Source organism: Taurulus bubalis (genome assembly GCF_910589615.1).
Source record: "Taurulus bubalis genome assembly, chromosome: 2".
NCBI lineage: Eukaryota > Metazoa > Chordata > Actinopteri > Perciformes > Cottidae > Taurulus > Taurulus bubalis.
This window is the reverse complement of record NC_136590.1, coordinates 37,960,721-38,104,899: the sequence shown is the minus strand read 5'-3', so window position 1 is coordinate 38,104,899 and position 144,179 is coordinate 37,960,721. Positions and strand designations below refer to the sequence as shown.

Below are 144,179 nucleotides of genomic sequence, written 5' to 3'. Positions count from 1 at the left end.
CAATCATCTAAAACTATCGCTACCTGCCATAAAGAATTAATAATTTAAATGCAGTCGAGCGTTGGTGTAAAAACACCTGCCAATCAATCTAAGAGCTAAATCAGGTTCTGGGGTTTTGACATTTAGCAGTGGGTCAATCCTTTTGCTATCATCTCAATCAAAAGGTGTCCTGTCAAAACACTAAAGTGGCTCAGTGCAGAGGTTGACTGATCAATAGTATCACACTATACTGCCGAGGGAATTGAGTACAATCACACTGAACAGTAACATGTGTGCTTATCCAGGTTTCACTGGATAAATAATGGTTAAAAAAAATCCACCCAGTCAGTTTCCCAACCATTGAAGTAGAAGAACAGCTTCAGGCTGTACATCAATGTGACATCACAGATCATAGACGCGGATCTCTGAGGGCTCATTTATAAAGCTTGTATACACTGAAGATACACCCTAAAAACTGTGCACAGCAGCTCCCAATCTCTGGCGGAGATTAAGAGAACAGGAATGTTGCCCTTATGCATCTGTGGAGAGGGAGTAGCACTTAAATACTGAATACAGAGAGGAGGCAACCTGGAGAAATTAGGGAAATTAGGGTAACACTTATTTGCACCATTTAAACTTAGTAGCTGGAGTGTATTATGATATCACATATGGCTTGCTTGGATAGCATATAAGATATGTTCAATTAGTAGGTTTTTAATATGTCTGATGAAATGGTCTCTCGGTATAGTGCAGCAGACTATCAGAGACTGACAACCCCGATGCAGTGTTTTGAATGCTCAAGTCTATATATCGAGCGCATTCTTCATTTATGATATGCATGGCAATATATAAAGGGCTGCAGTTATCGCCCTTAATATTTATTTCATATTATAACCTGAACTAGTCGGTCTTGCTTTCTGCATTTTTATTGGACAGTTTTATAGTATAGAGACGAAAAGGAAATGGGATATTGCAGCAACATAGTAACCACCCCAACCTTTCTTCCACCAGGATGCCCCCAATCTCATTTTTGACACAAAGAATGATTTTAAATCAATTTAAATGAAATAAGTGTTGTGCTCAACAGTGAATGAATAAGATTATGTTAGGAGTATTAATACCTGCATAGTGGATGTTAAGGTGCAGATCCAGTTATATGAAAGGTAGAAAATATAGTTATTATTGCTGAGCTACTTTTTCTGCAAATGTTAGCTCTAGCATTAGTGAATATTTGTCTCAATGGCTTTTAAAAACAGTGTGTCCAACTACTACAGGACTATTAGTAAACGTCAGGTTTAATAGATTGTAGATATTTAGCCTGTTAATACTGGGCAGTCTTTCATGTATCATTGGTCAGTCTTAGTTCCTTACTACTTAAAGATGCTGATCTGCACACAGTTTAAATAATATTTATTGTGGTTGTACTACTAAATAAAAACATATTATACGTAATGTTTGATTTGACTGTAAAGCAAAGGCTTTCCAACTTTGCATTTTGGTTGTTTGGTTAAAAAATCGTTGATTCGTGTTTTCTGATGCAAGTGTAAGACATCTTAAATTCCGTCAAAGTAATAGTGTCTTTTTTTTAAAAAGATTTTACCTGTGGGGTGAACAATTGAACTTTAATTTATATTGGATTAGTTAACATTTTACACATAAAGGCTGAAATTATCCTTTAACATCCCTTATATCTGTACGAACTCTTGGGCCGACCAACAAATGGGTCAACATGTGCAAGAACGAGAGAAGAACTAGAGTAGGTAGCGGTATAGGAGATATTAAATACATAATAAAACTGCTAAATCGCACACTCCCCTAACCTTCCTATTTCTGTCAAAGTCAAAATCAGTGGAACTTAAATATGATATTTGCAAGGTTTGAAATTTTGACCTTGAAATACGTCCCCACCAGGCACATAAGTGTACGGTATTGCCAGAACTCTGTGCCAAAAATGATCATTCCTTCTGCTTTAATCATAATCACAAGAGCCTGAGTGATTAAGTTTGAGTTTTGAATCTCATTGCCTGATAGTATTTTTGAAAAGATACTGCATTTACATCTATTACTGCATTTTGTTTTCCAACTATTTTTTACAAACTTTACATCTCAAGCTGTATTTATGTACTTTATTGCTAGGTTATATTCACCTTGATTGCTGTATGACAGTATGAGGTATCCATGCCACTTTTAGAATTACAATATATTCCAATTCCAAGCAGTAACATCACTGAATCATTGAATAAGAAATTGGATGGCTCAGCTCAACTCAGCTGAAAGTGCAAATAGATCAATGTCGGGTGGTTGTACTATAGCCTACCCTATACAGACCTAAGTGTGCAGACAAGTTTGCTAACACAAACCGAGTGTTCAGGACAAACACAATTATGTTCTGCCTACCATTGGGAATGACTTCAATTCGGGCTGGCTGCTCCCCACAAAATGTGGTTGATCAGCCACATTCATAGGAATTAATCATGAATCAAATGAACCGGTCCTGAGCGTATTCACTGAAGTTGGACAGCTTGCAAGAATTAAAAGAATCATCTTCCCACTCTAATTCCAGTCACCAGGGTTTCAAAAAGAAAGCAACTTTCATCACCATCATCAATCAATGCACAAAGAGGGTATATTCAGCAGACTTGTGTCCAATTTCTTCAGATTTCCATTGTTAAATTAAAGCGACAGTACGCTGATTACCTCATTTCCACACTTGGCCAGGAAGCTATACAAGCTCATTCAATCTATGTATTTTCTCCCTAAATCTATAGAACTTACTCAGTGTTGCAGGCAGACAAACTTTCAAAAGTAACTCTTTTTACAGTTTAATTTCTGAACCCTGGACTCTTTCAAATCAGTGGACCGTGAAAAAGCAAGTTTACATTATAACCAAAAGTGAACGACTTCCATGCAGTTTTACTGACTTGAAGGGAGAATTGCGACGTGCAGACTGTTGGACTCTGAGGATCACTACAAGGTACGTATGCCTTACTGAATACACTTAGTTTTACAAAAATGAATTATTTGGAAGTGATGCATGTTTGGAAGGGATACATTTTGTCATTAGCATGCAACACTAACAACATTTTCTGTCACTCAGAATAGATTGCCCGGGGGATGAAGTTGCAGGAAATAATGTTTAAACACCAATGACATGCTCTATTTGATAATATGAGCTACCCGGTCACTTACCTTCTCTGTAAAGCTCCCTCTGTATCTTCCTCTGCCTCCCCTGGGATGCCTGTATTGACTACCTCAATATGATTCTCCGACAATTTATTTTATTGTTTTGATCTCACGCTTGCTACGAGTTAACCATGTATGTTGACGAAAATGTCACGGGAGTGTGCTGTATGAAATAACAATGCAGTTCACAGCGTGCAGTCTTAACTGTTCCTTCCTCTCGTTGTGTCTGCTTCTCTCTTTGATGCCCGTAAAAAAGCTGGGACATAAATGTGTTCTGTTTTTGTGCTTAGAAGGAAGGAAGGAAGGAAGAGGGGGGCTCACATACTCCAGAATGCTTATTTCCCTCTCTCTGTGTAGAGAAGAACAACAGTTGCTACAGTATGTGTCAAACAAATGGTAATACATGTATGTCTTATTACTGGATATTGTAAACAAGTCACAGTGCACCAGCAAAATTGCTTATTGGCTTATTCCAATGTTTTTGCTGCTTTACTTCTGTACACCAAGAGGATTTCTCTTCTTGCACCTGGTTAATGGTTGAAGGAGGCCATGTTGGGAAAAACAATTACACAATATCCCACAGCCTGTATAGCCAGAAGGCACATTTGTGTAAAACAATCGCCAAATACTAATGACATGCACTCTGTGATAATAATAATAATTATATATATATATATATATACACATACATACATACATACATATATATATATATATATATATATATATATATATATATATATATATATATATATGTATATATATATACATATATATATATATACATATATATATATGTACATATATATACATATACATATATATATATATATATATATATATATATATATGTATATATATACATATATATATATATACATATATATATATGTACATATATATACATATACATATATATATATATATATATATATATATATATACATATATACATATATATATATATACATATACATATATATATATATATATATATATATATACATATATTCATAGCTCAGATTTGTATCCCTGACTCTCTTTTTCTTCCCATCCTTCCTGCAGGCTCTCTCATTCTTTCGAACACGGTTTTACCAACAGCCAGGAGGAAAAGCAAATATGTCTTTATTTGGGATACATTCTACATTAAAATTGCACAGGAATAGTACTTATTAAATTATGCTAATGTCCTGTTGTGTGCCCACAAGGACACAATGGGATGTTTATATTTAGTGATAAAGTAAGCTCTTCGACTGATAAATTGCTTACCTTTAAAGGTGGGCGGGTGGCGGGTTCCATTAGTAACCACAAACATACTGTCAGAGAGACACTGCAGCAGTGTCCATAAACTTTCTTATTATCTGCTCTCAACAAGACGAGTTTACTTTGCTTTTAAATGTGACATTTCCATTCAAGGATATTCATAAAGTGCAGAATGCAAAATGAGAAAGAAATGATAAATCATGCTCCATAAATCCAGCAAGAGGCATGCAACAAATAATCTCATGTTTACAGACAACATCCAGATATGTAGCCTCATAACCTTTTATGATCAGATGGCAAAAATCACCTACAAAAGATAAGTGCATAGACTGCCTTCAGTAAATCACAACAAACACCACGCGGTTCGCTGTGGACAGACAGAGAGACAAACTTCACACACTCAAGGATGTACAAACGCAGTATAGTATATACAGTATGGAATGGTTTAGGTGGCATGCACTCTTATTGCACCACACACATAATGGTGTTGTTTTGTGACTTGTAACAGTTGCAACTTCTAACTATGCAAGAGAATAGGCACGCACAAACCTTTTTCACAAGGCTGACGAATGTGGGAATGTGTAACATCCCTTTACAAACACATGCAGTGTGAAGGTAAAATCCGATAATTCTATTCATCCTTGTTTCTATACAACGGAGCCACTTATCACTGCCTCCATAAACAGCTGACCAGATATTATCACTGTAGCAAAACGACTGTGCAGGCAGCTTGAGTTAGGAGCTTCTTCCTCACCGCAGTCAGGTCAGTCAGTCAAATGTCAGCTTTTAAACATTTACTCAGTTGTACATATTTATTTTCACAATTAAATTGAACCCCTTCCATAAGTCTACCTGGAGGACAATGAACACAAACAATTATGAACATCTTCATTGTGAATTACTATGAACTGCTACTATGAACAAAATAATTATACTCTTCAGCGGCAGTGCCACCTTCTGTGTTGTGGCTGTGTAAGTGACAAATTGACTGTGAAACAGAAGAAAACCCTGCCCCCATCCTCGGGTTCAAGTCACAAGTCAAGTTGCTTTAAGCACAGTGTTTTTCTACTATAATATTTATATGTGGTTGACTGAGCTGAATAATATTGAAAGAAAACACATCTCGGAACTTCACTTGTTGGGCTTGTCATTTTTCACAGTTTATTTTTTATGCAGGATACATTTTCTAGTTTGAGTTTGAGTTTGACAGGAAACAAATGAGCAGTATGATCTATATCTAGACTCACTGGGACAGTTGCTAAACACAAAGGAGAGGCAAAGCCACCAATGGGTGCCAGGTATGTCATCATATATTTTTCTGAAGGTATTACCGTAATATTAATTACTAACTAATATGTAATCACTATTATCTTATTAGAATACTATAGCCCACAGTTAACCTCCGTCTGTTGTTCTTCCCCTTTAGTATACAAATAAAGCTTTCAATTTCCGATGTATACTCATTATTTGCTTTATCATACAACCTGTAATTAACATTTTATCACCTCAGTCTTGCATTATTAATGACCAATAATGTTAAGTGCTATTAATCATTTACCTCAATATTTCCTGTTTTATATAAGAATTCTTTAAACTACTGTCTTTTTATGATCCTCTTTAAATTTGGCCAACAGTAAGGAACGCTGAGAAAAAAAAGTCATTTTAGAATTACATGGGAAAGGGTATTTATGTAAACTTAAGCTACCAAATATCCCATGGGTTTACTGTAGTTCACTTAACTGACTCAGTAAAAAGGGAAAAAAAAACCAAATTAAATATCTGTACCTTTTTTGTTTTTTTCAAAAGATTCAAATGTCGTCTTCCAGCTCGATGAATATTTCAGGCAGAAATGCTTTGATAGAGTGCATTTGAGAGTTGTGTCACTGTACAATGGCTTTGGTGGGCTCCATGCTTGGAGCACTTTGGCTGCAGAGTGGCAGAGAGAGAATGGCCGCCGTCCAGCTGAGATAATGGAATTGGTGTGTTCTCCCTGTGCTGTGTTCCTAGCTGGAGTTAATTCTGTTAATAGCAGGAGCTTCTACCGTCAAACCCTTTCCCTGGCTTGGGCAATGCGCAGAGAGAGAGAAAAGGTGGCTTCTGTAAAATGGGTGATGGATGTATAATGGATTAACTGGAAAGTGGCACATACAGCTTGCAATTGTTCTTGAAGCTGCTAATGTGTAATCAAAAATGGAATTGGTGGTCCATATTTATATCCAAGTGCCATTCATGCAAGGGAAACACCACCCTGCATGTGTATATCTCACAGCCCAACCCCATTAACATCAGATGCGTTTTGACGAGCTAACATTATTTGTACTAACAAAAACACTGCGCTTAATGCAACTTGACTTGTGACTTGAACCTGAGGATGTGGGCAGGGTTTTCTTTTGTTTCACAGTCACAACACAGAAGGAGGCACTAACGCTGAAGAGTGTAATTATTGTGTTCATAGTAGCAATTCATAATAATTCCCAATGAAGATGTTCATAATTGTTTGTGTTCATTGTCCTCCAGGTAGGCTTATGCAAGGGGTTTAATTTATTTGTACAAAGAAATTATACATGCAAATGTGTGAACCTTGATATTTGACTGACTGACCTGACTGCGGTGAGGAAGAAGCTCATAACTCAAGCTGCATGCACAGTCGTTTTGTAACAATGATAATATCTGGTCAGCTGTTTATGGAGGCAGTGATAAGTGGCTCCTCCGTTTAGAAACAAAGATGAATAGAATTATCAGATTTTACCTTCACACTGCATGTGTTTGTAAAGGGATGTTACAATTTTGTTTCATGATTTATGATCAACAGGTTTAATAAGCCCACATCAGCAACAGTTACCCGACAAGCCCATGCTCTTAAAGAAAACAGGGACATCTCGCCAGAACCCTGAATTCATGAGCAAAAAGAGATTAAAAGACATTCCCTTCCCCAGATGGCTGGGGATGCAATCAGCACGGTAGTTAACCCTTTCAATACCCCCAATTGATGTTTCCTCACACTGACAGCAAAATGGCATTGATTTCTGACGGTTATCTTGAAGGCTTTAGCAAGTTTCAAATAGGATCTAACAGTGTTTTAATCTTTTTTATAACCCCATAGCACGTGTTTTATTCATGACAGCAAAGTGAATAAAAATACAACATATGTGAAAATATAATATATGCAATATAGTCTGATGCGGATCCTAATTCTTTTTCACTTAAAAAAAGCAACGTAACGAATAAAATAAAACATGATCAAGTCACGCTAAGATATTTCACAATGTGATTGAATATTCCGATTCTTTATGGGAATTTAGATCAATGCAGACAGAGCGCAGTGAAGTTGTTAATTAACTGCTCAGTAAAAGGTTGTGACCTTTGGCCTTCATGCCCGACAACGATTGGGACATGCAACATGTGTCTCTATAAATAACATCAATCTTCATTCAATGGTTTTCTCTTTCTCTGCGTTCTCCTACAGATGTCCAGCAACGCTTACATTTCAACACATAGTCTTCACAGGAAAGACGGTTTAGGGGAACAATTGTGGTATGGGTTAAAATAACTACTGACATGGGCGTTACTTAAGTATGGAAGTTACATGACAAATATGTCTACGTGGAATTATGGTTTCACATGGATGGAGGGGTCTAAAAACTGTCCTTCGTACCCAGCATTTGAAGCTTGTTGTACCTCCTGGTTCATAATTACATGGATTACATTTAACTTGATTTTGTGGGATATATACAAATGACAGTGCATATTTTTTGTAGGTATGGCTACGAACAGTGTATGTGAAGAGCCTGAACTAGAGCAGACACTTCCTCATTTTGGTTTGATTCAATTAGCACATGTAGAAATATACTACAAGAAACACAGCTTACTAAACTATAGCTTCAGTAAAGCATACTACACCACAGTGCAAATGTTTTATGAATTATACTGACATGTAAAATTTAGTTAAATTTCTTTTTTTTAATTGTTTTTCTTGTTTTTGGTTTGTTGCTCAAATGCAAACGCTGTTTATTTTGTTAAAATGTATGGGTGTGTTTTACATTTTTCACCCAATATACTGTATGTCAGTCAAACCTTTCAAAGACAATGCTATATCTGAGCCAACACACAGACCTTGTTCTGTGTGATCAAGTGGCAGCCATGACCCTTTGACATAGTGTGATTACCTGAATATTGGCAGTTAAAATCATGGAGTCCTTGGCTGCGGTCGAATACTCCTTTTTGGTTAGGAAGGTTCCTAACTGAGTGAAATGACCCGGAAGTACCTAAGTGGCTGCCATGATAAGTGCTGGTCAAATTCTCTAAATGCAAAGGAAAGGAGCTTCAATGCTTCCTTACTTAGCTTCCTATAGCATAGGAAACACTGGATTTTCCTTTACGAAAGGAAAGGAGATAATGCCGACCCACAATTCCTTGCGGCGGCAACATTTAAAGTGACGCACCATTCGGCCGTTCACAAGAACAAACTATCATGACCGCCAACGCAGATCATGTAAATAACCTTTGATATAACTTGTAAATACTTTCAATAATCTGTTAAACCTGCTGGCAAACTACGGACGTTACATTGCTGTTGCTGTAAACTGATCAGATATATTTGATATTCTCTCTCTGGTGTTGTACTTCAGCTTCAGCCCTCATTCTTTTATTTGACTTCAGCTAAAGAAGATTTAATATAAGTGTTAAATTTGACGAGCTCTTGAGTCATGTTTTTGATTATCATCTTTTGAATCAATTATGTTGTCACATTACAATAAAACACTATCAAGTCAACACTTCTAGTTTCTAGTTTCTTCTACAAACAGTGAGTTGTGTAGTGTTTCATAAACTGTTGTCTGCATATTGTTATGATCAGATTATAATCTGCATATAAACCATAACAACAAAGGGATATGAGACATTGTTAGTGTGAGAACGTATTTAATTCAGCATGTTTGTAACTGAACAAAGACACTCTACCTTTGTACTCTCTGTGAAAAATAGCTTGGTTTCACTTTCATATTAATTCTTTCATTTCTATTCCAACCTCGTTAATAAAGTAATACTCTGAACCAGGTTGTTCATGTCGTCTGCATGAAACAACACTGTAAGAACACACGGACGAAGTATTTAAGATGATCTTTTTTGTAGTCCATCTTCAGAACATTGTAGTTTCCACGCTGCAGACCGACGTGACTAACATCCGCCTGCCGTCGCGGGATACCTACGTCGCTTTTAGTCGGATTTACAAAACGCTGTGGTTGTCTTTTCCTAACTCCTCATGAATTCTCATTCCCATCTTTCCTTGACCCCGTGACGTTTTTACAGAGGTCAAGAAAAAGTGGTTAGACGTTAGGAGGTCATTTTTGTGACTTTTCGACTGCAGCTGCTTCTTTCAACCTGGTTCTCAGAGTAGCATCGCACATCCTCTTGTTCTGTTGCATATCATGTAAAGATACATTAAAATGCATGGTGCGGTTGCCACAAATACGTATCAATGACAAATGCCAGCTGTAGATTAGTGTGCAGTTTTGATCGCTGTCAAACCCATTCTCTATCAGCTGGAGCCGAAGCCATAAATGAGGCTCTTTGTTTTGGGCTGAGGTCAGAAAATGAATTCTGCATGATGTGTACACACTACAGAAGAAATCTCCCATAATCTTCACCTCGAGTTAATTACTGCTGACAAATATTATGGATCGCCAGAGACTCTTATCACTGACTGCTTGAATACAGAGGAGATTTACCCCACATCTGATATGATTTTAAACTCCAAGTAATCTTTGCAACAAAACAATCTGTTTGCCCTATTGTCAAATGTATCCCTTTTTTGTGTGTGCATGAGCCGATCTGAAGGAGATGGATGTACATCGTCCCTAATTACAGCAATTATTACTCAGTGATGATATAACAAGCTCTCAAACAATTACCCCTTCTTCCCTTCCTTTCTCTGTCACTTCCTCCCACGCAGTCTCAGTAGAAGCATTTCACTGCACAAATATATGCTTGCCATTTATTCCAGCTCATGAGGAAAAACTACAAGCATATCATTCATTATACTGCACGCCAACATAGAAACGAAACAAGACCAGCACCAGGGAGCCAACTTACATCCTGCTGAGCACAAGATGTTGGGACGGTGACACTCTCTATTATGCCAAATTTACAAGACTGCTGACTAAACCTTTTGCTTATGCCTTACATACACAGAAAAGAAAATATATATATATACACTGCCTGGAGTATCCACCTTTAACATACTGTAGTCCTTTACTGACTCTGCTGTCACTGCAGAGTCAATGTTCAATGAACTAGAATTCCTATTCCTGATTTGACAAGGCATATTAACTAAAAATACATCCATATTTACAGCAATAGCTATGGGGCAAGTTATAGGCTATGTGTACCCACACACAGCTGGGAGCTAACAAGTACAAACACCACAGCCTTGTCTTGTTGGCCTCAGAGCCGATCTATTACTGCAGTTTCTCTATGCCTTGTTTAATGCCCTGCTCAGGGGCGTTTCAGCTATGGTGGATGATAGAGGAGAGATCACTTCTCTATCAGTGTCCCGACCAGATTTGCTGCTGCTGAAGCAGCACCATTTCTTTGCACAAGCTTGTTCCTTTACACTGACCACCGCTGCGCCACGCGTGGCTGAAAAACAGCTTATTTCTACACAACTTGTTCTCAATATGCAGTGTCATCCTTTATGCTTTGACGTGAAAAGCGGTGTTTGTAAAACAATATTCAAGAAGTGATTCCTCGCTAGGAATATCTGGACCCTCATCAAAGTGCTCCCCTTCAGTTAGTTTCTGTCTCCAGCCAGCCCTCTGTGTGCCACATGGCAGAGGCTGTTGAGGGCCTGTGGGGGAGTGAAAAGTGAGTACAATGGACAAAGGCATGTGGGGCACATCCATTTCTTCTCTTCCTCGCAGCTATTATTGTATGAAATTGCTGTCGACAGCTTTTGCACTGCACCGTGCATTCTCAAACAATAGGGAATTTACCTGCCTTTTGCACATGGAAATGATGTCTCCAAAATACAAGGAAAGATCTATATCAAGGATTTGGAGAGAAAGACACCATGAGATCTTGAAACTCTCTTTTATGGCAACAGTTTAGCACACGATACTGTATAACTTACTTCTATCTGCAAGCACTTCTTTTTGCAAGTCATTCTCCATAACGGACCGTACAATTAGGCTATAGTAGAATTCAGTCCAGTCCGGTGATTGGCAATTATCTTCTCTTGCGAGGAAAATTATTATGGTCCTAGATGAAAACACTGACATATTAAAATGGGATAAGTTTTGCATGACAATGTTGGTAATCTGGCAATCTCAAAACCTTTTGGCAATCGGTCTGACGATGGATAAACCTCTGGGGAAAAGGGGCTATATTTCTGGTGTATCCAGCAGACATCAAGGCACTGTTTACAGTCCGATTAGCAACTTGAGATGTGAGACTTGAGTTGGAGTTTAAACCAATAAAAAGAGAAATTGTCTTTGACAGGTGGATTCCGAGATTGTATTTCCACCTCTTTTTGCTCTCCATACGGACTGTTTACAAGTCATTCAACAAAAACCTGCTTGAACCTGATTGGTCAAGACTACCGTTTGCTGTTGCCTTTAATTGATCCAGATTCAATTGCTGCATATCAATACTGAATTTTATTGATTAAACTGCACTGCAACTTTTATAAAAAAAAATATTTTTTATTTAGCTTTTTGACTATTTTAATGTTTTCTTAACTGTTTTAAATCCTGTTTCCTCTGCATTATGTTTTGATGCTTTAAATGGTTTTATGTGAAGCACTTTGAAACTGTGATTAATTAATCTCATAATGTTAAATGTTTTAGGGCTGCAATTGTATTTAATTAATTACAATTTTATTGATAGATTAAGTGATAGATTAACCATTGTGTCCCTAAAATGTGAGTAAAAGAAGAAAAAGAAAAAACATCAAAGGTTACCAGAGTGGTCTTTAAATTGCTTGTTTTGTCCAAAATTTAAAGATATCACTGATACCAAAACGAGAAGCAGAGATCATATTTCAGAAGCAAGAAACAAACAAAAAATGTTTGGCATGTCTGCTTGGCAATTGACATATGATCGAATGAATTAAATCCTATAAATAAAAAAAAACTCGGATTCCATAGACATTTGATATTCAGGGATTTAATAAAACTGGAAACTACTTTAATTGACAAAAACGGACAGAGGACATTAGAGTTCACTGAGAAACACAGGTTATTCACTCGGTAATGAGGACATACTTGGCAATGTTCTCAAATCTGACCTGGAGTGGGCCATCGGAATAGCTGAATCAGTGCAATAAAAACAATATTACCTCGTACTGAAAGTCAAGATCATTTGCCTGAGCTTCTCTCATTCCACTTTCCCATAAAGCACACGTTGTGGATTTAGTGGGTATAGCTGTACAGGATCTTTGAACCCAGATGGTGGGACACAGCTGTATTCTTCCTCTTGTCCCTGGTTCACATCACAGCCCAGATTGGTAAGGATTAAAAGATTTGCCATGTGGCCTTCCTTCAACATTCAAGGGTTACGTCTCATGTTGCAAATATTCCTGAGTTTCTAATGTTGGCATGACGGTAATATAATTACTGATATCTTTATTTAATTAGATAACAATTTGCCGTCCGTATGTTTATGATAAAACTAATATAGCGTAATAGTCAGCTGGACGCTATAATACATTTTCTATGGTGATTGGATGCCAAGATGTAAACTACCGAGGCCTTGAGATTCACCTCCAGCCTAATCACACCTTCAGTGTTTCCCCCCTGTGCAAATGTGCCTGTTGATGGGCTGTCTAATGTGAGAGCTGTGGCCAGGCCTGGAAGAAGTCATCCACTCGCCTCATTTGGTCGCTTCATTGCACTCTGGGAAATATTTCATGAGGTCTAAGTGACTAAAACACACAGTAGGCATTTTTCATCACATCTTTACATTTTAATACGGTAGAGATATTTCAAAGTTTGCAGTTGAGGAAAGAAACTTGCTGTCTGCAGACTTGAAACCTTGCATTGTGTGGGGTTTAGATGTCTGAAGCACAGCATTGTGATCATATGCTATTGACGCCAATGATGATATTTATAACCAGATCTTATTAAAGCTTTGTTAGTGCATATCTGTTTTATTTGAAATTGTTGAGCCAATAACTACAACTGAGCTTTTCAATATAATAGCAGCTCATCGCAAATGACAGATTATATTGTTACTGTGTCGATTGCGTTCATTATTATGAATAAGTTGGCCAATTAACAGCAAATTAAGAAAATAAAAGGTATTTTACACTGAGAGTTCCACCACATGAAATACATTAAACTTGTTCATTCTTCTGCTAATCTAATTGAGTTAGCACCTTTGCCTAATGACTCCTTCAGTTTGCTGCTCTGTATGCAACCCTTTCTGCTAACACCTGGATTTCCCCTCTAGGGGATCAATTAAGGTGTATCTCATTTTAGAATGATGCATATATAGTGCTATGTTTTACCTATATTATGTTATACGGTAAGCATAATTGCCTGGATTATGTTAAGTGGCAACGTGTTTTTTTGGGTGAAGGAAGAGCACGGTTTGTGTACCACATACACAGAAAGGGAAGGAGGTCAGAGATGTGGGAGGACAAAGCACATGAATTACTGTTACTAGAGACAGGCCTCAGTAAGTTGACTCTTGCATATGGTTAGGGTTAGACAAGTCACTTTTGACTTCAATATTTAACTACAATCTTCCCTTAATCTAAACCATGGGCTGCGAGGGCCTCAACATAACCATAACACTCGTGCTTTACTTCCTATGAGCAGAAGTTGTATTGCAATTTCTGTTTACAGTGAACATTTTGCAAATATGTTGAGTAACATGTTTGCAACTTGGCAGATGTGTTCATTTAAACATTTCCCCTGGAGATAAAAATTGTAATCCAGGTGGAATTATGTTTCTCTGTTGCATGCATATATATGTATATATATATATATATATATATATATATATATATATATATATATATATATATATATAAATGTAACTACTATGAGTGAGGGTTGTTGTTTGCCAACACTTGGGGAACACGGCTCAAGGAAAGACATTTCGCAACTGCAAACCTGTGTGCTGTCAACTTTTCATCACATTAATTCCATCCTTAGGTGACAGGGGTTACTCACTTAAGCCGTGGCTTGATGACCCTATTCACCGACCCCCTCACCTCGGGAGCTGCCCCTTAGTGGAAGGAAAAAAATATTCATGGGCACGCGCCATCACAGACTGCAGCAATAGCTGAATTGCTGTCTGGATACAGCATCAGACAAGAAAGTCTGCAAAGTTTAATGCACTGCTTTGTAGTGCACAGCACATACTGCTGCGATGCTATACACAGCGGGAACCACATGCCAGTTCTGCCAGCAAAGATATAATGAATTCACGTGCAGCTCATCATTGTTGCTATATATGAGATGAAAAAGTCAGTAGATTTTTTTTTTTTTTTTTTGCATCGGTACCAGAATAAAGTCGAAGACCCATGGACTCTCAGTATTTAAGTGGCAATCAGACTGTGTTGGTGAAGCGTTAAAGCAAACCAATGATCACTGGCTGATCTCACCCTTGATCTCACCAAATGACTCTTAGACCTATTATAGATCTGCTGCCAGGATCGCAGAATGCCCCTGAATAGAAATGAGAGGGACAAAAATAGCAGGCCATAATCTGTTTATTGCTGAAGGAACTGCATGCTATTCTCCATGGTATAACCAAAAACTATACTGCTAACTATACTGCTAACTGGTTCTTGAGGAAGCTGTTAGATGTGGAGCTTCAGAGTGCTCTTTAATAAGGTCACTATTCATGAATTTGTGAATTTATTAAATGTTGTCATTAGGTTGCAGGTTTTATTTACACGCAAGCCTTTGTTTCTTGTCACACGACTTAACTCCAACCGTCTGTTTTAAATCACTGAGATTCCTTCCCCTCAACATACTAGCCAAAATAATATTCTAATGCCCACACATTCTAAACCTTTTGGCAACTTAATTATTTTGAGGCTACATAAGTGGTGAATGTAGTATCTCACATCATTCTCCTCTTGATTTCAGTATTTTGGCAGTGGCCTTGTATGCCATTATAACTATAATGTTGTTTTTTTCCAGTGAACATCTTACTGTTCAATGCCTTTCCCACATAACTATCCCTGGCACTGCAATATCTTTCTGTGTCATTGTCCTGTTCCACGACTGCTTCTTAATTTTTAGGCTGAACACAATGGAAGTAATATGAATGACTAACATGATAAGGTACCAGCTCCATGTATATTAAAGCACTAGGAAAATAGCTCATTATTAAAATCCCTTCTGGTAAATACAACAAATATTACTCCTTTAGCTATGAATAGAATCAAACAAATTACATTTTAGTATACGTTCTATACAATAAATGCATTCTCTACATTTAAATTCCTCCTGAGATTTGTGAAGACATATTACTCTGCTTTGAATAGATATGGTTTTCCCACAAAGAAAAGTGATATTAATGAGTTAAAAAAATCTTTGAAATATTTAATCATGTAATGATAAAATATATCCTGCCATAGTCTCAAGATTGGAAGGCCCAAATACTCCCAGTGGAAGCACAAACTAGGTTCCCAGTCAATTATCTTGAAATATTGCTGTTTTCTCCTCAAGGCCGAATACAGGACGAGGGTGAATATATAAGTCTGCACCTGCTGATAAATTTAATTAATAGTTCGAACAAGAACATAAGACTTGGTTGTGTGACTCATATTATGTTTTTCTTTAAGTGTGCTGCTCATTTTCATTGGTGGTCGTAACTTCATCTAACGGACAGGGAAGGAACCTTTAAATATCAAGGAACGGACACAAGTCCGGGTGAGTCCTTTCCACTGTCACTGTGATACGTGTCTGTGTAAACTGCTTTCTGCTTGCAAGCAATAAAGAATCACTCTTTACAACTTGTGTTCCAGAAGACTTTTTTGTCTGTTTATTAGAAAGCTAAAATTACAATTCTCAACTCTTCTGCCTCTGCCCCTGTGACTCAAGAGCTAATTTTCCACCACAATAATCAACTTTTTCTTCATTGTAAAATCCAGAATCTATGAATATGCAAAATGACGCCTACCTCATCTAGAGTTTATTTGTAGGGAATTTGCAGAAGAGTTTAAGTTTTCACATCACACTTCTGAAAGTTGCATATCGGGTTGGTTGTCTTCCAAAATAGTTGTGATGTCACAGAATCACCTTGTCGGTGAACTTGTTAAACTTAAGGTGAGCACCGAAACATTTCCCAGTTGAACTTAAAAATAACCTTCCACTGAAAAAATCAACACAGACACAAATCTGCACAGCGAAGCTCAAACAGAATTTTAACAAAAAGCAAAATACATTTCTGAGTGGAGGGAGACATCAAATGGCGTTGTTGACAATAAACATATAGACAAATGCCAGCCTTATCATTTAAAGACCAAAAACAACAATGTTTTTGTTCATCTACTTCCCAACATCCATGCCCTATATGTGGCCCTCACAGCCCTGAGCCCATTGGTTCCAGATGTCAATCCTAAACTCGTTCCATAGTTAGTTTAAAAAAATAAGGCTAGATCATTTTTGAAAACGATGTTGATTTTAGCAAACATCACTCAAACAGAAATAATGCATCTGTCAGGGATTAATTTTTAAGTGGGGAAAAAGTAATTACAGTGCTCGTGTTAGTCACAATGCGAGACCATGTCACCCGGTACTGTCGGGTTATTGGCATGGTTTTTAATAGTTTTTAGACAAAATGGAATTCTAAAGCATAGATGAAAATGCCATGGGTAGCTTTTGAACTTTTCATTAGATGTGTTGTCAGTAGGACATATATAATATATAATATTAAAGCTGAACTACATTCTTACTAGTGTTTAAATTAAATTAACAATTTAACAATGAACCAATTAAATAAATACATTGAAGAGATCTTAAAACCCTAAAACATCAAATACAAACTCAAGCAGAGTTGAATGACAGTGTAGCTCAAATGAAAGACATAAAAACAAACTACAAATGTAAGAGGTGGTAGTGACTAGAAATTGGTCATGAGCATACCTAAGTGAAGAGAGGCAAGGTGATTTTGGTGAGTATTTCACCATGAAACTCCACGTTTTGCGGTCAGAAGTGCTGCAGTCATTATTGCCCCCCATATCTCCTTTGCTCTTACACATTTCTAAGCAAATAAATGCCACTATGTACTTACTTAATTTGAGACGATCATGTCTTATCGATTTGTTTTACAAAAAAAAAGACACTTAAGCAAGCAATTAAGCAAATTAGCAGTAATACAAGTAATTGTCGCACAACCTTAACGGTGGCATTACAATATCACAATTATCTTAACTATTAGAAACCAGATGGAATTAGAACATGAGGGGAAAACTTGTGGAAAAAGAAAAAAGACTTCAATAGGACATCATCAAATTTAAGCAGCTGAAATGTGGGGCATTCATTACTGCAGTGCACTGCTGGCCTGTGACTTTGATGTGTATATGATGTGCGAGTAGAGAGGGGGAGAAGAACTGACACTGAAACGGTAACTACTCTGATAACAGAGCTGAAATCCTGTTGAAAGAGCCATCGCTTTTCATAGACTCCAATTACATGACTCCCCTGCATGGCCATCATGAATCATAGAACAGATCATGATCCTTTAATGGAGACATTGAATCACTGACGAGTTGGGCTGGGTTGTTTCCTGAACCTGTTATTCTGTGCTCAGCGGTGTGAGGAATGGACTGAAACGATTTTGACTTTTCACAAATGTGGTACACAATGTGAAGTGAAGCACGTGAAGCAAATGACGCCTTGATTAAGGAAATAACTGCAGGAACGATGAATGATGGTAATGACACAGAAAAAGTGCATATTAGTACTGTCGAAGGGTCAACTGTGAGGTTTGACTGGCTTCTAGGTTTCTTCATGTAGGACAAACGGATTTTCTGTTTCCCTAAAAAAATATGTAACTTATTAAAATTATTAATCCCTGAAAAGAATTACGCGCACAAGCACACATTTGCAAATCAGGTGTCGTCTCAAGCACACCTGATGCAACTAGAAAAGTCGTCTCCAATATGCATAAAACCATATTAACAAGCCACAGATGTTGTGGGATTCTGTGGAGCGCTGAAACAAAACTGGAACTTTTCGGGCTTATGGATCAGCAGTATGTCTGGAGGAGGAAGAATGAAGCGTATGCTGAGAAGAACACCTTTGCCAGTGAAGCATGGCGGTGGCTCGGTGATGCTTTGGGCCTGCCTTGCTTCTTCGGGCACTGGAAACCTGCAGTGTTTGGAGGGCGAGATGGATTCAATTAAGTTTTAAGAAATCCTATGAGAAAACATCACGCTGTCTGTGAGAAAGCTTAAGCTTGGCCGTCATCGGACCGCCCAACAAGACTATGATCCCTAGCATACCTCAGTCCACCAATTTGTGGTTTCAGAAAAGCTGCTGGAAGATTCGAGAGTGGCCATCACAGTTGCCTGACTTAAACACCATAGAAAATCTCTAGTGGCATTTGAAGAAGGCAGTTGCAGTACGCAAACCCAAGACTATTAGAGAGCTGGGCTACGATTCCTCAGGACCTGGTGTCTGGCTATGCAACACGTTTGCGTCAGGTCATAACAGCCAAAGGGTAGTCTACAAAGTACTAAAGATGCTTGTCATGATGGGGTTGAATAATTTGGAGACTGCAGTAGTCATTAAATGTGGCATTTTGTGTTGAATTTGGAGAAACCACTTGTAGTACTAATTGTGTTGAGTTGTTCATTGGAAACAGCTGCAAGTTTGATTGAAAAATGTTGAGTGCAACTACATTATCAATGGTCATCAATGACTGTGTTAAAATCTAAGGCGGATACTCATCTGCGGAACTAAAGACTGGAAACGGCTACACGGGTGTGAATCTTTAGAAGTCTCAATACGTCTTTCTTTATCTCCCACGTGTTATCCCGCTGATAGATTTGTGATAAGTGATGAAATGTGCGGATCGATATTAAAGGGTCAAAACGTTCGATCGAAACGTCTCCTTTCGACTAAGGAATGTCAATACAGGAAACACTTTAAAAGTCATTTCTATCGTCTTGTGAAGTTGAATGCACGGTAGAGGTCGACGGGCAGGTAGCCGGTCCAATCATATCATCCGGGCTTGTTACAGTCCTGTGAGCCACAGATACCACTTTTTCGTCAGGGCATTGTATTTATTGATTGCTGTCTGGCTGTAAAGATACTTTCAACACTATAATACAAACATTACCAATTCTAGTTTCAACCCATAAACCAAACTTATGGTAAATCTGAGCTCAACGGAAATCCTATTACACAATCCTTATCTTCTGCCAAAAGAGCATCCCTATATCATGGAAGTTGTGTTTTGGGGTTAGATTCCCTGCCTGCAGGTCACCCTCGCCTTAACTACGTGCTTTTGTCGTTTGACTGAGTGATGTGCTTTCATGAATCATGTGGTCATATTTCCTAACTGACGCATTACATTTTGTCATCCTGACATCTCCATCCAAGCATTTACAAATGCAAGTTTGCCTCACAGTCAAAACTGAAAAAAATATATTTAGCTCGAGCATGGTTGGAATGTATGAAAACAAACCAGTGTTTAGAATAATCCAATTTCCTTAATTTTCAAATTGCCGTGTTCATTTCAATATGATGTGCAACAGATTTTTTTTTGTGTGTTGTTGCTGAAGAGCGTTCACATTTTGAGGCCCTTCCAGTGTTGCTTGGCTGGCCTGTTTAGAAGAGTCACCCAAATCCAAAATGCACTGTGTTTTTTCAAATAAATCATACACAATGTCCTCGTGTGTGTATGTGTGTGTAGCACTCATATTTTAGTCTTCGACTACTTTTGATCCGTCAGAGTGATCACTGGTGATCAGATTGCTGGCATATATTCATTAATAGTGTCCGTCTAGTTCATATTCTTTTACAAGTTACGTTGAATTTGTTTTTTTGGCCACATAAAAGTGAATGTCAGAATACTCAAAGAAAGGCCTTGGTGTCATTACCCACATGCAACAGAGAGGCTGATGCACACAGCTGTCTGTGGCCATGGATACACAAGTTAAATATTCTTGTTACTCGTCTCTTGGAGTACTTCAGTCCTGTAAAGTTCACCCACAGTTTGCCTCTTAAGGAGATGAGAGACTCCTTTGACATGAGGAGTCAATCCTCCTTACAACCGCCCTCGCCACTTTAAAAACATCAGCCACTGACTGTGAATTTGACTGTGGATGCGATAAGCCTGCAGAGCATGTATCCAAGTTGGAGAAGTGGTGAGAGCATAAAGTAACTGATCAAACAACAGCAAACGAAAAAGAAAATGAATTGTTAAAAATGTGCCTATTTTAAAAAACATCAATGGTTTGATTTTACGAGTGCATTTGATATTCATGAAATACGATAAATAAGAAGAAACCTTTTTCCTTTTAAGGACGGTCACCAAAACCCCACATTAAACGGGCCCTGGGGTTAAGACAGACATTTATCATCACGCTTTGTTTCCAGTGAGAAATTAATATATGTTTATATTTGCTGTTCCAGACATTGCTGTTACTGCTCTAGAAACATAATTAAGACCAATTGTATTTAGAATATTCAATTATAATCTGGTTCTGAATTTAAGACAAGCGGGCTGACATGAAATGTATAGATAATATGCACACTTCAATATTTGTTCATATATGGTCATAGCAATATTGAACAATGTTATCACACACAGCCTGACTCGAGGATATTTTCTGTTTTAGGAGGGCTGAGATAACTGTATTCATCGTGTTGCTTTGATTACTGAAATGCTAACAGAGCATTTGTGATATTGAAGCAAAACATAGCACTTTAGTCAACAATAGTACAAGCACCAAGTTGGCCAATTATCAGTATAACACTAAAAGCAATTAGGAATGAACTGCTGTGACATGTCTTAAAAACATGTCAGCAAAAAAAGCATGTCTCAAAAAGAGTTATTGCTGTGTGACAACTGTGTATACTGTATTATTTAGTTACCTATAGAGCAATAGGCACACACAATCATAGCCATGCCAGGAGAAATAAATCAATCAGAAGCTATGCCTGTATTTCTGTGATGACGCCCAACCCGATGCACCAGAATGTTTTTCCTGGTGTCATTCCTGCGACCAAACACTTGTTTCCTGGGCTTGTTTTTCCTTATAGTGTGCTGGAGGAGGGTGTGTAGAGACAGTATATATTAACAGTCTAGAATGGAGAGATTGGTTATGCACCACTGACAGTATTAGACATGTAGTCAGCAAAACTTGCAAATCTTTTAGTGAGTGTCATAAAACCTCCCAGACACACTTCCAGGGTCACACAGCCACAGAAACACTGTGTATGTATTTTTGGGACAACTCAAGCAAGATGGGGGAAGTAGTGCCATTATGGATTTGATGGATGTGAAACTTGTATTTGTCACACAATCCAAATGTTTCTCCAAACGTTACCATGCTTGTCCTGAAAGTAATCCTTTCAAATGGCACTGAGTGATGCATCTGTGAAAGCTCCACTGAGAGGAAACAAGATGCTTTTCAGTGACGACACTGTTGTCTGGCAGAACGCTGTGGATGCATGAGGATCTCTATACACTATGCTTGTCAAAAATCAATACGTGGTTTGCAATTTAAATTTTTTTGACTCCATCTGGAACTAATTCCTCACATTTTGAACCTCTAAAACATCAACTCTGGATGAAAATGTTGTTCTATCAAATGGTTTATTGGAGTTTATGCAGGACTGAGTCTACCACCGTGTGGGTAATTCCTCCCTGTTCCCTTTTAACGTTCCTTAATATGAAAAGCAAATATGACACGCGTCGTCACTCCCACTGCTGCCTGCATTAAAGACCTTTTGAGTTCACTGAGGAAACCACACTTGAGTTCAAGAGGACCGAAGTGCGGAGATGGCTATAAGCAGTTTGACGGAACCATGGAATATTTCACAATGTACCTGTCAGTTGTCAGACCTTTAGTAGACATCAGGGGGTGCCTGTGAACACGCATGCACCACTTTCCACCCAGAAACTGGCTGACATTCTATTAGGAGGCTTAATATGTTTTGCCCCGTTGGGTTTCAAACTGGTGGTGGAAGGTCAAAAAGGTATAGAAAATATACCTGTATGAATTTTCCCTACTGTATGAATGTTGACGATACTGTCTCTACTGCAGTCTTTTTCGCAACATTTTACAGGGACTGATATGTGAAAACCTGCTGAAAGCTAAAGCTGCATCTGAGTGTGCTGCTTTTGTGCACACACACAGTTTGTTTAGCCTTGAAATGACAGCAGAATGAATCTTTCTCCTGAGGTCTATAGAGGCTGATATGGAAGGGATATCATAATGTATGTAGTGGAAATAAAGTAAAGGAGAGAAACACACCGTTACTTTTGTTAACTGCAGGTGTTTACTGGACATTAAAACTGTAGTCATGGCAACTTTCCCACCATACTGATCAGCAAGCTTGTGTCAAAAAAAAATTGTCTTTTATGCAAGATGTTTTTCAGATAGTGTGTTCTGTGTTCCGGCATGGAAACAATGATTTGTAACCATTTAGTTTCAGCTCAGATTTATTTGATATGACATAGTATATCAAATTGTGCCTACATTTAACTGGAAGTGACTTAAAAAGAAAATATCACTTTTAATAAAATTTACAAAGCGCTGAATGCTCAAAAGCCAAATTTACTGCCCCATCAATAATAGTAAACAGTGGTCAACATTTTGTGCAGTCTCCTGAAAAACATGCATCAATGGTTGGTTTGTCATCCATCTGCTGTCTGAATTTTCAACAACACTATATGAGTCTACATTTTTGTAAATAAATACCATATTGCCTCAGCTTCTGCAGTCAACTGGGAGGAATTACCAACCATGCGCTACATTTGTTTCCAGTTTGCCTCAGGTTGACTGCTACTGCAGGTAACATTAACATCGGCCCTCACTTGCACTGAAACACCCCCTGCAGTAGCATGTATTCAAACATATCCAGTAACAAGTTCTACGTGAGCACAGTAGGAGTTATTATTTGAAAGAGCACTTGTTGTCAATTATTCAGTCCCTTAGAATAGCTTCGAGCGTCACTCAGCAATGCTGTTGATTGGGATTGTTCACATAAAAAAAAGAGAGCAAAAATAGAGGCACAAAAATACTGCCGAAAGTCACTCAAAGAGACGAATTAAAGCACAAAGTTTCAAGAATTTGTTTTAGAACATCCACAAATTGAACGCTTTGAAAACACCTGCCAGCGATTCAGAACTTCTGCCTCAGGGAATCAGACTCTCAGTCTGGAGCTGAATTTCTGACATTAAGAGTCTGTGTTCAACATTGTACACTGGCAGCGCAGGCAGACGAGTGAAGGGAAGGAATAGCGCGAGCAACAAACAGCGTGGTATACAAAAAGCAGCTTGTTGACACATGTACAGCCTCAACCTTAGGCATGTTTATCAGTGGGTAAAAAAGCAAGTTGTCACGACGGGATTAATTAGCATTTCTTTGCCGGATGTCATGTTTTTTAACTTTGGCATAAAAGTTGACATGTTCACCCACCTCACACTGTAAACCGGTGTTCTCAAGTGGAGCATATACCGTTAGGGCGCTTATTTTCAACTATTATGAATGACTTATTAACTATGTTTGGAGCGGTGCCTCTCTATATGATTGAGTTCCTCCAGCCCTGCATTCTGTGGGAAGCGGGGCATCATGGGGCTGCCTCGACAGGCTCATCCATCAGCACAGCATGTTCAAGTCCCCATCAAATGCCTGCACCGCTCCATAAAGTGGAGGAGGAGAGGTGTCACTCCCTAAACAGGATATATGGTCTCTCACTGAGACACAAATTAGACAGTAAATACATTACAGTGGAAGTAGCCTCTTCCACGGCAACATGTTTGCACTGCCGCTGTGCCAAAATCAACACTGCCAGGAGGCTGCTTGCCTGCCAACGAGACGTACACATTTGCGTAAGATTACCTTCCCATCTCACTCACGTCGGACTAGCACATTGACGTAGTGACAGCTTGGTCTTTTAACAGGAGTCCAACATACATTTGTGAGTCAATGCATTGCATTTCATACTCAAAGTCAGTACACACAGTCAGGTTTCTGGGCAATTTTCTTTTTATTGTGTAATTTTCACCTCGACATTCAAATATGTTTTTTTTTTCATTTTTTTTTTTTAGTTTGGTAGCATAATTATCATTACTTTCAACCTTGACTGACCATTATTCAAACCATGTTATACTGGAGGCACAGGTGGAATACAGCCCAGTCACACATTTATATTTGGCATGAATCCGTGTCCGTTCATTCTGGCCCATCGTTGGAATACTTGTCTCACTCATATAGCACGGTGCACAAAGACAGAGCTGTGACTCCGTCCAACAGACTTAATTAATTTTCCCTCCCCGTGTCTTTGTGCTTCCCAGTTCGATGTGGCCAACTCCCAGCAGCTCCCTCCACTGTTGGCCTGGAGAGGAGGGTGACGACAGCCACGTATCCTCTGATACACACACCACGCACACACCACACACACGCCAAGCCCGACCAGTGAGCAGCCATGACATGCGAGAAAGCTAATATGATCCCCCAGATTGTACTCGGCCCGTGACCAACGGGGAGGTCACTTTTTTGACAACAGAGACGTGACACCTTGTCGAAGAGCATTTAGCAAGAAATACAAATGTAAGAACAAATATATCTGGTGCTGGAGATCGATAATTGGCATGGCGCATGAGAAAGGAGAGCGTGGAGAAGTTGTATTTGCTATGACGAGCAAAGCCCAGATTCTGTGGAGATGTGTGAGGAAATTACTAGTTTCATGGGCGGCAAGAGAAACGTTGTTGTAGAGCTCGAGGATGAAAACGGAGGTGACTCATCTTTGCCGTGTGATGTAACCGAGTATTTCAACGCGCCGAATGCCTGAATGTGAAACTGGAAGGACACAAACCGGGCATTCATGAATATGCATGCTGCAGTAAAAGGCAATTCAAAGAAATCTGCATTCACTGGGCGCGCCAAACGGCAACAGGAAAAGTACAAATTTAGGACGAGCTTTACAAACCCTTGAGTTTTGAAAGTTACACAAATACAGTCGCGGTTTGATGCGGAGAGTTTTCCAAAATACTGACACATAGAGCTGCATTAATTACAGTGGAGCAGCCGACTGAGGGCCAAGTTGGAATCTGTAGAGGCAAAAAGAGTTTGCCCCTTTCATCTCAGACACAATTGCACAACTCCGCCTTGAGGCTGCCTGTGCGCCAAGTGTGTTTGGAAGCATTTATTTGTGTAAACAAATGCTCTCCGTGATGCGGCACGACGATCATCTCACAGGCCCACCTCACAGAGAAGAAGAGGTATCTATTTTTTTTCTTTTCTTTTCAAAGTCGTCTGCCGTCAAACGGACATGTATATTATTTCAGAAACAGCTTTCACAATTTTCACGGCTTTTGTTTTCAAATGAGTGATCACAGTCCCTGAAATCAAACTAGAAGGGCAGCTGCACAATGAGTATCAAAACAATCAGAAAGAGTGTTTGTATCAAACGCAAAGATAGGAGACCATCGCAAAAAAGGCAGACAGTTTTATTGAATTGATACAGATTGGATAATACCGTGCAGCGAGAGAGGCTTTGCGGGGCTTAATTTGCAAAGAAATATACAAAGCTCTCCAAATTAAACTAAATATTGACAGTGTGAGGCTCTGTCTGTCAGAATGTGTGGAATGATGGAAAGGTCATAAACATGATTTGGGTGTACATGTTCGACAAAAGGTTAGCGACTGTGTCAGAATGGTTACTGGCTGTCAGTCTATAACAAAGGAAATGTCACAAGCAGGCTTTATTACACACAGATTGAAAAATGTGCACTCTGTAAATCTGAAAGGCTACATTAGTGTATATATATATATATATATATATATATATATATATATATATACACACACACACACACACACACAATCAGACATGTATACTATACATGTAGACTGTATACAAGTAGATTTTTCATTATATATTGAGTTGATAGTGCATACTCTCGTTTGTAGCAGTTTGACAGTACTTTGTGGTCTGGTGTGCCAATTCTTGTCAGACTCGACATTAATATTTTGAATAATCAGGATGACTGTGTCTCATCATTAAAAGCAGCGAGAAAGAAACAAGCATAACCTTATGAAGACAAATTAAAAGGTCCAAGCACACATGAAACAAAGGTCACAGCAACCTCTTTCATTCGTTCATTTGTCATTCATCCATTCAAGCAGTTTACTAATGGACAAATTCAATGTGTTCACAAGATGCATTTAAAGAGCACTCCACCTCTGTCTTTTCAGTGCATCCTTGTTACTGGGAGAGAGGAAAAACTGGCGCCTACATTACCAATAATGCAACTCTATCTCTACCAAATTGGGATGAGGAGCGGGCTACAGAGGTCTAGAGCGCTCTGCCTGCACCCCTACTGCTGATTCAGTATTGTCTTTTAGAAACCAACTAAAAACATACCTGTTTAAACTGACATTTGGTTGAATACATGCTCTATGTCTGTTTCTATTTAGTTATTTTCATTATTTGTTTAATTGTGTTTTGTACTGCTTCATCTTTTAATGTATTTTACTATGCTCTCTTAACTGTTGAAATGTTTTGGCCCCTGTTATTGTCAATCTGGTTTAACACGTTTTTTCCTGACTCCTGTACAGCACTTTGTGACCTTTGTCTGTGATAAGTGCAATATAAATCAACTGTACTTACTTTCCTTTCTAACTCTACAACCCCAGTTTTTTTTTGTATCTTCAAACTTGACTCAAATCACTTGAGACAGTTCTTCCGACTTCACAAAGCTCCCCCTAGAGTCAATGATGGCGATACACCATTTTGTATGGTTTTCACATATGCAGTAGTACTTTCTATGAGCCACAGTGATCCCGACTAGTCGACTAGTCTGATTAGGCTGCCGATCTCACAGTCGATGTCCTGAAACAACCGCTATGTTCTTAAGTTTGGTGGGCAGCAGTTCTGGGATTTCCCGTTCCCTGAGCAACACAACCTCCTGTCCACCGGGTAACCTGGAGAGAGGACAGCCGACACAACACAAGAAGCATAATTGAAGCACATACACACACACACACACACACACACACAAACAAACAAAGGTAGAGACAGACGCAACAGGAGAGGCTGCATTTTCCTGAAGGACGGAGATCCAGAACATGTGGAATGAGGCACCGACAGCAAACACACACACATACACTCACACACAGACAGAATCCTGATTTTAATTAAGAGAAAGGCCTTACTGTCTGACCTAAGCTACTGTGAGCATTTACTGTATTTCAATGTTTTTCTAGAACAGTGTTCAGTTTTGAATCTAATATTGCCTCGTTGAAATATACTACTGAAAGGATTTTAGTGATCACCTTTTTTTTATGGCTTAGGAGGGCTTTGCTACTTGATCATAACTTTGACAGGCCAGCGGGGAGAATCGGAAATTAAAGTGACAAGCTGCGTGACAGTCTGATTGAAAAGAGAATAGACTGTAACTTCATTAGTGCCACCCATCAATCAATTTGAGCAAAGTTTTACAGGCATCTTTATGAGAGAACAGACATCATGATCTTAGTTTGCTGATTCAGCGAACTTTTTGGACTATGTGCAGCTGGACTTTTTCACACAGGACACTTTCAGTCTTATTGCAATATTTTCCCTGTTAGCTAATGAAGAAACAGTAATCAGACCTTAACACATGACCTACATGACATCAATTGATTAACAGGTCTTTCTTTTTAAATTCATAACAACTAATTTGAACATATATTAGAAGTAGCATAGAATTGGAATTGTTTATGTGTGACGCTGTCGTGTGTGTGTGTGTGTGTGTGTGTGTGTGTGTGTGTGTGTGTGTGTGTGTGTGTGTGTTGCTGATAGTTAGCTAAGACTAGCTCCATGGAGAAGTTTTGACTCTTTTCTCTCTTGCTAGCTACTGTGCGACTCCACGTGACATGAGTAACGTTACCGAGCATCACTGAAGGTGAACCAGAACTACACAACACGTAAGCCTTTTACACAGCACAACATGGCATGTGCTTTTCTGAGCTACATGGCAGGGCAGACTGCAACAGCTGGTATAAAGTTGATACATTGTTGCTAGCTTAACCGTCCTGTCGTGTTTGGGTCTAATCTGACCGATTTACAACTTTAATCAATCATAAATATTGTGTTTTACATCGGATTTCCTCAAGGCCTTATGATATCCGGAAACATCAAAGTTAGGGCTACTTTCATGTCTCTCCTAATACATAGGGTACTATTGTCTGTTTATTTTATGTTGCAGGAAACCTCCACCCAGGCTGATGTTGAGGCCCAGGTGTCCCTGCATAGCACTCCAAGGCTCATTATGCTTCGGTATGCATCGGTAACCAATGTCTCTCTGTCCTTCCACTGCAGGGAAGAGGACTCCAGTTCAGGAAGAGACTCCAGTTCCTGGAGAAGACGACCGCCAAAGGAAGAGGATTCCAGGTCAATACAATAACAATAAAGTCAGTTTATTTCAGTCAATTTCAAACATTTTATTGTTTGAAATTGCACTTTTTCCAGTTCAAATTGTTTTTATACATTTCCCCTTTCCCTGAATATTTATATATAGTTTTAATCTTCAACCTCAGCACTAGATGGTGAACATCCGTCACACAACACCATTAAGACACAGGATGAGGCTGTCTCTCTCTATGCTTCTAAGCGACAACTTATTGACCGAAAGATTTCACAAACTTCAGTTAATCATATTAGTACAAAACAATACCTTTATACCTGACAGTTAAACTGAAACATATAGAATATTAGTGGCTAGTAAAAACGCAGAGTATGACATGAGTCTGTGTATATGGGAATTAAATGTCACATGCATCCCATGAAACTGCAATAACATTGCATCTAGCCTTCAAGTGTGTTCCCCTCTGCAATAAAAATAAATAAATAAAGAATATAAGGGGACTTAGAAATTAGAAAGTAGTGTAACATTGGTGGAAAGCTAATTATCATTTGCATAGGTGGCCATCAAGACCTAAACATGAATAACGTAAATGTTCGGTTGGCTGGTATGTGAGCTCACTTGTTTCAGAAAATAAGAGATGATTAGAAAAACAAAACTGTGGCAAATATTGCAACACACTTGACAAGAGGTTTAGTTGTTCCACTTATTTTCCCTTGCATGTGCTATTGATTTATTTTTTCCTGTTTGAGTATCTGTGAAGCCAGTCCCATCGAGGCCTGTTACCACCTCTATATATATATAATACATACACACACACACACACACACACACACACACACACACACACACACACACACACACTGTATATATCTCCAGTAAAACCATGTTCAGCAGTACTATAGCATCTTCATCTATCCTAGCAGGATCCTTGACTTGCAATTATCAAATTGACACAAGTCAGTTGTCATACTCAATGATGTATTATCAAAAAATATGCATATGTTATGAAACATATTGTCTGCAAGGAATAATCTGTCTATTTATTTTCCGCTCATTAATTTAAAAATCAAGTATTCACTTTCCCACCTTTAGAATACAATCTTACATCTTGAGAGCACTTTGACCAGAGTAATTTGTTTGAAGGCAGAGGCATAATTGTCTTAACTACTCTCACAGAACCACGAGAGGCTGTTTGTTCCAATGCTAGAAGACAGATGATATACAACCTGCTCTGCCTCCTCTGTTCTTTCACTGCATCGCCTCCGGCTACTTCCTCAACACGCCAACACAGGAATGGGAAAGGGCCATTTCAACTTTAACCTTAATCCTCTGACAAAGTCACAGACCTTGAGGTAGAACATTTCATTACGAAGCAACAAAGATGTTTCTTTGTTCAACTGCATGAAGAAATTTAAAACAAGTGAATAAAAGTAGTCATACATATGCTTTAATATCACTTAAATACATTGTTAAAATATGTTATTGATTGGTGTAAGTGAACACATAAACATGTAAAAAAAAAACGATATGAACAAAATTTTAATAATTTGTTTCAACTCTGTTAAATTAGTGGCTGCTGCAGGAATAGGTTACTTTTCTCAGATGAATGGAACATCTTTTTCTTAGTAATTTTCTTCACTTTGTGATCGCAGTTATCTGGCATAAATATATGTTATTTAACATTTTAGTAGATATTTTTGTACTATTCAGCGCTGCCTTTTCAGAAAGCAGCTATTCACTCTGATATAAATCTCATTTTGGCAGAGACGCAGCACAGCTTTGCATGATTGGCTGTATTGCTGTCCTCTCACACTCCCACAGACATGCATTTGATTTGTCACCAGCATCCAAAGTCTTATCTAAACACTGCGAAGAATCTCTGAGTAAATGTCCCCCGTTGGCACTCTTCAGCAGCACAGAAACAAGCTATTCTGCAAAAGGATCTTCTCACTACCTTTTTTTTTATACAAAGGGAGATTAGAATGCACTGCTAAATAAAGAGAATAAATTATGTGAAGATGACTTGGCACATAAAAACATGCAGGCCATGGTACGTTATTACCATACGATAAGAGGACTGTAGGAAGTTTTCATGCAATCCTAGAGGAGAATGAAAGAAAACAGGCCAAACTTAAGTAATTGGCTTCAGAAGTTGCAGCTCTCTCATCCTCCATTTCTGGGCGAGAGGAGGGAGAAACCTGCCATGCTTGTCAAATCTTCTTGACTGCTACTGCGATGGCCAAAGAGAGTATAAATGGCATCCATCTTGTAAGTGTAAGGGGGAAATACAGGTGTAGTCATGTGTGAAAAACCGCCTCGTTATGAAAGTCAAATATGTCATATTGGCAGATACCAAATGGACATTTTTAAGATTACATATTTCTATTCACTACACTGTTAAACAATTGAGAACTTTTAAGATCACTAATTATTGCAACCAAGAAGAGTTTTATAATTTCGGAGACTGGAAAAATGGTAATATTCTGAGAAATGTTCCAGATTAAAGTCTTTAAATTTATGAGAAATAACCACTTGGTTATTCTCCAACATCAAAGTGGCAAATTTAGGAGAATTTTTTTTTTATAAAGACAGGACTTTACAAGAAAAATACTTGGAACAAAACCGTGATAATGGAAAAAAAGAGTGTGAGGTTTTGTTAAGGAATGACATTACTTCAATTTTGCAAGGTTGGATCAACCTCATCACACCCCAGCTAACAGGTAACGTGAGCCGCTGAGTGAACATATTTTATATTTTAGCATAGTCTCCGTCCGTCCTCAACCACTTAACAGGAGCAGCAGGAGTAGCCGGCTAAGCAGAGCATACCAGACGTCTCTCTCTCCAGCAAACTCAAACATAATTCACCATAATCTGTGGATCAACACAAGCAGTTAAGTGATGTGCCTTTTTTGGTGTTGTTTTCCCTTCACACTGACACAGTGACAGTTGGGCTTAACTATGGTAACGCAGTGTTTTCAGAGTTTTTTTTGTGTGCGTTACAGCTGTGCTGAAATAAGACACAGGTCTTTCTCGTCAAAGTTTTTTCTCTCTACTTTTCTGTGACTTATACTATACTAGTATAACACAAATTATATTAAATAATTCAAATGTGTGTGTCATTCATGACCTTAGTCTATAACACTACTTTAAGAGCAACGACATTCAGACGGCTGGCATTACCAACAGGTTTTTATTCATACAAATAAAAATCATAAAATGCCCCATATCTGACATTTTAGGGGCAATGGGGGTTCCTGCAATTAATATGCCCCAAATTATGGTGGAAATGCTTATATTTATGTAAAGTAAAACAGCGGCAGGTGACAATTCAAGATATCAAAATTGAATATGAGGCTTGGGCATTCTGTATTGTTTTCAAATATGTATTCTCCTGTCGATCATCTTTCTGACTTAATGTTAATTTATGCTGTCTCTCTTCAGACCTCGTTTGTGTCTTGTATGGAAAAGGAACCCTTTAAATGTGCATGTGGCACATATTCACATCCATGATTCATAATTAATCCCAATTGATTTATAAACCCCTTGGACTTCCATAGCTCACGTAAGCTTCAGAAAGACTTCTGCTTAAAACATTCTGCAAATTCAATCCATATCCGCGTTCACTGAGATTTTGAGAATAAAGTCGTACTATTTCAGGAAGGGATCTACCTGCCTGGATCCTGCGGTGCATCACGTTATTCTACTGCTGTTATTGTTGTATCCCCTTCAGACCGCCTGACAGGCACAGGGCCCTGTTTGGAACTTGGATCTCCGGATGAGACAAAAGTGCTGTACTCTTCATCAGTGGTGAAGAAAAACAAAACTAACAGAAAGCAAGAAAAACTTCTGATGAGGCGTGAATCAGCTGAAAAAAAGCTTATTGTCCACACAAATGCTCTAACTTCACCACCTCTGATAAAGTGCTACCCCATGCTTTTCAGTGGGAATCAAGCTGGAATAGGGAGACACTTCCAGGCAGAGCAAGGGTGTATCATTTCACTCTCAGGAAAAGCTCAAACATGCACATATGACTCAAACCAACATATTCTATCCGGAATTTACTCTCAAAATACCAATTATTTTTTGTCCGATTATTTCAGTGGCCTATTTCAGCGTCAGATTGGAATTCCTCCGCTTGGTTGATCTTGTTTTTCCTCTCACTAATGTGTGGCTTATTTAGAACAGCTTTTGCCGTGTTTACTGTTCACTGTTCACTAAATGCAAGTGTTCTAAATATTGAAGGGGACATGTCCTCTGAGTCTCCCCCCAGTAACCTACGCCTATGATCTGTGTGCTCATTTGTTTAACTCCCAGTCACAGATAATACAATACAATACAATACAACAACCTGTCAGGCAATAACGTTGGTAATATCGCCCATCCGACACATCAGATATTGCTCCTGATAATAATAATAATCTCATGTCATATGTGGCATCCATGTAATTTATGATCCAACAACTGTAGATTCTGTGTTTGCACTGCTTTGAGATACGATCACAATGGCCTCTATAGAAACAGTAGAAGGTTATTATCTATTTTTATCTTTTTTTATCTCAACGATTGAGAGGAAGAGCAACAGGTTTTAAATGATTGATTTCTCAGTGATCCTTTGTAGGGGCATCGCAAAAACACAAACCAGCCGACATTAATACAACATACGGTAGCATATTGTGCATACATGTGTTTGCATGTGAAACAGCAGGACTCTCTAAATTATTGGCACCTTTTACATCTCCTGGAATTCCAGGGGACACACTGGCTGGTGTTGGTGTGCATTCTTCTTTCCTGGCATGTTTAATACAATACGTAACAGCATTGCTGAGGATCGGGGGCTCAAGAGTGCATCCGAAGACTCTTCACGAAGAAATGCATTTCTCACCATTATTTATTTTGAAGGGTGTGATTGAATACTTAAGAAAAAATGTCTTCCCACCAAAACTGAAATATGAATAAAATACAATTAACAATGTTTACAGATCAAGGCAGATTCTCAGTTTTTTTTCACAGCAGATTACCAAATACTATATAGTAATTTAAATACAATTCTAGTGTCTCCCCTATTCTCAGTGTAGGAAACTTGCTTTCTCTCACTTGCTGTGCACAGAGCATGTGTTTGCATTTAAAGACATTTTGCTCATTTCACCAAGTTTCATGCAGGATAAGAAGACAAGTGAATCCAAACAGCAAACTGTAATCCCAGCAAACATTAGCAGGTATTGTGGTGGAATCTCTTTAACTAAACTCACACTTCATCACTGTTTTTAAGATGGCCTTAAATACTGTGTAATGAGTTATGATCATTGGATTGCACTGTTGCCAAGCACACACAACTTCAAAATTCTGATCCGCATTCCCAAAGATACTTGTAATCAACAGAGTTCTGATTTCCCAAAACTGATGAGCTGCTGCCATTCAGTATTTGGCAAGCGCTGTCCCCAACTGTTCAACTGTCAGTGCTGTGGCTCGCATTGCCGTTTTTTGTGAGTTTGTCTTCAGACATATCAAACCAAATGTCGTTTTAAAGAAAGTCATATCACACCACGTTATCCTTGGTGAGCTAGGCAGCTCAAATACATAAGCAGGGACAGTTTGGCTCATTAGGCGGCACAAAATCAAGCCGTCTTCAGAGTTCAACACTTCCTGTGGGCCCGAATGTGAAGTCAAATTCTGCACTTGGCAGTCAGATAGACACCATCATTTTCATGAGATTTGCTCTGTGCTGCTCAGTAGGAGATAAACAGCCCAGCTAAAGGGGTGAGCAGGTGCTGCAGCCTAACATTACATCCCGGCTCCTCTGGCCACAGCCGCCCCATCCCATACCCCCGACACCCCCTCAGCATGAAGTAAAAACTTCAAGTGATTGATGTCATCTCTCAAATATACAACCAAAAGTTGTTGTTTTTTAACCTTAATGAAGGATTTGAATAGGTTTCAAGGCTTGGTCAGAGGAGTGCAACTGTTTCAGTATCACTAAAGGTATGACTTCTTTCATGCCAACAAACCTGTCCTAGTATTTTTTTTTCTTCATAGTAGCAGGCTCCACATAATATTCGATGAATAATTCCATATAAATGGAACCTATTAATGTCAATGATAATGAATCTATAAACCCGTTAAAAGCTCACGTGTTTCAGCAGGATTTCTGCTCATGTTCAAAGCTCTCTGCACATTCAAAAGATATACCACGATAGTTTGCAAGGAACAAGTTTGAACCTAATGATGAAAAAGCTCATGATGGTAGTATGCCCTTCAAACAGGTATGTGTGCTGCAACAAGCATCGGGAGAGGAACCGGGTTCCGACAGGATCAGAAGGAACCAGCTGTTTTTTTCTGCACCGGACGACAAGCAGTTCTTCTGCTCTGCTCTCACCCACTGTGTGTGTGTGTGTGTGTGTGTGTGTGTGTGTGTGTGTGTGTGTGTGTGTGTGTGTGTGTGTGTGTGTGTGTGTGCGTGCATCTCGGTCTGTCTGTTCCCTCCAAAGTTAATGCGAACAAGTTTGTTCAAATATTGAAAGGGACAATTCTGGCCTCCCCCAAAATATTGGTTGGGACACATCCCACAGGTCCATATGCAAACCTATGCCCTTGTTCACAGCCCTGATATAGCAGCACACCACTATTTGCTAAGTAAAGATATAGTGGAGTAATGTCTACCTGAGCAGAGAATGAAGCTCCTCTCCCTCTGTGTGTTGTCGTCAGAGCCTTTCTGTGCTTTGCTTACATAGCTGGGCGGGCCATGCATGCTTTTAGTTCACCACTGGCTATCACTTGGAAGCGTAGGGCCCACCCTGCGGGGCTCCCCTCAGGTAAACACTGTTAGCTATGTCAGCACTGCGGTCGTTGTTTCCACTGTTAGCACCGTTAGCTGCCGGCTCAGCCATAGCCATGTTAGAGCTGTCTGAAAGCACTAGATATCCCCTTAATGTCATATTGAGCACCTTTAAGTGTTTTTGCAGTAGCACATTTTTCCCCATAATATCTTCATATATATACATGCGACATGAAACATTAAGCATATGAAAAATGTTAACTTCCATAACCCCGATGCCAAACATAATTTCACACCAAATAGCATTGGAAGAAAAATGCATTCTGCATTCACTCTTTTGTTGTGCAGGCTGTACAACAGGGAGGGACAACTATGGAGGAGATAAAATGTGATGCCTCAGCTTCCCTCATTGAACAGATTTGCGTCCCATATGTCTCGGGCAACAAAAGAGAGGCTCCTGAGAGGCAACCACAACCTTCAGGAGTAATACAGGAAACCGAAGAGATGTTTTGGATGTTAAACATCTAAAAGAATGGGCTCAAATCCAAAACAAGAGCTTTAGAGGTGCGAGGAAGTAAACAAGCAAGAAAGCCCTATTGGCGGAGAACAGAGGTGAAGGGTGTGCTGAAGGAGCAGACGGAATGCTTGAAGCCGAAGGAGGGAGACAGCGCTATTCAATTACACATTTTGTAATATACTAAAGACTTGAATTCAGATGGTAATAAGAGGAATGGAGTTTATTTTGTTGGGAGCGGAAAGAAAAAGGGAAAGAGTGAGACCTTTGTCTGACGAGTAGCAGACACACGAGGTGAGGGGGAGAATGAGAGACTTTTAATGAGACAAGATCGACAGTGAGAGGTTGTGAAGTCTAATTAGGTGTGTTTGAAAAAACCCTTTTGAAAGCGAGGTCGCTCAACTGAATGAGAGACTTCATTATAGCTGAACGAAAGCCAGAGATGGACGATGTATTTTTTAAACACTATGGGCGACATTTCAGATAACAAGTGCTTAGTTCTTTTGTCTGTTTCATTAGCGAATGAATTTCCTGTCAATTAAATTTTCATGATACAGAAGGCCCTCATTTTGTACCAGAGCAGATCAAGCTCAGTGACCTTGTAAGTGACAGTCTCATTGGGCACGAGCAGGTATTTTCCTGCCTGCCCCCATTTGGTAATTTCATGGCTCTCCATGACATCAGCTGGAAAAAAATGTGAGGGTGAGCAGACTAAAGGGAAATGAATATAAAAGGAAGGCAATTTGGCTTTGAATATTTTGCTTCCCACTGCTTTCAAATGTCTTAGCACAATGGCTGCCGGTTTGTGCCGTTTCCTTAGATTTAACTGGGGAAGGCACATCATAGACGTCTAAAAAACAGCCACATCAAAAATGTTTTTACTAATTATGTTATCTCTTGAAAGTTAAAGTTTTCTCATGTCTAGTTAAATATAACATCAAACTACCTCTCATCTCCTTAAATGTTGTCACCAGAATTAAAATGGTGATGGTAATGATATAAATGAATATCATTTAGCTTTTCTGGTGAAAGTATTAATTGCAAAAAAAAGAAGGTCTAATGACCTCATTTGTACACTACTGAAGGAATCACAGTGGTTTATCAAATCATTTTTGCTTATAAACAATCAGCAGTTAATTATCCTCTTTGGAATTGCCATCGCTGTATGTACATATTACCCTTATTTTTCGATTGTATTCACAGCGTGTAATTCATAACGTGACACAATAATCAATACCATCATTTGGGAGGTTGGTTTGATTTACCTGCAATGATTTTCTTGCCCAGTTTTGTACAGAAACAAGCCGTGAATACTGCTTGGACATATTAATACATTTTAAGTTGATTACAGCAGCAAATATGGAGCAGCATAATAATTATTTGAGTTAATTTATATTTCTCACCACCTGATGATTTCAACAGCAATATTCACCAACCTTTTTAGCTCTGTTTTAGGTCTCCAACCACTCCTGAGGGAAATACCTGGCTCCTTAACTTCTAAATGCTTCACTGTGTACACCAATAGGGCGAAGAAAAAAAAAAAAAAAATCAGATAGCACAATATTTTTCACCAAATACCTTGATATTGATATTTTAGGGTTCACAATTGGTGCTTTGACAACATATTTCAACAATGAGATTTTTGATACATAATCATCAGTCATGTGGATATAATTATATAATATGAGTAAAGACAAATAACAGGCATTTTCAGAAAATGACATCACTTGACCGTGATGCAGCCATTAATCATGGAGACGACAACACATATGCCATTTTATGATATTCCACATCTAGTAAGATATATAGTCTCATTTCACAATATCAGTATAAAATTGATATATAGCCCAGCCCTATTCAACAGCTGGTTGGTAACTATGTTTGCCACACAGTGGGGTTTTAGAGTTTTTTGCAGACCAAAATGATGAGAGCGGTGAGTGTTCACCTTTACAGCAAAGTTGTGGACATGAAAACCAAACCAATGAGCTGAGAGACGTTTCTCAGCAATGAAGGGAAGTGCTGTCTGGTGATAATTCTCTTTCACATTACACAGTCATACGATCTAATATTCGTTTAAATATATTGATATTAGCCACTTTAATGTCCGGCTGACCATAAGTGCTGTCCGACTTCTGTGTCTGAAGTACTGAGGAGTCGGGTTACTTCCCACAAAGAAACTGGATGAGTCTGGTTGGCACTGCTGGTGTCAAATATCCAGACTCAAATTGGTAAATAAAACCCTTATCAGCAAACTATCGCAGACAGAATGAGCCGAAGTGCCTTCCTCACTTGGGATTTCCTCTCAAATTAAATCTAAATAGTTTTGAGGGATTCCAATAGAACTGATTAATTATTGTAAAGTGAATGAACGTAGTCCTTATCTCCATAAGAAACCACTTGGGAATTCATATAAGCTGAACCAATCATTATATGTGAATAAAACATTGAAAATGAAAGCAGTAAGTTTAATAAACTTGTCTACTAAAAGAGAATACTATATCTAGGTCCCCCTTGATCAATATTTATTTTCTCATGAAGGAGCACCTTAAATGTATTTTCTTGGAGACTGCCTTATTAGGAGACTCCTCCATCACTGATTAACCAGCAGTTTGTATTCTTGGCAGAGACTCTCAAAAGACCTCAAGGTATAGCTGTCATATAGATCTTGCATCTTCTTCACCAGAGACGTCAACCCCATCTCCAGTCAATATGTAAGCTACTACTTCTCTTTCTGCATTTACAGAGCCGACTCATTCCGGCACGCTCGCTCTCTGCTCCCATGGCTCCATTCAACATTGTGCAGGGGGTCTCCCACTCAACATCATTTCTCTCACTCATACCTGACTCACTGCAACCAAACTTGTATATACATTCAACTTTTATATTTAGATTTCAATGTCTCATTTGGGCAGGAACTTGAAAGGGCTCAAACTGTTAAAGGAGGACATAGACACGCACATTTGCTGGCATGAGAGCAATGAAAGCACATAAATGTGATTTAGCACATCCTAGAATATCACCCAAATATAACACCATCCTTGTTCATGTTGCTCATTTATTCAAATGGGGAGAGTGGTGGTGAGCTTAAAATTGTGTCTGAAATTGACCCTTTACGAAGCCCCGACCCTCACCCATAAAGCTGCCAGAGCTATCATGGAGCCCACACAGTCACTAACTGCATGCCATGAATAAATGTCTAATTTTTGGAAAAATGTAAAAGAGACAAGCAGACAGAGGGCTCTACAATGTGCGTTTGAAGGACATATCCAGGATGTCAAACTGATTCAGCAGCATATACAGGTTAAAAAGATAAGATAGCAGGCTAAAGCCTTCAGATCACAATGTAAAAGTAAGGAACTAAATGATTCCTGTAAAGTTTAGTACAATATTTAAAAAAAAAAAAAAATAGGAATTGTGGTCTTTTGAATAATAAGCCATATTTTGAGTGGTGCCTCTCATCTTTAACTCCATTTAAGGGTGCTAAAATTCAAAATTCACAGCATGTTTATGATTGAGGGATTGCCTCCACACAGCTCTCAACATGAAGGCAGCAGAGCCGGCTGCTCGATGCTAATGGTGCTAACAGCACGAACAGTGCAAACACCGTTAACATAGCTGGCAGAGCTAACGGTGTTCACCTGGGGAGGAACCGGAGGGTGGGCATTACGACGCCGTGGGTCGGGACAGCAGTAACTGCCATACTAGCGCGGTTCAGGGCGGCGGCAATTAGCTAGCCAGTGGGATACACACACAGTGGGATACACACACACACACACACACACACACACACACACACACACACACACACACACACACACAGGGACTCAAATACACGGCCACACTGGCTCTAACTCTTTGCGGCTATAGTAATATTCTGAATTTTTAATGAACTGTCTGACCCAGGAGTCACTCAGAAGTTACCGTCACCATGGCAGCCTTTGCAGGTGGGCACACACAGCTGATTGATATCTGCTAATTAGACTGATCCCTGTGGCATTTAGTGACCACTTGACAAACACAGGCGTTACATTTGATCAAATTTAACTGTAACTACCATTAACCTTCTCTAATTGCTAAAACGAGCTGGAGTTTTAGTACCGTCTCTCATGGTAAACACTTAATGTAGATTTGTAACTGAAATTGCACATTCACATGCAGATACAGATCGGAAAGCAAGTATAAAACCTCTAAACACGGTTCAGATTTTAACACACACACACACACACACACACACACACACACACACACACACACACACACACACACACACACACACACACACACACACCTACTTTAACTTTTTGTGACGAACAGTAGGGGAAGCTTCCCTCTCTGTGTCATGTATACATGGTTCCAAGCAAGCACAAAGATTTTCAAACAAAAACCCAGCAGATGAAAACAGGAGCTTACCAGGGGGCTTTGGAGTAGGCCAGATTTTCAAAATAAAACCCCCCCAGATGCAAGAAATACCTTTTTGGGGCCCTGGAATAGGATGGATTTTCAAAATATAAGCCCTAAAAGGTAACATGAGCTTATGACAGGCTTCATGAGCACTTTCAAAATAAGAACTCTGGTGACTTTTTTCTTTTCACACACACAGATAGCAAATCCTTCAAGTGCATGACAGTCTTTATGGGGTTTAGACCTCAGCTGATGGTTTAACCTTATTCCATCGATACGCATGACACCTACACTTCTTCTCCGTATACTGAAGCTCATATAGAGCTGGATTTCGACTAAATTCAACACATTCCTTGTTTTTTATAACATTTTTTTACTATACATTCTATTTTGCTCATTTTTTCCCCTTGCTTTTATTCAGACTCTGCCTCTTCCTTCAGTTGCTCCTTCATACAAATATAGCCAACAATGCAGTTTAGCTCCCAGACATTTATCAAGCAATGCTGTCCAGCTCCCAGCTATACATGAAGCAATGTACTCCAGCTTCCAGCTTTCCAAACAATGCAGTCCCTCCACAATATCCCCAGAAATTGCATTTTCTCGTCACTCTCTCGCTCCCGTTCTCACTCTCTCTCACACTAGGATATATGACCAAAACACAATGTTTCCACCGCATTAAATACGTCTAAAGCCAATTAATAAAATCAGGCAGAAAATGGCTGCAGTGCTGCACTTCTACTGCAATGTCCTTGAAACCAGTCGTAAACCACTGACTGCAGCACCAGAAATACATTTTTGATCACAGGACCAGAAGTAAACAGCTGACTACACAACTGGAAACAAACAAGCAGCAATGAGACCAGAACTAAACGACTGACCCACGGAGCTGGAACTAAACTGGTGATCACAGGAGAGTAGATAGATGACCAATTATCATGCGGTGAACAGGCAAAGCTCCAAGGGGTTTGACATCCGCAGGCTGTGTGCCTGTTGTATCCCCTCAACAAGCCGGTGCCCTTTCGGCAGCCTCTTAAAAGACTTGGTCGCTGTGAATTTGGTGTCTACACTGACTGTCCCTGAGGAGATGGGCTACCAGTTCCTCCTAAAGGTTACATTCTGTCACTTCAGTGGAGAGGGTCAGTCGTTTGAGGATTACGATCCACTACTGATTACTGTGTGTGTGTGTGTGTGTGTGTGTGTGTGTGTGTGTGTGTGTGTGTGTGTGTGTGTGTGTGTGTGTGTGTGTCTGTGGACAGTGACAGACCAATACAAGGATTGGATAGAAAAATGGGAATAAATAAAATGCATGTGATGTTGTAATATGCATAATCCTCTGGAAATATCAATATGTTTATGTGCTGACTGTTCTTTCGGGTTAAAGTGTACTGTAAAAAGTAAGCAAATAGAGAGGTTTTGAATAAATCCATGACATGGGCCTACACTTTGCTTCTATTTAATATTGATCCCCTCTGGAAGCACGTCAGCAGACATAGAGATAGTCGATACATTGTTGGTAAAAGGCTCAAAAACTGTGAAATGCAGAGGCTTATGGACTTTTTATCCAGCCTATAATAACTGGTATTTAAATACAACGTTACAATCTGGCACTTTCAAACTCATCATTGGATAATGATCAAAATCAGCAGTCTTTAAACAGTGCAGTGTGTTATTTATGAGATTGGTAAGCACTCACAAATTAATTTGGCAATGACACACAATAAAACGTTGCTGCAACCACATAACATCGTGAATTTTCACGTGGAGATAATACGGCGTTAGGATGATGAGCCAATCAATTATTTGGTCAAGTGACAGTTGGCTCTGACCATTCAGAAAAGTTGACACGCCGCCTGCAAAACATCTCCAGCTCTTTCCATTTCGCACAAGATTCCACCGTCACCTCAAACTAAATATCCTCAGAGAGAAGAAAGCCAGAAAGAAACTAAAAGGAAGTACAACATTTCCCTCCTGGAAGACAGTGAACCACAACCAATTATTCCATCACCTCGAGGCCTCTATGAAAGGTTGACGGATTGTATGAGACAGGTGATTAGTTTGGAGTGTCAGATGATTGGGCTGTGAACTCTGCACTTAACTATTACAAGGACTAATGGAAGGAAAGCTAATGTGCCTCTGAAAAACTCCCTAACAAGCTTCCTTACTTTTTTAGTTAAACATGATGAAACCACCTCAAATGTTGAAACAGCTCTCTCTGTCAAATACCTAGAAAGCCTTTCGCGTTACAGTCGATGCACCAGGCACAATGAGCAGTGAAGGAGGGAGAACTATGGTACTTTTAAATAAATTAGAGATTTTTTACATTAGATTGACACTAAAACTAGCATTTCAAGTTAGAAAGAATGACTGATGCTATGAATTACTAAAGATTCTGCTAATTAGACTTAATATTTAATTACAAATCATGGCCTGTGAATTATAATAAGCCAAGACTATCTTCCAACAACAGGCTGTAAAGCCCTCAGGCATTCTACACATGGCTCTTGTTTAACATTTCATTTGCTGTGAGATTTCATCTGTTCTTACAGATGACTTGATGCGTCATGCCATTTCACTTGTCGGTAAATCTTGAATCTTAATAAATGAACACGCTGTGATACTGTGGCCTATTTATGTTCTTGTTTTTTTTTTCATCTCAATCCATTTTTTTTTCAGCAAAATGCAATCATGCTCACTTTAGCATCATTTATGGATAATATTTTTTGATTTACCTTCGTTTAGTCTTTATTGGTGTCTTGTTTATATCTTCTTTTATTATATATATATATATATATATATATATATATATATATATATATATATATATGCACACCTCTTCTTGTTCAGGACAAACATGCATATTTCATGGCCCATGTCTGCCCCTTTCTGCATTCACCCCTTGAGTTTCCAAGGAGCCTATTCTGGACCTGTTTGTAGTTCTTTACAGCAGCTCGTATTACTGGGAGCATTAAGTGCACACATACCTCTCTTCCAATCCATCTTCCAATCATTTAAGTATGCTTTCCGTTCCAATCTCTAGCTGGTTTGAACCAGGTAACATCATTCTCAAAAATGTTTTTCCACTGTAATTGCACTTGACAAACAGCCTGCTGGCCCGAGTAACTGTTTATTGACTCGTCTCTCTACAGATTGCTGCTGCTCCTCGCGGTGCAGTGCCACCTTAGTTGTTTGAGAGGCATAAGGTGCAGGCCTGCACCCATTCCCACTCAGGTGCCACAGTGTGTAAATGCAATGATCGATTTCAAATTTGTGGAGGGCTGCCGGGAATGCCGGCGGTTACATAAACTGTCCCATAACCACAGAGTCCAAACTTCTCTCCCTGCAGCTTTTCAATGGGCAAGATTATATTTGCTCTCTCGTTGCTCACATATACGATGTCCCTCTGGCAGCACCAGCAGCTCAAAAAAAGACCTAATAAAATGATGAACAGAATGGGGTATTTGTGTGTGCAGTGTGTGCGCCTGTCGTCTCCAGATTAGTCCAGTTGCAAGAGGCATATGATTGATATGCTTATTCATGTTTTTGGACACATATTCACATTTGAGTCAAAATTCAAGTCTCAGTGAAACACTGTGTATTTTATAACACCGTATGCGTGTTTGTAATTGATTTTGCTCGGGTTCTAGCGGTACATCTAAAATTCAAGTGGGCACTTGAGAGAAAAAAGGAAAATCCCATCATGACCTCCGATGTCGAGAGCCTTTATTGGTTATTGCAGAGAGTAGTAGATATTGTAAATGCCCAGCTTAAGCTGTTAATGGAAATGAGCATGAGAGAAGGGAGAAACTGCTAATGTACTTTAGACATCTGAAGACATCTATGTATATGCTGAATGCATCTTAGACGAATGCAAATTGTGTTAATTCCATTTGGACCTGTACTGGTGGCTTATTAGATTAGTGCTTAAATGTCATGTTTGTCAGGTTTAGAGATGTAAATGGAAAGTATTAAATGTATCATTTAAGGCTACAAAAGGGTACTGAACAAGCTCTCCCTTGCGAGCAGAGAGTTCGGTACAGAATATGAGACAGATATAATCTAATACGGATCGCTTCTGGTCCGCATGGCATCGAGTGTGTGGGTGGTTTACATTAAACTGAATGAATATTTGGTGCTACACTCAGCCTAGAGAGTATTTGGACAACGAAATACTGTTTGATATTGCGGCTCCATTGTCTCTTTACTTCATATGTTCAACGAGATGATGCAAATGAGGTTAGTTGGTTTTAATTTTAGAGTGTCTTCAGATTCATATTAATATTCAATGAAGCGCTTGGTCTGTTCTTTTTGTATTCCACTGTTAAGAGTCATTATGTGCGCGCGGTGCCTGGAGATACAAGTGCCTCTCAGTGAACAAGGGGTTTATTGTGAACAGAGGCCAGCAGCACTGAAGCACCGCTCACCTGATCAGCCCGACAGCCAACTCGGCTCTGCTCCGGCCTGCCAAGCTACACCACAACCAGCTGGTGGCAATCTTCAATTACAACACCTGAGCCGCATTAACTCGTCAGCCTCGACTCTGAAAGCCAGCAGGTGCACGAGGGAGAGGTGCAGAGGGCTCGCTGGTACCTGTGGACAAGCCTTGGCGCATGTCAAAGGAAATAAAAGATGTTTTATTAATTTGCTGCAGTGTAGATTTCTCTTCTCTTTATGTGGCGATTGCAGATTTCTGGTGTATATTGGAGCTACAGGTATCTGTACCAAGGGAGACTTGGTTAGTATTAGAGCTTCAAAGAAAATACAAGATTATGTCTGTGCCGAGCACTCTGTTAAAACCGTTCCCAATAAACTAATTTATTGGGAATTTGAAGTTTATGGCGTGCTGATAATTCTTACATATTGTAGTTTCCGTTTAAGGAACAGTGTGTGACATTTAGGGGAATCTATCGGCAGAAATGTAATTTAATATTAATAAGTGTTTTCTTTAGTGTATAATAACCTGAAATTAAGAATTGTTGTGTTGTCATGACCGTTAGAATGAGCCATGAGTATCTACGTACACTTCACGGAGGTCGCCATTTTTCTACAGTAGCCCAGAACGGACAAACCAAACACTATTCGTGAGAAGAGCGAGAGTGAAGATTGAATATGTAAGTGGTGTTGATATGGATCATTGTGTGTGGAGAAAATCTTCCAGATGAGCAGTCACATATTACGTACCACCTTCAAGTAACAACAGCCAAAGATTAATTCCCATTAGAATGATGTGAAAAGCAACCCGCTTAGGGTTTCACAGCCGAGTAATTGCACAAGAAGATTTCTGACTTGTTATCTGACCAATTACTTATGACATAATTAAATGTAGCCAGCCACTGTGTACTGCAGAGACATTTCTTTATTATTATTATATATATTGACATCTTTGATTAAAGTAGACCTTCTGTCCTCTCACCTCCAAAGTCGTTCTGTCTTTTACTTGTAAAACAAATCATTACAACAAACCAAAATTCAATCTCACTCAGTGCCTTTGCATCATAACAAGACCTCAATCTCGGCGGCAGTGCGCCTCATTGTTTGAATTAATTCTGAAACACTCTCCGCCACTGGCTCTATTTAGACAACGATTTACTCAGGTGAGGATCTTAGCACTGAAATGTATTTGCTCATATTTTCATAGAGGAACAGAGTGAAAGCTACATTTGAGGAATGAGTGGAATTGTTAACCGGTGTACGGCTGTGCACGAGATTTTGCTTACGGTAAATCTGTATTCTGGTTATGACAAATTCATTTAGTTAATCTCTACAGTTGGTCAACCTCTTCAAACGGTACGATAGGCTGATTTAATCATCGTTAAGATGGTTGTTCCGATACAGTTTACTGTATAATAAACTCTGCATGCATCCTTAAACTGTTCTGAGATCAGCAATCACGCTTGACCCGACTCCGTTCGAGGGCTCGTCCCTCGATTACAAAAGGTCTGTTGATGCAGAAGGATAGCGTGTAGGTAATTCAGTAATGACCGAGCGTGTGCCCAGGTGGTAGGTAATAGTGTTAAATGAGTGATGCACAGACTTAGATGAGTAGGGAGAGGTTGCACTGACTGCTTTCAGTGCAGGTTGATGCACATACAGTATGTTCTTTACCCCCCCACACACTTTTTAGTATGTGCGAAAGCAACCGACGGACAAGATTAAATTAATGATGATGTTGCATATGAAACATACCAAGTGCACTTCTCAAGAGTACTTATTCACTTACCGCAAACGTCCTGTAATGATGATTCACTTACATTTACTTCATCAATTTTAATGCTGTAATAACATCGTCAGTTAATCAAAGTAAAAATGTCGGGCAGTAATATAAATTGCTGAGTGTGATCAGACTTAAAGACTTGTAGCCGTCATTCCTTCCACTTATATTTCTGATATTAATCATTTATATAGAAATGGCCTTGAACGGATGAGCAAAAAAAAAAAAAACTGCTCAGAGTTTCGCTCTACGGTACTTGAAATTGTAGTGCACACACGAGGATGCAGATTTGGATTGATCACTCAGGCATTTTTCTCTGCCTGTGAAATAACCGTGACAATGTCTGGAACATTGTTTTGCTTTTTCAAGCACAGAGCAAGCTTGAAAAAGCATCGGAGTAACAAGGCATCGTCTGATCCGTTGCATTTGTATTCACGTAACTAAAAGACATGAATTTTTGAAGTCATTCATCGGTATGGGAACCATAGTGCAGGCTTTTAGAAGCATAGCTCACAGGTGCATGTTGTATTATAGAGAGCAGATGCAGTTTGAAGAAACATTGCGGTTTGAAAGTGTGTAATTGGAGACTGCATTTCCAGACAGCCATCCCTGCCGCTGGTTTTATTCTAATTGCCAGCAGCAACGCACTTAATGAAGCGAGTGGTGAAGAGTGTGGGTAAAAGAGTGAGAGTGACCAGGTTTCCACGGCAACAGCTGCGGTAGCCGAGTAGTGTTTTCATCTTAAGGAAAGGGCTACAGGAGAGCAGTGTTTCCCTGCAGTGCTTCCTGCAGCTCTAAAATAACTATATTTATACGCTAATAGATATATTGGTGGTAATAGTGCAAAATGTAGCTGAGAAATGTCTGCAAACCTGTAGAGCGAGGCCTCTGCAACCCACCAGAGGAACTATTCCCTCACCAACCCTCAGGATCAGACGTGTTTAGGCCCCTGCTGAAGCACAATAGTGCACCGCCTTTAAAAGTAGCTCTGCAGGGGGACAGCTTTGCAAAGCTTTCTGTCTTAAGGTCTGAACCTAGAAACAGGTTAGTCATATCAATGCCAGTTTTAAGGAATCCAGAGTGTCCTTTTGCACTACTTCAACCACATGGGGCCCATGATGGATCATCAGTGGCCATGCAGTACAGTTGTGCAGACTGACGCAATTGCTGCAACTAAATATCATGTTTGAGGTTTCTTTGGCGCTCTCCAGCCTCAGGTCGCGTTCAGGTTTGGTTATTTTCAAATATCATTTTTAAGAAAAGCGCTCTCCCTTTCTTTTTGCCAATGGTCTGCATCTATGTGTGTCATGTGTTCCAAGTAGGACACACTATGCCCAGCAGGAAAAGAGAAAGAGAGGCAGAGCGTAGCCGATGTGTTGCGTTAGCCTAACGGTCAGTAATGGATGAAATAAAGTAAAAATGTAGCTAAAGGGAGTGTCTCAAAATTCCCAATGATTCAGGGAAGGCTTCTTTACTGTAGGAACATCATGACCTCGCATGATCCACGATGTATGACTATGCACAGAACTGTCCAGCTGGAGGAGAGGATCAGAGAGAGCTCTCAAACCTGCCTCATACTTGACAGTCAGTCTGTGCGTTCCAAAATAAACCTATGTAAGAATTCTGCCACAGCTACAGTTTATTTAAGGTACAGTTAAGCCGTGTTAATTTTACCACCTGGTTTTAATACAGTTTTAGTCTTGATGATTAGTTTTGCGTGGATTTTTGTCTGCCTTAATCCACAAAAAACTGACATTGTATGTTTTGCCACTTCCTGTCTAATTCTCAGTGGATTGTATGAATTTAGTCCATGACTCGTTTGACACGACACTGAGTTCAAGATGCATCTGAAGAGATTCCACAGATGCATGCAGGTCGTTGGATAAGGCATAGCATTTAAACAGTCAATCATTTGACAACTCGTCCATCTTTCAGTTTATCATTTCCTTTTTAGTCGTTGATGAAAAAACACATTTCTTCATCGTTCTTGAGTTCAATGCTTATTTGTTTTATTTAGTTTTACCGACATGTTTTTGGCCGGGAAAAAAAAGGTCATCAATAAATATGCTTCATCGTAGTTTCTACTGATGAAATTAACATCATGACGATTCATTGAAGAGCCTGAGTTTGACATTCACCCTGTTAAAAACTTAAAAACATTGGCACACTTGATGCCAACCTACTGTACTACACTGTAAAAAATATATATGATCCGTAAAACTGAATTATAAGTCAGGCTGCGCATGAGATATGTACGGAGTGATTGATTCAATTTAACATCTTCAATTCATCATCTTCCTGGCCCATCTTTATTGCATTGTCAATTACCACATGGTCTCTCTTGCCCAATTCTAGGTGACTCCCCTGAATAGCAAAACACTTCCATGAGTCAAAAAGCAGATAATAACCATAATACTGAGACAGCATATCCCTCAAGTAAGGGTCTCCAGCAGAACATAGACACATTAATAATTGATAGATAGAAAGCCAGGCCTGCACGGCAATTCTGTGAAGCCCAGCACCTGCCACAGGAGAAATTTCTAGCAGCAAATAGGTCTTGAAGGTGCCAGTTATGTCATCTTTCACTACAACAGTAAAGTGAAATGCCGAGCAGGTCTAATAGAGTAATGAATTAGAAAATGGAGCCCCTTACCCTGAGTTAAAATTCAATGGAGAGCAGAAATGCTGTAATACCTCAGTACCAATCTAACCAGTGTTACAGAGGTAACACAATATCTGTCAATTCTAATAATACAATTTAAAAAAAAAAGCTGACAAAAGCCTTTTAAAACTTTACTACTTTAACAATTAAGCCTTTGACCAAGTAGCCCAGCACACTACTTAACCTCTTGTAGGATATATAACTGCATCCCCAGTCTACCAGTCACTCTCCTGCAGTTCAGCATGCAGCAGCTTGGACTGGAGTAGATGATGAATGCACAGCAGGGGTCCAGGTTATGTCCAGGGTTACATGCTATTGATAATATTGGCTTCCCCTCACTCCCAGTGAGGCAGGGCAGGCTCAAACTAGCAGTAAGTTAAGCATGGCATCAGAGCTGATAAAGTCAGTAAAGTTACTCATGCAGGTTCCTTTTACAAGATGTGAATCGGAAGAGAGCCATGGAGTGCACGATAGCTCTTCAAGCTCTTGAAATTCTTGAAATTCTTGAACCTCCACTCTGCTGTTTGGAGGTGAGAGAGAGGGAAACAAATTATGTGATCTGCAGTTTTCAATTAGTGACTATTATTAGTGAGTAGTTCACATAGGGGAACAAGGAAACAAGTAACAGTGATGGATGATAAAGTTGTCCCGACAGCACATACAAACAGAGACTACAACGAGCAACTTTAGACAAAGTATGTTTTGTATAGCGGAAATAACCTAGAATACTGTATTCAAGTAAAAAATAGATTTATTTGTTCCACTCTCACAGTGAGGGGAGTGGTTGGCAGAACAAAACATACAAAGAAATAAGAGATGGGATATTAGAATTTAGAGTTTGAAAAGAAAAGAAGAAAAAATAAATATATGAACACACATACATAAAGCAACTAAAAGTTTGGAGATATTCATTGCTGGCCTCTGCCGTACTTGAGGAGATGTTCTCCAAAGTTGATAAAAGCAACATTTTGTATAATTTGTTGAAGCTTTTTTTTTAATCTTGTTGGAATCCTGGGTTGAACAGTTATGTAATATTGTTTTTAAAACATTGCTGGCATTTTATGGAGGACCTGACAAATGCCAATTGTGTGATATCTAGTTCTTGCATTTTTGTCGTATCTAACAACAATCTATTCAAAATAATTGTGTCGTAGTTGTAAAAATGAATTTATTATTTGACATTACGGTCAATTATAATTGTTATCTCCTCAGTTTATTATGATTTTCCTCTGTGGGAGTTGTAGCACAAGTATTTTCTCACTGTTTGATTTCCAGTTCCAGGTTTCAATATATTGAATTCTTCAAATTATTTTTCTTCTTCTTGTGAGATGAGAAATTATTTTCTCCCTGTATTACTGTTGTTGCAGTTCCCCAAAGTACCGTTGGCGAGCTGTTCGAGAAAATCATTTGTGTCCATGAAGGATGCCCACTTACCTGAAGAAGCTGTCAAAGTGTGGATCTCTGAGGAGGGAAACATTACAGCGCCATCTGGAAGTCTGTATGTGGAGAACTAAGGAGATAGGGGCATGGTCATTATTACAATTGAAGGGATCGGTGTATCAATGATGATGTCCTGTAAAACTGACTTGTAGTGAGGGGAAAGTCAATGCTGGAGACTGAGTGAAGTGACAGTGAGAAATATGAATATTCATCTACTGTTGGATTATTTATACACCAACTGTCGCTAAGTCCTAACTCCGCCATGTACTGGTTTATTGTCTCAGTGGATTGCAATTTCCTGCTAGTTGCTGTGGATCGGTCTATTGTTGGGTTAAGAACTGTGTTCAAATCTCCTCCAGTGATGATTTTAAACTCTCTGAAAAGGATGTGAATAAAATTGGGTCATCCATGTTGGGTCCAAAACTATTTGCAGTGGTGTTGATTGGTATGTTAATGACAATGTATGCCCTCTGTGTCTGCAATGGGTGTATTTCCATTGACTGTTATCTACAGTTGTTGGAGGTTTAACTGTGAGTTCCTTGAAGTAGTCATCTATCAGGGTTACATTTCTTTAACTGGATAAATATTACATATATGTTAACATGGGAGCCAATCCCACGTATGTTCCATCTTAGGAATTTAAGTGGGGTAATGATTGATTGTCCTGGTGAGTTTTTGCCATGAGTAATATGTGTCTGTGTCTGATTATGCAGGCTTATTATGTTGAATGTAAGTCTGTATGTCTGTGTGTGAGGTTTAGCAGTTCTTACTTTAACATGCTGTCAGACATTATCATAATGGCAGCTGAGAGCAACAGACAGAATACCAGCAACTAAACCGAATCAAACCCACACAACAAACGGTACATGCACATAGATATGACTTTGAAGGGTTGCTGTTCACATGGGAGGTTGCCTTGTCACAGTCACTGATGGGTAGGCGTAACGTAATGTGCAAGAGAAGCCAGTCTGTGGTATTGTGGTCACAGTAAAGCTTTCCTTCGATGTATCATTTGTGCAAAATCAAATTTGAGTGTTGGTTGTTTAATCAGCCATTTTCTTGACGTGGGAACTAGTCATTAAATCCATATTCAGTACCTTATTCTTCCTTTTTGTTTTGTTTGACGTTTTGTGACAAGCTAATCCTGTCCGTTGCTGACAGATTTAAGGACACTGGCGTCAGTTATGGGTTGTCACCAAATCGCTCTTGTCTGTGGATGACTTCTTCTTCTGCTTGTTTAGGATGACTGAAGTTTTGCAGTGGAGTGACAAAGGTACAGTAAGTACCCTATTTCCTCCGATATGCGTTAAAAGTGTTGGTGATATATCGGAACACTGAAATGCCCTAATTGTTCTCAAAAGTTTAAGAATTATAAGTTGTTTGAAAAATGGTCAATCTCAATGCGCAATCAGCTTGAATTCGGTGACAGGGTGCTACCATGATGGATCTCACCTGTGTGTTAGTTATTGCAATGCTCACTGCCGTGTCCTGTCAATATATCTGATGAGCTGATGTTTTGGTATGTCTCATATTGCACTTGTGTGTGAGTAATGCAACATATCTGCTGGTACGAGGCAGACTTTTTAAGTGCACCTGTGCACTCTAATTCATTCAAATATATCTCCTATACACTTTTTAGAGGTATTGCTTAAACTATATTTTAGGCTGTAATTAGTGCAGCCCAGTAACTAAGTAGCTCCATAATTGTCCACCACTGCAAATCCAGTCCGTCCAAAAATATAAATATAACGTATATTTATACTTCGATTGACGTATGTGTTGCTGTCCCTTTTGCAGTGGCTGCTGCTTGTCTCAACATCATTTAGGAGGGTGAGAGACCTTCGCTCTCTCGGTCCGCTCAATTCACAAACTCATCAGGCCGGATGGAGCTGTGCCAAGCTGAGGCAGAACCATAAAAGCAAAGGGCGGTCTCTTAAGTCCAGGGTGGTCCACTCGGATGCTTTTCACTCCAGAAAAACATGCATCATAAGTATTCCCCACGCTTGCCAAGCATGTTATGTGAAAGAACAGGTGCGCAGCGACGCACAGCATGCTCTTTGTCCGCTACGCTGTCAGAGGGGCTGGTAAGGGGGCTGGGCGATGGCATTTCACGGGCCTGTGTGGAGGAGATCGAGGTCGGCATCCTCCGAGGTCTCTTTTTAATGTCGGTTCTGAACTCCGGTTCGAGTGAACTATACGCTGTTTCTTCCGGCTGGCCTATCCTCACATTTCTCCGTGACTTGATGTATTGTTGAGCTGAATGTGATGTTGCATTTGGCGTGTATTCACTTCGTATTGAAAATCTTAACAAGATCCAATTAACTGTGATGAGCCATTTTCTTTGTGAAACCATTTTATACCCAATGTCACTTTATGCCACTGTTCACTGAGATAATGCAAAACAATTATTGACTTCACAGAAATCTTTATGTAACAAAGACATACATTGGCTGGAGTCTTATCCATAATGCTCACTGGCAGCCATGGCTGAGGACAATGTGCCTAATGAGTGTAGATTAACAGGCTTATACAAGGGAGATTGTTGCCTTTTATCTATGTCCAGAAGAATAAATACCGTTAACTCTGTATATGCCAGTTCTGTCAGACAGTCCCGTGGTTTCAGGGTTCCTATAGCATAAGTTTGATCTTTGAACCACATATAATGTAGGTATAGTAGACCAAGTGATCCAATGTTACAGGGCAGTGAAAGGCAATTTCAAGGTCCTCAGTGCTGCATATCCAACACCTTTGAACTATCTCACCCTGCATGGCTGCAGGGATGGCAGTTGGTGGATCCACCACTCTCCTCCAGACTGAAAAATCTCAACAGCTATCAGGTGGGATTGCCCTGCAATTTTGTACGTTGACATTTATGGTGTCCAGAAGATGGATCCTAGTGACATTGACGATCGCCTGACTCTTTTCCTCTCTTTTCGCACCAGTGTCTGCTAGATAAATCTTTTGGCATTTGTTCAAGATATTCACCGTCGTTGTGAACCCTGCTGATCCTCTGACTTTTGATCTAGCACTAGCATCGCGTCAAAATGTACTTTTGTCTTATACTTTGTTTTTTTTTACCAATTATGTATAGAAGATACTACAGGTATAAATACTGTATTTATTTAATCTTTCTGGCTCATTCTTCACCTCACACTATATAATATCTCACAAGTGTCTCGACATGATGACCTTTCTGCTTGCACTACCGCTTGTCATCTTCACACTGGATTTTGGAAGTGACCATGAGATGTAGGTACTGCCCACCTGTCTGACTTTAACCTTGACTGACACATCTTTTAGGGTTTAAGAAATGCCATTTTGATAATCCTAGAGGACAAGATATTTTGTGCCTTTTTAATACGCCAAGTGCAAAATCCCTTCTCCTGCAGGAACTGCAAGCAGCAAGAGGTAAACGGCATAGTGGCGTAAGGCGCTATATTCTCTCTGATCATGGGAAAGAGAAGATACTGAAGGACATAATTACCAAAGAGTGACTCAGGACCCGGTCTTGGATAGTGCTTGTGAAAGAGGACTAGAATTGCTTAATCGCTCATGTTACATTACGGTAGTTCACACATTATTAAATAATATACTATCAGTGCAACAATGATTAAGTCAATTAAGTTCACAGCTTATGCGCTAATGATCAAACACAGAAGAAATGCATTGAGCGTGAACATTAGACATAGAAAGAGTTTCGCTTTCACTGAATGCCTCCAACCGAGGATCATTGTCCATTAAATACATTCTATTCTCCCTTTAAGAAAAGGCTCACAGACATATCAAAATTAACATCACAAGACAGTAGTCTTGTAAGCCTGGCACTAAATGTGTAGCAATGGGCAGCTCATCAATGCTTTAAAGAACTGTTTCGTATTAAGCTAAGTGCATGATGGGGACTGTGTACTTCTGGCACATTGTCTTTCTGGTTGAAGTAGTGAACACAGGTCTTGTGACTCCTACTTCAAGCCGTGGGATGCTTTCCTCTCTACATTCTGGGGCTTCCTGACTGAGAAATGAGGCGCTGGTCCCCACATGACAAGAATACTAGTTCTTCTTAATGAGCTTGGGTCCTAGAGTGAAACGCATTATACACAATGTAGCTCCAAGGCTGCAAAACCTCTTATAAAAATGTAACAGCCAAATCCTTGTTTAACACTCAAAAGCGATGAATAATAATAGAAGGCAAAGAAAACACTGACAGCATTCACTTTTTCCCTGAAGTGATTTTATTACAAAGTTCATGAGGACTTACAGTATTACAAGAGAATTTGTCAACATGCGAAAACAGAACGAAGCAGAACACAGGAGTTTAACAAACTGGTAAGATAAGACGATCCACTGTTCACGATAAACATAAAAACTGATGTAAGTCCTCAGGAGGTGAGAGCCGGTGAATGACTACAGTGCAGGCATAGAACGGCCACATTCACACTGACTCAGCAAAGGTCAATCCATCCAAGGCAAGATGTGCACATCTCAAGAAAACATGTTACAATTTGTATATGCCATCGGCTTTTCTCAGAACTTTTAGAAAGCTTCACTTGTATGTACATAAAACTGTACAAAAACATGGCATCACAAGCATTTTATCCTATATAAATATACCAACAATTAGGATAACAACTAGATTCTCTCTCTCGTAAAGACATATTTTCAAGGCAATTGTCTTTGTTCTAGATGAACAGTGAGAAAAACGTGAAATGTTCAGTTAATTTCGGTTCCTTTTGGGATAGGGCCTTTTTGAATATGAACCTGCACTGACATTTCAGAAAGTAAAAGCAAAGAAAAAAGAGTAAACAGTTTCTACCAATTATCTTTGGAATTCATGCTAAAATCACCACCTGCTTGACAGCAGACCCAAGGTTGTGGAGATCTATGTACACGACACCACCAAAAAATTTTTTTTATCTTTTTTTTTTTCTTTTCGCACAACTAGTCAAGAGTCTTTGATTAGTAAGAAAAAAATCCCTTGCCATTTTCAGTACAGTAATTTGTCCATCTGTCCACAGAAATGATCACCATACAATACACACTACAGAGAGGCAAAAGATACTCAAGTGAATTCAACATTAAATCAATGTTAAGTACAAATTAAACATTATTCCACATACTTTTGAGTGTATCTAGGTGCTTCATGAAGTCCTCATACTATAATCAAGGAGAACCATTCTGTGTTTGAGAGAGAAGTAAACACAGTTCATTCAGCATGAGTTCAAAAGAAAGGTCAAACCTGGTGATAAATTGTTCCAGGGGTGAGTAGCAGGAGGTCATTTTTGGCTGGAGTGAAAGAGTCCAACTCATTAAAAAAAGGGCATGGGGGTGGGGGGAAATAAAAGCGGGCCTGTTCTCATTATTTTGCAGAGGACTTAAATCAAACTCCTGTCGTTCCATTCGGAGCAACAACAGATGATCACGACTTATCTGCTGAGAGTTACCCAATTTGTTTCACGTATTGGTGATCAAAGAGACAAATCCAAAGATACCAGATTCACGAAAGCGATAAGTGTACTTAGGCTGCAATCTGGCTAGATTTAACCCAAGAGATAAATCTGGATGCAAAGCAGTTGTGGATCTGAATCGAGTCAAAGCGTTTCGATAGATAAAGTTGTGATTGAGGCTATGTGACATTGGTTTCGTCACTCGTTGCAATCTTTCTCACTTGTCATTAATTCCAGGTCAGTGATCCTACCCACTGCTTTGAGTGCGTGAGGCGGCTAGCCACAGCTCTGAGAGCGGCGCGTGGGGGTTTAATCACAGTGTACCATGGCTGTTGTTTGAATTTTATTTCAGTCGCTAAATGGCTTTGAAAACGGCATAATGTGCTTTCTCCCCCTCAAGGCAGGATAATCACCCACCTTATTTAATCATGGCCATGTCCAGTAATTTCCATATGTTTTCAGTTTAATTATTTTAAACGCAGTTTCCAATGGCAGCATGATGAGGTAAGTGCTGATAAAAATACCCCTTTTAACTGATTGTAGCGCTGCGGGTGGATTTGCATTATCTGGTGGATGCCTTGTCCTGGGGGTGTGCTCACACATGCCCTAGCTCAGGACTCATTACTCACCCTAATTAGGAAATGTCCATTCAAGGCTCTTCCACTCTTACTCAGACACACAATCTCACTATGGAAATACTCTGCAGGGGTGAAAGGTATCTACAAATCTAATCAAATCAATGTTCAAATCAAAGACACCGGCCAGCTCTGCAATGTTGTAAGGCAGGCTAGTGTTGTCATCATTAACACCCAATTACGGACTAAAACACAGTGTCCTTCAGACATATCCTTCAGATTCACTTGGAAATTCTTTGTAAAGATAAATGAAGCCCACGGGCATGCCCTAATTCTTCATTCTCTGTTCAATAGCCAGAAGAGGAAAAATGCCTAATAATTTATTAAGCATGTTGTATAGAGGGGAAATCATAATTAGTAGGAGTTGCAGTCGTATCTGAACCTATGTTTAAACTCAACAATAATCTGCATTTGCAGATACGGTACTCTCGACATCGAACACTCGTGTAGAACATGGACGCGATATTAACATCCGCGCGTGCTCAATATCGCCCCCCCCCCCCCGTGGTTTTCCTTGCTCAAGTGCCCTTTAATGTAAATACCCCTTAATGCATCCATTAGATCTACATATCTTCTTATAGATCATGAGGAGAGAGGACTATGAGCTTCAGGGGAAAGGATTGTGAGAGCCCGTCTGATTGTCACGACAGAGAGGAGCTTTTTAAACTTGTCCACTGGTGTGATTTCATCAATGTCTCACAAGGTTTTATATGAGAAAGCCAATCAGAATGTGCCTCGCGATTGCTTTGCATTTGGTCATTGTTTCTCCGGGGTACTGTGGCCAAGTCAACCGTTTTCATGATGAACCATAGGTCAGAGTGTTGGGACTCAGTGGAGCATGATGTCAGTTTAAATGTTGGCACACGGCTTTCTCCACCAGTGGCAGAGCTCTACATAGAGCGGAGGTAAAGGCCATTCTACTATGATTAGGGGGCGTGTGTGTGTGTGTGTGTGTGTGTGTGTGTGTGTGTGATTGTGAAGAGCGGATAAATGCCTTCCACAAAATCTTTAGCTCCACTTCTGGAGATGGTTTCGATCAAGTTTAAACAGCAGCAGCAAAGAAAAGCTCAAATATGTAAAAATTCTTTTTTTTCTTTTTTTTTTTCTTCATCTTATGCCAGACAAAAATATATGTAGAACACACCATTGAAATGTATTTACAGCACTGTACATTAAGATAGACCGTTTCATTTGATTGTTAGTCAAAAGTGTTATGCCTTCTGATAGGGCCTGACTAGCTGTCTATTAAATGATATATAATAATGGCACAAGAGCACTGATCACAACTTTCAAATTCAAGAGATCACTTCACAGAATGGGACTTGGCTAACTACAACAATAATTAGTCACTACTAAAGTAGCAATTACCATCTGCATTTCCTTTTGATCTGTTAGAATCGTATCCTTCAGGATTTTGTATAAATAAATGAGTGAGTGCATCAATTAACTTTGTGGAATTCTCAATAAATATGCTAATAAATTAATAATTTAAGAAGGAAATGACAAAAAGCAAGTGTTCATGCCAGTGGTTGAATGAGTCACAGCCTATTGTTACCTACAAAACGGGCATTGGCTTTAGCATGTGGACAGCCTGTTTCTCCTCCTGAAGTGGGTGCATCTTTCCTTCATTCAGATAACGATATTCCTCACAGGTAGATTTCTCTTTTTGGAGTGTGGGCAGAAGGGGAGGTGGGCGGGAACTCCGAGGCCACGCTCAGGGGCATCTCCTCTAAGGGGCAGTCCTGACTTGCGTCATGACCGCTGTTGGAATAGGCACTGCGGGAGGGCGGAAGGCGCGACCGGTGCTCTTCGCCACCCAGCCTGGCGCTCCCGTTAGCCAGGCGACCCAGGCTCCCTCTCTCCTGGTAAGGCACGAAGGTGGAGAGTTTCGGGGGGTTCCTGGTCTTGCGTACGGGGGAGGGATGCCCGGGCATCCAGCAGGCGTCCGAGTGGCCCAATTCACTGCACTCGGTTGTACAGTTTCCGGTCATTGCCACATCAGGGAGGGAGCGGATATCTGTGGGCAGGAGGGAGAAAACGGCACCATCAGAAAGAGCTTCAGTGATAAACATCAACATTAATTAACAAATTAAAAAATAAAGTTGTAAAAAGGCATTTGTGAACAGAAATGGTGTCATCCGAAACACGCCATGAGACCCCCCCCCCCCCCCCCCGCCCCCTCCCCCTTGATGTCCTTGCAGCTGTTGCTAAGCAGTCAGCAGCAGTTGCTATGTAGCTGTTGCTATGCACTGTGTAATGAGCGCTACTGTGTGTGTGTGTGTGTGTGTGTGTGTATGTGTGTGTGTGTGTGTGTAGTCCACTAGCTGATGTGATGCATTCGGGAGATGGCGTCCTGTGTCCAAGTCGTTTAGAAGTATCCAACTGCATTTTGTCTGGTATGTTTTGTCATAAATCACTGTATTGTTAACACGTTCAATGCAGGACATGTATTGACCTCTGTAACGTGCAATTTGTATGCTGTAAATGATGCTTCCAGTATGTGTCAACATTAAAACAAGAATGAAGTAAGAATGAAGAAATACGACGGACACACAGGCTGTAGATAAACAGTGTTCGGTTAAAAGGGTGATGGCTAAATTCCTTTGGGCAAAGCCATTGCAGGATGAGTTATTGATTGACAGTGCTGAAATGAGTTCCCTGCCCTTGATTATCATCCATTTTTTATTCAACTGTCCCTAATTAAATAAATGGGTCCACGACCCAGTGACCTCATTTAAACGTACAAGCTGTGAAAGCTCTGAAATGAGTTTGCTTCAATGATCACTCAAGAGTCTGACACGGTTTCTGAGAGCAAAACGGCACCGAAGAACCCATGGATTTGTTTACCAGAAATGTGCAGCTGGCAGCTAATAGACTTGTTAAGCAGCCCACCTGTTGACAAGCTAAACACACAGCCCGGATTGAATGGAAATACCACTCAATTTATCTTAGTTATCCCTTCAGACTCAGACTAGGACAGACAAATCAATGTCTGTGAGGAGGACAGCAGACAACAAAGATCTGTGAGTCTGAGCCGTCAACCCTCGTGTAAACTTTTGATTGCCGTGATGAATGCATTACTGTAAAGCCTCGACGCTGTCTGCGCCGCCAAAGAACAACGTCCATCACGGACGTCTTGTTCTCCGTGGCTACGGGACGTTGTGCTAAGGAGAGTGAATGTATTCGTCGGGAAAGCGGAGGGCCCGATGCCGCGAGCAGGGAGACGTTGCTGCATGCGAATGATGCAACCCAAGAGAGATGACGTATCAGAGGCAGTAGTGAGGGTTCACAACTAGTGGAGCGAATGCCACCTTGACAATAAGCCGATGAGACGCAGCATTGTCAGTATTGACCAGTGGCTATAGATAATTATGCCACAAAATGTCAGACTTTTTGACGCCGGAAAAAGAATTGTGCAACAATTTTAAACTGCTCAATAAAAAGCAGTGGACGGTATTTTCTCTCATTTTCCTTATTTATGTCTAGAATGCTCATTTCCCATGGGTAAGCCATATACAATTGTCCCATTGTTTATTAAAGAATGCATAGCTCAATCTATTCTTGCCGTTAATCTCATTGTTCCAATAATCCGAAACGCAAGATGTTTAGGGTTAATACCTTTACTTTAAAATTGAGCAACGCTCTGCCTTTAGCTCATGTAATTATATCATTATGCTTAAGTGGCAAATTCTGCTCTCTGTTTACAAGGCCAATGTCAATGATTCTTTTCAAATGAATGAACGACACGTTTATGCCTGATTAATAAACCCAACGAAACCGAATTCGGAGCTCAAAGAAAAAGACAAAGCAAGAGTGTGCCTGTGTGCACTGCCTCATGCATGATGATTGGAGTTTCATTTTCTCAGCTCCGCTAAGAGCGCTGTCTGTATGCATCACTGCAGCGAAGTGGACTCTTGATACAAAAGATGTTCATGGGAAGAGAGTTGGGGGAGAGGGTTGAGGAGTACGCTTCTAAGCACAAGCACAGTCGTGCAGGCATCTACTCCAAAAGGATTTCACACTTGATTAAAACCTCTCCACAGCTTCCAGGAGGTTTATGCCACACCAAGAGCCCCAGTGTAAAAGTCTGTGTTGCTCCACGACTAAAAAATCTGTGTGCGGGGGAGGAAGAAAAAGGTACATTTACACATGTTTTTCTTAAAGACTTTTTGTCCCACAGCTGGGCATTTTTCTTACTTTTATAAATAAGACATTGCCAGTGTATGTGTGCATATGAAAAGGCTTATGCACAGAGTACATACAACGGTTAGCCAGCAATGTCCCACATCTGCCCGTTTGATGTGTCATCGCTCATCTAACTCATTCAATCTCACAAAAGGCGGTATAAAAGACATAAAGGTTAACACTGGTTGCCACATCCTCAAGGACTGTCAGGTTGGTAATTGACTTTAGGACGACTGTGTTTTTAGAAAATAAAATTTGGACCTAATGAAATGCCAGCTGAAAGAAAGCATGTAATGCAAAATGATGCCGTGCACTACTGACAGGAATTAAAGCACATTCTGAACCATGCTCATCATAATCAGGGGCCAGAAAATCAACAATGACAGCTAAATATGCCGTCTACCATGCCAAAGTCTTCCATTTTCTTCCCACAGTGCCAAAGCGCATATCGCTCGTCATCAACAGAGAACATAGATGCTCTAATGTCAGCTATTTTAGTCGGCCATTACCTTGTCTGTTGGTGTTTCATCAAAAGGTTATATGGTTGTATTTATAAAGGAGCTTTGACATATTGTCTTTTCTGAAGACAAGTTAACAAATGAGAGGTCTATATTCAACCGCAACTTGTCACGTTGGAGTAATTGTTGCTGCATGCTATCATTAGCGTTCTACAGTGCATGTAATTTCCAGTCCCGCAAGTCAACTCACAAAACATGTAATAATGATGAATTGGTTGTCCCGTGGCATGTGAAAGACTGTGTCATTTGTGAAAGTACATGTTTTTACATTGGCTCGCACTAGAAATCAATACTGATAAATTAGACTTTTGTGTCTGCCTTTAGCTGTGGCTATTAGCCATCTGTAGCTGTGGTGCCCACTTTCAGTGGGGCCGAATTCCGTCTGTTCTGCGCAATCAAAACACACTCCCACACTGAGCTGAAACGACCATTGTGTGAATATTTGGTCGGACATGAGGAAACAAGATGAGTCAACACCGGGGTGAAAGGAGCAGCCAAAGGCACCGTGGGAAAATTGGTATTTTCTCACCCACTCAAGCCTGCTTTCTCCTGTACTGTACCTATACCTGAAATAAGTCTGCTCACAGACTGGAACAAACGCTTTAAACACTATAGTCTTGTATGTCATGGATGGACAGCCAAGGTGGACAATGGAGGACAGATGGGGAAACCATAGCACTATTATGCCAGTGGCTGGAACAAGCTGACTGGATATAGAAAGCTTGTGATTTGGTTTTGAAGAGCAGTGACTCAAAGACATTTATGACTCTCTGCACAGCAGAATTCCTATCCTCTAGACTTGGCGATAGATTGCACCTGTAGCTTTCTCCTTTTTATATTAGGTCAGGCCCATCTGCTTGCTTAAAGCAATATCGTGAAAAAAAAAGGGCGGTGTAAAAAAACCTTCAAGCCACCTTTAGTACCACATCAACGACTCACAGTGAACCTTAGCAGGGCTTCTAAAGGCAGCACCACTGCAGTAGCATAACATGCACTCCACAGTGCAGTCACAGAGTCGGGGTACACAGAGCTTAACCCCACCCACCCCCCGGCTGACAGATACATGTGAGGGGTGGGTTTGCATGCTGCTTGCATCAGGGTGCCAGTGGGAGGTGTTGAGTGTCTGAGGCAGGCTTCCTCATCGTCTGATCCCCTGCCCACGGGCATGGGGGAAGCTGCCTCTTCCTGAGATTTCACACTGCTCCTCTCTGTTTGATTGCAAATGCTGCCTCCCCCCACCGGCTGCTTTCCAGCGTGCGCGGCACACCGCTATGATCGATGGCGAACAAATATGAGAGACCCACAGCTCATAGAGGGATAACGTGGGAAAAACAGCTACTATCGTTTGGGAGGGCTTGAGTGATATTAATGGTATATTTGAGTTCCCTGCAAACAGCTTCTGTGGTAAATGACTAAAATGTTCCAAGAAACCAAAGGAAAAAGAGGAAATATCTCACATCTGAGGAGATATTAGCGTCTGGTGTTGACTATCAGTGTAATAACTGGGTGTGAATGCATTTGGTGGCTGTCACACTCTGTGAAGAAAAACAACAAGAAACCGGGGTTTTGTATTGCATTTCTTTAGCTATGACATGTCAAGTCTTGTTATTCAAGTGTTCAGAACAGTTTCTCACAGTAAGCAGAAGCTACCAAAAAAATAAAAAAAAGTCTTTTTTTTTTGTTTCCTCCAGAGGGGAGCATTTTTAACAGAGAAACTTTGCCACAAGCACGCAAACATAGTGTTGACGTGCACATTTCCTTGCTCATTGTTATGGAATGCAAAAGAACAATGGTGGAGCTTGTACCCTCAGAAGCGCTCTTTCACATCTCACGAGCAAAATTAGAATGCCTCGGCTCGAAGGATTTGTCACCTCACCTATAGAGGAAGTGGCATGTGAGATAAGGCTGCACTTTACCATTTAACTACAATACTGCGGTGGTATTCTGTAGATGGTTGGTGCACATATATTTAATGCAGCGTGCTTTGTGTACAACGGTTCACATACACTGCATCGCCTGCTTTGTTGGAAAAGTTTATTTTCAACGATTTAGAAAAACAGCCTCGTTTCACACCGCCATGGGGATCATTATATCTCTGTTTGGTCTCCAAGTATAAATGGTTTTATCTTTCGGTTTATCAGGTTAATCAGCTCTCGTCTCCACGGAAGATGATGCCGGGATGAGAATTGGTGTTGTGAGTTTTAGGCCCATGCCTCCTTTTATAGATGCTGTGAGGTCTAAATCCTGGCAAACTTCCTCAGCAGGCTAGCCTCTCGCTGACAAAGGCTGATGAGTGGACATGTCGGCCGGAGGCACGTCAGGAGAAGCCGCTGTCGATGGTTCAGTGGGTGACGGTACACCTCCTGTCAGTTCTCTCACCGTCCACCATTTTTGTCTTACAGTTCCTTTTATTCGAAGACTGCCTTTTGTATCACTGCATTTGACAAAGCCTTAGCACCTGCTGACAGATCACGTTATGCACCAGCCCCTCCAATTGAGAAGTTGATATGCTGTGTGATATGTCAACCAACACTAAGGCTTTGTCAAACTGTGACATGCCAAAAGGCATCTCCAGATGAAATAGATTCAGAACATTGGTTGGAGGACAGGCAGGAAATGGCTGTAAATGATGATGTAGTTGCTTTTGTAAGTAATATAATCGTTCCTCTGCCGGTGCACAGAGGTGTTTGTGAAATGCTTGTGTGGAGAACAGCTTCATGCCTCTGCCCACACAATATGTTTGGCTTGCTGGCCAATTACTGGCTGGAAATTGCATTCTGAACCTTGACAACACAATATTGATCTGCAGCAGCTGCCAATGCAAAAAAATAAAATATATATCTATATATATATATATATCTATATATATATATATATAGATATATATCACAAACATAAGTGATTCAGGTTCATGATTATCATACAAGTCCAGGTTCATCAGCATTCTTCAGTTGACATAGTTGACTAACACTTTCTGTGCCTTTATAAACATACTCATAGTGCCTTATAATCTGCTAAAGTTATAAGTACTTAAATTGTCATAATGCTTATTAACAATCATCATGAATTACAAAGCAATATGATTACCTATACATTCAAATTTCACAATTATTTATAACTGCTGGAGACGGTGTATTATAATCCCCATAGATGTAATGCATTTAAATGCATCATAATGTAATTATAAACTACTCTAATGCCGTGTTCACACCAAAAGATTTGTGAATTTTCGCAACGCTTTTTCGCCTGAGTTTACTCGCTCGACTTTATGTGGTTAATTCGCTTTTTCGCAACCATTCGCTGCGGAAAGGGGGCGGGGCTTATCTCCGTGGCTTTACTCTGTGAAAACATTTACCAAAAAAGGGAATATTCGCAACGCCTTTTCGCCTCTATCTTGCCGCCCGGTGAAAAAGCAAATTTTTCGCAACCATTCACGTCTGTGCATTGATTTAACATGTAATCTACTCGCGCAAATATTTTGCAACTCTTTTGGTGTGAACACGGCATAAGTGGTCATTGTTTGCTTTGAAGTAAAGTCAAACATATATATTCTTATCAAACAATGACCATTTATAACAATATGATGCATTATAACAGATTATAATGCATTATAAAAAATAGTATAATGTATTACAGCTCAGAGATTTATAATACACTATTATAATAATACACTCAAAATATGTTGTTGAGACCATCAATTTTGATGTAGTATGATACTTGATCCTATAAGTCAGTATAAAATGCTTTAAAGGGTGCTATGATTCATGTTAATGTATACATACATTTATATAAATATACAGTGCTATAAGCAGATAATAACGCATTATAAGTAATATCAGTTTAGTTTTTGCAGCCAGTAAATGGAACCGCTCGTTGACAAATTCGTAGAGGGTTGGTCCCCAGATGACCGGCCTCTCCATTGCATTAAAACATTACACAACCTACAGCCCAGAATGTCTTCAACAGAGACCTCCTGTTCCTCAAGTTAATGTCGCCTTGAGAAGAAACGATGCCTACATCGTTTTGCTTGAATCTTTTATTCGAGCAGTCAGCCTGGATAATAAATAGCAGTACTCTATATGCTGTATTCAATCTGATATTCATGCAGAGAGGGCTTCAGGGGGAGCAGAATGTGCATGTTGAGTTTGAAAGACATTAGTTAGACATCATTGCTTCAATTTAAAAATGTGCATTTGTTCTTCGGGCTAATGCAGGTATTTTATTGCTGCTCATTGAAATCATCATTGCGGGCAGCTCCGTAGTTGATGTAGGATGTAATACTAAACACAGGGATGCTGATTAGGATTAAAATGCAGACCCACTACTCTATACACATATTCAGTATGATGTAAATACGATTGAAAATGTAGTTTTTATACATTAACAGCATGTAGGCATGAATAATGAGGGATATACTGCATAGACACTTCCGCCGTCATAGGTTTATTGGGAAACAGAGGTAAAGGGTTACCAAATTCTATAATCTTATCATATGTGATAACCTGCTTGCATAATTACATTTACGCCCACTCTGCTCCCTCTTCTCTTTCTCTCACTCCTGAAATAGGAAACCACACATTTCCCATTCAGTTTTCTGTGCAATTTAATTAGAAAAGCTCAAAGAAATGTAGACTAAATCCCTGTGGCACGGAGGTTGTGACTGGACGCTCAATAGGGTGATGTTCTTTCTTTCTCCTTGGAGCCACAAAGTGTAACTCCATTACAGATTCTGCACAGGTCAAGGAAGCTTAACCAAACTCGGTCAGAAAATGTTAAGAACACATTTCTAGCCGAACGTCTTGATTGACTCGGCTCTCGCTCACTTCAGTGAGTGGAAGCAGAAGTCGGCGCTCCTGGAGCAGATTAGCTAATAAACGTGCAAGACTTTATTTGGCTTGATAATTGGAGACAGCGCTGAGGTGGGAAGTAAAGATGGAGCTTAGAGAAGAAAAAGAAGAATACCAAAAATACTTTTTTTGTGAAGTTTATGATGGATTTAATGAAAAGTATTGTCATGATAATTAGACAGACCGTTTTATTGCCCAAACCTTCTCTGATTACTGTAACATTTACTTGAAGAGTCACTTGTCTATTCCTGTCTCACACCCAAACGCTCTTTCTTCTCCATCTCTGAATGTCTCTTTCTTGGTCCCTGCCTTTGAAGCTTTCTTCCTGCTTTGGGCTTTCACATTTGCACTCTGTGGCCTCTTCCTAGCACAGTGGCAGCGCTCCATGGCCTCGTTACCAGCAGGTAGGTGATGTTTCATTTTGCAACAGCAGAAAAGGAAACACTCAGTCTTACTGTTAAAATGTCTGTCGCATTTAGGCTGTTTATTTTCTACAACCAAATTGTCCACGAAACACTTACTGTAATGGGCTTTTCTACTCGGGTCGCAATATGTTACTGTTGTGTTTTATTTTTATTTGTCGCCCACATAATAACCTGCTTGTAAGAGCCTCCACTTAACACACTACAAATTTGTAGTTTTTTGTTGCTGTATTAAAACCAAGAGAGAGGTGATACATGTCCCAATATGTTGACTGGATTTAACTGTTTCTATGTTCAAATCACACGTAATAATGTGGATGCAATTCATCTGCAATTTCCTTTTCATCAATACTAAAATCAAAGTCTCCCTTATATGTGATCTACAGCTCTAATTATCAAAGAGGGAATTGTTTTCCTCGCAGGACACCTGGAGTTAATTCCTATGCACCACTTTGATGCTCACTATCTTTCACTCATTGATCTCATTGACATGTAAAACGGATGTCTTCCATGATCCATTTGTTGTCATTTTCCTTCCCCCTTCGATCAAGATGTTATCTGCTCGCTAATTTAGCCTTTGATTTACAAAGTCAGTGTACAATGTGGGACATAGGTGGTGAACTTGGGGGAGCTAACGCATGCTGGTATGAGAAGATATAAATGAAATGAAGAACACACTTTGAAAGAGTTGTTTTACTCTGTTGTGTCATTCTCAACATGTGTTGTATGTCTGGTGTGCTGTATAGCCTTGCCAATGGCCATGGTTGTTCCAGGACAACTTATCATGCGATCATACATCATATCCTCGAACCAGAAATCAAGTGGTCAGCCTCAGGTTGCTATCAGAGTGCAGTCTGGGTGCATTCCAGGCATTGCAGGCAAAATGCAAATATCAGCCCACATGATATGAAGAGAATAACTGTATTATTTAAATCTGTGCTTATTATTATCACAGTCACAGGAGGCACATCATTTGAATGCCAAGTATGGACAAACACCAGCGTAATCTCACAAAATCGGATCTTTAGAATCATGTAAGCGGCCCATGTAACGGTTAAATAACAACCCTGGAGAGGCCAAGCTTTGTTTGACCGTTTACTGTAGCTGGAGTGTCGCTGCATGACTGACAATTATCTGGGAAAGTTAAAATACTCAACCAGTCAGATGGAAAGCCCTGTATCCGCAATTCTCTGAACAATACAGCCATGTGTTTGGAGCAGGACAATTCGAATTTCATAACATGATGAAATATGAAAATTGCCTTTTGTGTAGCAGAGAGGCAAAAAGGAAAAGAACGGCACCAATTTCCCAATGCTGCTCTACCCGTCTACCCTCTGCCAGGCGGTAGCTCCTCTGACAAGGCTTTGATTAAGGCAAGTGAGTGGAAAAAACAAAACAAAAAAATCACACTGAATCAAGAACATGATTGAATATATAATTATTAAAAGGAAACTGCAAATTGCTGTCTTTAAATATGAACTTAAAGAGAAATACACAAGGCAGCGGGTGGTCATCATATCGGATTTTAAGGCCAGCGTGATTCCACCCTCCCCTGTTGTTCACCACTGATCCACCTCGTTCGGCTGCATGTGTTTGATTGACTTTTACAAGCTTCGACATGGCAAAGACGGGTCAATGTTCATGTCCTTTGATGTTGTGGAACCCCTGCAACAAAAATAACAATCCAACGCAAAAGCACAGTTGACCTACGATTTGCTCGGTTGTGGGAGTAAATGTGGGGGAGAGGCGGGACCACTTGAGCGTAACTGGCAGGCCAAGTATTTTGGTTACTCCAACGAAGACCACACCTGCACTCCAGTGCTGTCTGGTGTGTCAAAGGGACATGAAAACAGCAATATAAATGTTTCATCACATTAAAATAGCATAAATAGACAGGACATCCACTACATTATGGTCCGATGAAATGAAAATTTAATGAATGGGCAAATTGGGTCAAGTAAACGGCGCAGCAGCCTGGGTCTGTCTGTGACCCAGGGTGTGCATGGCTGAAATCTGGAGACTTCTCAATGAGATTTTTTAATAATGTCGGGCATATCCGCCAATGCCTTTTGTGCCTTGTGAATGTGGCTTGTGGCGAGCTAAATTGGGAGCTATCAAGTGAAAAGGAGCCATAGCAATAACAACAATAAAGTGGGAAAGCAGGAAGAAAAGGACAAAAAAGAGACACCGAGCAAATGCACAACAAGAGTAAACATTGCTGTCGCTTTTTTTAATGTCATTAGAGTGGCTGCACTCGCCATCTGTTTTTTCAGTGCCTGTGGTGGCTGCGTGTTTGATGGGTACCTCGTCTTCAGGCTAGATACTGTTTCAAAGTAGACAGCTCATCAAGATGAGTGACAAGTGTTGGGACCTTGCAACATGGCCATCTGAGAGGGAGATAGCCACAGGGAAAGTGAACTAAATCGTATAATTGCTTGAAATAAAATGGACCTTTGGGGGTGGCCAAAGAGTTGCATTAAGACCTGTACGCCTCTGTTATAGCTCCGTAGTTTGGAACCAGCGAAGAAGCCGGTCACAGTCTCACAATGAATGCTTTACAGCGTGCTCTAATTAGAGCGGAGATCCAGCAGAGATGATGGAAACAAGCTACATCATTGTGCTAAATTCTGTCACAATTACTCTACTTTTGTCTTGAGATTAGGGATAGGGATAGCATGTGCCAGAAAACGACTTTTAAAGTGACATTTGAAAGCCAAATGTATGTTTGTATACGTGCATGTTGTACTGAATGTCACTTTAAATGCAAAACACGGTAACATGCCTTGGCCCTGAGGTTAAGCAAGACAAATTCAAGTAATTTCTCTTTTAGCTTAAGGCATGTAGAATATTGACTGCAATATATACCATGTTAACACAAAACTGCAAATTAAGAATTGATCCTTAAACCTGGAGGATATTTCAATTTGTGGAAGAAAAAAAAAGCTGTTCTCCATTTATTGAAGACACAACTTCTTCACAGTTTCACTGGATGTAGTCCTCATTGGGTTTGCAAGGTCCTTGATCTGCAGTGAATCCTGAGATATCTTGAGACGCCTCAAAGCGAGCGCCACTCCATTCCTCTGTAACTCACTGGAAATAAGGAAATGCATGTCAGACCCATACAGTACAATTCCACTCCCTCAAGTGCCATCCATCATTGAAGGGCAGAACACTAGTTAGAGGGAGGTTCAGCGGCTCTCGGTCCCCATCACACTGTGATGGAGAGATGACCCCCGGGGCTTTTCTCCGATGCCGGCTTGAGCTGCCCGACCAACTGAGGTTGAAGAGGATCTGGCCCCTAGCCAGCATCCCCTCCCCGATGCACAGCGCTCTACCTGCTCTACGAATCACATCTGGGGTGAGACCGGGTAAGATCCACCGAGAGCAACAGAGCTCTACCGCCACTTTCTATTTCTGCCTCCATAATTATCCTTAACCCTTTGGGGGCGGGGGCCGCGTCGACGCGGCCGGGCAGGTGTTTAAGTTTTTAATAAAAATTCTATCATCACAATAATACGTCACAGAGATATGGTTTAAAATCTGGCGGATATGGTTTCCATATCTGACCATCTGTACATGGACGTGTCTTACGACGTGTGCAAAGCTTCAGTGTGAGTCAGAAGATGCCAAGCAAAGAGTCCTGAGCAAATATATTGGAGGGGACAGACGGCGCAGCTCCAGTGCCTGAAGGATTCGCTAACAAGGAGCTAGCCGGAGCTAACGGGCCAGATAGCTGGCTACAGCGTTTCTGTGAGACTGAACGGTGAGTAATCAATTGTTGCCCCTATCACCGTTAACTTTCTTACAGTGAACTTAGTACGACCAGTAGTGTTGGACCTCCATTATGTGTTTGTAAGACCGTAACTAACGTGTGTTTGTTGACGATAGCTTAGTGTTAGCGCGTCACCCGTTTTGGATGTCTCTTTCGTGTCTACGACTGAACGGTGCATACTCAGCTGTTGTACCGATCACCGTTAACTTTCTTACAGTGAACTTAGTACGACCAGTAGTGTTGGACCTCCGTTAATCGTTACTACAGTAGTGTTTATGTCACGTTTGGTGCTGCTAACACGGCGCGAGCTAACGAGAGCTAACGTAGATAGCTGACTACAGCTATGAACGGTTGGTAATCAACTGTTGTCTCTATCACCGTTAACTTTATTTCAGTGAACTCATACTGACTTGTATTAATGTATTTTACAGAGTGGATTCAGAGCTGCGAGGGTCCAGAGGACAACATGCAGCAGTCTCCCTGTCCGTCTGCCTGCCAACACATCACCATAGCAGGCCTCAAAGCCAGCCACAGCTCATCATCCCCCCCATATAATAATACATTTGGTTTTTGACATTTATCTACATGTGTCTACTATTTTATTCATATATTCCACTGCTTTTGTGAACCTAAGACCTTTGGTAAACCAATTTCCATCACCAAAACCGTTATACCACATGAGTAAAGTTATGTTTTCACAACAAATATGAAACATTTCCAAAATCAAGATTACATTTTTCAGCTTTAGTCATATTTTCTCTTTACACTTGTGCCTTGGGACAATGGTGCCTCATTATATAGATAGCTGAGATTCTTCTGTAATTTTTGTATGTATGTATCATATGCAAGTGACTTTAAAAAGAGACGTTTAAAAATGATGTAAAATCCAGAAAATTAACCCAGACCCCAGAGTGTTAAAGTTTCAACTCGGGGTCCCATGGACCTGCCAGTGGACACTCAGCTAAAAGGAGTATCTCTTATAGCCACGAGCTACAGTAGGCTAATTAAGACATTTTTCTCCATGTGTCTTTATAAACTTGTACTTTCAAGCCTGCATTTACACACACACACACATATTACCACCCCCAAACCTGCTGCTTCAGCATGCTGTTGCCCAGATACACTGGCGTAGCAGGAGCAGGCAGCGTGCTATCCAATTTTTGCCTAAGTACAGAGAGCCATCCACTTTTGTTAGAGTAATACATGAGCACATCTAAAGCTTAGGGATACTGGCTTAGGCATACTGGCTCACTCATTCATTTTACAAGCTTAGTGCTAAAACCGGACATTTTCAGTGGCAGCATAGTGTTAAAAGCACTATTTATGGAACCTAATGTGTGCTTATATGCGTGGACTTTTCTTTCTGCGCATAATTCAGAACACTCATCTGTTTTTTTCATCCATGTTATATAGGCTACATGTGGATAAGAGCTGAGTAGCTTGTGCAGATCTCAATTAAAATGCAGAGGACTGGGAATATGTCCCGAGAAAATGTTCCAAAAGTCTTCTACTAAATCACTTATGATTATTGCTTTCTTGTTCTTTATTATTAGGACATTTAGATACACGTTTGTATTATTTAAACATCAATTTCTCAGTTTTTCAGTATTCTCGCCTGCTTACAAAAAAGTAATTACAACACATGAAAACTGGAAGAACAGCTCAAATATCTTTCAGGTTACGACAGAAACATGCTATTATCACAAAATATCCCAGACAGCTGTACACAATGATGAAACTACAGAGAAACCACTTCTATGTACAAAAGAAGGTAGAATGGAATTAAATGTAAGCGGTAGATTTATTGGAATAATGGGACTTGGATTTCACGTGTAGCTGCAATCTCTGCCAGAGAATAATATGTCAGTTCACTCTAAAATATATTAAGCCAATTGCATACTTTGCTACAGTTAATGGTCAGAGCTGTGATACGATGTCCTTTCTCTCAAATGGCCCCCATTCAAAGGTCTGGCCTGTCTGCAGTCATTTGACAAACACTGTAGTGTGTGTGGCCAAAGTTTGGGATGAGTGTGTCGGTCTCATTGTTAGTGGCCACGCGAGCGACAGCACATTTTCAGATTCAAATTGGGCGAAGGAAAAACTAGACACATTCAAAACTGTGACGTGTTGACACATCATCAGTTCCATTTTGGATTCAGCTGCATTCTGCCATAAAGACATTTGTTAAAGGGCTGTAGTTAACCATTGTCCACGGTGTCGTGGAGTTTAATTCTGCTCCAGTTAGGCTCTTCCAGTGACCTATTTGCTCAGAAATAAAATTACAAACAATTGTGGTGGGTGGGGAGGTAACAAACAGCGGCGGCTGATGTGTGCAGAGCATAATGCGTGTGCTAGAGTGAGCTCGGGATTATAAGCGTATTACTCATGACAACTTGCCTCGGGGGACCACTTGTGCAACTTCCTCCCCCCCCAAAGACGCTTCCACAAAACTGCCAGTCCCATGACCTGTGCCTGCTCAGGTGGTGGTAGTTCCAGCAGTGGCTGGCATAGACCACTGCGCTGGTACAGGCTGAAATGGTCCGCTTCACTCTGTAGTACAACCGGCAGGGACTCTGACAGGGCACAATGACATCTGTCGGAGGAAACACACACCCCTGCTTCAGCACTACTGGCACCCGGGCAGGGGCCCAAACTGACACCCACAGGACAAACCAGCCGCATCATGCTGACGATCTGCCTCTCTGTCTGCACATAGTCTTCCTCCACATCTTTCTTTGATCGAAATGTTTCCTTTGCTTTGTACACTTGCAAGCCACACACCAGATATTCACAGGGAACTGGTGATGTCAAAGCAGTAACGGCTAAACCTGTATGATACTGATATGGCAAGCACTGAAAGCAGAGGAAAATCCCTGACAGGAGTTCAAAAAGAACAAATACACAACGCCACATGCATCAGTGGAGAGATCTAAGGCAGGAAAATCTGACAGCATTACTAAAGAACCTTATTATCATGCAAACGCCATTTACTCTATTTTATCTCAGCCCTCTCAATAGCCCATATGGCAGTGAGTCCGCACAGAGGAAGACTCAGGAAGACCTCACGCTGGGCAACCGGCCACATTAAAATTCCTCCATCTGTGTTCAATGAGTTATTGTTGTGTGTGTGTATGTGCTGGTCTTCAATCCACCTGTGTCCTTTCGCGGCTAACCCTCATATCACAGCCAAGATGCCTAACCACTGATCCCTGGAAGAGTGATTATTGTCTAGGTTGGACTGGACATGACGGGATTGCTGGTCAAACTGCCGTCCCAAAGGGAAGACGCCTGTCGAGGGTCCTGGATGACGCATGCCCAGGGTACCTGGGCAGCAGGAGGTCAAATCATTTCAGTTATGTGTTATGTTGCTCCAGGTGTGTGCTGGGGCTCAAAATATGCTCAATGGCTCGGGAGATGGAGATTAAAAAGTATATAAACTGGCAATGTTTTTTGTTTTGTTATGATATACAACTGATACAATGTGAAACAAAATCAGACAAAGTCAAGTCGAGGATGAAAGATAATACATGTTCAGCGTCAGCTAATTTGATGTAAAGTAATATCTAGTGACTGTTAAATACAGTTATTGACCCAACAGGAACAGTTCGGGTGGTCTCTGGAAACATCTTTAAGTAAATAAGTATTATCACTTGCAATTGGCACTAAAATGTCTGAATAATGAACACTGCTGGACATAGTAAGCTTTCGTCAAACTGCAAGGTAGGGAGCACCAGGTATTAGGCCCACTGTGTAAATCACATTCAACCACTAATCAAAATCTGATCAGCAGTGCCTGCGACACGGCGGAGGGACAGATGGGACAGAGACCAGTCCTCGTCTCCGTCTGATTTCACTGTGGAGGACAAATCATGCATTTTGACAGCAAGCAGGCACATAAGATAAGCAGTTTTCATGATGTTTGAAGCAATCAATTTAAAAAGAATTAAAGAGCTCAGTGATTATGATGAGAGTCTATTAAAGTAAAATAGCACTGTAATCAAAGTGATTTAGAGATTCGGGGTGTGAGGCAACCCCCCCCCCCCCATGCAAACACATATACACGCACGGACACGCGCGGCCGATGGATACACATTTCTGACGAGATTAACCAACAGTTGAGCGATGTGCACGCTGCGCGCGTGAACATAAGACTGGAGAATACACATGGGGAAACTGAAATGGAGTGCACTCTAACACAGCCTGAAGACAAGAATTAGAAGGAAAAAAAACAAAACGGGAGCAGCTGCTCAAGCATAAGGAAAAAAGGAACTCAAGAAATTAGTCGCTGCAGATCAAGCAGCATACACGTCATATATTAGAAATGTTATTACTGTAGTTTGAATCTTCTCTTAATTCCAAAGCCTAGAACCACCCAGGGAATATATTGATGTCTTCAGTGAACCAGAGCCTGTTACAGACCACACACTCTCCTTCCTCTCTGTCACCCGATCCATTCCAATCCAACAAAGGTCATATGACTTCAGTCTGAAAGGATCTTCAAAAGACATTATATATAATATAATCAACTACGTTAATCTATATCCATCTTTTGAGCATGTCTTTAACACAAAATGTATATACGATGAGGAAGTAGTCGTCGTGATGTCACCCATTTGGCCATCGCCATCTTGGATGACCTGTCAATCACAAGGTAGCCCCACCCTAAAGCCTACCCTGCTGTATAATTTATTTTTCTCTAAATGGGACCATAATTCACAAAATGAACATCATGCTGAATGGAAGAAGATTTGAAATGAGCGATTGAGACCATAAACTCATGTTCAATTTTTTTACTGAGGGAATAAATCAAGTGAGAAGTAGCATCATTTTCTCTTCGACTTCTATATCATCGGTCTCCTTTTTGCATCCAGTGGAGTCGCCCCCTGATGACTAGAAGAGGGAACGCAAGTTTAGGACACTTCTGCATTGGCTTTACTTTTGAGAACTGCATGGACTGAGATGTAGTCACAGTGGAATGCCTGCCAAGCCCCGGCTAACACAAGACACATACAGTAGAGGCGTGACTGACACCATCATTTCCAAAAGTGGATCTAAAATAAATTATGAACTACATCATTCTCCACTGGAGACCGGTGACACTCTATCACAAGGTAAACTCCCCACTGTCAAAGTTCAACTTGTACAACAAAACACACATCCATGTTAATATTTCTGGGGCCCAGCGATGCAAAGGCAGACAGTCTTTGGGTTTATATATTGCATTTAATCCTACTTAAATGGAGTGACACATCATGCTCAACTCCCAATTTTTAGCCTGTCAGTCATCTCTGCTGCAATGAACAAAGCTCTGCACCAGTACAACCTGTCATGCTGTCACTCAAGCGCTTAAAAAAAGACTTCACGCCACCATTCAGGTGGAGCCGGGGAGGAATTCCTCTGTCTCGTTTGATTTTTCTGTCTAATCCTTCATTTTATGTGGGCTCTCTGTTATCTCCCTGAAGTGGGAATCACATTTTAATTAGGTCTATCCTTGGTTAGCAGTTCATCTTCGCATCTCCCTAGCCTATGTGCTCATCCTATGGGCTTTGCCTCCTTGTCAGACACTCTTAGTCCCCGCTCCCTGCCACAATCTAACATCTCCCCCATCTTGTGCCATCTTTTCATTCTTTAACTGCTCCATCTCCACTCACAATCGTGCTCTCCTGCTGCTCACAACAAAGAACACCCTGTCTGACAAAACCTGTTTTTCTGCAGATGGGAGAAACTAAATAATCAGCTCCAACAACAGAAAAAAAAGAAAAGAAAATGCATATATTACACATCCAAAGTGCAAAGACCAAACGGGAATAGTCAATTGGTGGCACATGGCCTGTATGTGGGTGACTATTTATATGTCTTAACCGGGATGCTAAGCAATCTCTGACCTCGGAAGAGCCAGAGGGAACTGCGCTACCCCCCCTCTCTCCGTGAATAATGGTATCACTAATTGACATGAATAAATAAACAATAAACATTTGCAATACAGATGAATAAGCTAGCTAATGAGTTCCAACACGATTGTCTAGTCGAGAGGCAAGGCATCACAACGCAACTACCCTCCTACACTAATAATAGAACTTTGTCATCTGTTGTTTTTGGCGTGACGGTGACACATTTTAGCCTTTGATCCTGCAACGTTTTGCAACCTGGGAGTGCGAGAGATTGAAATAGTTTCTTTTCCTTGCTGAAAAAAAATATATTTCTCCATTCTGAGGATGTACAGCCCCATTGACAAAAGGTACGTCTGTGTCTTTTTCACTGACACTGACAAAGTGCCTGTCGATGCTGATCAACAGCTCTATCAAGTCTTTGCTGATACATGGCACATTTTGCACGGGGCAGTAAAAGCCTTATTACTTCACTTTAAAATCCATGTGCACGAGAAGCAGAACCACTAATGAAATACAAATACAAGGAGGCCGAGGCCATCGCCATGTAAAAGTCTTTAATCCAGAGAGCGGTGCAATGCTAAAATACTACAATGGCTGGAAACGAACCATGTGAATCACTTATCATAGTGTGTTACAAGACACGTAATGGATTCTGTTTGGCAGCTTAAGGTGGCAAAATTAATTTACCGATACACAGTTGAGAAAATATCAGTGACAGCATTGGTTATGATTTTCTTTATTTCTTATATAAACCTATGCTGAGAGCGCCGCTGTTCAGCCTGTGGATTGATTACTGTGCCTAGAAATGATGGCTCCCGCACACCAACAGTAAGCTGCAGTTAACATGGGTCCAGCTTGCGGTGAGGAAAAAGCTTTGAGTAAACACAGTGTTGTCTGCACAGATGTCATGGTTCAGATTTATTTAGAGGGCAAATGCTCCATTAGTTGGGCTTTTTAATTAGCACACTTGTGAGAGAGGGTCATTAAGGATGTCTGACAGTGGACCTGCTGATGAGGAGGATGGAGGCACTGCTAACACACACGCACACACACACGCACACACACAGACACACTCATGTATGCTCACACACCCGCCTACACACGCACAGGTCTGCTTAAAAACCAATAACATTTCACACAGTCATCGACAAACACAGCAAGTCAACGTCACGAGTGCCACAGCCACATCATTCCTCTCTAAAATGGCCCCACAGCAACAACCACAAATCTACCACAAATGTCTCCATCGCAAAAGAAAAAACACACACAAAGAGCATATTAGAGTAATTTACATTTAAATGCATATTCATGGAGATGGTCGACAGAGCGGAGGGGGATTGTCAGCGTACCATTTTCAGGGTGCTCGGTCTCTCCAATGCTGCCATCTGGAGTGGTCCTCTCGTAGTGGTCCTCAGGCAGGGTCAGGGGTCCAATGCGAGGGCCAGACGATGACTTACTGCTGGGAGTCTCCGATTCCTCCAAGCCGCTGTCATAGTAGCTGTGCTGAGAGGCGTCCTGCAGGTCCTGCACGGGGTTGGCGGTGGAGAAGGTCACTCGCCGATGGGGGTGCTGTGAAAACAGGGAGAAGACAACAAATGAATATCTTCGACGCAAGGAAAGTAGTTTTTTCAACTCCACTCCTCCTCTCTCGTTCGATGCTTCCATGGAGACACTCAGCAGGTTGTATGGTAACAGTTACAGCTCACAACATTACCATTTAAGACTACCGTCTGAATTGTGCTGGCCTCATAAAGTTCACTCTTCAAAAGTTGAAAAAATAGTATTAAATATTAAACACTCTTAAATATTAAACAGTCTTTTGCACTGTTATTATTCTGCAGATTATATAAGGTAGAAATATATGAACAGAGTCAGGATACAGACTTTAATAATGAGTGTGCAAATTAGCAGCAGCAGAATACATTCAGAATACAGATACCCCCATACTATACCACAGAGTTTTAATACCTAAATATGGGACATGTGTTTAAATATGCTGTATGATACTGTCCTGTTATTGCAATATGTGACCGATGTGTATGACGGAAATAATTAATAAGATGATGTTCTTTTCATGTTTTAGATTGTGTCTTCTAACAATTTTTTTTTTTTTCAAGAATCCATGCATGTTAATTCTGAGCATGATGTAAAACTCCTCATCTAAGAACATGAATTAACATAGGTTTAGACACAATGTACAAATTGTGAAGAATTGTGCTGTTATATTGGTTGTCCTTCATAACAAGAGCTCAACATGGAGGTGGAACAAAGAATGTACAGAAAGAAATGAACAATGGATGAATGAATGACAAATGAATCAATGACAAATGAATGATGAATCTGTGACGTCTGTGTCTTTTTCACTGGCATGTATACAGCATGTATATAAGTCAGACCCAGAACATTTACATAGATAGAGGTGATTTATGTGTCAAGATATAGATATAAAGAGATTACGTACTGGAGACTATACAGACGTGAAAAGCACATATTATAAAGAAAAGTGTCATATGGTGTCACGGATATTCAATGTGAAAATAATAATGATTGCTGTTATTATCATTATTAGTCAGACAAAAGCTTCATTTTTCTAAATCTTCCACTGCCAAATTATTCTGATGACAATGATTGGCACACTAATCAGTAGCCCCAGTGAGCTACTTCCTATCTCCATATTTTAATATTGATGTTTAACCGTGTAGAACTCCAGATAATATTTCTGCAGTTTAACTAAAAAAGCAACACGGCTAACAAAAAAACCAAAACAGAGCTTTGGAAATACAGTCACTATTTCGCTAGCCTTGGGATATATCATTGTATCAGCTTTCGTCGTTCTACTGATGAGATATTATAAAAGAATAAAAGAGTATATGAAGGAATAAAAATACTGATGAAATCCCGAATTCGATAGCTTGAAGAGGAGCAGAGCGGCAAATAATAAATCATTCAACATCACACCCTTTATCAAATTGAATGGCTTGTAAATACAGTTAGGAGACCATTAAATTTCCTCTTCCAAAGATCAGTTTACTAATGGCTACTTGCCACCGATCCAAAACAGAAAGATGACTCCTTACGGTGCAGGCGCACTCCTCCCCCCGCACCACCGCACACGAAAACCTCTCGTAAAAGTCAGGAAAGCACTGATACAGCAGAACGGGGCTGCCTCGGCTGCACGAGTCAGCCCAGATCAATACCATGGGTCTGTGCTTTCTACCATTCAACCACTTTTCTGGCAAACAAATCCATGCTGGAAATCATTGGAACCATCAGCCTTTTAGTACGTACACACCAGATATTGAGAAATGCTTTTAGGGCTTAGGTAAGTGCTATCAACACTGTGTTCTTCATACTGTTAGTAGGCTTCAAAATGTTTCCAGAAAACTGTTCATCTCCCCATCATCTCAGTCACATTTCCCTCCACTTCACAGATGCATCTCTTGGGCTTTCATCTATATAATGATTGTTGGAGATATGGGGTGCATCATATCTTTTTTTTCCTTCTCCCCGCAGTGCTACATCGCTACGTCAATAAATCATACATAGTATGCTTTGGATTTTTCTGTTATTGCTAACCTTTAAGGGGAAACTAAACAAAAATGTTTAGAACATAAGGACTTTGTCTGTGATTTGTATGCCTGGTGCACAAATGAAAAAAAGAGGGCAATGAGTTCTGGGGGATGAAAACATCACACGTGTTTTCTTTCTATTCCACATGCTCTTTGATTGGTGGATCTATACTGAGTGAGTAAATAAGAACACACTGTTTATCGCTTCTCACAAAAAAATGTAAATAACATTGATTCATCTTATTCAAATTCTTACAATACAACAGTACAAAGTGTACAAGTCGACCATATTTAACAGGAAGTTTGGATAGCGAGTTATTCTGCTATTGTTTCTGTGATACTTCTATGAGCTTGCTGTTGACTCACGTGGCTGGGTCACCGACATGTTATATTCCAATGATGCATTCTTAAACTATGATTGGGGGTCGCTAAGGCAAGTTCAATGTTAGGGGGCATTTAGTTGTTTAAATATGGATTCTTGCTTAAACTTCTCCTTAAGGCATCACTCCAGAGAGTCAGCATGTTTCCTGGGTATGATAACTAGCTAAGGCTGCAGAGATGGGGAAATAGATTCTCCTTTTAGTCAGAGCACAAATCCTTTGCCAGGCCTTGGGGGCTGCAGGGATGCGGCAAGACGGGAGCATGGAAGGGGAGCCTGAGCAGGAGTGGGGAGTTGGTCAGGCAGACACGAACGGCGCTTTGGCTGGAGGGGACAAGCAGAAGGATTAGATTCTGGGAGACTGGAGGCGGGAGATGGAGATTGTTTGGGCATTGTGGTAGGAGTAAGAAGCTATGGGGCTGAGAATGAAGGAGGGGACATTTACGATGACGTCTGAATTCATAGCCCCATTTAGATTGGGCTAAAATGGCCTCATTTATATGCCTTATATTACAATCCCAACGCAGATGGAAAGATACAGCACGAGTCTGTCTTTACAAGGCTACCAGGACACATTTCAAAGTAGCAATAAACAGCAATCATCCACTCCCTACCTAGAGCTCCTTTAGCCCTTTGGAGACACTTTTTTTTTTCTTCCTGTCAGCTGGCCAGGAATATTATATACAACCTACTGCCTCAGAATAATTCCAAGCCACATATGGATACAGTTGAATATATCCACTGCTGATATGCCAAAAAAAAAAAGACAGAGAGAAGCTGCCAGTTAGACAACAATGCCATTATTTTGTTTGAATGATATGGCGAGGAACAGTATTTCACGGTCGAGTGTAAAATGTTTCGTTCTATAAATTGCGTCAATTCCCCTTTGTACATTTGGAAAATCAGCTGTCTTCAACTACATTATATATCGTAAAAATGAGAATGGCAGCTGCTGTATGGTCGCTTCTTTGCCTCAAGCTATCCAGAACCATAGATCTTCCGCTTATGTACACACCATCGACCCCATCACCTTAGAGCTGCCATCGTGTTGCTTTACTGTCTTGAACATAACGCACACGACAAGAGAGAGCACTGTTTCCCAAAACTGAATGACAACCTGCGCCTGTATGTCCTGACTGCAACCTCGCGGTTACACAACAGTGGTATTTTAAAAACACGGATCAGTACCTGAGCTAGTCGACTTGGAATGACGTACCACGTATGAATCACATTTATGAACAGTTTGCACACACACACACCTTTGAAAATGTTTGGCTCACAGACCAAAGGAAAAAGGTTTGTATCTCTTTAAAAAAAAAAAAAAAATAACCCCAGCGTTCTAGTTGTTTTTGCATTAGTTTTGGGGATTGTTTTGTGTGTTCATTCAAGTTTCAACCATTTAAAGCACTTTGTATCTAATATTAATTTTTAATATAATTATAATTTGTATTGATAATAATAATCATCAGAATGTTTTGGTACATTATGGAAAGCATCCTCTACACAAAGAGAGCAGAGTGTAAATTGTGATTGATATTTCCTTCTTTATGTGGACAATACAACACGGAATGGCCTAAATATTGCCATCCAACTGGGTGCTTCTGTATTTTCAGGTGACAACACGTCTTATTAAAAAGCCTTGAAAATATATTGATCGACTGATTTGTACAAGCCAACATATTGCCACCAGTTATTGGCGAATTGTACAACTGTATGTCAGATATTAAAACAAGGGAATACCACAGCACAATGTGACGATGCTTGAATGTGGCAGAGTCAGATAACTGTAAATGATGATCCGTGTGAGCTCAATCATGAGATCAGGGCTTGAGGAATGTTAGGTTGTGTTGAGACTGAGAGACATTTGCCTGAGACATCCAAATAAATATTGCATTTCTCAAATCAGATTCAAACCACAGTCATGGGTGGTGGGATCTCTCATTTAGAAATTGCTCTTTCCACCACCTGCAATTCCACACATACAGTAACAGTGACGTCACGTCCAGAAAAGCCCTCAGCCCTGTTAGCTGGCTGCGACTGCTGCAAAAGAAAAACATATATCAACCACCCCTGTCGCTAATGTTGTCTGCTGTGATGGAGGACTTCTGCACGGAGACTAGATATTGCTATGGTGTGAAGAGTGAGAGGATGCATCTCCATTATTCACCCAGCCTGCGGCTTGCTGTTTAGTGTCTGTATTGGAAAAAAAACAGCACCAGTTTGTGAATGTGCTCACGCCTATGTCGTTTCCACAACAACTGACGCAGATGGGTTATTGTTAATGGTTATATCTAATCACTTGCAAATAAAAGTCTGGGCAGTCTGTCCTAAAGATTGGATTTGAAATAAAAAAACAAGTAATGCATCTGCCTGCAGCTTGAATGAAGGAATAAAAAAGGGATTCCTGGGGCAAATAGATGAGACTGAGCAACAGGGATAGGATGTTGGTGACTGTATAGCATCAATATTGCCGTTGCAGATTTGCCCCCACTGAACCCTGATGGGACCGCGGACCCCGGTGCCGTTGTGCTCTCACATAGCACCCAGTTCCCGGTCCACTGTAAAAGCCCTGGAGCTACCTGACACCACTCCGCCGTCAGGCGCCTTGTCATCCAGCCAAGTCTCACTGATTGCTAGTGCACAGGGCTGCCGGTACTTATGCAGATGGGAAAAAAGCTTTTCCATCGTCCCTGCCACATTTTGAGCAGGCTTCCAGCAGAGTCGCAGGTGAGTTAGATTTAGTGTTTGAAACTCTGTCTCATGCGTCCAAGTTTGCGTTCATGTTTTGACTGATCCATACGCGAACACTTTGTGATCAAGCTGGCGACCGCATTGTCTGTACTTTAACTACCTTGTAGGGAAGATTCCCCGGCGTACTGTATTTCACAGCAAGTGGCGGCTTAATGGTTGGTACATATGGTGGGACTAGACAATCCATAGAGTGCAGAGCGAGATATTACAGAATATTAACATAAAACCAAGGCACATTAAATATACATATATATATACTCAAAAGATGATATTATTACTACTATTAATATTATCGTAAAATAGTACTCTGGTGGTTATTCTACAAAAGTACTTATATTTGATGTGGATTTGAATAATAGTACATCCTTTTATATCTAGCCTGAGATTTAAAGCTTGCAGTAGCATTTAATCTTCGAGGAATTACCTCTGAATTTTAAGCCAAAGTGGTTGATACTCCATTCATAACATTTCCATCGAATCTCCATTTATGTATGCTACTTTGTCTGCTTGCTAAACATGTCAGGATCAAAGTCAAATATTGCATAATTTCTTATGAATTAATCATTAAAAAAGATTTTCAATCAATCCAGTTATCTCTCAAATCCCAGAGACAAATACAAACATGCACTAAATTGGTGTGGAGAAGGAAAAAAAATATGGAAGATGTGCTTATTGCAGTATTTAAAATGTGTCCCTCTATATTTCATTGCTTTGAAGAGAAAATCACATATTTAAAGTACTCCAACACTGTATTTAAAGAAAATACCATCTTACTTTCAATGGCCAATGGTTACCTACATATTTGTCACAGTTGTTAAAATGTTTATGACACAGACGTATTGTTTAAAGGGTTTCACTGTAACCAGTCAATTATGCTGAATATTCAGGATTTCGGTTGGAGGCGCAAAGTACAACAAGCGTCCAAGTCACAAACCTTTGAAGAAGACACATGAATGACGACAATAAGCACCTAAACATAATCATAGCTATATGCAAAGACCGTTACAGTATAGTGCGGTATCTTTTCTTGTAATAAAAGTAAACTAGTAAAACTTCAGAGGTTATGGGATGCCTATATATTTCATACAGAGACAGATGGAGAGAGAGCAATCTGTAAGGTTATGAGTGAGAGCTGAATTTCATTTAGTTTACAATGGGGTGCTTTTAACCGGTTGTGAAGCCAAACAGGGAGAATATATTCTCCTAGAATACCCTCAACTTTTCAAGCTGCAGGAAACCTATGTGGCCCTGTTTATCAATCCTGAGGTATATCGTATGTGTACTGGAGCTGGAAGCCAGACTTTTCCTATTGAATCACAGCTGTGTGTCTCTCAGATATTATGAAATGGGTTTTCTGCCCATGTAAAAGGAAACGGCTGATGTCTCAGTGCCCCTGTGATATGAAAAATTCAATTTAAAAGGATGAGAGAAAGAATGGTGCACGGCCTATTTCCATTCCCCCACATTGAGAGATATGAGAATGATGTTCTGTTGTGTGGAGGAAATGATGCCAATCGTACTGCAGAGAAATTCCTTCATAATTCAATTCAATTTCGTCTAAATCCCAATGGCAAGCTGCTCTGCCAAAGAGCGGCAGAATGACAGAGACAAAAAGGTAGGGCTGGAGACAGAGACAGAGGAAGAGCGGCTAAAGATTGAGACTGAAACAATGGAGAAATATAGACGGAGTCGCAGAGGTAGGAGGAGAGAGCAAAACGAAGTGGAGAGGATGTGAAGAGGAGACGTTTAAAAACAAAAGTAATGATTCATTATTGATTATTTTGATTTTAAGTAGAGCCAACTCATTTCCTTTACCTCACTGCAGTGTCTGACAGAAGTAGAAGTAAAACACTTTTTTTTAAAGTTGAGATTTCCACAGGAGGTGAAGAGGTGTTCCTGCAGGTAGACTACAGCAGTGGTTCTCAAAAGGGGGTACGTGAGATAAAAAAATAAAATAAATATATATATTTAAAATGAGCATCCATTAAACAATCCTTTAAAAATAGCTATTTACTACATATTCAATACAATTGTGTGTGTATATATATATATATATATATATATATATATATATATATATATATATATATATATATATATATATATTAAATCAGACACTGATGGCACAGTGCTGTGTATTACATCTTTTTTTTACTGAAAAAAGGTTGAGAACCACTGGAGCAGAGTAAAGTAAACCTATAGTAGAAACATGTTCTGTTATTTTAACTGAAAAATTAGATACAAAATGTGCATGCAAACTCTGATAGCCTGTGAGAAGTGTGGGACGCAGCCTTTCCATTTAGTTACAATCTGTGAGTACATCCTGGCTCTGGCATTTTGGGCGTGTATGCAGGAATCAATGAGCTGCTGCCTCTGAAGGCAGAGAAAAAATGAGCTGCACCAACAAATATGACAATGAAGAAGTGCACCTCTCAGTGTATGCAGCAAGCATAAAACCATAAAGACTGAAACCGTTGCAAAGGAAATGCATATGGAACTGTTTTTATTTTCCTCTCCACCATTATGTCCTCCATTCTCATCCCATCTACTGCTCTCTCTTCTCTCCCTCTTTCTCCACACACACACACACACACACACACACACACACACACACACACACACACACACACACACACACACAGTTGTTTTTGTAGGTGCAATAGCTCCAAGGCAAGCAGCGTGGAATTGGAGTCTTCAAAGAGTCTTGGATTATCAAAGAGACACAGCTACCAGAAAACTAGGGGACACGCTGGAGAGGGGGAGGGAGGAACATAAGTGAGAGGCGGGGAGGGGGAGAGCGCGCAGAGGAGTCAGCATGGGTTTGGGTTGAGGATGAAGTGATCAGACAGGGGAGGGGTGGGGGTTGAGGGGTGGATAAAGACCAGAAGTCCCTTTGTTCGCCGACTGTAAATGGAGAGAAAAAAAGGCCGGAGTGAATGCATTAAAAAACAATCAGATAGACCTTAATGGTCTTGATAGGCAAGACTGAATTCGCATTCTTCACTGTCTGCGCTGCCGCCTATTCTGGAGTATTTCCTTTTTTCTTTCCTACACACAGGATTTCATTTCAATGGGAGCACTGGCCTTGAAATACCATAATGTTGTCACAGTAAAACCAAGTATTACTGCAGCAGGACCCACCATGTGTGAATATGGCTGCCACATCTAAGGACAAATCTGACTGTTCACGCCATTCCGTATGACAGGACGTGAGAGTGCTGGTGTGAATGTATCACCCTTCGACAAAAAGCTCTCCGTCAGCCCCTCTGTCCCACAATGAGCTATGATGTCTCCGTTTTCCCCCATTACAAGAACACCTCTCTCTATAGGACACATTTCAAGTCAGTGTATGAAACTGATTCTGGTCGGTTTGCTGCCGTCGGCTGCGGGGCATTATCCGGCAATGACCCTGGCTGTCCCACTGCCACACACACACACACACACACACACACACACACACACACACACACACACACACACACACACACACACACTTTGAACTAAATTACTCATGATGAGAGCGGAAAAATGCTCCTAACACACAATGTCAAAAACAAATCAAAGTCCAAAAAGTAATCTTCATCTCACTGTGCAGCTCTTCTTGAAAAATGTGGTTATTGTGAAAGATACTTTGGGTGTGAACCAAAAGTGTGCCCACCGCCTTTATCCGTTTGGTAATTTTGGGGAATGCCATCTTTTATTCCGACAGAGGAGTGCGAGTGTGTGACAGTTGTGTCTGTGCAGCACGGATTGTGGAACTCTCAGACTATGTGCAGATGTTCTGTACTTGTTTAATGGCATCAGTTAGCGAAGGCACTCGTGTACACGAACATAACCACAAAACCCTCGACCACATAAACATAATGGAATCTTGTCTGCTGTTTCTAAACTACAGTTTGCTTATATAATGTGTGGATAGAACGCGTGCAAAATTAGGAATATAAATAAATTATATTAATCCAACAACGCTTTTACTCATCTAATCATCAAGTAATCATTTGTTTGTACTGCAGTCAAATTACAATTGATCCATCACTGAACAATCATTTATTTAGGTTCGTGTGGGTGCGATATTAATGTTGTAAAGTTAATATACATAGTGAGCCCGAGTTGATTCATAATACGCAATATATTTTGGTTAATTGGTATTTTCTTTTTTTTGCCATAATGCAAGAAGATGAAAGACAAATTAAATATGATTTGGTGTCATGAGAGATTTGGAGGAGAGGGAGGAGCTTTGGGGAAGAGAGGATCAGTGGTAGAACTTAATTGGAAAGGGCACAGGATTAAAAATTTGATTGGTTTAGGGGTGAGATGGTGATGTCTTTCTACCGACACTCTTATTGTGTTAAACTGTGGGGACTATATATGTTAATATGAGCTCAGATGGTCCAAAGAAATGTTTTAGAATGAACACGATTTTGCACAGTTGGGTGATTGTGAGTGATGTGCTACTTGACACCGTGGAGAGTAACGAGCGCTGCTCACAGAGAGGCAAGAAGAATGTTGGAGGAACGGAGGACACAGAAGAAAGAAGAAACGGGAGTCAGAGGAACAATTTGTCGAGATGGAAAGGAACTGCAGAAGCTATTTTCTGCCAAAATGGAAAGCGATAAGAAAAAAACTGAAAGAAGAAGAAAAAAGATGGCAAAGTTAGAAAAGATTTGACCAAATGCTAAGATGTGACGAAGAAAGCCAACTAAATAAGTGAAAACAGCAGGAGAGGAAAATTCCACAAAAATAATGTGATTAATATGACGGCGGTGGAACTTAATTGGGGGTTAGTCTTTGGGCTAGTCTGAAAAGACTGAAGAGGATTCTACTTTTAAGAGTCTGACCTTTTGACCATTGAATGTAACAAAGTTTTAATAACGCTGAACAAAAGTTTTATAATATCAACTCTGGGTTTTAAACACTGAAAGGCTGTTCAATTTGACCATGTTCCTCCATTCCCCATCAGGCTTTAAAGAATGTGTTGGCATTTACTGAAATGTTGGTGGATTCTAATATTGCTTTTACAATTATCTGATTGATAAGCGATTGTGACCTCACATTTACATTCATACAGCTGTCCTCTGTTGTGGTGTTATGATCTAATATACTGTATAAAATCACTGTATTAAGGACACGTATTGCTTTATTTCCCCAAAGTATCTATGCATAAGGGTTCACATTCAGGCCGACTCATTCAGATTTAAAGTTTCATCAGCTCGCTCTTTGAGTGATTAAACTCTATAAAACTCAGTTCATTTTAGTTGCTCCTTAGACCCCGACATTAGCACTCCCTTGGAGGCCAAAGCATATTTGCAGCCTAATTTTCAGCGACCGTAACAACAGTTGCATTTAGACGAGGACTGTTGTGAATTAGAGTGACTATATTGTACCTTGGAGTCGGGCCAGCGCGATGCAGTGAAAGAGGGAAGCAGGAAAGACTCTAGGAAGTAGACAGATGATTAGAACGCTGTACTATTTACCGCAGACAGGCTCGTCTTTGTCCGCGTTACGGCGAGAGCTGGGCTGTGGTTCTGTGTGGAAGGTTACGGGCAATAGTCTCCTTCATGCATGCTATGTTTGCCTTTTCCATTTCATATACATAGATACCATAATGTACAAGATGTGACCTTCATGTTCAGTTAACAATCTGCAAACTGCATGCACAATTGAAAGACTACAAAGATAGCAGAAGTTGTTTTTATAACACGCAGCCGTGAGAATCGATGTCTCCCACCATAACTATGGATTCACATCAATGACACATGAACAACATGTTGACAGTGAATTTAATACTTCCAGAAATGGGGTTTCAACTTTTAACATGACACCGTCTGACCTCAGCAGGATATTTTCGGTGGGATATATTTGCACTGTGTGACTCTGTACCTCTGAAGCACAAACATCACACGCTCCTCTGGTGAGAATCCATCACTGCTACACTGGTGTTGAGTTCACTGTTAACGGGAGTGATTTTAAAAGGAGCTGATTTAATTGGTTATGATAGCAGAACGCTCTTACCGCGACGACGATATGCAATTCATCCTAATCTGGCCCCTATTACTGCACTGCAGGTTAAAAAATAAGATATATTTTGGTCAAACTAAATGATCTAACACTGCTAACTTGAGCCAGCATCTGGGCTTGAAGTTTGAAGTCTCTGATTTTGTATGCCAAAAGCAAGAGAAAGTTTTACATAAATGTCTGGAATTGGCCCGATAGTTTGTCAGATCACATCTGGTCATGCTCCATAATGCTGCAGAGCAGACGCTTTGGCAGCTTGGCAAATTGCAATATCTGTCTGTGTTTGGCCTGTATGGGTTCTGAGCCCTCCAATGGTCAATTGCAACTACATTTTCTATCTAAATACAGTCCCTGGGGCAAGTTTCCAATTCAATATCCAGCAGCTGCAATTCTAAATAAAACTGAATTAAAGTCAAGCAGAATTTAAAGGCAACACTTTAATAGAAAGAAGGGTTCTAGTCAATAGGAGAGGTCAAACAAACACTCTCATTTGGACTAATTGGGCTGCATGCTTCTGAATTAAACATCATTTTCTACCTGAAAGTCTGGCTTTTCTCTTGTATTCATTCACATTGCATTGTCTGACGTAGATTGTGGCCGATATTCGCGGTCTACAAAACATTTTCCATTGTTTTAACCTGCAAGCAGTTGCTTCAAGTTCTATGAAAGCAATCAATATTTACAGTTTTGAAGCCCACAGCAGAAGTTGCAGAGTCACCACACCTTAATGGCTGTCTGTGGGCCAGTATACTCTTTGTCAGTGTACTCATGTCAGCAAAGAGTGGGAAGCTCAATAGAACAAAGTTTACGTCATGTACCAACTTAAATGTTCAAGTACTTCTTGAATCACACACCCACAGCAAATTGCAGATTGCCAATTATTTTTTTTATTTTTTTTTCCTTAGATCTCCTTTCCCCATTTCCTGCAGTATACTGTAGAATAAGCATCTACCAAACTGTCTCTCTGAAAGACATATCAGCAGTTAATAATGTCAGAAGGGAAAGATAGACAGAAGAAGATGGGCTAATGGGGGGAAGTAAAGAATCAGACATGAGAAAAATTAATCCTCAATATCCACTCCCTGCTGGGTACCTTATTGCCTCTCAAACTTCCCATCCTCAGAGTTAATATCTCTATTGCTGTAGAATCTGGCTGAGAAGCATGCATATACTTCCATTTGTTTGAACTGGAACATAATTGGATTGGGGAGAGGGATGAAAAAGCCTTCAACCATACTTAAAACTTTTTTTCCCCCCTCCCTCTAATATGTGCACAAGAGTGTGCGATGCAGCGATCCAGCGCGAGTGTGAGTGAGCACGCACACGTATGTGATGCTATTAATAGCATCTCTCGTGGTCTCGCTTGTCTCGATTTGTTACCCTGCATCCGAGATGTCCCGATTGGCAATACGTTCCCAGAGCTGAATGTTTTGGGGGAGTGCGTATGCATCTCCTTCTTGCACTCAAAGTAATCCTTTCGATGCAACTGGATGGGGAGCCCTCATGCTCCTCCATCTTAGCAAGGAACGGAAAAAATCACGCTTGATTAGATTCATAGTGACCTTTTTCATCTCCCAGTCACTGCCAAGCCGTGTTCTCAACATTGATCTTTCTGCTGGCCTGTGGATTGAGAAGAGCTCGGCGCAGTGAAACGAGGCAGAAAAACAAGACAGAAAAACAACATATCAAAAATCATCAGATGAAGAGATTACTCTGTTTGAGTGCTCCGCTCTGTGTTATGGGGCCTTTAGGAGTTAGCATGTTTTTTTGTGAGGAGAGCTCCGTAATCCACCTATTGCATCTCAATCACAGTGCAAACAGACTCTCACACAAGTATCAAGTCTCTGCACTCTGTCTCACCGCCCATTTCACATGCACATGTAATCCTCCTGCCTTTCTCATTCCCCGGCCCTTCCTCCACTTGCTTCTCCCTTTTGCATCCCACCGCCCTGCTTTCCACCCTTTCTGCAGCGGCAGCCTGCAACTGAGCAATGATCCTGCTGCAGGCTTCAGACTAAGGATGACTTACAAGTTCCAACCGGTAAAAAACTAAGTAGAAGCCCTGCTGATGAAGCCAATGCGGTATAGGGCTTCAACATACAGACGTGCATGCATCTGCAGCACATATCGCCAAGCTCAAATACGTCGTCTCCATCCTGAGGAGAATCGCGATGCGGACGTTGACTTCTCTGCATCGATGCAGAGACAGAATATAACTGGCAGCTTGGTTTTCCTTCCATTTCAGTGTGAGAGAATTTACTGCGTTTTGCTGTCATTTACAGTCGCTCTTGTTTCTCTCTTCGGCTCTCCTTTGATCTCTGTGTGTGCGGGCTTTGCACACACCGGGTGTGTCTGTGAGAGCGGAGAGACTGGCAATCAAACACTCGACAGTCCGTGGACTTGTTGCTCTACCTACCGGTATTGGCTGCTATGTTTAGGCTGAAATTCTACCGTGGTGTTCCGTCGAGAGATGCAGGGACTTGAACCAAGGAAGAGTCGAGGAGGCATGATTAAGGAAACATCTGCTTGCCGCTAGGCTAATTCATGCAGTGTGAAATGCCATAGGGATCCGGGTAGTGCCATTTCTTAAAACGCCGCTGTGTGAAAACCTTATTTTTGAAAACCTTATTTTTGAAAATCACAACACACTTGGAATTAGGCTTGGGCGCGATGACAAGGTTTTTCAACTGGATAGTGGTTGGCCCCGAAAACGGTTCTCACGTGTCCACGGTCACGGAACGATATTCAATTATGCAACGTCTCTTATGATTGTTCTCTCTCTCTCTCTCTCTCTCTCTCTCTCTCTCTCTCTCTCTCTCTCTCTCTCTCTCTCTCTCTCTTTCTGTCTCCATGATGCACCGCATTGTTGTGGCAGATAAACAAATTAGTGCAATTGGTGAATTGCAGTGATATGAACGTAAATTATGGTGCAGTCAGATTTTTTTAAAGCACTTTCTTAATAAAATAAATTGGTTGAAGCTGCTTGTAATAATTGATCAAAAGTAGCCATGTGCATTATGGCTATGCATTAACATAGAAAATTGCATTGTGCACTCGAAATGTTGAACAGGCGAATAGTAATCTAATCATGAGGAGGATTCACACCTCTTGTAAAAACACACCTACTAAGACATCAAACAAAATGCCTGCACTATTATAATACAACGTAGAGATTTCTCATTTCCAAATCTTGAAACATGAGCAGATTTGAAATGCTTGTCACAGTCCCTCGGCAACTCTAATAATACTGTGGGAGAATAGACACAGTTGATATAGATATGGTATGATATTGATGACAGATTTGATTAATCTGCTGATGAGATTTTGGCGTGAGTGCTCCACAATGGGCATAAGACAGAGCCCCAAAGCAGCATTTCTAGAATGTATACCAGAATGAATATTGCCATATCCTTTCAGAGCTCATTTGAGTCATATCTGACATATTTATGGCTCATCATGTCATATCGTAGCCATCAGAGTACAAGCACCATGAACCATTTAAATACTGTGGGCCATGCTGTCATCTCCTGTTAGAAACATATGTCTGATAGATGCATAAGAAGAGGCACTCAACCGGATACTTTCATAGTGCTGCAGAGAATCTTGAGCCCCGACTTGGTGAATTTGCTGGCAGGAATGATTTCGTAAGGAGACCCATTTAGCCGAATAAAGAGAATTGACAGCTTGATATCAGAGCGATTGCATGAGGGTCAGAGATCCTGGAAGCATCGGGAAATATAACAAACACCAGCCTCATCTGGGTGGATACAGAACGGTACAATATTATTTGTACAAGTTAACGGTTGGACCCAAGCAATCTATAATGATCCTTTGTGTGCACCTTAACAGAGTTGCCTGGCAACAGAACTCCAGCTCTGCAGTGAATTTAAGTGTCAAACAAAGTACATTTGTAATCCAAAGGCAACGGATTAAATTTCAGACAGTAGGAGTGTCATTCGGACAAGATTTCAATAGCTGAGGAGGGCAAAGTGAATTGGAAAAAGGCAAATGATTTTCTGCACCGTAATAACTTTCACCGCACCTGAATACGGACGGTCGAAGGAGCGCAAAATAAGCACAACTAATTAACTGTGTCGTTTTAAAATGGTCCGTCTTAATGGACGCCGTTAGTCATCCGCCTTCAACGGGAATCCATGAAATATCACGAGGGTGGACGCGAGGCTGATAAATCATGATAGCATATAGATCAGTGTCATACCTTTTTCCTCTGAATTATTGATTGACTCATACGCAGAGCTGCTGCTTGAAGACACATTTTGCTCTCCGTATTTGACCACTAAAAGCCGCTTGATAAACAGCACATCAGAAATGGGTTCATGGAGAACAACGCTTCTAATTTGCTTTATGTATGAACAAGAAGAAAAATCGGAGAAACCTCCCCCAAGTCCCCTCCTCTCGTTCTCAAATGCCCCACACACACACACATGCGCACCCACACACACACACACGAATAAATGCAAATGTTTCATAAGCAGGCTGCTTATTTTTCTGCTAAACAATGTTAAGCATTTACACAAAGGGACCCAAATGAGCCTCTGATTGAAGATAAATCAGTGCCCAAGCGACCCATCACAGAGCCTCTCAATCCCACATATGCATGATTAATACATCAAACAACATCAATTCTCCTTCCTTTTCCACTTGTCAATGAGCACGCACGCACACACGCACACACGCACACACGCACACACATGCGCATACTCCCACATGCGCACACAGACAGAATGTACCCAAATCCTTACAGGACTGCGCATGAACACACAGGCGCTGCCCCCTCCATCATGGTTAATACATCAAACAGCATTAGCTTCCTGGATTCCTGAAGCTTAGACAGACACGGTTCTGACAGCCCATGATTCCTCACTGGCTGCCTCCCCCTTTATAGCTTCCCCACTTTCTTGATTCCCTATGAAGTCTGTTTGGGTGGTTACAGAACATGCTGCCAAAATAGATTCACTTACATGTTACCTTTCCTTTTGTAAGCGTGTATAATGTCATGTTAGAAAGCCATCTCCACAATAAGATGACACTGCCGAGGAGCTATAGAGGCTTGGGAGATGTTACAATAATAACCGCGAGCCCCGATCAACAAACTCTATTATTTCAGAAGATTTCCATATTATTCTGACATCAGCAGGTATTTATAACCGCATGTTTCCAAGGGTTGCTTCTGTAGCACCGGTTCATGGAAATGAAATGGGGTCCCAGATCAGCATACGACCGACAGGCCATCAAATGCATTCAAATCTAACCTTTACAATTCAAATGTTTTATTTATTCATATGTAATGTTTTTGGCGTACTGTAACATCAATGAGCAGGTGGTCTATTGGATGATGGCCCAATAAAATGGATACTCATTAGTATACTTTAGCATAAAGTGCTCTGTAATTACCTTGAGAGGCCCGCATCCTTACAATGAAGTCCTGCATAGATCTTCATTGGATTTCACGCTGCTTTCAGCATGATATTGATTTGAACACAAAGGAAGTATTATTCCCAATATATCTCTGCTTATATTATCGACAAACAGTCAGTTTTTGTGATGTTTTCAACATCAAATGAATAAACATGCTGTTCCCTCCAATCTCCATCTGTCTCCATCTCCCTGTGCACCAACTGTTTTATTATCACAAACACTATAGCAGGCCTAAAATATTTGAAAGCCTTGAAAACAAAGTATTTACCTTATTCTAATACAAACCCCACCACCATGTAAACTGGCGTGGCATCTTTTGTTATGTTATCTCTTTTTATTTTTCATAAGTGAACAGGTGATTTACAAATAAGTTTCTTGGGCACCAAAGACTGACGCAGCACTGATATTTTTCCACAATACTTTCATTGGCTTAAAGTAGTAACATTAAGGCACTAAGCAGATTGCCTCATGATTCTGAATGGTATCCAATGAGTATAACTCCTCGATAAATACAAAAAATCTAAATGAAAAAAGGTTGTGTGTGTGTTATGGATAGCTTACTGGGCTGCTGATAGTGTAGCTTAAGTGCAGAGAGACTCACATGTGGTCCACTATACTGCAAATCCTCAAAAAGAGGATGAAGAGGCTTTAAAATCACATTTACAGCACAGGAACAGCCTCCCGCAGATAAATACAGATCATGGTATTTGACCCTGTCCGTCAGCACGTTGAAAGGCTCTACACTATGGAGTCACAAACCAGGCTTTGCTACTAACAGATACAGGGCAACACTTTGATGACTCTAAATAATAGCAGCAGTTCGTGAGAACAACTGGGGGCAAGTCAACTATGACTCCGGAGTTTTCCAGAAATCCACTGAATTACTTGACCTTTCGTTTGATCCGTTAAATGAAAAACATGGTCTTGATTTTAACCCTCAGACTTGTGTTGGAAAAGACCCAATGCAGAGCCGGTTGCAAACTTGTACGTCACACAGATGAGGCTTCCTAAAAAGCCAACACGCCATATTTGTTCCCTCGTGAGATTCCACAACAACCTTAAATGTCAATACTGATCACCATCTGCCAGACATTTTCTGTCCGACCTCAAAGGAATTAACTTCACAAGATTACAGGGGTCCAATGGCAGCAGGAGCATGCATCATGCCCCTCTCGCCATGCAAGTATTGTTACTCCTGAAACCAATAACCCAAGACATTCCTGAGGTCATATGAAACCTGTGACCTTGATTGGGCCACTGTGTCTCACTAGGCTTTTAAGTTACAAAAGAGAAAGCAACTGTGCAGATCATCTGTGTTATGTATTGCACGTACAAAATAACTTTCAATTTAGAAGAAGAAAATACTTTATATTTATAGATATTTACCCCTCAAGAGGGCTCAAGGTGTATTGTTGTTAATTCAGTGGTTCTGTTTTCTTTAAAATAATGCACTCTCAACGCTGTGATGACTATAATAAATGGGCATGGTAGTGTGTTTTAATGGTGGGTTTGTGTTTTATCAGCATGAAAGTTTCATTGATCAGAAATATTTTATTGTTCCCTCAATCTATATGGAAGAAAGACTGTGGCTCCTAGCTGTCTGTCTACCCGTTCACTATGCACATTAATTGATCCAATTTTGACCTAACAGCAGGAAATAATGCATGTCATAATTAAGAATTAAAAAAAAAATGATTTGACCTGAATACAGCGCATATTATTAAAATCATTCCAACAGCTGCATCTATAGAGGTTATATGTAATAAAGATCCACATTAGCTTGTCAGGGGGAAATTAAATAATACAATTTGATGGGAAAACATCATACGTGAGCTGAAATATCATGTTTATTCTTTTTGTAAGGGACAGACAGCATAGAAAAGTCATTTGTAGCATTGCAACTGTTCCGAGATGTACTTTTACATTAAAATGCAAATACAGTGCAACAAAGAAAACATATCTAACTCTGCAAAACAAAAGCCATAAACCCCAAAAATATATATAACAATGAAAATCTTTGAAGGAAAGTTGCCTGATCGCGCTTCAGAAACAGTTCCAATCTAGCTTTAAAATGTCCCCTGGTAGGAAGGAGTTCCACATATACACCTGGTGGATAAAGAGAATTGCCAGAGTAACTGAGCCAGTAAACGTGAGAGGTTTCACCATGTCACTGAGCACACAGAGCAGTTAGACGAACATTTATGGATACAGTGAGTTTAGTATTGCAAAGTCAACCAAGGTGTCGTGCTTAATGTCTTGAGAATATTGGAATAATGAGGTCTTATTGGCTCGCCATCCGAAATCTTTATAGTATGAGATCTGCTGACTACTGATAGTCTTAAGAATCTTGATTATCGTAGAAGACGCTTGGAACAATTTACTGGCACACTAAACTAAATGCAACGAAGGGCATTGAAGGCTGTTAACATAATAGGATTAATAGATCTAAATTGACTAAAATTAGCTTTTGCAGCCTTGTTCACCATTTATACATCCGAATGAGAGTCAAACATTATTTTCAGCCTGTTTTTAGACTGTGAAAAGCCTGTTCACAGTTGGGCGTCAAGTGTTAGATCTGAGTTTTGAAATCTTGCTGATTAGATTACAGAAGCTGCCACAGTGGTATACAACATGACATGTCTGCTACTTATAAAAAGCTTCAGTTGCACAGACAATGAAGCAACATTTTCTTTTGAATCTAAACTTATTTACTGCCTTTGGGATTCAAACACTGTGGATGATCAGATAGGCCTGGGTTGATAGTCGTGTTATTTGATGGAGATAATGAACAACCACTCCAAGACAGTTGTGTTTTCTTCCCTCAGACATTAGAGGCATATGAGGAGAAAAAAGCTCTATTTCCCTGGTGGCATTTTAGTGACATTTTGATGTGAAGCGTCTCTGGTGAGTTGGAAAGAAATGTTATGAGATATATATATATATATACTGTATGTTCAAATAAAAAATTGTATCCGCCTGATGTGACCTCATATCATCCATCAAATCGATCGCTGGAGCCAAAATCCAGCTGACCAGCCTGGATCAATGAGAGGAAATTAAATGTGGCCGCTTGATCTAATCTTCATAGCGCTCCTCTCATATCTAAAGCGTGTTTTCACATTGCGCTGGTGGCCACCGCCGCTCATGTGCCGATGGCAGCAGGGGGCGGGGAGGTCAAGTTTTACAGTAAATACATCCATGGCAGCTTTTCATGAGTGTTAAAGGTGGTTTGTCATGCTTTCCCCCTTTACCCAAACTGAATGAGAGCAGACTTGGATGACTCATTGGCACTATACAGTAGTAGGTTGCTTTATTTATGAGAGCTGCTGGTTTTCTCCTGCGTGTCTCCTAGGCCCAGTGATTCATGAATGGACTAGACAGCCCGAGACTGCAATTGTGAAGGTGCATTGGGAGCAGTGGATATTGAGGATTAATTTCTTTCGTGTCAGACTGTTATTCCCAACCCCCATCAAATCCATCTCTCCTGCTCTCTATCTACAATGACTTTCCCCATTTCTTAGTTTAATAGAGTGAAGCACAATTATTTGTCCGATGCCTGACAAATGGTCTGAATATTACGATAGAGCAACCCTATGATATACTGTAGTATATATTATGTTGTTGTTGCTGGTAATGATTTAGATGCCACCGGTCAAATTCTAGCCTGTTTTCCAAGCTCATATAGGGCTTCATTACTCTCATAGAGGACTAAGGCAGAAAGAACAGTGGGCCTATTATTCTGCAGAGTGTTGCAATCGGAGGTTCAAAGAGCGAATGAAACAGAATATCTGCCGGTGCTAAAGCAGCTATGCTCAATTATGTCCCGGCTATAGCAGGATCTGGGCACTTTCCTGCAAAACTGTCTAAACTGCATTGTCGTGGTGATCAAATGGGGAATGCCCACTCATGTGATTGGCTTACATGACGAACATCATGCCACATCTTGTCACAGTTGGAACTGGTAGACGGTTAACTTGAAATGTAGCCCGTGTCTCCAGTTTCAGTGACACAGTAGGTGTCCAGAGGAAACTTTGAAATAGATGAATATGTCCTGGTTTCAACAGTAAGTGTCCCCAGATATTCAGTTTTGGCAGATTGTTAAATATTCCTTTCTATGTAATGTTCCTTCTGCATCCTGACCCACAAAAATCAAACCATAAAACAAACAGCTATAACCCCATGTGGGGTTATTTCTGCAGCTGTTGATGGTTGCTCTGCCGCTGACATGCCAGTCAATCACAACAGAAATAGTTTGAACCGTTCGCACCACATTGATTCTGAAGCAAACTCCTGCTGTCTGACAGGAGAGTTTGCTGACATTTTGCATTTCACCCCACCAAAGACAAATTGTTCAACAAAGACCTCAAGAAGCTAGAATTCCTCCGTCTTTGGTTCATATTCAGGGAACTTATGATATTCATAAATAACTGTGAGTATATCTCTGTTGCAAATAAAGAGAATCTCAACCTATTTTCAAGTCAAACGTGTTTGTTAGTAAGTGAATCTGTCATCCGCAGCAGTGCACATCCATGATTACTTTGACCTGCATCGACAGTTATGCATACGGGCATACAAATATTTCATGTTTGACTCAACCTGTGAGATCTACGAGCACAAAGGGTTTCTAAGGCCAAAAGCATATTTGCATCAACGACAAAAGAAGCAAGTGGTGCAGCCGTCCAAAGACTGATGACACTATTTTCTACTGGCCGACTCAGTGTTGTTATTAGACAGAATCCTGGCCGATCAATGTGTTAATTTGATTTGTAAAGAACAAGAGATGTATTGAACGTACTGAGGGTACTGCAGAGAACCTCCAAGCAAACCCATTCACTGTAGCTTTGATTTGCGGGGAAAACAGATGCAGATTGGCACACATCCTTTACATTCTAATCCAATATTGTGGCTTAATATGTTCTCTCATACTCAGCAGCCATTGTCAAGTCTTGCTATTTTGACTCAAGAGCATGACATATGGTGAGTCTTCCTCAAGGTTGTTCACCCCTGCTTCACATTATCATTTTATTTTTTGGAAAGCAAAAAGATGATTTCCTGGGGAAAAAAAGGAGGAGGACCTGAAACTCAGTAGAAATGGAGTTTCCAGGCGTTCGGATACCTCTCTCTGGCATTGTTAATATAACAAGATAAGCTGTTGGCTTGCAGGAAGATGGAGCTAGCAACCATGAAAACAATGCATGATGTGCCTCTTTTCTTATGCTGTCACGGTGAAAATAAACTACTATGTAACTACAGTACTACGTTTTATAATAAATAAGTACAAAGGCAAGAACCCTGAAACGCAATGTTACTGGCAAACTCTGTCACCATATATGATTATGATGGCTTGTGGTTTATAGTAGCTATGAGGCAGCAGATAATAGCAGTTTTAACCCTTTAAGCCCACACTCTAACCCCTGATCCTATTTATTGTTTGAGTTGTGTTTAGAGGTTGTACATGGGGATTATATATATATATATATATATATATATATATATATATATATATATATATATATATATATATATATATATATATATATATATATATATTTTTTATTTTTTTTTTGGGGGGGGGGATTTATACCATGATTTTTTCTTGATTTTCCTGATATAAAGTGGGCTCAACAGGTTAAACTGTCACCAGACAACCGATGTAATATACGTTTCTTGACTTGAACACATTAAGTAGTAAATATGATATTTTGCTGAGGATGAAGAGAAGGGGGGACTCAAACTGCGATCAAGTCAAAGCGTTTGACTTTGTTTGCCAGTAATAAAAAAAACACACATTATCAGTGTTGTAGTTCCTAAATCACAGCTTCAGATATGGATTGACATGTTGCTACTACAGCTCTGTCAGATTAGCCAAGTATCTTAAAAAAAATGGCTTTTTCATTCGAGAAAGATAACTCCCACTGGAAAGAATGAGAGCGGCTTTCCTCCGTTTGCAGTCAGACCCAACTACACAGCCAGGAGGGTTATGATGAGAACATAACCAACAGGACTCGGATAGCCCTGGAGCTAACAGTGGATTTATCGTAGGATAAATATTAGAAGAAAGAGATGGAATAATTCCATGCAGCTTGATGGCAGCCAAACAACATGACCCAGCCACTCTTTCTCATCGTGATATCTTCTTTTCTACAGCCAAGCAAATAATAAGACAAAATTTCCTTTCCGCTTCTTTTCATGTCTCACTCCCTTGCCCTGGTGCTCCGTCACTCAATGTCTGCGGTCTGCTGGGTGTAAGAGCATGTCTGACACATTTCCATTAGTGGGGAGACTATTCAATTACCATAGCTCAAGATATTTAAACCTTGCCAATTACTGAACATCTCTCCTTTAAATTATGCATACACAGAGCTGATAAGGTTGTGTGTAGTGATTTCTTCTTTTGACACGTTGCAGTGTGTTCTGCTGTGTCAGACTCGCTTCTTCTTCAGAAAGAGAGAAAAGTTACATATTTGTGTAATTCACACGCCCGTTCAGTCAGATTTTTACAGCCACACTGTGGCTCGTATCCACAAGTGTTGGTGGCCCGAAGGTTGTAGTCAACACTTGGAAGGGGTTTCTTTCTGTGTGAAAATTGCAAGGGTGGTCAAATTTGCAAGGCTTTTACAATGTACAGTACATGTTGTTGTTTTTTTTGGGTGGTAAAACTGCTGATTTTGCAAGCGGGCCTCGCGATCACAAAATTGCGAACGCGCAGTAGTTTTCTCTTACATGATAATCATTGACTCTAATTTTCTTGATGCCAAATCCAGTCGACAAATTGTGTGCGCGCTCCAAGAGCCTTCCTGCGTATCCTAGCAACGCCCTCTATATTAAACAATACAGTGACATTCACACATCCTCCTACTCAGCGATCCCACATACCTCTCCCTGGCCTCTGTCTCTGAACCTGACCCAATCCCCAGGTGAGCAGCTACATCCAACTGCACTATTTCTTCACCTTCATCCTAACCCACTCGTTGTTGCACTTTTTCTTTTTTTTCTGCAGATACACATAAATAAAGAAATAAACACAAACCTCGATGCCCCACTGTTTTTCTCTCTCTATGCTCTGCACATAAACCGTGTAGCTCTGCATTTATATGTTGCGTACACTTTGACACATTCAGGGCCGTGCTGAAAGCTGCTGTTCAGCTCCCATTCACTGCTCTCACTTGAAAACAAGAAGGCTTCCCTTCTATTCATACTGGAGAAGAAATGCCCATGATGTCTATAAATCATGTGACGAGAGTGGCTTGATAAATACAGGTTTATACACAGAATCTACCCACTGGAATGAGTTCAAGGGAGAATAGACTGTGTGTGGTGTGGTAGTGAAAGACAAACAGAGAATTAAAACATCTGGATCTGCTGAAGAGTGCAGGTAATACATTTGATTAAGAGGTTTCAGTGGTAGCGGAGACTTTCTAGCTCTATGGTCAATGGATTGCCTCGTTTAAATGGGTCTATGGATTGTGTTTACGGGTAATATGAAAAAAGTCTCTCAGATATTTGTTCTAATTGTTGCAATTGACATGTTATGCTTTGTGTGTGTCAGTGCTGAAAAAAAATGCCTATATTAACTAATTACATACCTTTCAATGTCATAAATCAAAAATAACGCATCACACAGTGCCATCTGAAAGCTCTTTTGCAGATGTGCCTGAATATGAAAATATAGTGACAATGTTGAATATATTGTTGCGTATATTATACCTCCCCAAAGCCTTCAACTAGCTTGCGACCGTCTTTTCAAAAAGTATTTTTCCTCACAAATGAACAAATGTCTCTCCTGCCACACATAACATAAATCCTGTGTACCCTTGAAGAAACCGTTTTACAAATTAAAACGTATTTAAAAATGAATAATATCATCAACAGGTCTAATTATACTGACTCAAATTATAGATTTAACAGAGGCGATTTTAATCCAAAAAGCACTTCAATAGATTTGATCAATAATACAAATATCCAATAATTGGTACTCAGTGAAAAGCTTGGTTAGATTATATATATATATATATATATATATATATATATATATATATATATATATATATATATATATATATATATATATATATATATATTTGTCCTCACAAAGAGCATTGATACAGCCGGCACTCAGGCACTGAGTCAGAACAGACAAAAAACAGATGATCTGTGTCATTTGCTCATTAGTCTTTATGAAACAACCGTATTGATAAAATATCACTCTGGAGCTAAAAGCCTCTTCTTTCAAAACAAAGTTTAAAGCGAGACATTGCAGCAGCAGCAGCAGCAGCGTACTGCCATTTAGAAATGAGCGTCACGTATAAAGCAGCCCTGACTGGATCAGGCGTGTTTCAAAATGTCAAACATGTTCAATGCGTCGCTGCCACATTGCTGTCCAAGAGCAAAAAGAAAAAAAGAAAAGGAAATCACCTTTTGGGTAATTCCTTCTTGATCCATTTGTTTCTGTGAGATCTCAACATCTCCTGAAGCGCTGGGTGCAGTATAAGCTTGACCTAACTGCTGAAACCATTATAGAGACCCTTCATTATCAGAGAAAAAGACTAGCCCCGAGGAAGTAGTGGAATCAGTCCTGTAATGCTCAAGGAAGGGGAACAATTAGGAATCCTCTGCAGGATTCTTTCCAACAAGGACACGCCTGATAGCGAAACTGTAAAAAACTGGGGGGCATCATCACCTCGGCTCGGATCTTATCCTGGAGAAAATGACATACCAAAGGATCATTTTGATAAGCGGAAAAGGCAGATTTCAGGGGAACAGGGAGCAGATGGATTTTTGTTTTCTTCGTATTTCGTCAAATACTGTCACAAAGCCCTGAATAGCATTGTTTTATATAGACTCGTGTTATAATATTCAGGTGGTATAGGAATCTTGACATAACAGCAAATGTCATCCAGATGTAGATTAGAGGTGTCAAGATGTCTGCAGTGGGGTTGTGGCGTACTATTAAATACATGTTGAATTTAAACAGGATGTGTGAGGCGCATTCTCTTTCCTCCACCCATTTAATCATCACTGTTGTGAATGGCAGCAGAAAAACACTTTGAAAGGGGGAGACAGGGGAAGAGGACGAACACACGCGAAGACTCGGAGCGCGCTCATTTTGTCATCCCGCTCTTCACCGGACATTTTGATAAACAAAGTAAGGCCTCACTACAAACCCATAAATCATCTCAAATGAGTGGAGAAGATTAAGGACTTTCATAGAACTGCGTCTCCAAGAAAGCAGAAAAATAGAAGCCGACGGCAATGGTATTCTCTTGTGAAAACCTTATGTCTTTCATAGGAACCCTGTTATGCGTTATTACTTGTGAAATGAAGGAAATTAATTGAATTATATTCAAGTCATAAGGGTAATTGTTTCCGAGTCAATGACTGTTTCCGACAGTGAGGCAGACAAGCCGAAAGACACAAACAAGCTCCCAGCTGGAGAGATGCATGCACAGATTCACAGAGTCGGGCAAATTGTAAATGGCTGTAATCAAATGCATACCCTGGCGGTATTAAAAACACACTGATCTCCAACTATGCTTTCATCTGATAACGTTATTTTATCTAAACGATGAACCAAATGAAATAACCCGGACCCTATTATCACAACCAGACATCTTGAACACCTGTGCAGCGAGTTGACATTTTGGTTTAACCAGATATAAATACAGGGAGAATGGAAAAGGAACAGTTATTATCAAACTTTAGCTTTTCCCTTGAGGGAATAAAATGTCCAGTTTGCAATAATGAGCCAAGGGCACCGCTCGCAACGGGAAAACTTTCTTCAATTAGAGGTGGCTCGTCACCGAGGCATCGTGGGTGTCACATAGAGTTGGCCTGCTTGGTAAACCTTTGGCTGTAACGCCCCCTTTCGCCACAGGGGGCGTTACATTGTACACCTCAGTACAAGGCACAGTCATGATACTCTGCGACCAATAATAACCCACGAGCTGAAAGAAATGTACACAGTTAGGATGACAAACATGTTAAATGCACGGAGGACACTGCATCAAAAGGCACAGGCTTTACAGGGAGCTACAGCCAAATGTAAGGCTTATCACCCACTTGCAGCACTTTGATTTTAGACTTACGCTTATCAAGCACTGTGAAACACTATTCAACGCATGAACTCTTTCTGACGTTGCTTTCTCAAACAGCCCCTGAAATGTTCACGTTTCTGATATATTGTATTCGACCTTATCCATCTCTGCAGACGGTCTGCTACCCAGTTAACAAGGTGGAAATAGTCAAAGGAAGCACACAGCTGAGAGAGGATTTAAGAAGCGGCGTACTGTCAGATAACAAATACGCCGGGGTGAGTGTGTATTCTTCACATTGAGTATATCACCTGTACAAATCGAGTAATCATGGATCTGTTTTTCATTTATTTATTTGTATTCGCCACAAGCCCAGAAGCAGAATACTTCGTTTCGAGCATTTCTGGCTTCAACAAGCCGCACGGGGAGAACAGCAATACCTGCCTTTGTGTTGCTGCAGGTAGTGGAACCTTTCAATAGCTTTTTTGGAATCATCAAAGCGCTGATTGAAACTGCCCCTGGTGGGGTTCTGTAACTTAGCACCTGATGACTGGTGATACCTTTAAGCGCTCAGTAGAACTACTGTTCGGTCTGAGTGCATTCAACATGAATGGTCACACAAAGACCTGGGTTTTGTTTTTCATGTATTTTTCTTCTTCTCCTTTTTGTTCATGCTATGTCTCAAAGTTATATGTCTGGTTATTGTTTTGGGGGTTGATATAGGGCGCATGGAGCATCGATTTTCTTTTACTGCAGAAATTGACCTGTAGCAGGCATGAACAGGAATCCTGTTTGGTCATAATTGTGTTTGCTTTCATAATGGTGCAACTGGAAACAATTATTTGAAAACATATATCAGTTTTTGCAAACATTTAAAGGCTGGTTTTGTTGCTCGTTTGACCAAATGTAGAACATATAAAATTCTATTAGTTAATTGTTCAGGTTGCATTTAAACAAAAGAGAAACAACCTGACAGCCACTTCACCATTTATAAATGAACAGAACAATAAATAAGCTATTTTTAGGCAATACTATATGGTATTTTAAATATCCAGCGCCTTCAACCAGAGCGTGCGCCCACAGTGCTTTGCTCTTCCTAACGTGCGCCCACAGACACAAGCATTCGTGCAGCGGTGCCGGAGCTGCCATGCCAGGTGTTGGCCTGCTCTGCCACCTGAGCTCCTGTCACCCCACAAACGAGTGCATCATTACTCATGAAAAAAAATGGTGACTGCCAACATTCAGTGTGTCAACAATTGTAAATTCAACATAAGAAAAACACATATTTTGACGTGTGTGTGTGTGTGTGTGTGTGTGTGTGTCCTTGGAACTCTGCATGTTTTATAAGAGAACAATAAGGAAAGGTGCTTCCGACTCTCCCCTCCATTACTACTGTCAGTAATGCTTTTAAGCTCCAATGACCAGACTATTTTTCTTACGCCGTGACTCGTAAAATTAGCGCCCATGGTCCTTTTGACCGACCGCCTGCAAAGCCTGAACCTATAAGTTAACATAAGGTGGATAGATTTGCATTGCAGATTTCCACCTTCATCACAAGGGGCCATGTCATCCTACTTTAGCCTCTGCATGCTGATGCCACACGTACCACAAAGCGAAAATAAAATGTTAAGGCTCAAGCCTGTTTCTTTTCCTGGTGATTAATGGTTGAGCTAATGAAAATGTAACTCGGCCTTGCTCCAGTGCAATAGCTCTCGAACGATGGAGCACTTTTTCAGTGAAGCGTCATTGATAGGACAAAAGTCAATTACGAATATATCTGTGTATATTTGGTCTGTCAAGATTAAAAGTATTATGCACATTTATTTCCATCAATTATGTTTCTATCTTCATCTCACCCATCATCTGTTTTCCTCTTAATGGGCTCTGGGGCTACTTTGATGGTACGGGATTCACTCCCACTGTGTAAGCCTTTGCAAAATGATCAGTTTCTACAATGCCGGGTGAGACAGTCCCATAAACATGCGGCCAGAGAGGGCAAAGAAAAGTAAACTTGTATTTCCATGGTCACATAATATGCACTATTTATGCTGGCTCATCCTGTACTAAACATACGACTCAGGAGTAAGTTATGCTATATACGTATTGTGCCAAAAATACTGTCTCAATGTTAATGTAATGAACAACTTAATCCTTGCATGTGGTGAATGTGGTTTCAGTTCAGTTCACATCATGAATGGAACACCATACGAAAGAAGTACAAAACTGCTGATGTGGCAAACTGTTTTGTGGTAGAATTTCTTTCTCCTGGTGAGTCTCCATTTAACTTGAATTTTGGGAAACGTAAGATGCCCGAATACATTCTGCTGGCGTCCTGAAGTTTAAAAAAGTACCAGCATGCTTCCCGTGTTAACCACATGCTAGACACGTACACGCACACACACAATGACAGCATAAGCTTACAATGTCAGTAGAATCTCAATTTGACAATGTGAGATGCATAGTTATCTGATTATAACGGAGGTATTCACAAATGTATCGTTCAGTACGCAACAGTGACTGCAGCTGCAGTGGATGCATATTGTTTGAACTAAAGTGGAAGCTGGACAATCGTCCTCGTGTAGAATGCCCTGGAGCTCAAACTGTGCAACCATGAAAATGTCAATGTGCTGGGCAAAAGAAGCCTTCAGATGCAAACCCAATCCAGCTGTGCCACCGAACCTCTCAACAGCTGTAACCCAACGCTCAAGCCTCGACTGGCATGGTTATTTTTTGTGTGCGTTTGTTTTTTTTGCTTAATTCCTCCTGTATACGTACCAGTTATTCTCGGGGGCCAGGACAGTTTGTGAGCGCATGAAGAATACATTATTTAAACAAATACAATAAAATAATAAAACATTAATGGTTTGAACACTGGAAACTATTGATCTTTGCTCTGTGAACTATGAAGAGAATGCTAGGGATGCATTTATCAAAGAAATAGCAAGCAATGACATGATGTCATATGTGATCAGGGCTCAAGCTCCAGCTCAAATGTAAAGCACAAATGTGAGCAAGACTTCAAAAGGTAAAAAAGGAACGTTTCACCATTCTAGATGTTGGGTAACTCTAATCAGATTGAACCACAGCCTGCAGTAACAACAGGGATGGAAGAGAATGGACAAGTCAAAGCTACGGATGTTTTCCTTTTTAAAAGGTAAAAAAAAAAAAAAATAAAGAATCTAGCTCAAGTTAGTGTAACTGTGATACTGGAGAGCTTTTTTTAACCTTGCTTTTGGAGCCACATTCACATTGTGAGAGCCTACGGGAGTGCTCTAAAAAGACTTGCAACCAAAGCATGAGCCAGATGTGTGCAAACCCATCATAACTGTGAATAATGAATGGGCAGATGTGTGAGAAAACGTGCCACGTGAAGTTAAGTGGAAGAATCTTTCATGTTGACTTCTTCATGGGTCAAATTAACAGTTCAAATGAGTTATAAGACTTTATAATCGTGTTCATTATGTGTTGCTGGTTTACCAGAGGAGAATTATACAAATACAATCTTTGTTTTTACAGTTTTTTTTACATTTTACAATGACAATTTAGAGCTGATAAAAATCAATAAAAATATGGTAACTGCTTGGCAGTGTGTTCTACACACAGCCAATCACTATAACAGCGCACATTCTTGACACAGTATAATCTGTTTCATAGTATACGAAGGCTACCAGCTATTATGACCTCGAGACAGCACACTGCCCACAATAATTTTTTGGCAAATAATTAGTTTTATCACACAATGACACGGGTCACCCGTAAGGGCTTGATTATAACAAGAGAACAATATAAGAAAATATGCGGTTCAGTGGAGCTCTCAAAAGGGATTGCTTCTTCATATCTTGTCAAATTCCAGATGACATTTCATATGACTGCAAACCAGAAAGAGCCCTCCCCTGTATGAGCCGCTTCAGCCTCTGAGAGTCATTACGCTGAGAGCTGAAATTCCACACTGCAATGCTTTAGTCCCACACTCTAAGTGCTTTGTTTGTACTGACACTTAGCAGAGAGGAAGGGGAGACAGAAATCTGATTTTTAAATTAATGTTGTTGGAGGAAAATATGCAGATATCATATAAATATAGAAACAAAACATATAAATAGTATAACGGCAATGAGGGCAGCCTTGTTAGCTATTAATCCTTACTTCTAACTGATTGACAGTACTTATTCGTGGTTGTATAATTCATCACAGATCCCATTACCCGTGGTGAGCTGTTCTCTTAATGGCGCTGCATATTGTGCCTGCCCAAAGGAAATGGTGTGGCAAACATGCACATTTTGCTTTTATTTCACTCTCGACTCCAATCGGTATGGCATTGACCATATGTTGAATAATATAGCCTACTATTTGTTATTCCAATTACATTCGGTACACAGTATTTTTTAGCTCTGCCTGATGGATTTGCACTCATCTAATGTGCGCAGTGTACTGCTGCTTTACAGACTCAGAATTTGCATTATAATGATTTAGAACACCAATGCATTTTTAATGCTCATAAACAAGAGTTGCAATGTGGCTTTTTTTTTTTTCACGGAATATGTTTACTCCAGCATTTAACTGTGTGTATGGTCGAGACATTTGTAGCAACTCCTTGGTATGAAATTGCCTTTGCTTTTGTATGAGACTAATCATTATGAAAATGTGTCTTTGCTGAAACACAAAGACATTTAACTAGAATTTTAGGTGAGCCACAGTGTAATAATTACACTGGCTTTGGTCTGAGGGACGGAGCAACTGTGATCGCCTTCAACAGAAACTTGTAATTTATATATATATATATATATATATATATATATATATATATATATGTATATGTATATATACATATACATTATATATATATATATATATATATATATATATATATATATATACATATATATATATATATATATATATATATATATATATATATATATATATATATATATATATATATATACATATATATATATATATATACATATATATTTTGACAAAACTTGATGGATTTTTGTTTTTCACGCTCATTATCTCAGATTCCACTGGCTTTTTTTCTTTTTTTACAAAACTTAAGGAAGTGATGCATGTAGACACTGCATTTGAGAATTTGTAAAATATGGGGACAGATTGGCCCAAGGGGGGTGCTATGCTTTCCATTTGGCTATCCATATATTAATAACCTGTCACTGAAGTACATTTATAAAAATTGCACAAGGAAGGACAGAGCATGCATGATACATTCACCCCGATATCAATTTTGTGCGCTACTTCCAACATTAATATTCAGAACTGAATTTATGTGCACTGAGCGGCAAAGACACACAACTCAGCCGGTCATATCATATTATATTGCTATAGCGAATGGTGCTGTAGCCCCATAACAAATATTTCTTGAAATCGTGATTGTGTAAAGTACATCTCCACATGAAAGTATACAATGGCTATTCAATAAACGTTCTTCTTTTTCTTTTTTCATGTTCGCTATCATTGAAAAGTACACCTGACAGGAGACTTCAAATACCAACACAAGGCAACTTAACTCACACAATGCATCCACAAGAAATGCATGATAGTCACACAAGTCTCTTAAGGTATTAGGGTGGCCCTAAGCCTTTATCTTATCAGGTTTCAGGCCAATACACAGGAGGATGGGGGCGGGGACAAAAGGAAGCCAAGCAATTAATTGTCTTCTCTGCTTGGCATCTCATTTCAACACCCCAGAAGGTCTATTACAGGAGCAAGACAGTCATTAAACCTCAACAATAATCACTGCTGAGCTATGCCTCTATCCTTCGTGCTACTTCAGTGTCTCCTGCTTAATGACAGCCGGCTATGACAATTCCACTCAAAAGCGATAAAATGTTGAAACATGCGAGGCAATTTATAGTATTTAAATGCCATGTTAGTCGCATCGGTGGCATGACACAGAAGCAGGGAAGTAATATTATTGCGTGCGTGAATCAGTCTATTGAACAGAATAAACCACTACAATGACATTATAATTGAATGCAGCAGGACCTCTTCAGATGCAAAACCTCCAACACTCTCAAGCCACCAGAGCACGGAAGATAATAGGGGAAGGAAATAGTGGCAGGAAGAGGAGGAAAGCCAAGTGAAAATGTAGGACAGGGGACAGTAAGGCTGAAAAAGAGCTTGGTGGGTAAAAAATGAAGAAGATAGGGGTTGAGGGCGCTCAAAAAGACACTGGTGGGGGTGGGAGTAATGGGAATGGGGATGAGGCTGAGGCTGAGAAAGGAGTTTGAGAGGAAGAAAACTGGCAGTTGGGGAAGAGGAGATGGTTCATTTGTCACTGTCAGATCAGTTTGTTTCTCCTTCATAACTGCAAGGACGAGATCTGGCCCACAACCCAGCTCCCATTGCTCCCCGTTCTTCTTTCGCCAACCACCCATCACCATCTATTCTCCAACCTCGCCCAGCACCTGCCCTCCCTCCAATCGCTGGAGATGAGGATGCAAACCATGCTACAGTGCACTGCGTAAACACACAATTCTGTCTGCCTGCGTGGGCATGCTCACTGAGCTTAATCGAATGTATGTCCCAGTAACAGTGGCAACCTATAGCCTGGAGTAAAACCATCTATCCAAAGGCATGTCTGAATGATATTAGCATTTCCTTCAGAAGCTAAATTAATAAGGCATATCCAAGCAATTGTATTTTACAAAGCTCGCATTCTAGATAGAAGATGAATGTCTGATTTCGCCTGAATGTCGTAGGAATACAGAGCAGCTCAGTTTGACCATGGCCCTCATCCTTCTCCCTATGTACCTCCTGCAAGGAAGCGGAGGTAGCATGCTGATCTAGCACTCCTGGAGCATCACAGACAGAAGTCGACAAACTTCCATTGGCTAAGTGTCTACCCCAACCTGAGCCCTGTAATGAGTACCGTGGTGGTGCTTCCTCAGTAAAAAAAAATCTCTCAGTTGGAGGTTAAAAAACACTTTCTTTGGCTCAGGAAGCACGGTGTGGTAGGCATTCATATTGTTCAGTCCCCGGTGGGTAATGTGTCTACGCATCCTTCACCAGGTGTAATTAACCTGAATTGTCCGTGGTGTGTAGGTAAGTCGGCAATTACTGCACCTAAATGTGAGCTGCTTCTGCTTGCTCATGCAGTTATCTGACGAGCAATTCAGTTTCAAAACGGTAAGGATACACTTTCTTACTTTGGAGTCTTTTCTTTTACTACAACATGTTGGGCTTAGGACTGCAGGGCTATTCATGCCTTTGTTTCCTGCTGCATATTATCTGCCATCTCAGTTTCCTTATTTGCAACTTTTCCTACCTCCATAATGTTTCCATAGTGCAATTCATTCATCCGTCTTCATCTTATATTTTCCATCCAAACAACATTTCTGTCTATACTAATCTTGAAAAGACCAAATGACTATTAGAACTACTGAAGCTATATTTAACAATGCCTACGCCGTTATCATTCAGAACATATTAAGTATTTAAAGGAAATGGACTATTTTCAGACATTTGCTTGGTTATCGTGAGTTAGATTAGACAATCAATAATATTCAGTGATTGTACTCTGTGTGCGATCAATACCGCAAGTATATAGGTGTCCATGGTGTATACACTACCATCCCACAATGCAATGCATCCGATTTTTATAGATGCGGTTTTTGCAGCTGTTCTTGATCAATAAATAGTTCCATAGAGTCTGCTCCACAAACGTTCTATTTACTGTATCTATGTACACATGTTAGATCAATCATTGTGCTGAGCTGCATAGCACCTCCTGGAGCTTCCTAAACGCATGGAAGTGACACATTCCTTTTTAAAGGTGAGAAGCTGGAGCATGTTAGAATGATCACAGGGGATCCTCTGGCTGCTGTTACGACTCAAAAGCTGTCAGATGTGTAGCATGTGTCAAAATGTCCCGTTAAAGGAACATTCACCATAATTGTAATTGTTTTACAACATAAGAAACGTTAATAGAAATCTTGACTATTTACTTCTTTAAATGAGAGATTTTGACCTTTCTGATTCAGATTTAAAACATTGAACACATCAAACCTAATGAGATTATTACCGTTTGACACTGTTCTTTTCTTCCTGTGAGCAGTGAGGTCTGTAATCAGAAATGTAAATGGCATGGCCACATTACTGTTGTTTTAGCCCCATTCTTTTGGCTTTCACGAGTTTACAATGCATTTCAAAATCTTTTTCATAACACTAAGTGCTCATCTTTTGTAATTAGACGCTGGTATGAAGTCAAACTTATCAACACTCCTTTCACAGAGCCATCCTCATTATTCTTACTTCTTACTTTAATTGCCAAGGCAAATCCCATCATTCCTCTGTTTAAGTCTGTTTTACACGTCACGAGATATACTGTTAAATGCCTTTGTGACAGTAAGAAACACAACATTCCAGATTCCTAATAATTTAAATGCACAGGGAATTTATGTCTGCAAATGACACTGCAAGAGACAATTATATGTGTGAAAAGGAGAAGGTGATAAAATAATGCGAAACTCAAAGAACATACATGTGTGTTGTGAAAAGAGGAATTAACACCCGGGAACACTTCAGGTAGCGTGTTGTGGCTTCTTTTCTCAGAAAATTCCTCTCAGTTTTTATTTGCAAAGAAACGATGACGTTCATATAAATATCAGAATATAGGATTTGTATTGTATTAAATATACACGGTTATGAATGGAATTGTTTTGCCATGTAACCTTTTGGGGGCAAACTTTACATAACACAATAGCATAATCCTATAAAAAGAATATTCTGAGCTGCTGCCGTGCCATGGAAAACTAAAGCCATAGAAGTGCATGACACGCACCATGTACAATAATCAGAAGTAACGTCTTGTATAATGTGTAATAAATACAATTCAAGAAATGCGTTTCATTTTCATGTGTTCATCCATCATTGTTAGTTAAAGCAATATTTTTAAAAAGAAAGTAAAGTAAGTGAAGCTTACAAGTGCATGTATACTTGCTGCTAATAAAAAAAAGAAAACATGTAACACAGGACATTAATCATAATCACAAGAGTTTGTCACAAGAAGAAATATTGTCCCAGGGCTAATTAAAAAACATTCATTAGGCAGTGCTTCCAAAGCTGTGTGTGGCAAACTGTTGGCTTGACGGGAGTCTGTGGTTGTGACACTTCGGATTGCTTTAAAACCTGAAGTACACATTTGTAGCTGTCGACGATGTTTATTAAACGCCGTGAAAATGTCCCGAAATACCAAATGGTTTGAGGGGATCTATCTGCCCCACAAGAAATGCCCCAGAAATGGCAATTTATGGCCAAGTCAGGGATTCACCTTTGACTTGATCTTGGATTTAGAATTTAAAACTCGCTGGGAAAAATGTGTCTGCCACTGGAAGATTTGGGTCAGGCTCATCAAACGTAATAAGCAGCGCCCTGATCACATGAGAGGCAGTATGCCGAATCCTCTCAGCTGTATGCAATTGTTCCAATCGAAGAAGGGTGAAAGAGCCGCTATTTGCTGAAGAGCGTGTTCTGGCAGGCTACAAAAGACTGAGTGAAATTTCAGCTGGGATCCGTTTTAGCTCAATAACACGTACACCAATTCATATTTCTTGTGGTCATTTGCATTATGGGCTAGTTTGCTTCCTTGAATAATGAGGCGATAACTGTATAGGTGAAATGGCTGTCACCAAATTTGAGGATGATTAACACTGACACATGACAATTGCAATTACATGTCTAAAGCTTTTTAACTATGTCGCATAAAAGGCCCGACACCAAGACTTTTTTTATGTAACAATACGTGACACACGGCTCTGAATGACAAATCAAATAAGTTTTACACCATCTGTAACTGTGCACCATTGTGGCTGACTGGCCTTAAAGGTGTCTGTGGGCCAGAGCACTACCCTAATGGAGCTTAATGGGTTTTATGGTGCACTGCAGGCTTCTAATGGGGTAGTATGTCTGATGGGGATGCTGCACTCTGGCCCTCCTGGGCCCCGTCTAGGTTCCTAATGTGACCTGAAGTGAAGAATACATAATGTATCACTGTCTCTCTAAGTCAGAGGTTAATACCCAGAGTTAAAGAAAGTGGAGAGTTTTTTTAATTTTTGGGGAGGGGGGTTAAAACAGGGAAATATGAGGTTGTGAGAAATGTGCAAGAGCAAAAGACACAAAAAGAGAAACCCCGGAGTCAAAGCAGCGGGAGAAAAAAATAGCATGGCATATTATTGAGGGACACTTTGGTGCTAAGCTGCTTATTGATAAAAGCACTAATCTGCCTGGCAGAAGGTAAGGAGGCTGGGTTGTGTGGTGATATAATATCTCAGCTAAAGGCAATGCCATCAGGGAGCTGAGCCTCCACACAGCTTTACCTAAAAGAGTTACTCTTTTTATTTTACTTTATTTTTTACATAAAAGATGAAATCTGACCATGTGCCACTCGCAGAAAGCATATGCGCCTGAGGAAAAAAAAAAGAGCAGATCAGTGTGAACCGCTAGCTTTTCATCAGACATTTCATCAGACTTGATCAATAGGGAAAGACCATCACTTTTTAATATGTATATAGATCATAAGCGTCACTTTAATTATTTTCCCTCTCCATCAAAGAGCAAGTCAGCATTGCCGGGCATTTTGATGACATCAAGAGGGCTGGCAGTGAGGGGCGAGCTGCACAGAAAGTTCAATCACAGTTGCCATTCATCAGGAATACTTGCGTTACGGGTCCTTTGCCCTTAAATCAATAGATTGTTACATTATTAAAAACATGTTTGATGCATAATCACTGCATCAAAGCTGACATGAAGAAACGGTAATCATGAAGAGTGCCATTGACTGAAAATCGTGGCTGAGGTGGTGTTGGGGCAAATCTAATCTACCATGGTTACCAGGAATATGCTTTGAGCTGAAAGTGTCATTGGACAAAACACACAAATGGGCCAATTACCTTGGTTTCGGGTTGCATCCCGGAGCCGGCCAAATACACAGATACGTTAAGCTCCGACACTAACAAATCCTTTTATCTCTCCTTGTTATTTTTGATGAGCAGAGACCGATGGTAAAAAAAAACGGGCAGGTGACGTCAGGAGGTTTCTCATTTATAGCCGCCGCTGACCGTTGCTTTGGTTTGTTGCCTAATGAGCGCTCTCCAACCGCTCAGCCGAAGATTTGTTTGTGAGCGAGGAAAAAAAACAAATCACTCTGTAACTGCGAGTGAACAGAGTTTCTGTTCAGTTTAACAGAGTGCTGACTGTTTCTCTGGAGAAAATAATGGAGCTGATTTATTCAATATGGGTACGTTTATTTATAAACCAAGTTTAGAATCAGGACTTCCATTATTTGGATCAAGTATTTTGTGAAAAACCTGGTTTAAAAGTCAGAATACTTTAAGCCATCAATCAACATTTCACATCTTCTGCCGCTCACCACATTTTTTGGTTGTGGAAATCAATTATTATTTAGATCTTCTTAATTAATGTGAATGTTGACAATCGACTAGCCGCCAGTAAAAACTAACACTTCTCGCACAACAACAGCTGATCACAGATCGAGACTGGAACTTTGAGTTGCAGTTTCTCCTGACTTTATGAAAGCTAAACTAACAAGCAAGCGTAATGAAAAACTAAAAACGCTCGAGTGGAGGCACCCTCTATATCCTGCTGTTGAAAGTGTTAATCACCCTGCTGCCATCATCGCGACACTTCTGGCGTACAATGCAAAGAAAATCTGTTCACAACAACAGGCGAACTGGAAATAACACGTTTTACACTGTTACTAATGGTATGCACCGAAATCAGAAACATAAGCCGAGTGGCATCACACTTCGGTGGCACTAGTCTTGTTATGTTTAGTAAAAAAATCACGACTTGCCACTGCGGGGAACAATGTGTTGAAAGGTTCCAGATTTCAGCAATGAACTGAGCAAGAAGATAGCGACGGACGTCTACGTTAATTACGACTTACAGGCTGAGAGGTATACTCCTCCCTCCTGTGCGTGGTCTCGGCTCGTTATCTACACCCATCAGTCCTGCCACACTGTGGCCGGGGCGGCCGATCTCAGAGGGCCAAATCTAAATCATTCAATCTAGAGTGAGGTGCAATGGAATGAAATCAATCTTAATGTCCTAGTTCAGAGGATGGTTCTCTCATTAGTGCAAGGCTGTTAATTGAAGTCATTTGCCTCTCTGCTGTCTTTCTTGCCCTCACCATGTTGATCAACCCTCCAGTTAGAGGCTTTTTTTTATTGGGAGCGTTCTGAATCAATAGCTCCTCTGGTACCTAGATGGCGAGGGGGATCTCTATACAGCATCTGCTTTGTCAGCAAGTGCAACTGTTTGACAATAATATCTCACCTCCAATTTGTTGGGACCATACAATTGGTTGTAATAGGTCCTTTATAACCAATTTCTTAAAAAATTCAAAGAAAAGACAAGACGAGGAAAAAGATTAAACTGACAATAGTAGACATACTACATTTTGTACTACTACAAGTACTAGTCTACTACTGTGCTACTGACGTTGATGTCTGGTAATCCTGTCACACATCCCCATACACGAACAGTCCTGAAAGCCATTCGTGCCTAAAGAGAGTTAAAGTGATTCTTTGTAACATGGAGTAAGGTCATGTATATTAAAACAACTATATTAAACAATACATAATGAAAAGTTGGCTATTTGCAGCATACCGTATATACAGGCCCTCCATTCCAGTGCAGAAGATTTTGCCAATAAATGATGTATAATTATAATGTTAATCTTACTGTAATTTCAATATCAGTCATTGACAAATTAGTTTTTTGAAACCCAATTTATACTTTAAAGCCCAATAATAAGCATCCTCCTGTGTGGCGGTGAATATGTGTACCCAAGTGTGTCCAACTTCATCATCAGGATACATGGATTCTGACTTTGAGTGAAGTCAATTTTTAATCTTCTCTCCTCAACTACCTGGAACCCACCAATGAGTCTGGCACTCCAACTCGCCTGCTGCTGTAAAACCAGAAATTTGCATGCTAATGAGAATCACATGCATCAAATTGGATTCAACTTGTTCCGCCACAAGAACTTAAAGGAACTCTGTTGGGACAGGTGATTGGCCTCCAAATAATTAGGATGTATCCCGATATCGAGGCGTTCCAGTATGCAAGTGAACATGAGACAAGACGGCATCAAAAGAGTACAGGGAGGGTGGCAAGAAATTGGTAATGTGCTGAGTATAGCAGGAAGATGTGCACCCGGCGTTTCCGCATAAGCCTTGATTATTGAGCTGTGCCATCGTTTATATTGTGCAGAGCCAGATCGCACAGCTGACATCCGTCTCCGTCTACTGTAACTCAAGGTAACGCACACCCTCTCTACCCAGGCAAGATACTTCAAAGGATGTCTGGGGATGTTATGTGAATATTTTTGGCCTCAATCTCCACCTGCCTACCGCAGTTTTTAATAGCAATGAGCAGACACCAAAGGAGATATAAAGGGGTGGAGTTTAAGGATTTTCGTCTCTAACCCGCTAGATTTATGCAGAGGAATTACTAGAGCAGTAGAATTAAAGTAATATTCATGGAAGATCAGCTTGTTGTGGCTGTATTCATTTTAATTTAGTCATTGGCTTAGACCTCGGCCCTTTCATGTCTGTTGTAGTGTTGACTTGTGCGTACATTATGCAGAACCAAAGAAGGAAATCATTTGAGATTGTACACAGTCTTTCCCAGGCTTCTACAATCTGAATGCACACTTAGTATTTTTTCTTCATTAATGGTGGAGTACATTTTTTTTTTCCAGAGGTAGTGGTGTGTGTGTATGTGTAAAACATGAATACATCTAGGTTGTGGAGGAGATTTGTTTGTAGTGCTGTTTTTTTTGGGGCCTGTTTTGTTGGCTAGCTAAAAAGATGCCCGCCTGTCTGTAATGCAGCTGCTTGGCAGAGCTTGGCTGCTGGAGCAATGGCAGCAGTTCCAACGGGCAGGCCCAGGACAGACCCTGTGAGAAATGAATATCGCAAATGTATTTGACATGCTAACTACATTTTGTTGTAGATTACTGTAAGTAAATTAGTGTGGCTTCCCAACTAGGAGATGAAATGATGCTTCAGAAAGCATCTGGGCTACTAACCCGAAGCCTAATCTACAGACCACTGGCACAACGATTTCTCTTGCTATTGATTTTGTAACTTTAAATCACAAAAAATCATCTAAACGTGACTCAGATGAATGTCCGCCCAGGTGACAGCAGGCTAACACTGACATGTTTTTTACTTGAGATTAGTCTATTACTCAATAAATCCTCAGGGTTTCTCTCTGGTGGATTAGCTCATAGTGACAGACCACCACAGCGTTCAAACAGTTATCGAGCCAACTAGCTGCATGTCAACTGATGTCCCTCTTCCATCTCAGGATCCAGCGACCTCTAGAATTTACTATAATGACATGCTATCTACTCACAAAAGGAGTTTAATGTGGTATGCGTTCCCTTTAAAGTTCAGAGAAACTTGAGGTAACTGACTAAAGGATAGATTCATCCTTTTAAAAGCTTTGCTTATACATGACCATTGTTTTCTAGTGAATATTCCTTTGGTGTTTGATGAAGGTCTGCTAATATGGAATGGTTGCATTCTGCCTATAACGCCAAAAATAATAGCAGTTACTTGATGAGCAACATCATTAGGAGGACAGGCGAGTTGTTGTTTATAATATGGACATGTTTTTCTATACAACTCTTCAAATGAATTAATTAATTTAGTGAGCAAGTTTGTGAGAATATTGCTTTGTGTAGAGTTGCATCCACATCATTTGTGGGTTGATAGAGAATATTTTATTATGCTTTCGCTTAATTATTGTCTCAAGGGGAGGTTGCCAGTTCAGTGTTCCTGTTCAGCCATCCTAAACAAAATGAAATTAGAAGCACACAGTATTTAAAGGCGATGCTTCAGCAGAAAATAATGAAAATTCTCTGGAGTCTTTGGCTTCATTTTCTTATGGGGGAAAAAAAAGAAGTGGGGATGTTATTCAACAGTGTAATGCAAGGCTGTTGGTGTTTTCTGTTTTCGCACAGACAATTTGTGGATTACACTCAGCGTATTGTTGTATGGAAAATCTTGTTGTTGTTTGTTAAGACAAATGTACATAATGTTTTACTTTGCACTTAACTCCTCCCCTATATGGCTGGTATATATATATATATATATATATATATATATATATATATATATATATATATATATATATATATATATATATATTTTCCTCCCGGTCCAATTTCTTCATTCACAAAACACTTGTTTTGCTTTGATCTTATTTTGAATGCTGACAGCAATCTCTACACACACACACACACACACACACACACACACACACACACACACACACACACACACACACCAAGAGTTCTGGTACTCACTGCATCATCCTTCTCTGTTTCCTTTTAGGTTCACATTCAGACAAAGCCTCAGACTGTCTCATTCTTGTCTCAGTGAACTACAGATTTTTCCTTTTCCTGTCAGTCCTCCCTTGCACACAGTTCCCCTGCACTGTAGATAACCTGACCCTATCATCCGTCTACCGAGCGGCTCCTCATCCTCAATTAGTCCCTGTATTTGTGGAGGGCTGCTAACTGCCAGGATACGTTACCGCTTAGCGCAGCCATTTCTCTTGTTACGCGACTTGTCTGACTTGCAGTTGTTGATACGGTGCCTATCCGCCTATACGGTGCCTATCCGCCAATTCTATTTAAACTGCCCTTGGACCACTTGGTGTCCGCATTTCATGTGTCAGTCACCTAAATGGTGACAGTATGATCTGGCCAAACTATGGAGCTAGCAGTATTTACCATAGCTGGGGGTGGGGGAGCTGCGTGAAGCATCAGGCTGAACACGTCCACTTCGTATTGTGTACCCTTGAGTTATGTGCTTTCTCCTATAGTGCCAGATTCCCAATTAAAAAGTACTTAAACCTATGAAAGAGTCCTCCTGAGAATCTAATCCTGTCATCTGTATGACTATGTTTGATCCAGCAATGCCTTGGCTCCATCAAGTATGGATCAAAGTACCATCCATTCATTACTGGCTTCTGCTCTTAAAACAGCCTCTCTGTGTGTGTTTCCATGTCAGAAACCTCCCCTTATCAAAGCCAAAAATAATCTCTTTTCTTTTTTTTCCTCTCAACAATCTTTTGGGCTGATGTTTTAAAAGAAATGATAGCTCCTAGCATATATATGTACTTCTTTATAAAATAATTAAAATGTAAGATATGTTTTAATTAATTAAATGACATGTGTGTCTAAAAACTTAGACAATGTCCCATAATGACAGCCACAACCATGGAGTGTAGAGTTATTAGCGGATTTGTGTATTTGCGGTTCGTGTATATCTATATATTAATAAAAAAAACACATATGACGGTACTAGCAGTACTTGTAATTATTAAAATGTATTCTAGGTAGGATAGGATTTGAACAAAGGACACTTTTCTTCATTCAAGTAGGTTTAGCATCCCAACAAACATACTACAATTTGGACAAACATTTGTAAATAGTGATGTTAAGATGTGAAATGGAAGCAGTATTGGTGACTAAACAATATAATGTACTTTCAATGCAATGCAGTGTACAACACAATGTATAGAATCACGCTTTTACACCAAAAAAACAGCAAGCATAACATGCAGTACTGGCTGGGTAAATTATTCCAGCATCTAAAATGCTTTTTACCCCATTTTCCCTCCAGCTTTCCTTCTCTGGGTAATCAGCCAGGGCAAATATGTGGTGCACAAACAGCCGTATGTGTGTGTGTGTCTGTATATATCTCTGTGTTGTGCCTGTTTGAAAAATACTGGAAGGCAGATTGAAAACCGAGATAAGAAAAAGGAAAATAAATCAGCTGTGCTACTTGCTTTCCCAGCTATTCACCAAAATGCAGATGACATATTTTTGGATGATTTCTAGGTTTCACTGGTCTTGAGGACAGGTAAGAGACAAAAATGTGTCAGCGTGTTGGAGAACAATTGCATATTTTGCCTCCGGCCTCGACTGCAATACACCTCTGCTGAGTTCAAACAGCAGTTTTGGGCTAATCCCAGCTCAAAGGGATGCCTAAAGTTCACAAAGCGTGGGCCCTGCTTTACAAAGAAGAAGGTTAATTAAGACTCACAGTGACTTACTCTTCCCACTTTCCCACTCTCAGAATCCACTTGGCTTTCAGTGTCAGAAGACAGAAATGGAGATGAACAAGTGGCCCACAGGGGGACAACACTCATCCCTTTTTGATAAACAATGCATTTTAATAGTGTGAATGTATATAAAAAGGATGAATTTACAGCTTTACAGGCAGTCGTGATTGCTGGTTAACACAACATAATCAGTGTTTCATCCACTTACAGTGAGCCGCATGCAAGAACCACTCGTACTAACAGATTATTGTTTAAGTGGCAAGTGATGATTTCGGAGAACTTGCTGCCATTATCAATTTCCTCATATTTTGAATTTTTCGAGTGGTACAGACCTTTCGTGGGAGTCATGTGCAATTAGCCTGCTGTTATTCAAGTTTTTACCTAATGGATTGTATATTTCATTACTCTGAAGTCATTTTTGAAAACTTCATAAATAACACTGGATTATCATATTGACATTATCATGTTCGACTCTGAAATAAAAATTACAGACTGATATAATTCTACATGTATTCGTAAAACCAAACGCTAGCAACATTAATTTAAACTGGCTATTGATGCTATTGTATAACAGTACAATATCTATGTGATCGTCATAAAATATATTTACCCCATGCTGTTTCAGTCATCGATTGCCTTGCTGTGGCGAGGCGTTTTTCATATAAAATTATTTAATTTGTTTATTTCTGTGACGCTGCGACCCTCAGGTGACACGGCATTAACAGCACTCATTATTTTTAAGCATTCCTTTAGCGGGTCCCTTAATTCCGCTGCTGAAGCCGTTACAAATTATAGACTTTCCTTTATGGATCTCCGAAAGCAGGACTTTAATATTGGACATATGGGGCAGAGCGCGTTGTCTTCTATGGCATTATTGGGCAGTTAATTACGCCGATGTGCAATTCTCATGAACGCACGCTCATTTGCGCTCAGGTGGCATTCATCATGATCATTTACATGCTTATCTGAAGTTAGGAGTGTTTGCTAAATATAATGTGGCACACTCATCCAAGCCCCTCTACATGGAAAAACGTGTTAAAGAGTTAAAGGAACTAAATATGAGATTGGGAGCAGTTCTATTGCCTCTACACATGGCAGCTAACGGTGTTACCAGCTCTTACAGTACAGACTGTGTTGTAAGTGCTGACGGAGCTAACAGTGTTTGTCTGCTTTGTCTGCAAAGAGAAGCTCTGATTACAACACACATATACATACATACACACACACACACACACACACTATATCTATAGCTGTTTGCTTCTATATTAACGCTCTGAATCACGTATATATTGCACCTTTAAGATACGAATATGAAAACCCTGCATGAGATCTGATGTGTTTTGCTCAAATGCAGGATTCTCATTAAGAGATGTGTGAAAAAAGGTGCCAGCTCTCTTGGACCCAAAAGGGCTAATTATCAGTTCTAATGGCTGATGTGAGTCACTGGTTTCTCCAGCAACCATCATGCAATATCACACATCCAAAGGTGACGAAAGGGAGTCGGGGGTCTAAAAACTACAACGGTTAGTTTTTTTACAGGCACTCGAACCAACAGATTTCTTGTCTTTGACATGTGAAACTGAATGAGTAAAGGAGAGTGCATGATTGTGTTCAAATATATATATATATATATATATATATATATATATATATATATATATATATATATATATATATATATATATATATATATGCATGTTTTCATATTAATATATTATAATGTTAATATAATAAAGTGGTGGATTTTAATCACAATTCAGGAGCAAGTATTATTTGCAATGTCTACTTGAATTGTCTACACTGCATACATATATTCCCTTATTAATAATTATTAATTTGAAATATCTGTAAATGTCTTCCCAGGCTCAATAACTAAATTGTGACATACACCTGAGAGAGGTGTAACTTGCCAGGACCCTGAGAAAAATTATGATATTACCCAAGTGTTATGAAAGTAACTGTAAGAGAGCTCATCCTGTTTGTTTAAATCTAGTATGGAAACATCTTGGGTTTGCTGGTGCATATGCACTTGCTACTGTATATGTTCTTGCCAAAAGAACAATGTGTTTCATATCAGACATAGTGTAACATCAACACTTTATAAATGTAGTATTTCAAACATTTAACTAGACTACTGACGACAGCAGCCTGTCTATTTCAGCCTCACTGGGCCTACCATCTTTCGCTCTGCGCATGATGCAATGGTACTCCAACTGCACAGAGGCTTTGAAACGCTTGAAAGCAAAAGAGCACTGTCCATGGACCTGAATTTCATTGGCTCTAGCCACATACAGTACATGACAACCATTGGTTACAGTTGTGGTTAGGGGTTTCGGATGTCGCCGTCTGTTCCTGGCATTTTACTAGTTTGTTTATTTTTTGGAACAAGCATTTTAGAAAAAGGATTTGTTTTGAATTCTCTGTGAGGCGATGGTGTTTTTTCCCCCCAACTGTTTTTCGAGGCAGTATGTCTGTTGCAATATACTACAACCTCGGAAACCCCCGGCATTTCAGGAATTCTGTGCCAAAGTGGGTTAATCTAAAGCAATTAAAAGCTGAAAAAAATCTCTACAGAGTCTTGGGAGAAGATCAAAATGTTTCTGAATTGATAGCAGTTCTCGCTCCTAGTGTACAAAACAAAACAAATATTGCTTTGCACATAGAGCTGGCACATACTTAGATAATGCTGTGATTAAATTAGGACATTTGAAACATCTGTTTAGGTTTTGACAGCGTCAACAACCCATTATTGTGTAAACAGTCTTTAAATAGTCTCTTCAGCCAGGCTGTTCTCAATGCTAACATTTATAGGTGTAGATATTAACGTTAAATGAACAAATCCTCCCTTGAAAACTGATGAATGAATGAATTATATTATAATTGGCAAATTGATGAATGTGTGCACTGTATTATGTCTAGAGTAAAGAACATGCAGCAAGCACGGCTAAATATAGTGCATCTAAACAAATGTGATATACAGTATATGCTACTATGTACTGTGATACACAGTACAATATGTCTAACACTCGTCTCTACTATTAGACTTGAAATTGTGGTTGAATAATGTCTATTTACATCAGTAACCTACCAATAAGAACCAAATCTACCACTTGAATACATTTGAAAACATGTATGTCTTCTATGTGGACTGTGTGCATGTATTCCCCCTCGTACTTTATGTCATCGTATAACTTTGGGCCCTATCCAGCATAAAGCGCCGAACAGCTCAGCGCTGCTGTCATTGCTAGTTTCAGGCCGACGTAATTGTCATTTCCCCTTCCAGCACCCACGTTGTGTAAGTAGCAATTGTGCCCATCAGTGCGGCCTTGGGCTTGTTGGTCTATACAATGCAAGGTTGTTTTTGGTGCATTGCCATCTTAAGGCAGCAGGAAGCACTTGAGCCATTGAATAACAAAAGCACGGCGCATGGTATAGGTATTTGATTGTAGGTATTTGAGTGTATTATATAAAGAGAAGCGTTTACGGATGCGGGTCCAACGGAATTTCATTTCCTGCATTCTGGTGCATATTTATGGGCCAATTGATGGTGGAAATGTTTTTATCCATGTTAAGTAAAAAAACAAAATCCTCTGTACCACAATCAGTGGCTTCCCCGTGACATTTTTTTTCCGACCAAAATGTGTCATGATGAGTTCACTCGTGCTGTTTTCTGCCCCGTGTGGACAGTGGTCTCCTCTCCTCAACCATCTGTGTGTGCGAGTGTAGAAGTGGTCTATTTCATTGTACTGTGGGCCCTTCAGTAGAAAGCAGTGTTTTGGAGCTGAAGTCTCCACACATTACGCACCTCTAGTCCGGCAGTGCCTGGATACAAGCCTGTGTGTATTGCAGCCTCTGGATTCAGCGCCCCCGTCAATGGACAGCAACGAATACCGCCCACCTAATCACTAAAAATAATATACAACTAATCAACTTAAGGCAATTAGAGAGCTGCATCGAATAGTTTGAAGCTTCGACCATTATGCTGTTAAAATTCAAAAATCAACATTTGAATGCTGCACAGCTTTTTGTGGGTTTTGCATGTCTATTAATTGTTTAAAGTCAGTTTTTCTGCAGTTGAGGATAACGATTAGGCTACACAAATTCTATTAGTATTACTATTTGTAGAATTAGATTCCAGGAGGATTGCTTCTGTCTCCTGTGATCCAAACATTTTCCAATAAGTCCTAAAAGTCAATAGTCATAGAAAAAAGATAAATGCAATCCTTTCCAAAATTCACAACATGTTTTTATGTAATGAAATACTTTGCTACAATCCACATTGTTTGCAGTTTAGCCTTTTAAAAGCAACATAAAAAAAAAGAATGCACCAGGCGCATCTGGATTTTTTCCAGCCCAGATAATGATTAAGTAGCAAAAGTGGAGTTGGACACGCCCTAAATGCCTTTTAGACCATATATAACCTATAGATTGTTTAAATAGGGCCCTTCATGTTCAACCTAATTTCGATGCACTGATTGCAATTCTCTTGGCTGATTCTGATTTTATAAAAAATCTGACCTGCCGATTCCAATTCTACGATCTATGATTGACAATTAGCAAGGGTGAAGACAAACTTTTGTTTTTAACCACCTTGTGGGGAAAATATTTCACACGATTGTACCTTTTCAGGTTTCTCACCCAAAAACACATTTTACAAGATTACATTTAAACACATGATGATAGCATGATAATGTACCTTTGCCCAATATGGAGTAGAGTTTGGACCCACCGGAATGCAAGTTATCATAACCTCCTTCAATGTTAGCCGTTTAGCTCCATGCTGTTGGCAGACAATCTGGTCACTGCAATTACTCTGAGCAGAAAGATGGGAATTATTTACAATAAAACAAGTGTCTGATTAATTTAGCTGTTCCACTTTTTTTTTTATGTGACCGGCAAAAAAATCGGAAATATGAAACTGTCCGGCTGGTCACCAATCAGTGCTGATAAACTGAAAACTGGTTTAGATTGTCAGCCAACTAATTATTGAATCTCTAACAAATCTAATTCTTATCTAAATCATACATACAAGTCCTTTATTAAAGATGTGTTTTTACGATCATTGTCTCGAACTTAAAGTAGTGCTCAGAGAGACATGTACAAGAGCCACACACACACACACACACATACACACACTTTTTGTTGAATACTTCCTCAGATTTAACTCAACAAAACATTTAACTTGAAGAAAAAGGAACAATAATGCTGCAGATAATTACAGAACAAAACTCTAGAAAAAAATTGGTAAAAAAAAGTTTGAAAAAAAATACCTATTATATTATGCTGCAAACGTTCAGACCTAACGTGAAGACGTTTAGTACAAAGATAAACACCTGACCACATTCCTAATGAAAAGCTATTGTCAAGTACAGCACAGTTAATTAAAGCAAGGGCACCGCTCTACATCTGTCACATCACTTGGCAGTTACTTTAATTATATATTTTGGTCAATCTGTTCTTCCTGATGTGAGAGGGGATGCCATACATGGGACAACATCTGCTGAGGTATGTCACATGAGCTTCAACATCTGTCCATGTTTTTACGCAGCCTGTCAATCACTTGAGTCGTGTCTCAAACACATTTATGTTATCATATTGAGGAACCACAAACACTGTGAAGCGCTTCGAGCTTACATCTGTACTGCAGTTACAATTAACACTCTTTTTACGGAGCAGTAAAACTACACACAAGCACAGAGATTGGCACTACACACAAATACCCAGACACACCCCGTGGCTCGCAGTCATTTTGGTCCCTTATGTTGTCCATCAAGGAGACAGTGGTGACTGTTCTCCAAACTGACTCCACCCAAAAAGGCTTGTGATCACCTAAACTGTCAGCAAGCATCTGCTGAAACTACCAATCAGCCCACTGTGATACTGGCTCTGAAGATATCTCCACAGAAAATGTGTCACCTACACATGTTCAGAACCCAGTGGCATATTTTCCATTTCTATTTTTGCTAATTTTAAAGTGTCGAACTTTATCTGCAGTACCTTGGAGAATGTCAAACTGTTTTGTACGTATGACACCGATTTGACATATGGAAGAGTCTTGAAAGCAAAAGTCAACTCGCCTCGGTTAAAAATAAGTTGCATGCATTGTTGACTATTTTAATTATAAAAAGTATTGTCGTTTTTGAATACCACTGTAGCAATATGCATCTTGTATTGTTAAAGCTCGTCATTTCTGTGTGATTCACAAATATGTGTTCATCACCGAGAGGTGGAGAGAACTATCAGTCAAGTGAGGCTGCTGATCCAGACATAATACATTTGTTGGAGAAGGAATGCCCCTGTAGTGGGCGATCTTTTGATTTGGGTGCTATTTGGAGTTATGTAATGTTGTTTCGACATCTCAGATGATTTTTTTTACTCAAGTATAATGAAGGTTCAGAAAAATGGAGATGCATTTCAATAGTCCGTCTATAGCTGTCGTAATAAACTGTTGGGATCAGAATGGTATTATTCAAGGATAATGGTAGTCTGCCTTATCCCCCTGAAAACACACACACACACACACACACACACACACACTCACACACTTGCAGATGACACAGAAACCTAGAGACACAATAGCTTTCTATCCCTAGACTCTACAATTTTCATTTTGTAATCCCCTCTGAGTCTATTAATATTTCTGTTTCCATGGCGATTGGAGCCTTGCCCAATGTTGTACAGATAAGAGGAGATAAGAGCATAAGGAGCAGGGAGATAAGAGCAAGTGACCCGGAGAGATCAGAGCACTAGAGGTCAGGCAGAAGAGCAGAAGTAAGTCACTGAGAAATGGACCATCACAGCTTAACTCCACTGCCCACCCCAGGAAAAAAAAACTAAATACAAAAGGGCTATAAGTTCTTCAGTAGTGCAATGTTTGAACAACAACTTGGAGGTGATTTTTACAGCAACTTTCTTTCTGTACCAAATTGAACCCTCTAGAAAAGTAACGTGGGAGCCAAAAATACAATAGTGTGACCACAATGACACTGCACATAAATATTAAGAGAAATAGCGCTATACATATCTATAACTGAATCATAATTACTCCCAAAGCATATTCATGTTGTCAATTTGACCAAAGAACTGTCTTAATGGCAACAAGAATACCATGAATACCATGGCATTAAACAACGTATAAGCTTTGCAAGTCTCTCCTTAATTTGCCATCACACTCATTATATAATCTGCTGCAGAGAATACAATTGTGAAAAAGTGACGTTTTATTTGTTTTAATTTAAATTTGAACCGATGGCAAACTGATAACAAAAGCCATTCAAATATGTCAACATGTATATGTTACTGTCTTTTAAGTGGATCATGGCACATTATTGAGTCCTAAGAGAGGTGTTTATTCCCTCGGATGTTTTAAAACTGCCCACTATAAGAATAATATAGACATCATTTCTTAATTTTAACTACCCACCTTACCCTAAAACAATTGGACACACAAACCATCCGCTCCACTAACAGACCATCAAGACAGAAGTTACATTTTGTCGGATTTGACATTACCTGTTTGTTGCTGTACTTCAGTTGGCTGGTCTTGTAGCTGTAATCTGAATACTGGTCTGAGCTGGTAGAGTTGTCATCTCCTCCCGTTCCTACAAAGGTGTTGGCAGCAGGGAGGTCCTGGACAGCTTGATGCTTCTGTGAGGCTGAAGGGGATTGGGCCTGCAGCTGGATGGAGGGTAAGGGGGAGTTGGAGCGGTAGTGCCGGCCTATATCTGGGCTTCCTGGTGAATATGTTAAGGGCAAGTGTATCCTGGGGCTATCATTGACTCCATCAAGGTTGAACTTTAGACTCTTTTGAAGGCTGACTTCCTCATCTTCCCCAAGTGGTTTTGGGGACTTTGGGGGTTTTCCTTTCCTTCCTCGTTTGCCTTTGGCATGCTTTGGCACCTGTTTGGGAGCATATAAGTCCTTTGTTTCCTTCTTGCCAGCCTGATACCCACTCTTAGTTTCTCTCTGGATACGGTGTCGAACAAATACCACCACCAAGATCAGCATGACAACACCTGCCACACCAGCAAGGCTTCCAAACAAAATGTTACTACGCTGTGCAGCAAAACCATTGTCAGGATCACCAGCAATGTCCCTGTCCAGTGGAGTGTAAAGACTGTGTCCTACTAGGGCCTCCACCAAGCTGACATTGGAAATGGTTTCATTGACATAGATGTGGACCAGGGCAGTTGCATGACGTGCCGGCTTTCCTCTGTCACTCACTCGCACCACAAGACGATGCAGTCCGCCATGTTTTCGAGTCATCTCTTTTGCGAGAGTGATCTCCCCACTGGTGGGGGAAATGCGAAATAACTGGTAAGGGTTTCCACCAGCAATGCTGTAGACCATCTCTGCATTAGGCCCACTATCCAGGTCTTCAGCTTTCACTATCTCAACATGGCTATCTGGGGAGGCTAGAGGTGACAAGCGCCTGAAAGAAGAATTGGAGGGCTTGGTGACTACAGGGTCGTTGTCATTTTCATCCAGTACATTGATGGTAACGCCCACATATGAAGATCGAGGTGGCTCTCCTCCATCCACTGCTTTTAGACGGAACGTATAGCTGCTTTCTTTCTCCCTGTCAAATGAGATGCTTGAGAGAATGGTACCTGTTCCATTTTGAACAATAAACTTCCCTCCATCAGGCTCTACAGAGAGTTGAATACGAGCGTTATCCCCTTTGTCCACATCTACGACTGTCACCATACCAACTGGACTGAGGGGAGGCATGTTTTCCAAAACTGAAAAGCTGTAGCCACTAAGCATGAACTTGGGGTCATTGTCATTGCGGTCAAGGACATTTATTACAACAGTTGCTGTTCCTTTGTGAACAGGTGACCCTTTATCTGCTGCGGTGACCCGGAACTCATAGCGCTCTTTATGCTCACGGTCAAGCGGGCTCCGGGCTCTTACTTCGCCCGTATTTGGGTCAATCTCAAACAGACCTTTGATGGATGAGTCTGCCACAATATTATAGAGGAGTTCCGCATTAGTGCCAGTGTCAGCATCCGAAGCTATAACATCCAAAACCCTCTCCCCTGGTTGGTTTTCTTCAGCAAAATCTACCTCAAACACAATTGGGGAGAATATTGGAGAGTTGTCGTTCACATCAGTCACTTGCACCTTGAGAGAATTTGTACTAGACAGTGCCGGATTTCCTGAATCCACAGCCACAATCTCCACTCGGTAATCCCTAATCCTTTCGTAGTCGAGGGGAGTGGTGGTCTGTAGAAAATACTTCCTCTTGTTGTCACTGGATGAGTCGCTGGCAGGGCGGAGCTGGAAGGGCACATCTCCTGCGACCACACAAGTGACCACGGCATTCTCTCCCTCGTCCTTGTCAGACACTTGCACCAAAGCAACAGCTGTTCCAACTGGCATGTCCTCTGAGATGTTCGCCACTCCTTCAATGTGTGTCACAAGACCAATGCCACGAATCTCCACCGCTGGAGCGTTGTCATTTTGGTCAATCACTTCTATAGTTACAAATGTCTTGGAGCTTTTAGGTTGAGGACCTTTATCCCTCGCCACCACATAGAAGGACAAGCTGCTGATTTCCTCCCTGTCCAGGGATCCTTTGACATAGATAATGCCAGTGGAGCGATCAATGCGTAAGAGTTTCGGCACTGGTTCTACTGCTTGGTGAAGGGTGTAGTCAATTTCTCCGTTAGGGCCCATGTCAGAGTCATTTGCTTTGACCTAAAATGAAAGAAATTATGTGGTTAGAAGTTTGATTTATGCAAAACAAATTGGGGTTAGAATTAAAGGACGCCAGTGTAGGATTTTCTCTGTTGGTCAATGAATTAATTAATAAATGAATCAACGGATGGATGTCTGATGACTACAAAGCACGGCGAGTGAACAGCTTTATTTAAGGATTTTTCATTATTGCCCGTCCTGTCTGCTTCTGATGGTTGTGTCACTTGCCTTTTTTTCTCTTCGCCCCATTTCTTTTATTCCAGACAAAAAGGGCTTGAGAAAAGGTTCACATGAAAACATGTTGCTATTTCTTTCATGACCCTCTCTGTACAGTTTCACAGTGATATGCAGAGAAAATCCTGCTTACTTCTACACTATGACGTTGTGAATCTCTCATTATTTTTCTGCAAGTATAATAACACAACAAAAGAAATAAGAAGCTTAATACTCTGAACAAGCATAATATAATAGTAATGCTATAATAATTCTAGTATGTTTCTGAAAAGGCATATTAGAGTTATAGGAGTGAAATAAGTTACAAATAACACATTTTGTAAAACGTATAATGAAGATATGTGACCTGACAAGTGTGGCTTGTACTGCATTAGAGGTTGACTTTTGAACATTTTAGAGTTGTTAGGATCATTTTAAATCCCAATTGCAGAATACAAATACATATATTTGATTTATGTTTTCACATTAGGACTATATCTGAGGAATAAGTGCTGCACAAATATGACACACAGACTCATTTTTCAAAAACATCTTGATAAATTGGATGAGCTTTTTTTGAGTCTGTTTCTTTGTTGCGGAATAAAAAACTCTACAAAAGGACAAACAATTTTGGTTGCAATTTAACGATTCTCTTCAGACTGCACTTTGATTTAAATGAGTTCTTATGAGTCAGTATATTTGCATCACAATCTTACCTGCAATACAGAGTGCCCGACTGGACTGTTTTCCAACACTTCTGCCTCATAGGTGGCCCTTTCAAACTTCGGAGGGTTGTCATTGGCATCGGTGACTACCACTCTCAGCAGAGCACTGCTGTAGCGCTGTGGGTTTCCTCCGTCCACTGCTTTGATGGTGAGGTCATAGGAGTCCTTTACCTCACGATCTAGGTTGCCCAGGACAATGAGCTGTGGAAGCTTACCCCCCCTGTCTTCAGCCACCTGTAAACCAAATAGGGTTGCTGCGTCTGGCCCTGCAGTCAGAGCATAATCCGCCACTCCATTCCTTTCCGAGTCTCTGTCTGTAGCTAAAGGTATGGAGAATAGCGCCCCCATGTTTGTATTCTCAGGGACAGATATGGTGAGCACGGAAGAGGGAAATTGTGGAGTGTTGTCATTGATGTCCTGTACTTCAATGCGTCCTTCAATGAGTCGGGGGCTCTGGTTCTGTATCAGATCCGTCACCGATACTTCAAATTCCAGGTAGCAGGGCTTTCCCTTAGCGAGGGATCGACAGTCCCTCAGGGTCTCTCTGTCTATGGGAATCTCTGTGGTGAAAATGTCTCCCGTCTTTCCATCGACACGAAGGTAAGGGGCACCCACCTCCAGCTTGTAGAGGTGACCAGAGTCTGGCAGGCCCTGGTCTGCTGCCAGGCTACCAATGAGAGTGTTGGGAGGCTGCTCCTCCTGGACCCGGTACAGGATACTGCCTTTAGCAGAGCCACAGTGCAGCACCAGGACCCAGAACAGCACTACTTGTAAGTTTAGTTCCATTAGGTCATCAGAAGATCTGCCTGCAACACAACAGAGTATGTGTATCAAAATGTTGTTTCCTTTCAGAATCATAGTAATAAAATGCATGACAGCTGTCCCGAGCTCCATAGGCAACAAGTGCTTCACTCTTATTAAAAAGAAAACACAGAACTCATATCAGCAAGTCAGACTAGAGAGATATGTAGAGGATTAAAGGGAAACTGTCTCAGTGCATAACTCTTTAAAATAATGTGTTTTTTTTGTGTTAATAAGTACCAAAAGCAGCAGGCCTAAAAGCACAATATAATAATTAGACCACAACAACACAGGGAAAAGAGGCATTTTTTTGAAAGCGCAATCGTAACTATTTCCCGGCTTAGATTCTCTTCTGTCCCAGAGCTTCAATATCTTCAATGAATGTCTCGACTTTACACATTTTATGTAGAAATTATTGTAGGAAGAAATTGTATCTTGTGAGCTTAGACACAAAACAAATGTGAGGGCCAGTGTGGATTGCATTGTTTCAGCAGCGTAATCAAGTAAAAGTGTAATACAAAATCAGATTGCCCAAGAGACTCATTATTTTGGTATTACACTACTAGACATTGAGTGGGAAAACAAAGCAGCTGAAAAGTAACCTGTATAAAACACACCCTCCAACATAAATCCTGACGATACCCGCCAAGATGGTGTCCAAAATCAGACTGATCGGTTTCATTACTGGAGAGGCCTCTAACAACAAGCGCTTGCATACTAAAGGTTGCGGAGCCAATGAGATCATCATGCAGATTTTGCAACTGGCATGTGGCTTCAAACAATGCACAGTGCCGAAATTTCCATCCATGTTTCATTGCTACTGGCGAGCTTAAACACTGTAATCATTACGTTTGATTTTGAACCTTTCAACTCTGTAATTACGACCCATTACTTTCGTGTCTGCTTTGATCTGTCTTCCCTCTAGCTAAATTTTTTTTTTTTTCATGCTACAATGATTTGAGACTACAATTATTTCCTCTGTGTGTGTGTGTGTGTGTGTGTGTGTGTGTGTGTGTGTGTGTGTGTGTGTGTGTGTGTGTGTGTGTGTGTGTGTGGAGTTCGATTGGTAATTGAAATGAGACATTAAGTAGTAAGGTCCAGTGCTCTGGAAAACGTATTGGCGGCAATATTTTACCAATTTTGTGTGTATGGCGCATCTCCAACAGCCCCATTTTTTTGTTAAAAGGTGTTTTGTATTTGAAGCGTTGTGTTTCCTTACAGATAGAAGAACTTTAATAGAAAAAAAAGTACAGGTACTGGATCTAATCTCGGCTGGTACCCTGAGGGACCCTCAGGGGGAAATAAGTGAGATCAGTGCAGCCTTAGTTTGTGTGCTTGTAAGAAAGATGAACATGGTCAAATTGTGTTATACTGAGCTCAAATCACTACATTTTGCATCTCAAAGGAAACAATGTTCCAGAGAGGAGCAAGACAAATATGTATAACGCGAGACAGCAGAACACAAATATACAGAAATCCAATGAAAAATCCAATTCCTTTTGAATACATTAAAATGGGAAGTGCAGGTTATTGATGCACTAATTGCTCAGTTATCGATGTGTCCCTTTTTACATTTGCGCGGGGGAGCTTTGAGTCAACGTTGCGTGAACGGTGAGTGTGCTTTTTGTGTGTCCATGTGGACAGGGAAAAATAGGTAAGCAGGAGTAAAAACATAATCAGCGGGTACATTGCAAAACGCATTTATTGTACCGACAGCTGAATTCAAAACATCATAATTTGCGGGATAATTATAAATGGTCGTTCTAAATCGAATTGTTTTATGTTGCAAACCCTGCATAAACACAAGCGCTTGTAAAAAAAAAAGCTCAGATTACGACAATAGATTTTTTTACAGTGTAATTTAGTTAACGTGATCATACTCTTACAAAGATGAGTCATGAGTCTGTATACGAACGGGTCCAGAATGTTACCGTCGCTTGATGTATGCCTTAGCTTTCTTGACACTTGCATCATCTTTTCTTCCTCCCCTTAAAAAAAAAAATCACTGTTGAATTTAATTTTACAAAAATGGCCATTTCAAAAATGAAAACCATAATTAATGTCATAATGTTTTGTCTGGCTGTAACTATCCCCCTGCCATTAGAGCCACTTCTAGAATGAACAGGCGTGCTTTGATAGTGACATGATTGTTATGGTTGATGACACTCATGACTTAATGTCTTCCAGTTGGCCTCATGCCTGTCTTCCAGATGGCATCGTGCCTGGCAGCCACGGCGAATTGGTGTTCTTTTTCCTTTGTTTACATTGACATTAAAATTCATGTTGTTTGTGAGACGTGCGTTCTGCCATCACTCAGTGAGAGTTTCTTATCGGTTGAATATTATTGACACCACGCCTTCGGGCTTCTAACTCACATTTCTCAGCTATCTCACAAATATTTCATCAAACGCTTGACAGCTATTTTTTTCTTTTTTCCCCCCTAAACTAAAAACACTCTGGAGATGGTGGCGAACGAGTGCTAAGAGTGTGTTCACTACTGGGCAAGTGCAAGTCTCACCATGGTGCACTACCTGTGGAGCAAAATGGATGAATTAGAACTGCTGAACACAACTAGGCGTGATATTTCCTGCATCTCAGCGCTTTTCCTGTGAAAAAACTTGGGTTATCATCTGCCACCCCAGATGGTGTGGTAGACCCACAAGACTACAAGCTGATTCAGGCAGATCGCGATGATCCATAACTCAGCATAAAATCAAAGGGAAGAACAAGAAGTTAGTTCTTCCAGCGTGTTCAAATGTGTCACATCACAGTTCTGGTCGACCACACCGCTTCTGTAAGGACTGCATTTCTCGACGTGGAGCAGATGCTCAAACTGGATCAGGCATCAGGAATGCTGAAATCTTCAGGAAGCGCGAGACTGAGCAAGTGAAATAATTTTTGTCTGTTGAAACTCCCCCCGTCAACACCCGATAGCTGTGGAAGCACAGTGGTGTTAAATCGAGAGATTTGCTGCAGAAACTCTCTTCATCCGTGTCTACCCATTATATCTACAAAACTGCAGCAACTTTGTGGTAGAGATGCCACAGGACAACTTAGAACTGGCTAATGTTTGGGTGACCCCTGCCGTAATACAAGTTGTATGAGTGCAGTGCACACTGTACATCCTTAATGCAGAGCTATTAGGGCGATGTACGGCTTTATGGGCCCATACTGTAATTCTCTTTGGCGCTGTGTGCTGTAAAATGCATCCTGCAGAAATAGACAAACCAACAGACACATTGCGCCACACACCTATGGAGGAGCAACAAACATTCTGAAGAAATATCTTTCCAAATACAGTTAAGGCATTCACTGTCTTACTGCGGAGAGAACTTTAACTCGACCAGCGAAGCAGCATTCAGCACATTGCCTCACGCTGTGCTCATGCAATGGTCCAGATGGTTCCAACATAGAGAAAAACTGAAGGCAGCCTGTACCACAGTTTGAAAGTGGACCTTCAAAGACCGTTTCAAACTGCCTGATGGGTTTCCCATGTTTAGTTTTGCAATAATAAATGAAGTTGTGGCAAAACTGCTCAGCAACGGAGTTCAAGACCCCCAGGAACACCAGGGAGGAGGCATGTCACGCGGCAAGAACACTTCCTGGGCAAAACCCAGCTTATTAAGACCATCAGAGGTGCCAGATCTAAGTACAAGACTAGAAGAGAGTCTGTGTTTCATGACTCATTCTCAGCATGGCCATCACCCCACAGACTCACAAGCTGCAGGGAAAACTCACCCAAGCAAACCCCTTCACCTGCCAATGACCCCATATAGATAAGAGCGGCTCTCAGAGGCTCTCACTGTGTCACTTGGGAGTCAGTTGTCACTTCTTGGAGTTTCATTGAAATGTAGAAGTGTCGTGATTGACACATGACTGCATGACTGTCCTAGCTGAGGGTAAATAAAACATTCACTCCCATTTAAATATATATATATTATTTGCATATTTTGAAAAGAAAATGCAAATAATATATATGCATGTATGCTATAACAACCTATTATGTGAAATGTGAGTTTAGAAAACAGTCTTGCATGCCTTTCTTTACAACCAGTGCACAAATCTCTGATCCAAAAAGTGCAGGGATATATATATATATATACACACACACTTTATTTATACGACCATAACCTTTTTAATAATGAAAGAAAATACGATTTGTTTTGTTCAAAAAACAAAAAATGCAAAAGATGACAGAGCAAGGAGCAAAAAGCATCCACAATGAGAATATTGGAATAGTTGCAACAACTTCAAAAAGGAACAGAGAGGAGACTTGGATTTCACCAGCGGATGCAGAAGTGAGGGGATGTCTCTTCATGTTGTTGCTCCCTTCCTTCAGATCTCTCCATTGCCTCATGGATCTACCCATTTCCTCCACTGCCGTTTCGAATAACAGTGAACTCCCAAATTCCTCCTAGCAACTGCCTGCAATCCTCCATCCATCCATCCCTCCACCTCTCCCTCGGGGCTCAGTGACACTCTGCTCCTCACGGAGGAGACGGAGAGAGACTTCTCTGGAAGCTAAACATCAGTCAAACTGCAACGTCTGATTGAGTCTCACCTGGAGCCCTCACACGGTGCACCAGCCAGCTGACCCCACGGGGGAAGAGAACATTTCAACTTCTGCATGTCTACAATCAACCTTGCCCGCACGGTTGCACTCATTCCCCAGAGGGATTTAGTTTTATGCCTTAATGAGGCCAGGGGTGCTGAACCCAGCAGTAACCATGGAATGTAAAAAAGTGGTACCATCCTCCCCTTAAAAAACCTAGAAAACCCACTGCACTTGTACGGTATACGACCATTTTCATTTACTCCAACATCAAAAACCGTCATCTTAAAACTGCTCTTTGTGTGTTTTGCCAAAGAACCTTTTGCACCACAGGCAGTTGTCAAACTGTTGACATTTTATATTTGGGAGGAAACAAAAATATAAGGTTAACGTTCCACTCTACGCTCAGTGTTTTGGTTTTCATTTTGAGGGACGAGAGTTGTTGGGCACAACATGTCCATATTAATTGTTTATTAGCGGTGTGGTTATGAGAGAGAGGACACATATTTGCAGTCTAGGCCGGCAGATCCTGTTTTTATATTACTAATGTTAATGATTATAAGGTGAAAAGTAACCAAGCAGAAATTATTACATTAAATTATCAAAAATATTAAAAGTGGGTAATGTCTCTTACGATCATCCTGTATTAATCAGTTCTTCATCACCAAATTGATAAGGATCATCAATCTATCATCACTATTTCCTCTATGTGACATGAACATTTCACCTTTTTTTTAAAGTAAAATCATTTCCAATTATTGAAAGAGATTAAAAGTTTTGCTGTTTTTAGTATTTTTTATTTTTTTTAAATAAAGATGCAACACATATTTGGCTTGAAGAGGTAAACGAAGATAAAGCTGCATAGCACGTAAGCGTCGTCATAATTCATAAAAAGAGGTATGGAAAAAATGAAAAAATACAATTGTGTTTCAGAGCATGTACGCCTGTCCTGGTTACCATAGAGACAGACTATCTACTGACTGAGTCAACACAGTGACTGACTGGGTGACACTTGCTCTTTGAGTTGACCGCTCCACAGGTCCAGCAGAGATGACTCATGTGTAGAATCAACTGAGGTAATTGGATAGTAATAATATGTCAAAAGTGTGGGGTTGTGTCTGGGGTAACATTCCTGGTCATCGTCAGGCATATAATAATGAAGATTATAATCCAGCAGCACCTGCGGTCGTCTTGTTCCTCTGCAGAGCCGGCGTTTTCACCTGTTACTCTGTACAAATCAAGCTCCTGAATGTCTACTATAAGATGTGATCTCCACTGCTTTGCTCGAGTGTGGAAAGATAGCGGATGATGTAATGATTTTCTCAACTGAGGTGATTTGATATATTGGCTGACTCCGCGCCTTTAGCTAGTATAACAGGTAAAACCCATTACCCTCCCACCAGCATGATTTATGATGGGTAGTATCACAGCTTAGGCCTCCCTACAGCTGGTCCACCAATAGAATTTACTGCAAAATGTTACTCTGCACACATCCAGAGACAGTAAACCCTGGCTGTTGGTAATGGCAGAGAAATGGCCTTTGGCGGGAAACACTTTGGCTATTCATGTAGACTGACCCAGACCAGACCACTCTTAAACCACCACAACAAGCGGCGGCATTTGCACATTGTTTAACGGGAGTTATGTTCACACTAATAGGTCGTGAACTTTAAAGTCCTTGTTGACATGTGCTAGTGTCTAAAACCAGATTTCCTCAAGGTCTGAAGAACGAATGGCGGTTTGAGCGGTCAGTCAGAAAGCTGCCCTTTCGATGATTTGATATGTTTACCGGATGGCAAACAGATAGCCTTCCCTCTAGCAACTCCATTACATGACACACTGCATGTTATTGCACAGTATTCAGAGGGGAGCGGAGAACATGTGTAAAGTTCACCATTGATCGTTATGCCAATATAATGATGAGTGAAAAAATTGAGGGACTTGAGCTTGGAGCCTTTCCTTTTGCTCCTATCATGTGATAGATAGATAGATAGATAGATAGATAGATAGACTTGTTCACAATAATTATTGGCAGAACTAATAACTGAGTCTGTCTTTTTCCAAACTCCCATCTCAGCTGTTTCATAATCGACAGGCAGCATAGATCATGATCGCATTCCTCAGGTTTATGTCTTTGGGATAGAGCTGGGCTATTAGGCCTGTTCTGATGGCCTTTTAGCCCACAGTATGTGTGGGAACTTCGACCGACGTGACTCCGTGGAGCAGACTATTAAAATGTGCCCGGTGGTCGGTGGAGTGGAGAGAAACAACACCCCAGACTCTCGCTGGAGAGGAGAGGAGATTACCCGTGCGGATGCCCTGATCAAAAGGCTTTTTTTTTTTTTTTTTCCCCACACTCCAATTATTTGCGTGAATCTCTATCGGAGAAAAAAAAACTGCCACATAGTTACTAACATGGCATGCAATGTCAGAATTATTTGCGCCAAAAAAAAAAAAAAAAAAAAAATCATCGTTAGGCGTGAGTAAACCGCTCCAAATAAAGATCCACTAATGAAGGCAATTAGTGTGATATTTGCAACTAGGTATAAAAGAAATGGCGAGGAAGGGATGATTGGAATGGATCACATTTTCTGCTTGACAAAATGCATAATGGTATTAGAAGCTGCAATTAGCCGATCGCCATATATACATCAGAGTGAAGCGTGTGGATGTACGCACGTATGTGCAGACTCAATAATAACGAGAGCACTGTGCTTTAATTGCGATGCCTCGTCTCATCCTTTACGGGGCGCGTCATTATCGTGGCTTGACATCCGTGCCAGTCCATCGCCGCGTCCTGATCAACCTGTAACACCATCAAGCCGGGCTGCTGTTAAGTGCCTCGCGGACAACTTGTTGTAAGGCTACAAAACAGTCCATGAAGGACCACGGGGCCGCGCTATTAGACCGCCACTTCAAGTCGGAAACTTAGCGGACACACACACAAACACCCACGCAATCGCCAACAGCGTCGGCCAATCACAACAACTTTCTTTGGGGTGGGGGGTACATCTTCCAGTCATCTCAGTACCTGAGCCAGAGACTTCTCCGCGAGCGCCTGTCGCGTCGCCAGTCCGTTCGACAGCTGATGCGCGTCCGCCGGTGATCCCGGAGGCAGGTGTCTAACCCTCAAACCTCCGCCGCGGTACCGGCGTCACGAGAACTTCAGCAGGGGAAACAGATACAAATCAAAAAATGAATTCAAAAAAATCCGCTCGCAGCGTTTTTTTTGTGCAACTTTCCGCACCAAATAACAAAAAAAGAAAAAAAAAAAAGCAGGATTCTGTTTCCACCGTCGTCCGACAGGCTCGTGTGTCCGTGAAAATGTGAGAAGTTGTGAGCTGTTTGTTTTTTTGGTGTGTTGCTTTTATGTCTCACTCCACAGGGACGGCCAACTGTGAGCCATTTTCCGAATCCTCAACAACTGATCCCTGCCAAGATATGCACTCGTTGGCGCATCCCACTCGATCCAAGTTTCTCGAGCGCGTCACAGTCGGACACAAGTGGGCTGGAACGCACTCCTAAGGATGTCTAAGCGACGGCAACATGCATGGGCATTCTTGCAACGTGCAATTGTAACGGCGAACCGGTCCTAAAGCCAGGAGCCCGTCTGAAGCATTTCCAGAGAGCAAGTGGTGAGATGCTGTGGGTAGGTTAGTTGCTCCCCTCTCTCCCTCTCCCTCTCTCCTCTCTCTCTCTCCGCTCATCGGAGCGTGGGAGGAGGTGGGGCTCCCATCCACCGCAGCACACAGCAACTTCACACTCAACATCACATTACGCCTGGGCTGCCCACCAGGAAATTGTGTGATTCCGACAGTTTGAGATCTCATCAAACTGGGTCACCTCAAGTGTGTATGTGTGTGTGTGCGTGTTGGGTGGGGGGGATGCACATTAAAGAATGCGCGCATCATGCAGCCATGTGTTGCTCTCCTTTTCAACGGGACAGCTGCTTCTGTTGACACGAAATGCACCGATTGTACAAAATGTCGAATGTTGATGTAACAGGTAGGCTGCACAGACAGTTTACTTGTTGATATGTATTCCATGTAGCAAAAAGGAATGGCCTAAAATGGAAGCTGGTTGGATACTGTTTATGCATCTGGCGCCACCCTCAGGCGGTTATAACAGGGAAGGGAAATAATACAGGCGACATCAGCTGAGGAAATAAGGAGAATTCAATGAGAACTTTGCTTGATGTTGGAGTAATGCATATTATAACGTTGCATTTTTTTTTGTTCTCACAACGTAGACAATGAAAAATGCTGTGCGTGTGTATTGTAATAATTTAGTTGTCTCTATCATCATCTGTTAAATCTGCAGCAGTGTAATTAAAAAACAAAAAACAATGCTTTTGCTCTGGGCTATAAATCAGCATAGCTCAGCAGGGAGCAGGATCCATCCCACGCCACAGTTGCTGCCTTCCTTTCTTCCACAGCACTGATGTCAGTGATCATAGCTGCTTTAGCATAAGCAATGGACCAGGAGCAATGAGTCAACCGCGGGTTTTGTCACAAAGGAAAGCCTTTAGCAATCGCCTCCGGAGAAAACTTGATTTCCTATCTTCCCCAGCCATTCTGAGGCAAGAGTTTATCAGAGTGTTTCCAGTCTGTGATCCTTTACTCCTCCCCCATCTCTCATTAGCTGCAAACACACAGCTGTTGGGTTACCTCTCCAGGGCTCCCATTAAGGGCTGCCACTCAGGCTTACAGTGTCCCCGAGCCAATCATATTAGAGCTCCCGCCCACGCACTGCCACTGCTATGCTGCTCTTCACCAGCCATACTAATAACGTTTAAGCATTTTCACAGGTGGCCCATGAGTCTTCTGAGAAGAAAGCAGGTTCGTAAAGAGGGGAAATAATGGGAGCGGAACAGAGAATAACATCGACACTAACAGAAAGATCACATAATTAGGAAAGGCAGTGAGTGACCAATCATTTGAGCCAAATCAAAGTCCCATTTATGAGACTGAAAACCATTTCAATGTGTGAGTCTTGTCAGTTAACAGAAATGGAGTTTGATCATCATTTGAGGATTTTTTTTTTTATTTGATTAAAAAAAGAGGCAATTTAAGGCAGTGTTTCAGGATGCTACACTTAAACTGACACATGTTGTCAACGTATTAGCATTACAGATATAGGTGGCATTCATACACATATATATTTTAATCCGTGACTGAGGCCATGTTTAAACAGCGTGTTGTTCGTTTCAGATATGACTGTGGGCTAAAATACTGCGTCATTTGATGTCTTTTGTCGGTTTAAAGAGCGCAGGCCCTGTTTGATTCCCACTCACCTTTTCCTTGTGGCCATATTTGAATATGAGAGAGGCAGAACGAGGACAGGACAAGGCAAGGGTAATCGGTGCATCAGAACAAAGGCAGAGGATGCCCTCGAACTCTCCCAAAATCCCCAAAAGAGTCTGCCCGCCGTGCAGAATGTAGCCAGCACACTGCCCGTGGCCAGTGCCTTGAATATTACAGCCTCATACTGTGATGAGGAAGAGATTTTTTCCCAAGTCTGATTGAGTCATATAAACACATTCGACAAGCACCAATTAAGCGTTTGGCAAGTTTTCCATGAAAAAAATCCGAGACCCATCTCCATTTACGTCAAAACTTTGAAGCTCGGCACGCTTGAATACTCTGTAGGCAGACAGAATGTTCTGATTCTAAGCTCATGGTTTGTTAGCTATTGCCGCACACAACAGCACCACGAGTGTATGTGATTTGTATACATTTACATCTCTTCTCTTATCACATATACCACACCTGGAGCACCTATCCTCCCCCACAAACAGAGGTATACAGACGAGAGGCTGACACAGACGTCACAACAGACAGAAGCAGAGACAAGCGCGCACACACGCACGCACACAGAGAGAGAGAGAGAGAGAGAGACAGTATGCAACACAAATGGGGATACATCTAAAGAGAGGAAAACAAGTATATAAATAAATAAAATACTGCAGCAAAAGTCCTCAGTGTACACTTTGTGGTGTAAATCCACACTGATTGAAAAATGGGCCAAAAAAAACCTGCTGCTGCACTGCTCTATAGGTACAAATGTTAATGAAGGCCGCACCTCTGGTCACATCCCAGCCAGTGATGTCACAGTGGGTGTTTTGTCTTTGACAGCTGATTAAAAAACACCCACTGTGACATCAAGGGGTGTGGCCAGACATTAAAAAAAGGTGGTCAAACAGGGCAGC

The 144,179-nt window shown here is 40.4% G+C and overlaps 1 protein-coding gene across 1 annotated transcript; it reads right to left on the bottom strand.

Moving 5' to 3' along the window:
- Positions 1 to 58,690: 58,690 nt before the first annotated feature.
- Positions 58,691 to 133,419, bottom strand: pcdh1a (protocadherin 1a; the record flags this gene model as incomplete). The annotated part of the gene is made up of 4 exons (XM_079237402.1): positions 132,610 to 133,419; positions 129,494 to 131,680; positions 78,029 to 78,248; positions 58,691 to 59,061 (listed from the first exon to the last, which is right to left on the bottom strand). Exons 1-4 carry the CDS (start codon positions 133,402 to 133,404, stop codon positions 58,691 to 58,693), a joined length of 3,573 nt encoding a protein of 1,190 aa, XP_079093528.1. The 5' UTR covers positions 133,405 to 133,419.
- Between the last annotated feature and the right edge of the window lie 10,760 nt (positions 133,420 to 144,179).